At 41.5% G+C, this 144179-nt stretch overlaps 2 protein-coding genes and 1 long non-coding RNA gene across 3 annotated transcripts; 1 reads left to right on the top strand and 2 right to left on the bottom strand.

The window, feature by feature from the left end:
* Positions 1–31874: 31874 nt before the first annotated feature.
* On the top strand, positions 31875–33165 carry LOC142384596 (uncharacterized). Its single transcript, XR_012770083.1, has 3 exons — positions 31875–31914; positions 32800–32862; positions 32996–33165. It is a non-coding gene; the product is annotated as an uncharacterized LOC142384596 (long non-coding RNA).
* A 7442-nt stretch (positions 33166–40607) lies between these two features.
* Positions 40608–50459, bottom strand: spam1 (sperm adhesion molecule 1). Its single transcript, XM_075469314.1, has 4 exons — positions 50395–50459; positions 48483–49405; positions 45473–45562; positions 40608–41021 (listed from the first exon to the last, which is right to left on the bottom strand). Exons 1-4 carry the CDS (start codon positions 50408–50410, stop codon positions 40692–40694), a joined length of 1359 nt encoding a protein of 452 aa, XP_075325429.1. The 5' UTR covers positions 50411–50459; the 3' UTR covers positions 40608–40691.
* Positions 50460–75518: 25059 nt separating this feature from the next.
* hyal4 (hyaluronidase 4) lies at positions 75519–124108 on the bottom strand. Its single transcript, XM_075470860.1, has 4 exons — positions 123950–124108; positions 85556–86545; positions 83815–83904; positions 75519–76043 (listed from the first exon to the last, which is right to left on the bottom strand). The coding sequence occupies exons 2-4, from the start codon at positions 86510–86512 to the stop codon at positions 75519–75521; spliced, it is 1572 nt and encodes a 523-aa protein (XP_075326975.1). The 5' UTR covers positions 86513–86545; positions 123950–124108.
* Positions 124109–144179: the final 20071 nt, after the last annotated feature.

Below are 144179 nucleotides of genomic sequence, written 5' to 3'. Positions count from 1 at the left end.
AACCTGAACTATTTGAATACATCCAGTATCCCTCCATTCCCCATATTTTATTTTCCATTCACTAAGTGTTTTATATAATCACCCATATTCAATGCATCTCCTGTTTGTTTTAAAGGTTCATGTCTAAGATCATATCATTGTAATAAACAGTTCATATATCTATATATATGTTATAATCACAGATTGTGTCGTATGCTTTCTTTACGTAATGTCTGTCCAACCAAACGAGAACTTTCACGAAAGTAGCGAGATATGAGACTGATTATTAATTGATTATTAATTGATTATTAAATTGATTATTAATTTAACATACCAGGATCGTAAGATTTTAACAGTTTTCCTCCCTGACTGTAAATTAAAGCAAGTTAAAATAAAGGAAGGTGGTGCCCTAAATTTGAGGTTTAAGGTTTATTTGAGACAGTGAGAACGTCTTATAAATCCTTATATTTGATGCATATATAAATGCCCAATAACGCTACAGGGGGTACTGAAAAAATTGATCTATTATTAAAATCTGGTGTTGAAAATGTCTTGTTACTTAGTATTTTTCAATGTGTACTATGAATAACCAAATAAAATGCGTTTTGGAACACCCCTTCAATGGACTGCACCACCAGCGGGCGTTTCGCATGTTCGCAGGCAGCTCGCGCATAGTCCAAAACATCGGCAGCACTGAGATGCAGGGTTTTGATGCCCGTTAAAATGATGTTTGAGATGCGAGCGCGTGGAATTAAGCTGTCAAGGTGGAGGTTTCCCGTGATTTGTTAAATGAAACCAACAAATCAGACTAATATTATTTCAACTTTAAAGCACTGAACTTACAAACACTCAAGACAGGTGACCGCCCTTCCCTTTCTCCCATGAGAAAAAAGTTAGCCTAGGACTACATCAGAAGATTTCCATCGAGTCAACATGCACAAGTAGTCTCAGTTCAAAGACAGAGGCGGACTGCTCTAATCCAGAATACACCAACCAACATACTTGATGTCAGAAAATAAAATACAAGGCTTATAATGTTTTTGAAGCACAACTGGAATAATATCATTTAACTAAGTTAGAAGAAGGCAAATAGATAGTGTGACTCCACCAAGCAAGAAGCAAGGATAGCTGTGTCGAGCAAGAAGGCCGTGTCTAGCAAGGAGGCAAAAAGGATAGCATGGCCACAAAGAGGTAGGAAAAATGGGATTCCTTACCATATGTCCGCCGTGACAAATATAGGATTAATCATAATTTTGACTGTGTTTGAAGCCATTTCATGTAGCAGCTAGCAGTATACCATGACTACTAGCACCACAGGGCTGTCTGATAGCACTTTTCAATCTCAAGAAAAGCGCACACTTTACAGCAGACATTACAAGCTATGTTGAATTTGGCAGTTGTAGTCTGATAATTTACAGCTTGATTCTGTATGCGTCATTGGGTTCACTTTGCTGATTGACATTTCTTGATTGCGTCTCATGGGCACCACATAATGTAGGCTAGTTGCTAGTTTGCTAGTGGGCTTTTGGTAAGCCATACAGCTGTTTGAAGTTGGGACGTTGCTAGGTTTAATATTTATGTATTATTCTGCATGTGTTGGTTCTGCTGCTGTGCTTGTTTCTAACTGGAAAGTTAGCAACGTCCTGCTGCAGCAACGTGTGTGAGACAAACTTTGGCTAAGTGGTTGAACTTGACAGTGCTGTTTAGTGGAGGCACTAAATCTAAACTAAAACAGTCTAAACTGAATTCTATTTATTTCTATGGCCATAGAGCCATATACAGATACAGAAAAACTCGCCCAATACCCATTTTTACCCGCAGACGGTCATCCAAAACAGCCCAATCTGGCAACACGGAGTTTACGGAGACGAGTGCTTTGATGTGATCTTCCCGCGAACGTGGTCACTTGATTCATATGAGGCTCTAGCAGGGAGTTTGCAAATGATAACGTATTGTTGTGTTTGCATATCATGATATCTTCATGATATTTTGAAGGGGGGGGGGGGTGACGTCATCAATTGATCCGCAAAAAGTCCGACCCCCCCCCCCCGAAGCCCGGTGGATAATTCGAACACTGTCTACGTTCCTACCCTCACCTATGGTCACGAGCTGTGGGTAGTGACCGAAAGAATGAGATCGCGAATACAAGCAGCCAGTTTCCTCCGCAGGGTGTCTGGGCTCTCCCTTAGAGATAGGGTGAGAAGCTCGGTCATCCGGGAGGGGCTCGGGGTAGAACCGCTGCTCCTCCGCATCGAAAGGAGTCAGATGAGGTGGCTCAGGCATCTGTTTAGGATGTCTCCTGGACGCCTTCCTGGTGAGGTGTTCCGGGCCCATCCCACTGGGAGGAGACCCCGGGGAAGACCCAGGACACGTTGGAGAGTGTCTCTCAGCTGGCCTGGGAACGCCTCAGGGTCCCCCAAGAAGAGCTGGAGGAACGTCTGCGTTTCTCTGCTTAAGCTGCTGCCCCCGTGACCCGATCCCTGGAGAAGCGGAAGATGATTGATGGATGGATGGATGGATTAATAATTTAAAAACAATTTGTCATTCATATTTTCTTTGGGAGTGTGCTTAGTGTAATAAAGAGGGTGCTTGTGTTACTTCAGGTGTTTTTATTCAAGAAAAGTAGTTTTTGCACAGTAGAAGGACTCAAACGGTTTCTTTTTTTTTTTTGAGTAAATTTCTCCAGCTTTGGAAAATACTCTGTCACAGAGAACAGAGGAGGCTGGTGTGACAAGGAAATGTTTGGGTCGAAATATTCCCACACTTTAGAACGCTTCCTCGATGGTTGCTCCATGAGAGAATAATCCAAAACTCCGAATATCAAAAAACGAGAGCTGTTCGTAACGTATAATACATGTAGAACGGGAACATGAACTGGGGCTTCAGCCATCTTGAATACACTGAATCGCGGCAAATGTTCAAAGCTCCACCCATCAACTCGAAGCAGTCAGCTGACTCGGTCTGAATGAAGCAGTGAAGTGGTTCAAACGTCATCAGTGACATCACATGAAGCAAGCTCCGGCCCACTGCTTCACTATAACTACCCTGTCGAGTTTGAAGCGTGCTTCGGTGTTGGAGGTAACATCACTAACCAGCGCCTCGATTCCAAGGTTACTTTGCTTCCTGGTAGAACCAAGCCCGGTTACCTGCATTCTCAATTCCTCACCTGAAAACTCTGATCAAACCCATCACTGGCAGCCCCGACCTCCTTCCGTGCTCCATTCCCTGATCGAACCCTGTCCGCTCTCCGCCGTGCTCACAGTAAGAACCGCTATCAGGATCCAAGCCGCTAAATCTTCCGGAGCCCCATTGTATCCTCCCATCTTCATTTCTGCTAGACCTGCTTACCACTCTATAAACCTGTGCTCCCGTCTTCCAGAGTTCCAGCCGTTTCCCTGGTTTCCTGTCAGCCGTCTTCAGGGGTGTAGCGTGTTCAGAACCTGGAGGAAGGGAGGGAAATCATTGGACCCCCTTCCTTTCTTTTTTTTTTCTTCTTGGAACCAAAGGTATTTACGACCTAAGAAAGAGTAACCTTCTTTGCTTTCATAACGATTATCCAAAGAAATAAAACGTCAAATGCTTGCGCTAAGCGACCTGCTGGGGAAATGTAGAGACTCATCCTTTGTTCAACAAGCGGGGAGAACCCGTCCCAGGAAGACCAGCAAGTTGTTATCTGTGCACTATAAATTTAACATGACACCTTCAAGGATGAGAAGAACCAGACCAAGGTCACACTCTTTTTAGATTCAACAAAAGAACTCTCAGCAACCAATTCACATGGATTAATGAAATCTCTAGAACAGACCTGGGCATTTTACGGCCCTTTGCCCGTCCCTGTCCGGCCCGCGCCCCCCTGCCCCCTCCAGTCAAAAATAAAAACGGATTTTGGTGTGCATGCGATGCAGCTGTCTTTTATTTTGAAAGGGCCTGACGCATTGTTTATGAATGCACGTATAAGTGACAGGTGATGCTAGCATCCGAATCCCTGATCCACACAAAATGTCGTCTAACGGTAAAAAAAGAAAAGTTGATTCAGAATGCCGCGTTTTCAACAAGGCATGGACAGCGAAATATTTGTTTACAGAGGTAAAAGGTAAAGCTGTCTGTTTAGTTTTGTTAGCTCTAGTTTTGTTTTGTTAAAGGAGTATAATATCCACTGTCACTACGTGACTAAACATGAGGAGAAATACAAGAACTTTTCAGAGAAAGAGCGCGCAGCTGAGTCGTCTGTGTTGCTCGCCAAGCTGCAATCTCAACAAACACTTTTTACAAAACGTTTGACATCAGAGGTGCTGCAGTCAAGACAAGTTTTGTTATATTGCACAAGATTGCTAGAAAGAGCAAACCCTTCTCTGATGGAGAGTTTATTAAGGAGTATTTGGTGGACTCGTCTGGGCTAATATGTCCCGAGAAAAAAGACGCTTTTGAGAATGTCTCCCTCTCCCGCCGCAACGTAACGAAGAGGATTGAGGACATCGCGAAAAACCTGGTGCTACAACTGAAAGACAGCGTGAATGACTTTGAGTACTTTTCCCTGGCTTTGGATGAGAGCTGTGATATACAGGGCACTGCCCAGCTGCTTATCTTCATGCGTGGGATCAATGCAGACTTCAGAATCACGGAGGAGCTGGCAGACATGCGGTCATTGAAAGGGACAACAACGGGGAGTGATCTCTTATAGTGTTGTGATGTTCGCGAACGAGCCGGTTCTTTTGAACGGCTCTTTGATATGAACGAAGGGAGCCGAGTCGCGGCGGCACGGGAGCCGTTCTGTTTCTCGTTCTTTTTTTTTTTTTGTCATGCGTGTTTCACGCAGCTCCCAGGGGACATCTAGTTGCGGATTCCCCCCACATAGGACAACTACGACTAGGGGGGGTAGGGCGCAGGCAGCTTGCACGTGCCCTTCACATGAGCAGTGAGTGTCTGAGTGAGCACTGACACTTCTGTATGGGAGGGAGGCCTTTGTGGCGCGAAAATAAGCGCCTAAGAGGCACCACGCCGACACGCGCACACATAGAACGTGAGGGAAAAGTAATATAGGAATCTAGTCAGACAGTCAGTCACTCATTGCTCGCAGAAAGGGACAGAAAGGGAAGCAGCCAAATTTGTTTCGAAATGAGCCAGAGAAAGAGGAGCAATATTTTGGACCCACTTTTCAGCTGAGGGGGATACCAAAGCTAAATGTAACTTATGCAAAAAAACACATCATTCAGGTCAGGATCGACAAATAATTTACATAGGCATTTACGGACGCAGCACCCATCCGTGCAACTGAGCGACGTGAGGACACAAGTGGACAGTGATGATGAATCCTCTGCGTCAACTTCAGCTGCCTCGGAGACAAGTGCCACATCTGCGCCTAGCCAGGCATCATCACCACCACCTCCTCCATCTCCATCATCACAAGCTCCAGCTCCAAAGAGGAAGCAGACATCCTTGTCGCAATATCTACCCCCTGTTTTGACCCCCCTGAGACAGGAGAGGATCGACGAAGAGCTGGCGAAGATGGTGGCTACTGACTTCCAGCCATTTTCAATAGTGGAGGACCAAGGCTTTAAATCCTACTCAAAGGTTCTTAACCCTGCCTACAGTCTTCCGAGTCGGAGGTCCTTAACCCAGAGATGCCAAACTATGTACCAGAGGGAAGCCGCAGCACTGAAAGGGCGAGTGGCAAAAGTGCCGGCTGTCTGTCTAACCACCTCGCGGACGACGACCGCCTATATGTCAGTGACCTGTCACTTCATCGAGAATTACACCCTATCCTCCTGTGACCGGCACACGGCAGACAACATCGCCAAAAAGCTCAATGGGAGGTGGATAAAAAGGTGACATGCTGCCTGACCGACAATGCGGCCAACGTTACGAGGGCCATACAGATAACCGGATGGACGCACCTTCCGTGCCTGGCCCATACAATAAACCTTGTGGTTCGCGATGCTCTCAAGACCACTAATTCCATAATTGAGAAGGTGAAGGCCGCAGTCGAGTATTTCCACCGCAGCACAGTGGGTGCGCAAAAACTGAGGGAAACCCAATCCCAAATGAACCTCGAGGAACGGAGGCCAAAGCAGGATTGCGTCACGAGATGGAATTCAACATACTATATGCTGAAGAGCATCCTGGAGAGTAAAGATGCCATCATCTCCACACTGGCCATCACCAGCGCACCTGTAGACCACCTGTCCCCAGAGGAATGGACTGCTGTGAAAGAGATGTGTGCAATATTGCAGCCCTTTGAAGAGGTGACCGTCGAGCTAAGTGCAGAAAGGTATGCATCTCACCAATAGATTTCTGTAGGCTACTATGCATGTACTTGATAAAACCGTATATTATAAATATGACAGATATTTGTAACAATGTTAGTATAGGCTATCATTGTTTCAGCTTTAAAATTGTAACTTTAAAGTGATAGTAAACTGATTAAGATTTATTTATTTATTCATTCATGTATTCATTTATTTATTTTTCTCAGGTATTTGACTGCCTCTAAGGTCATAGTCCTGGCCAGGGGACTCCGAAGAGCCACATCTGATTTCCGACGAAGCACAACAACGAAAGCAGCACAAGATATGCTACAGTGTCTGTCCGACAGCATGTCAGTCCGATTTCACAGAATCGAAGCCCATTCCATACTATCTGATCAGCCGCGATTCCTTTATGAGTACAACGGAGGCTCAGCCTCCTGTGCGAAATCACGAGAACATGGTTTACCAATGTGTATTATGTAATGCTTTAGCCGACTTTATAACATTGCTATTTCAGATCCAGCTCCATAGAAATGCATGTGCTCAACCTAGAGATTAAATCAGTCAGTAATAAGGATCCGCGGTTCGCCTAATCTGTGCTCGCGTTTTTTTCCCCCTCATGACAACGCCAGCGAGTCGAGTCTCACTGGACTTCAATGGCATGTGTGAATATGCGCTTACTCAATGGCAGAATGCTAAACGATTATTGGTTATTGCCGAGAATATTTTTTGCTTCCGGAGACCGAGCCTCACTGGGAGTGAAGGGAGAAATTGAACGAAGGGCGGGGAGAGGAGACTGAGGCTCCGACTTGTTATTGGGTGAACTGTGAAAGCAGACTGTCGTGTCAGTCGTTCCCATGCGGATACATGATCTGTGATCTCGTCGTGATTGGGTGAACCGAGAAAGAGGCTGGTTTTTTTTTTCTTCGCAAAAATATAGACAGGCAGCGAGACTCTCGTGTCAGTCCCATGCGGATAATGCGAGCTGAGACGTCTAGTCCTGTGAGCAAGTAGAAGCTATTCATTGCGGTATATCCCAGTTTTGTGTACATATTCTTAATATTATCTTATAGTTTTGTATGGCGATCGTGAGCTGCAGGTAAGCTGTGTGAGCACTTGCTTTTCTTTAAAGACATGGGCCTGGACTGTGCCATGCCTGAGCTGTACAAGCTGTTGACCTTAGTGGCAACCATAGGGGTAACATCAGCAGGTGTAGAGAGGAGCTTCTTCTGCTTGGTACGTGTCAAATCATACACCAGAAACACCATGGGACAAACTAGACTCAGCAACCTTGCTTTATTGGCAATTGAGAGGAAGCTAGTCAAGGCTCTGGAGAAGACTCCCACCTGGTATGACAGGGTGACAGAGCATTTTCTTGAAAAAGAAAGGAGGGCAGAATTTTCTTATAAATAGGCCTACAGATCTAGTGGTGACCTCTTCAACAAGAGTAGAAAATAATTAAGGATTTGGTGCCCCCTAGTGGCAGGCTATGCACACAGCAGCAAATAAAGGAACACACAACAAACTCAATCACATAAACTCCTTGGAGGAGGTAATAATAAAAAGTGGTCAGTATAACAATCAATTCCCCAATCAGTTTCCCAATCAATATTTGAGGGTAATGATTGAATTAAATGTGTGACAGTGGCAGGCACCCAGCTCTAGGCCTATGTTAGACTCCCCACCACAGGTATACTTATTCCAGAACACTCTGCTTCTTACAAAGAGCTGTATTCAAATCATAGCCATAGAACATATAACAATTTGCCTATTAAAAAACATCAACTTTCCAACAAATGTGTTTGCGTTTCAACAACAGTTTCAACAAGAGTTGTTTCGTGTGTGGGGCCATTTGTTGCTCAGGGCCAATGTAGGGTCTGTGTCAAAATTGAATTATTTTTCTCGCTTTTTCTTTGTAATCTGGACATATTGTAATTTACCAGCCTCCCCTGTTTGACAGACTGCCAGCCGCCACTGTATCTGATGCTGCTGCACTGGACCCACGATTCAAACAAATGGCCTTCCCAGATGGCAGAGCGGCAGATGAAGCCTTTCAGGGGGTGTCAACCGCAGCTGCAAGAGTCAGCAGACCCAGCCACCAGCAGCAACCAGCTGAACCAGCTGAAGAAGGAGCGGAAGGAGCAGGAGGTGGTGCTGCATCAATTGTTTGGAGCTATTTCCAAGAAGAAGTAAGGATGGAAACAACTACTCTCTTTTTACCTCTAATTTTAGTCTCAGTCTAATAATATTATAAATGCATTTCATTTGTACAGGTAGGCTACATACTGCCCATATTGCACATAGCCTATGCAAATCTACTGACACTTCTATTTAGTAATAAAAGTGCCTTTTATTGCTATGTGTGTAATGACAAAAGTTGAATCTAATGTAATATAATATGGTATCCATTGTCATGTCTTCCATCACCCCTATGAGCAGGTGGCTGGAAAAGTAGGAGCCAGGAACCCCAAGTTGATGGCCAAGAAGCTTTGTGTGGTGGCGACATCAGTTCCCTCTGAGAGAATATTCTCGAAGACTGGACAACTGATCTCTGAAAGAAGAAGTCGCCTCAAGCCTAAAAATGTCCAAGCACTCGTCTTCCTTAACGCAAATTTGCCAAGGGTCAAGCCAGAGAAGAAGACAACGTAAGAAATTTTTTTCACTCTCTCCAGATCTGTGCAAGTCTCTGCACCTTTTTTTTAATTGTATTCTGTATTCTGTAGTTTTATATATTGTTAGGCCTTCTGAAAATGCCCAATATTTTACAGTTATTGTTTCTATCGTGGGTTAGCCTACTGTGACATTTTTGCACTCTGCAGCTGACTATTGTATTCTGTTTGTTCGAATTTTATCTACTGTTATCTACTGCTACTGATATTTTACACTGTTAATGTTTATTGTGTGATACTGTGACATTTTTGCACTCACTACAGCTGACTTAGTTATTGTACTCTGAATTTTTTTTCAAATTTTATATACTGTTACTGAAAATGCCCAATATTTTACACGGTTTATGTTTCTATTGTGTGACACTGACATTTTTGCACTCACTGCAGCTGACGTAGTTATTGTATTCTGTATTTATTTTTTTCTCAAATTGTATCTACTGTTACTGAAAAGGCCCAATATTTTACACAGTTTATGTTTATATTGTGTGATGTGACATTTTTGCCCTAACTGCTGCTGACTTAGTTATTGTGTTTTTGTTCTTTGCATTCGCCACAGTTAAATATCTTCTATCAAAGTGTGCATCAAATCACATTGTATGTTCTATTTTTGCACTAAAAACTATTCTGAAGAAACATTCATTGCAGCTGGCTTTGTTTATTAATGAGAGTTTAACTATTCCATGAAAAACCAGTTGGGGTAGCATTACACACTTAAACATCCGTGTACAAGGTAAATCCACAGCATTGATGTCTAGACAGAGGGATGTTGTACCACCTAGTGGAATATTTAGCCTACAATGAATTCAGACCAAAATTCTTTTCAACACAGGCCTACACATGGGGTTATAATCAGTATTTCCAAATAAGTCAGACTCAGATAGGGCCTAATGGTTGATAATGGCTGTGATATCAGATTTAAAGTGAATAGAAAAAAAAACGTGCAACACACAAAAAAATGTGTTGGTCCTAATGACGTTCATTCATTTTTGTGTTCCTCAGTATGGGTTTCCCTGGTTATTTACAATGTGTGCATCGCCATTTACTGGCTACTGGCGCCTCCCAGTGGAAGTCAAGGGAAACTTGGCTTTCTCAGAATTCTATAAAATGGCAATAACAAACGAACCATATTCATTGATCAAATACTGCAACTTAACATCCAAGATCCTACATACTGTGTTTTCGAGCATGCTACATTTGATTTCAAATGGAGATGGCGTGTTAAAATTACAGTTCTTCTAATATGTATGATTTCTGCCGCATTCCCAAATGTGTGCAGGACTTTGCGTTTGTGGAGTAACCAGAGACGGTCAAATAGGACTAAGAAAATCTTTGGAATAACCATGGGTACGAGCGGACATGGCAGAAATTGATTATAAGCCTAAAATACTTAAAAAAAATTTAAAAAAGAGCCAAACAAGCCAGTTTTTTGAACGGCTCTTTGAAAGGAACGAGCCATAAAGAGCCGGATCCCCCAAAAGAGCCATAAATCCCATCTCTAATCTCTTAGCTGAGGTAAATGCATGCCTCGAAAGCTTGGGGCTGAAATGGGACAAACTGGTGGGCGTGACAACAGATGGGTGTCCAAATCTCACAGGAAAAAAAGTTGGTCTGTTAAAGCGAATCCAGGACAAAGTGGCAGAAATGAACTCTGAGCAGAAATGAACTTTTTTTCATTGTATTATACATCAGGAAGTGTTATGCAAGTCAGTGTTACAAGTGAATCACGTTGTTGATGTTGTAACTAAAACTGTTAACTTTATCTGATCAAGGGCACTGAATCATAGACAGTTTGTTTCACTTTTAGAAGAAACTGAGACTGACCACAGTGACCTAAGCTACCACACAGCCGTCAGATGGCTGAGTCTGGAGAAAGTGCTGAAAAGCTTCTGGGACCTGAGAGAGGAGATTCAGGAGTTCTGTGTGAGGAAGGGACTTGCCATCCCTCAGCTTTCAGAGGCAGACTGGCTGGCAGATCTTGCTTTTACTGTTGATGTGACTGCTCAGATGGATGAACTAAATGTTAAACTGCAAAGCAAGGGCATTTTTGTGTATGAAATGTACAGTGCAGTCGAGGCCTTCAGTAGGAAGTTGCAGCTTCTGTCGAGCCAAATCAGAGATAATATTCTCACTCACATGCCAACACTGAAGCAAGTCACCCCATCAGCAGATCAGCTCCAAAGGTTCTCATCCATGTTAGAAGCACTGCATGTTGAGTTTTCAAGGCAATTTCAAGACTTCAAAACTGTTGAGAGTGAAATGCACATGGTGTCGTGTCCCTTCACTTGCAGTGTTGATAATGCATCCAGTGATGTTCAGATGGAACTCATTGACTTGCAGTCTGATACACTTCTGGCAGAGCGCTTTGGGTCAGTCCCACTGCCTGAGTTTTACTCTTCACTCAAACAGGAGAACTTTCCACACTTAAGGAGACATGCTCAAAAGATCCTTGTGCTCTTCGAATCTACATATGTATGCGAGCAGACATTTTCTGTGATGAAGTTCAACAAATCCAGATACAGGTCTTCCATAACTGATGATCACCTCGCAGCTGTCCTGCGCATAGCCACATCAGACATTCAGCCAGATTTCAATGCACTTGTTGATGCCCAAGACAGACTGGACTTTTCTCATTGAAGAAGTAAACTATTGAACATGATACTTGACACTTTATATTCCTTTTAGTACTTCAGTTGTGGAGTACTTTGTTTGTAGTAGAGGATTTTGCAATAGTCATAATACTTTGATCCTTTGTCTGTTCTTACAGGTTTTCAAGTCATTCCAGTTTCATTTTGTAGTTATTGTATTGTTATCTAAAGTGCTGTTACTTTTGTGTGTACCTCTTTTTAAAGTTTTGTCGTTTAAAGTACTTTGTGGTACTTTTTCCCATTAATTTTAATCTGATTGGGGGTACTTTTGTGTTATTTAGTCCTTTTATTCAAGTTGCAGCACTACAGGTCCTTCATGCCTTTCCAATACTAAAAACCATTTATTGTTCATGTATACAGTTGATCAGTTGTTCTACATAATACAAAACATTTCAGTTGTGAAGATATTAACAAGTTAAAAATAAAATTAAAATGTGATGACTTTGTTTGTTTATTATTAACTATTAATTTGATAGAATTAGTATTAATTCTCACTTCAACCTAAACCACAATTTGTTCATGTTTATAAATATTTAAATATTCTTATTTATTACCAAAATAATCTGATTTAAATATTTTATTATAAAAATAAATATAATGAGAAAACATAAGTCAATATTAAATTTGAGTCATTGCTGGTTCGGCCCTCCAACACATTTCAGATTTTTCATGCATTAATTTTTCAAGAAATTAATTGCCCACCCCTGCCCTAGAAGCTGCCGTTTTAATTATTTAACAGTGTGGAAATTTAGTCTGGAATATTTTACTTATCATTTTAAGACGTTCCACAACTTTGTACGAGCCTCATTACAGAAATTACAAAAAGATTATTATCTCAGAAATCCTCCCATGGAGCCACAGTGCCACCTAGAGGACATGGATAATGGACACTCTAACGATATCACCCAGTAATTAGAAAGACTAATGACATATGTTTTCCACCATTTCAATGCCTACAAGTGCTATCCAATGGTTTGAATTGTACATGTAATGTACAATTTGCACTGGGGCGTGCGCTGGCCCACTGCGCTTGGCTGTCTGGGGCGCCTGGCCCTCTCGGGTGTTGGGCGGGGCCTCTGCCGGGGGGTTTGGTGGCGCTCGGGCTCGCGGGGGCCGGTTCCAGTGCGCGGGGCCTGGTGGGGCTTGTAGGCTGCAACCTCTGGTCACCAGGGGGCCTCTGCCCGATGCTTGTGGGGGCTCTGTCCAGGGGGCTTCCTCTGCTGTCTACTGGGGGGATGCATGGTTGTCCCTATGGTGGGCTTCCCGGGTTCTGTGCTCCTTGGAGGCTGTTGGTGGCCTGGGTCTGGGGGCCCTCTCGGCCTGCTTTTGATTGCTGGGGGGGTGGGGATTGTGGCCCTATACACTGATATTTAAGCATGGTTATTATGTTGGACCATCTATGTGTATTGCATGTTCATGCACACACGCACACACACATTCATTAGCCCAGTAGCATGCTCACTAAGCAGTTGTTGTGCTGTCCTGTGGTTTAAGGTCATCTGTATCCACAGTTGTATTATATGAGATTGCTGCTGCTTGTGCTTTTTTGTTTGTTTGTTTGTGTGTTTGTTCTCTGCTTGTCTGCTTACAGGTGCTCCTAGGGGGTATTCCACGAAGCTGGCTTAGCGGAAACCCTGGCTTATCTCGCTACTTCTGGCTAAATTTAGCGAGAGTTCCGTTTCATGAACGTGGCTTATTTGAACGCCCGCTGAGTAACCATGGTAATTTATGCTGCTGAACTAGCCTGGTCCCGGGCAGGCTAAAGTTAGGGTTGCCAACCGTCCCTTGAAAAACGGAATCGTCCCGTATTTAGAAACAACAGCATCTGTCCTGTATTGAGCTGAAAAGGGACGCACTTTGTCCCGTATTACTGTGAGAGTCTAGCCTGGCTGACGCGTCCACAATCTCGATGAGATGGTGGTCTGGGAACTAGGTGTGCATTTTCTCGTATTTGAGCCGTTTATTGGGCGCTACGAATGTCTATCAAATGGCGTCTGGTTCTTCCCATGCTGCTTTGCGCGCGATTCATAGCCAATTGTATCACTTATACCAGATGACGACAGAAATTCGACGAGGAAGAAGAAGAAAAAAAAGTAAAATAAAAGTAAACTTGCGCTCTAAGCTACTTAAAGTGATGGTTCGGAGTAGATTCACCCTTGGGTCATTTGAACCGTGACATCCAGGCAAGTTTTTCCGATCTTGGCTGAACATCAGCCGAGTTACCGAGTTATCCCGAATAGCTTAGTACAAGCGCTAACGGACCCCGGCAGTATCTCCAAAATTACCACACTAAAATCACATGCCATGACACCAAACTTCTACAGTAGTACAAATATGGTCTGTACTCACAAAACGATGCATTTGGAAGTTTGTACATAGTCCAGGAGTTTATTATTATCAACACAAGCCTAATAGCTTCTCTGCTGCTAAAGCTGTGTCGACGTCACTTCCTTGATCTGGGAGCTTCAATGTAAGATGAGGGTTGATCTACTACTGTAGACAACAAAGTATATGCTATATTCTACATGAATTTTTATGTTGTAGAGTTGTGAATTTATTTTATCAATGGAGAAATTGAGCAGCCTTGCTTTGTTGTCTACAGTAGTAGATCAACCCTCATCTTAAATTGAGCTATTAGGCTTGTGTTGATAATAATAAACTCCTGGACTATGTACAAACTTCCAAATGCATCGTTTTGTGAGTACAGACCATATTTGTACTACTGTAGAAGTTTGGTGTCATGGCATGTGATTTTAGTGTGGTAATTTTGGAGATACTGCCAGGGTCTGTTAGCGCTTGTACTAAGCTATTCGGGATAACTCAGTAACTCAGCTGATGTTCAGCCAATATCGGAAAAACTTCGGGTGGGCTACTTGGCTGGATGTCACGGTTCAAATGACCCTAGGGTGAATCTACTCCGAAACACTTTCTAAGGCTGCATCGAACGGTAACGTTGTGTCCGCTGCCATGTTGGATTAACACTCTACAAGCTTCGGTGTAGCGCATAGACGTCGTCATCGTCTTGCTGCCCGTCTGCTACAAAATAACAACAACAGGGCAGCTCTGAGCTAACAGTGCAATAGTACGCGTTCATTCATTCATTGGTCTTAAAGTATCGGTGAAATAAAGACAGATAATGCCTTATTTAGAGGCTGTATTATCTCTGCCCTGTTCTCTCCCGTTATATTGATATACGCCAATCTCCAGTGATCTAAATATCTTCCGAAGGACGCCGACTTTCACCAAACTGTTATCGGTGGGTAGATTAACGTATTTTAGGCCAGAAATAAGGACCAGGTTTAAAAAAAAAAACTTCTCCTTTAAGAAAGATACTTATTTTATTCAGTTAATTTTGGTATTTTGTATTAAAGTGAATTCCTGGATAATAATTTGTTTCACGTGTTCATGTCACTCAAAAAATACGCATCTAATTCAATTCAGGTTCGAGTTAAATAGTTAAAAAATCGTTTCACTTCCAAAAAAGGGGGCTAAAAAATTCACCAGGCCAGGAAGGGCGAAGACAATCGGGTCGGGCGGCCCTTCTAATGAGGTGTCCCTTATTAATTTTTCAGGGAGTTGGCAACCCTAGCTAAAGTTGAAGCTTAGCTTAGCTGCAACTCAAAAAATGTCCTACCGGCTGAAACAGACTCCCGAAAGAAATGTTCACCTAGAATTCTGCGCTCCTGCAACTCATGTCTTGTCTAAAAAACGAAACAAAAACTGTGGTTATCATATCACCACTTTCACTGTCTCGAAAAATCAATCAGTCGGTGCCAGTGCAACTAAAGAAACACAACTATACACACGTATTGAAAATTAAATTAAATTAAATGAGAGAGAACATGGTATTCATTCAAACTAATCAATACCTAGCAAACATCCAATCTACACCCACGTAGGACCAGACTCAGAAAAATGGGGGACAGGTAATAATGTTAATGATACAAATTATTGAAAGCTCCTTTCAAAACAGTCAAGGACACTGTACAAGATATTACATAAAACGCAGGAATTAAAACATCATACCATATTAAAAATACACAGAACGGAGCAATCAATGGAGGTAAGCACACTTGAACGGATGGGTTTTGAGTTAAGACTTGAACAGAGGGAAGACGTGGGATCGACGAGAAAGATGGCTGCATAGTTTGAGCTGTCCTAAACCCCATCGAAATTAATCCAAAATAATCCGTACTTTCTCCGCGATTTTTGAAGTATTCTGTTGATTTAGTACTCAATATTAACCTTTCAGTCTGTACATCGCCTTAAATGCGAAAGAAGATGACCACAACGTCGAAATATTTTAAGCCCACTACGCGGAAGGGAGCAGCTGCTACAGAAACTGATGGAGCTAGCCCGACGGAGGATACACCGAAAGCTAATTTGGAAAGCATCCTTGCTGAGGTGAGCAAAGTGAGCTCAACACTCCAACAAGTGGCGACTGATGTATCAATGATTAAAGGGACTATTGAGGAATTGAAAAATGCCGTGAAAGCCACAGATGAACGACTAACTGAGGCGGAAGGGCGGATTTCTGAAGTGGAGGACTCCACACAGCAGCTGCTTCATGGCCGCGAACAGCAGAGCAAGCGCTTAGATGACCTGTGGAGTCGGGTGGAAGATTTGGAAAATAGAAGCCGTCGCAATAACGTTAGACTCCTGGGTTTAAAAGAGGGCCTGGAAGGCGACAATTTGACCGAATGCATTGGGCAAATACTGTCAGATGGCCTGGGCATAGACATTGATGACAAGGAATTCGAAATTGAAAGGGCACATCGCTCTCCCACTTCCCCTCCAAATGAAGACCAGCCTCCGAGACTGGTAATGGTGAAGTTTTTGCGTTCTGCCGGGAGAGACAAAGTCTTAAAAACTGCGAGAGAGAAGAAAGGTGCGACATGGAATGGATGCAATATCTCGCTGTTTCCAGACATGACGAAGGCACTGGCCGACAGGAGGAAAACTTTCGCCACGGCAAAGCAGTTACTGCATGGCAAGGATGTGAGGTTTCGTCTGGCTTTTCCTGCAACGCTCAAGTTTATGTGGAAGGGGGAGAAAAAAAAGTTCGACAAGGCAACTGAAGCGGTGAAATTCATTGAGCAACAAATCACTTCACAATCATAAACTGTGACACATCCACCACGTTAGGAGACACGACAGGTATGGGGCGGATAGCTTACAGGTAGCTGTCTGTAAAGCAGAGAAGCGTCTTGGACATTCCACGACCTAAGTAAGGTTTTGTTTGCGTTATGGAGCGTATACTAAGAGGAAATTTTTTTGTTTTGTTTTTTCCCCCCTTTGGTGTGAAGGGAAGTTTTTTGTTGACCAGTTTGGTCTTGTTGGTTAGTGTTAAAAAGGATTTTTTATTAATGCTCAGTGGTACTAAACGCATCATTTATATTTTTCAATTAGGATGGTCAGATAACAAGGGACAATATTATTATCAATATTTAATTTCAATTTTGTTTTGCAATATGAATGGCTAATAGTGCCTATGTAAAGGTAGTTTCCTGGAATATTAATGGTTGTGGGAACCCAGTGAAGAGGAAAAAGGTACTTCTATATCTGAAACACAAACAGGTTGTTAAAGCATTCATTCAGGAAACCCATCTACTGGATGAGGAAGCTAAAAAATTTAAGAGAGACTGGGTTGGTCAAGTTTACTATAGTTCTTTTTCTACCCAACGTAATGGAGTTATTATTTTGGTCCATAAGAGGTTGAATTTTTCTATGTTGAAGGAGTACAAGGATGATAATGGTAGAATTATATGTATAGAAGCGAACATTAATGGGGGAGAAGTAACACTGTGTAACATTTATGCACCCAATAAGGAGGACCCATCTTTCTTTCATGGACTGAATAATAAATTAGGAAATACCCAGGGTCTAATCATTTTGGCTGGGGATTTTAATCAGGTTTTAGATGGGATATTGGATAAGAGTAAATATTCAGGTGCCTCAACACCAAAGGACAGAGTGGCTATTCACATGCTGATAGAAGACATTGGCCTGGTTGATGTCTGGCCTTTGGTCAATCCTAGAAATCAGGAATATACGTTTTATTCCAACTGCCACAAATCTTACTCAAGAATTGATTATTTTTTGATCTCTCAGAGTTTAGTTAATGACATCATTGATAGCTCTATTAATGCTATATCCTTTTCAGACGATGCACCTGTTGAGTTGTGTGTAAACATACACTCAGATAGGCTTCGGCGAGGCAGGTGGAGAATGAACACATCTTTAATACAGGATAAGGTGTTTTCTGCAGAATTAGCAGCAGATTTATCCTCATACTTTGAAATTAATATGGGCAGCACAGAGAGGGTGGCAATGGTTTGGGAAGCATCCAAAGCGTACATCAGGGGTAAATTGATTGCTAAATCATCAAAAAGGAAAAAAGAGCAGAACGATAGTATTAAAAAGTTAGAAGCTGAATTAAGCTCTATGGAAAAAGCTTTGGCCAGACACTATTCTGAAAGTTTAGTTAAAAACATTTGCAAATGTAAACATCAAATTCATGACATTTTCAGTAAAAAAGCAGAATATGCTATGTTCAGACTTAAAACAAGATTTTATGAATCAGGGGAAAAAACTGGCAGACTCTTGGCTAGGCAACTAAAGGAACAGAACTCTGCCTATATAATTCCAGCTATAAGAGCGGGAGGGGCCCTTATAACATCTTCTAAAGGTATTAATGATGTCTTTAGAGACTTCTATGAAAATCTTTATAAATCAGCTGGTGCTATAAATGAGCTATCAGCCAGAGATTTTTTCTCAAATATAAATCTTCCAACCCTATCTACTGATCAGGTGACTCTTCTGGACACGCCAATAACTCAAGAAGAGGTTAAAACTGCCATTTTGTCCATGAATACAGGGAAGTCACCGGGCCCTGGAGTATTATAAGGAATATAATAATATAATTACTCCAATATTGACAATTGTGTTTGAGGAAGCATTTCGCAGTGGCTCACTTCCACCCTCTTTTAATGAAGGTCTGATATCTCTGATACCTAAAAAGGGGAAGGATCATACAGATCCTACGAATTTTAGACCAATCAGCCTCATCAACCTAGACAGAAAAATATTGGCTAAAGTGCTGGCCCTAAGACTTGAAACCATTTTACCGCATATTATACATGTTGATCAAGTAGGCTTTATAAAAGGAAGGTCTTCTACTGATAATTTGAGAAGGCTTATGCATTTAATATGGTTGAATGCTTCTAGCACAATGCCGGTGGCAGCCGTCTCGCTAGACGCAAGGGCCGCTTTCGATAGGGTCGAATGGGGGTTCTTGCACTCTGCCCTACTAAGGTTTGGCTTTGGCTCTGGGTTTGCAAAATGGGTCAAAATAATATACAATCAACCCAATGCTTCAGTTTTGACAAATGGTCTTATTTCATCTCCGTTCGATCTTTCTAGAGGAACGCGACAGGGATGCCCCTTATCACCTCTCTTGTTCACAATTGCACTGGAACCCCTAGCAGTAACTATAAGAATGAATCCTGCCATTAAGGGAGTAGAGGGTGGTGGAGCTGAACACAAGCTAATGCTTTACGCCAGGGGTCTTCAACGTTTTTCAGGCCAGGGACCCCCAAACTGATGGAGAGTTGGAGCAGGGACCCCCCTACTATTTATATGGCATACAATTGTGTTTTATATTTAACGGGGCCTAGTGCCGTGTATAAACATAGCTACTCTGTTATTGTACATTGAATACTAAGCTATTCAAATAATATACAGGTTAATATATTCATGTTTTTATTTTAAACATGTGCAAGGTACAAGGTGGCCGTGCCACTGCCATTTATAAACAAACATCTTGCATACAACACTGAGCTATTCAAATAATCCACAGATTTTAACTTTAAACATGCATGTAGATGGGACAATGAATCCTCAAACCATCTGTGGATGGCACACGTTTGCACACAATTTGTGAGAAAAAACTGTTTGAAAAAAAAATTTTTTTTTTTTTTTTTTTTAAATCGTCTAATCAACCAAAGATTTCGCGACCCCCCTGCAGTACCTCCACGGACCCCCTGGGGGTCGCGGACCCCCTGTTGATGACCTCTGCTTTACGCTGATGATATTCTTTTCCTTACTAGGGATCCTCAGAATTCTTTGCCTGCATTAATGAACACCATCGATATATACTCTACATTGTCTGGTTACCAAATTAACTGGACCAAATCAGAGGGGATGCCCATATCTAAGCACTGCCACCCGAACATGTTGACACAGTATAATTTTAGATGGGTTCCAAAAAGCATGATCTATTTGGGTATAAAACTAACGTCTGAGATAGATGAGATGGCATCACTTAATTTTGAGCCTCTTCTTCAAAACATTAAAACAAACCTGGGAAAATGGGGAAAGTTAAATTTGAGTCTTAAGGGTAAGATAAATGTCATTAAAATGGTAATAGCACCCCAATTTAACTATATATCTATGATGCTACCCATATGTACACCTGATCACATTTTTAAACAATACGAAAACATAGTTAGAGACTTTCTATGGGCGGGGAGAAAACCCAGATTTAAATGGAGTAAAATGTGTGCACCCAAGGAGAAAGGGGGACTGGGCCTTCCTGATGTTAGGCTGTATAGTTTGGCATTTGAAATGGCTAAGATAACCTGTCACTGGAGGGGAAATGGGTCTGAAATAGTATGGGCTAATATAGAGACAAACATGGCAGCACCATTTCATCCAATGCATGTCCTATCCCAATGTTTAAAAAATGGAGATAAAGATATCAATCCAATTATTAAACATTCTCAACAGGTTTGGGCAAAGGTTCACAGATTACACAAGATCTCCCACTATAAACAAATGTATGCTTCACTCTGGCTCAACCCAGAAGTTAAGATTGGGAAGCAGAACGTTTTCTGGAAAAGATGGCTGGAGAAGGGTATATGCACGGTGAAAGATCTTTACAAGGATGGGACATTTATGTCATTCAATGACCTTGTTCAACAGTATCGGTTGTTGGAAAAAGGAGATTTCTGGAAATACTTACAAATAAGACATGGTGTAATTAAAAGGTTTGAATTACAGAATATAAACAACCCGATTTTTGACTATCTAGAAAACCCTCTAAATCGCAAAGCATCAACATTCTATCAAAACACAATGTCTATAACTAGTGGCATATGTGACCATTTAAGAATAATTTGGCAGAGAGACCTTGACTGTAAAACTAGTGAGGATAAATGGAGTCAAATTATAGCACAGAATGGCAGATATGTCAAAGATGCCAGAGGGAAGTTTATCCAGTATAAAGTTCTACTCCGCTATTATTGGACTCCCTGTAGGCTTTTTAGGGTAGGGCTCACAAACAATAATTTATGTTGGAAGTGTACAAAAGAGATGGGAACCTTTTTTCATGTCATATGGGAATGCCCCATGGTTAAGCCATTTTGGCACAGTGTGGTGAAATATCTGGAGGTGTGGGCAGGAGTGACCCTGCCAATATCCCCACATTTATGTCTTTTGGGAGATAAAAGTGAGGCCCCAACATTGAACAGAAAGGCATACTCGGTTTTGATGGTGGGAATAACCTCATGCCTCAGAATTATATTAAGGAATTGGAAATCAACCACATGTCCTAAACTCCAAGAGTGGAAAAGCCCATCGTAAAGCTAGAACTGCTTATTATTCATCATTGATAGAAGAGAATAAGAATAATCCCAGGTTTCTTTTCAGCACTGTAGCCAGTCTGACTAAGAGTCCGAGCTCTGCTGAGTCAGTTATTCCTTTAACTCTCAGCAGTGATGATTTCATGAGCTTCTTTATTAATAAAATTGTTTCTATCAGAGAGAAGATTGATGGAGTCCTTCCCACTATTATCAGTGATGTATCATCAAGTACAGCAGCTTTAGAAGTATCTTTAGAACCTGATTTGTATTTAGACGGCTTCGGCCCAGTTGATCTCTCTGAACTAACAACAGCAATAGTCTCTTCTAAACCATCAACTTGTGTTTTAGACCCAATCCCAACCAGACTGTTCAAGGAGGTTTTCCCATTAATTGACACTTCCATATTGGATTTGATCAATCTGTCTTTGTTGACAGGATATGTACCTCAGACTTTTAAGGTTGCTGTAATTAAACCTTTACTTAAAAAACCTACTCTTGATTCAGAAGTGTTGGCTCATTATAGACCTATATCCAATCTCCCTTTTATGTCTAAAGTTCTTGAAAAAATAGTTGCAGCTCAGCTTTGTGATCACTTACACAGAAATAATCTGTTTGAAGAGTTTCAGTCAGGATTCAGAGTGCATCATAGCACAGAAACTGCACTGCTGAAAGTTACCAATGATCTCCTCTTAGCCTCTGATAGCGGACTTGTGTCTGTGCTTGTCCTGTTGGATCTCAGTGCTGCATTTGATTCGGTCGATCACAGTATCTTATTACACAGACTTGAACATGTTATTGGGATTAAAGGAACTGCATTAGGCTGGTTTAAGTCATATTTATCTGATAGATTTAAGTTTGTTCTTGCAAATGAAGAATCTTCCTCACACACCAGAGTAAGTCATGGAGTTCCTTAGGGTTCTGTGCTTGGACCGATTCTTTTCACTTTATACATGCTTCCATTAGGTAACATTATTAGACAGCATGGCATAAATTTCCATTGCTATGCTGATGATACTCAGCTGTACTTATCTATAAAACCAGATGAACCCAATAGGTTGGTCAGACTACAAGCATGTCTTAAAGACATAAAGACTTGGATGACTCAGAACTGTCTGCTTCTAAATTCAGACAAAACTGAAGTCGTTATCTTTGGACCTGAGCGTTTCAGGGAGAAATTGTCTAGCTATATAGTTACTCTAGATGGTATTTCCTTGGCTTCTAGTTCTACAGTGAGGAACCTTGGAGTTATTTTTGACCAGAACTTATCATTTGACTCGCATATAAAACAGGTTTCTAGGACTGCCTTCTTTCATCTTTGTAATATTGTTAAAATCAGGAACATCTTGTCTGAGAGTGATGCAGAAAAACTAGTCCATGCATTTGTTACTTCAAGCTTGGACTACTGTAATTCTTTATTATTGGGCTGTCCCACATATTCTCTGAAAAGCCTTCAGTTGATCCAAAATGCTGCAGCCAGAGTTTTGACGAGAACCAACAGGAGAGATCATATTTCTCCAGTTTTAGCTTCTCTTCATTGGCTCCCTGTTAAATTCAGAATAGAATTTAAGATTCTTCTCCTTACATATAAAGCTCTTAATGACCGAGCTCCATCATATCTGAAAGATCTCATTGTAAGATATTTTCCTAACAGAGCACATCGTTCCCAAACTGCAGGTTTACTTGAGGTTCCCAGAGTTTCTAAAAGTAGAATGGGAGGCAGAGCCTTCAGTTATCAGGCCCCTCTATTGTGGAATAAGCTGCCAGTAAATGTCCGGGAAGCAGACACCCTTTCCACTTTTAAGACCAGGCTTAAAACTTTCCTTTTTTATAAAGCTTATAGTTAGGTCTGTTGAATCTGATAGTGTGTCTGCTAGTGTGTCTTGTTCTGCCTCCACCTCTGGCACCCTCTATACTTTCATTACCCCCTACCCGAACCAGGGTTTGAATCCCCACCCCGCTGTGACTGGTGTGCAGTTGGTGAGAGTGAGTTGTATGGCTTTTTGCTGGTATTTTTAGTGAATATAGGACTGTTTAGGTGAATTTGTCTGCTGTATCTGCTAGTGCAGAGGTCTTCAACAGGGGGTCCGCGGAGGTACTGCAGGGGGGTCGCGAAATCTTTGGTTGATTAGACGATTTTTAACATTTAAAAAAAAAAAATAAATAAATAAATTTTTTTTTTATTGTCACAAGTTGTGTGCAAACGTGTGCCATCCACAGATGGTTTGAGGATTCATTGTCCCATCTACATGCATGTTTAAAGTTAAAATCTGTGGATTATTTGAATAGCTCAGTGTTGTATGCAAGATGTTTGTTTATAAATGGCAGTGGCACGGCCACCCTGTACCTTGCACATGTTTAAAATAAAAACATGAATATATTAACCTGTGTATTATTTCAATAGCTTAGTATTGAATGTACAATAACAGAGTAGCTATGTTTATACACGGCACTAGGCCCCGTTAAATATAAAACACAATTGTATGCCATATAAATAGTAGGGGGGTCCCTGCTCCAACTCTCCATCAGTTTGGGGGTCCCTGGCCTGAAAAACGTTGAAGACCCCTATGCTAGTGTGTCTTGTCCTGCCTCCACCTCTGGCACCTTCTATACTTTCATTACCCCCTACCCGAACCAGGGTTTGTATCCCATTCCCGCCTATCTTACCTCTTTTATTTCTCCCCCTACCCGAACCAGGGTTTGCATCCCCACCCCGCTGTGACTGGTGTGCAGTTGGTGAGAGGCTGAGGTAGCTTGTGGCTGTAAAAGATGGTTGTTGTGGTGTGAGGAGCAGATCTATATAGGGAGTATAGGGAATTACTCACTGAGTCTGGTCCTTTATTTATTTATTTTTTCGTTAGCACAAGTTTCTTGTGTTTACCTTGAATAGGGATGGCTCAGGTAATCCTGAAACATCCCATAGTTAAGCTGCTATAGGCCTAGACTGCTGGGGGGCCTCATCTGTCACACCTTTCCTCACTTTACTCTCTTTATGTATATGTGATATTATTGTGGTCATTAACTCGTGTTTCCCTGTTCCAACAGATATCCTTTGAATGGTGTTACAGTGCCGCCGTGGGCCCCCCCCTCCCCCCCTTTCTGTCTTCTCAAAGCCCAGCTGGTCGAGGCGGATGGCCACCCTTCCTGAGTCTGGTTCTGCCAGAGGTTTCTTCCTGTTAAAAGGGAGTCGTTTCTCTCCACAGTCGCCTCAGGCACGCTCAGGACGGGAGATTGGACCGAAAAACAAAAAGTTTTCAGTGTAATCTGTTGGTTTCCTTAGCTAGGAAATTGTTTTTGAATTGGCTCTATATGAATGAATTGGATTATTTTATGAATTATGATTATTATTAATTAATTGAATTCCAATTGGCTTGAATTGGACTTACTATCTAAGTGCCTTGAGATGACATTTGTTGTATTTGGCGCTATATAAATAAAAATGAATTGAATTGAATTGAAAATCCTGATGAGTGACCTCCTATGAGGTCATGTTAGCAAGGCTAAGGAGTAAAGGTCCCGTGGAACTGGGGCATTGGGATTTTTTCATGGAACATCTTACTTCTAACTAGAGCCAAAACTGTGAAGCCTGACCTAAGAAATATTATTTAACTTTATTTCAGTCATTTACTGTATTACTGCTACATGTGCAATGTTGTTGATATTCCTTTCTATTTTATTTTTATTTTATGTATTTACTTATTGTATTTCATCTTATTGGACAGGAACTACCTAAGCCTTTGAAAATGTGTCCTTGTAATGATGACCCATCTGTCTATTTTCTGTATGATGTACCACTGAAAGATGTTACTGAGCATGTTTAAATAAAAATTTGAATTATATAAAAAAAAAAAGACTTGAACAGAGGGAGAGTGTCAGTATTGCGAATGTCGGGGGGGGGGGGGGGGGTGAAATACTTCAACCTACTGGCTGAAGTATTTGCATTAAGTTCATCATCTCCCTCAGGCTTCCCTAATGTTATCGGTACACTACACTGTACCCATGTACGCATCCAAGGCAAAGCAATTTGTAGGCCACAATTCGTACACAAGGCAATTCAAAGTGCTTTACAGCTACATAAAATCACAAGAAGGCAATAAAATCATTCTAAAAAACAAAAAAATCATTGATTAATTAATTTAAAAGTGAAGAGTGCAGATAAAATACTTTTAGGTGTCATATGCACATCTAAATAGAACTGTTTTCAGTCTGGATTTAAACATTGTCACATTGTCCAGGCCCCTGCTGGACCCGTGGAGGCTGACTATGTAAACCGAAAATTTTTCCATATCCAAAATGTGCAGGTACACTTGGGGATAATTGTCCATAGACTCTGAGCTGGATTTCTCATTTTGAAAAATACCACATCAACCCCTTTGAGTAATGCTGAGCAATGTTACATTTATGCCCTGTGAAACCTCATCATTGACTCATATCCTCTGTGCATATAGATGATCTCTGATGGAGGTCATTTCATTTCTAACATTGAGGCTAAATGGCTGGGATCAGTTCATGATTCTAGGATCTTACGAGCATCCTCACTGGCACAGAGGTTTGCACAAGGCGCAAGAATTTTACTTACCCGAAGGAGTGTACTTTTGAAGTAAGGTGTAGCATAGGCAGAATTTTGGTAATCTAATGAGAGGTCAGGTGTAGAGGTCATCTTAAGGAATTTAAAGTGCTCGTCATACTTTATTATAGATAGCCATGTAAGGCACATATTGCATCAAATTGCCAAGTCTTAACACATGTATATCCATCCAACATTTCTCTTATTCTGCAGGAGAGTTCAATGGTGTCCTGCTTGGGGACAGAGGCTTTGCATGCTGACCGTACCTCCTCACGCCATATCCTGATCCAGGAACAAGGGCATGCACATGCACATGCTTAAAACAAGGGCACGGATAGAAATGACCTTTGGCCAAATTAAATACAGGTTCATTGCTTAAAGTTCTCAGGCACCATGGTTAACTTCTGACAGAGCCATCTTAAATTAATAGTATACTTCATATTTTATACATTTTGTCTTGTGGACAACTTTTCAGGCTCAAGTTTTTTCTTCGTTGAGTCCTTGGAGGTTGCAGTGCCTGAAAGGACTCAGAATTTCTCCTGACACAGTGAGGGACCTACACAGGGACATATTTCCTTTGATCCTTATTGTTTTGACCTTTGAGTTAGAACTTCTTTTCATAATTTAGCATTGACAGTTTAAGTCAGAGCAAGTGTAAGAAGGCTAAATGGACAGAGATGATTTATAACTTTCCACACGTTTAGGTCATGGCACCCCACTGTGAATATAAATGTAAAAAACACATTTCTAACACGTTGCATGAACCGTACAATAATGACAAGTTTGAGTTCAAGTTGTGTTGAATTGTTTAATTATTATTACATGTTTCTCAAGCTGTGGAGAGAAAACAGAATTAAATACAGTTCACAACACGAAATTCTCCTTTATCTGAATTTATACTAACATCCCTCTCCAGTTTCATAATCTCTAGCTTGATCTTTTTTATTTTCAGTTTCTTGTGTTCCATATCTAGTTTGGCACTCTCTTTATTGGACAAACACATTCCTTCAAAGGCTACTTACCACTGAAATATGTTCCTGTACTTTACCCTCACCTGCTGCCAGGTACACTTTTGGCTGTTAAGATAGCTCCTGTTGAGATGTAACAGTGAAAAATTAATATGTGGGTCACACACTCACGATAATATAGTCACAAAGTATGATGATGCATGTCGATTATTGGGTTATTAATAAACTGAGCAGGGCCAGTATATTTGTGCTGTACATCTCATACAGAGACAATTCAGCATGCTTTATGTAAACAAATTATAACACAAAGAGGAGAGCATAAATACATGAGGACAGTAAAATAAATGTCTAACAATTGACAATGGTATGAAACTTTCATAACTTATGTATTTTGTCTGTCGGCAGTTGTTAGCCATGTCGTTTTCTTCGCTTTTTTGATGCAGCTGTATTACCATTTCTGGTGATAACACTTTTAAAATCCTCATACAGCTCCATAAACATTATTTGTTCAGCTGCCGAAAAAATAACAGAGCTTGTCTTGCTCTCCTTTTCACACAGATCTCCGTTTTTCCACCATCCACTCGTCAGGGCTTCTTATGGTCCTCGTGCACTCGTACTTAGCTAGGCTATGTAAGCCTCGCTTGGATTAGCCTCACTGAGATGCAGCTAAAATATCTTCGTGGAACGACTTGAGGCTTAATTGGGAGATGGCGCTAGTTCAAGCGACGCTTTCCGGCTATAACCTGGCTTTCTTTAGCTACTTTCGTGGAATACCCCCCTGGTGCTTCTAAGGCTGGATTCCCTACAAAAGCCGTGAATTGTCTTCAGTTTTGTTTTTACAGGTGTAGCAGCTGGTTGTCTGATTTTTCATTGTTTTTTATGTTTGTGTAACCCGGTTGACAAATGCATATTAAAAAGGTACAATAAATGGTTGATAAAAAGCATAAATAGTAAAATGGGATTATAAATAGTGATAACTCTGATGAAACAATTCATGAATGATGGGTTGTTCTTGTTAAAAACATGATTTACATGTATTTGATATAGCAGTACGTTTTGGTGCTTTTATTTTGACATGCTATTTTGCAAGCATTCGGCTAACCGCGGAGCCGTTTAGTTTCAAGCTGAGGAGAGCCAAAAAGTTGGAGACTTTTATTTTCCTCGGAGCTAGAAACAATTAAAAAAAAGTATTTCTAAGTCGTTTATGAAGCATGCTGTATGTGACCAGAAGCTTCGTTTCGTCGAGTCTTTCTTCTGTTTGAATCGTCTCGGTAAGACAACTTGTCTATATTTACCTAAAGCTGGGCATACACTGTGCGATTTTTGGCCCGATATCGACAAGATTTTCACTCGTGCGACTATTTTGGAGATCGGGCCGAGTTTTGGCTCAATCGTGCGTCTCGCATCGTGTAGTATACATGGGGTAACGACAAACGATTAAGCCCTCCCGACCACCTCCCGATCGATCGGATGGTAGGTACGGAAGAGAAAATTTTCAACAGAAGAAGAAGAAGACAACAGAACAGCATGGCAGCGACCGGCGACCGAGTCCGACGTGTCGTGTAGTGTGAGCAGCCAGATCGCATCAGACCATCGGGTCGTCCAGTGTGAGAACAGGAATCGTGAGCTGTGATGTTTTAACCCTTGCGATTCACTCGTACAGTATGAGCAGCAGCTGAATACCGCGATTGAAAAAATCGCACAGTGTATGCCCAGCTTAACTGTTGTAACCTAAGTCTTATATTGTTTATCACTGGTAAATACTTCTGTGAAACCTCAGAATTGTATTTTGTTTTGTTAATACTTGTTGTGTTAAATGTGAAAGTGGTATATTTTGGTTGAAAAGAGTAAGCTTAAAGCTCAGAATGAGCTGACTGTATTTCACATGCTGTGATCACGCACCCAGCGCGTGCAAGGTGAGAGGACTGAACGTGTCCTCATGATAACCACTGTACTCGGTAATGTTTGTGTATAATTGCAAGGTTACCGTGATTTCATTACAAAATGTTGTTTATTTCATAGTATTTATCCTGTTACTTTATAATGGTTATTTAACTGAATGGTCTGCAATGCTTTTCAGTGTAAACGAAGTGTATGCAGTTACCATAGCTTTTCTTTTGAGGAGATTGATTTAAATGTTGTACAACTACTTTAAGTTTAAACTGATTGATAATAATTGATAGGAATTGAACTTTGTCCTATATGTGTAGCTTAACTAAGGGTATGGTTACACAGGTCAAGTTTTTGAGCTGGATCTGGATTTCACTGAGGATTCGTGGACTGCATTAGATGGCGAGCCAACCACCCATTCGAGTGTGATCCTGTTGTATGTCATTGCACATGGCATATCTGGTAGGATTGTGGCCTGCTTGTGTCACATCACTGACTATGACTGACTTGACTTATTGACTTGAATTAACACTTTGCGAACTGAACCAAGGATTAACGTCTTGAACTGAACTGCTTGAAGGGAACTCTTTTCTTTTTTGGAACAACAATTTAAAGGAACTCTACTTTTCCATTTGGAGGATTTAAAGGACTATTACTCAACTTTTGAAGGACAATTCATTTTTATTTTATTTTAAAAGGGTCAAATCTTTTATTTTGGTAATTGTAAATACTTCTAACTTTTCAATTCATTACTAAAGAAAGAAAAACTTATATCCTTGTGTGGTGTTCTTTTAATTGCACTGTCTTTTCCTACTCTCCCCAGAGCCTAGTGTCTCTTATTCTCTAGTCTATTGAACTGAGCCTATCATTGACGTGTACATACTCAGTAGTGGGTTACATTTGTCTCTTCGTGTTTCTGTTCCTTTTTTTCCCTTCTTCGCTCTCCCTCTCTCTCTGTCCCCTGGTCCGGTTCGGCACTATCACACTATCACATCATGTTAAGTATTGTAACAAAAATAAATAAATAAAAATGAGGAGTTGATGGGCATCAAGGGGAGCTTTACATTCATAAAGCTTCTGTTGTGGAAATTTTAGTAAGGCACAGAGTCAGTTATTTTCTGAGGAGATAAGATGCTTTTAATAATATCTTGCAAGAGAGAACAACACAGAACAGAGTTCAGAGTTGCTCTGACTCTTAGGCGAAAACAAGTCAGTTAATATACAAGTTAATACGTAGTCACTCCTTTGATATGTTCAAGACTTGTTATCTATCTTTCCTCCCTTTCTACAGCCAAGGCGCCTCGGTATCGTGCCATCTTCCCTGTCGAACTCCTTAAAGTTGTTAAATCATAAGAGCACAATACCCTCATTGAAAGAGGGAGAAAAGAGAAAAACAAGTGTCTTAAATGAGTTATTACCGGGTGATACAGAGTAACACTCATACAATGTATATAGGAATTAATTTTTCCCTTACACTTCCCTTGGCATAGCAAATGTGTTTGGCATAAACACTATTCAGATTAGAATTCTGCTGCCATAATGCTGGACAGGACAAGGGTTTTAAAATAAAAAAAATAAAAATAAAAAATTGTACATGTAATAACCAAAGTTATATCTGCCTTTGGCCATTAGAAGTGACCGCAGGCAAAGTTTTGTTTTGTCATTTTCTCCTCAATATGAGGAATTCATTGCCAATAACCGTTTTCATTCTCATGTTTGTGTTCATGCATGTTCTTATGTCAATATTATTGTCTGCGTTATGGACATCATATGATCTACTCGGTGAATGTGATGTTATTATGTGCTTAAGAGAGAGAATCCCCCTTTAATGGAATGTTGAACAAACTTTCCCCCTTCGCAGAACACTCAGCTCCGATGTCACTAAGCGTTGATTGGTTGAAATCTGAGCGTCCTACCATGCTTAAAAGGGAAGGCGCGACACTCAGTTCGTTCTCTTAACTTCTTTTTTGACTGTGCTCTCTTACTTTTTGTCTTAGCTCTCTTAACTTTTGCCTTTTGTTTTTGACTTCAATCCTTTTTCCCTTTTTGACTTAAAATCCAATTTCGCGCTTGACTCCAATTCATCCTCTTAATTTGAACTTCCCTTATTGTTATTTAAGTCTGATCCAGACTTGGTTTGGTTAATTTTGGACAGCACCGGGCCCAAGCTCAGACCACCTTCATGCAGAGAAGAGAAGAGAAAAGCCTGTGGGACTCCTCCTGATTTGAAGCCCAGGGGCCTCATGTACAAAGACTTGCGTGGATTTCCTACTGAAACATGGCATACGCTCAAACCCAAATGCCCTCCAACGTCGGATGTACGAATCTGTGCGCACGCATTAATCCAAGCACATTTCCTTTGTACATCCCAATCAACGTGGAATTGAGCGCACATGTCGGAGCAGCCGACTCCTCCCTGTCCACGCCCCTACTTAAATACGCAAATCACATTTAAATGAGCCCTGCACCTGCGATATGGAAGCAAATCGTAATCAAAATTCAAATTCAAATGCATTATCAGAAATGCTTTTTCATTTTAAGAATGTGGCTGCATTATTTGACTCATAAATAAAATTACTAATCAATCATCCTATTTGCATTTCAATTTTCTTCTTCAAGACTGCTCATTCTTTCACTTAATTCAAATGAAAAGGACAAAGACATTTGAAATTTAATTTTCAAAATATGCCTCAGCAAATAAATACCAAAATTCAATTTGAAATGTAAAAGTTGAAAATTCAAATGCATTATCAGAAATGCTTTTTCATTTTAAGAATGTGGCTGCATTATTTGACTCATAAATAAAATTACTAATCAATCATCCTATTGCATTTCAATTTTCTTCTTCAAGACTGCACATTCTATGCCATAATCAAAAAGAAAACAAAGCGGACATTGCTTTTTCGTTTTCGTGGTCTGCATGCAAAATACTGCCCACAATTCGATAACGAAAAAGCAATCTGAGCGGCGCAGGAGAGTGACGTCACGCCTGCTGACCGTGCTACCCATCATGTAGGCTACGGTAGGGGGCGGTGTGCATATTTGCTGTACAGTTAGCTGCCCAGGTGGAGTCAAACAATATATCCGATTCTGATGCCCGTGACCGGGTTGAACGGGTCACAGAGAGCTTTGCTGCATACTCCAAGAGAGTCTGGCGTCACAGATTCAGAGGTTAGTGCAGCAAGGGCTTGCGCGCCGAGGCCGCGGCCACGACCGGCCATGACTTTCTGGCCGCGGCCATTACTGAGGGAGCAGCCATTAATGAGGCTGAGACAGACGTTGCGAACAGGAGTCGGGGGATTACCTTTCACAGGTAGGATTCAACATTATTATTGGTTGTATTTTGTCAATAGAATATTATTGTACTGTATTTGTGTCTGCCGGCGAAATCGTAGCCAGCAAACGTTAAACTAGGATATGTTTATAGCCGGTGTTATGCCGAGAAGTGCACCCCCTGCTGGTCGTACTTTAAGGAGAGTCTGTGATGGAATGATATGATATAACTACATCATAATTTGTTTACCTAATTGAATTAACGGATGCAAATCTCAACAAGTCCAAATTTGTATATAAAATTAAAATAACCAAATTTCATAGTTTCAGGTTCATTTTTATATCATTTCATCTGGGCTATAATGAGTTGAGATTGTTAATAGAAAATGTATCCAACCGTCTTTCGTGTTGACTACAAAAGTATTAGTCACGGCCCTTACTTTTGAATAGATGTCCAATAATATAAAAATAGTTAGGAATAGGAATAGTCTAAACTCTACAATTGTTGGATTATCATAATTGTACATGTATTATTAATTTACATGAAGAGATGTGAAAAAAAGATGCACGAATGAAACACCATTGTCAGCTCAATATTATTTTTTTTGGATAAATGTAATAATCCACACCTGAAACGGTTTAAGCGCGCTCCGTGAATGGGAATGCACTTCTCGGCATAACACCTCTGTTCACACGGCTATTAGGCCAACGGAGGCTTCATAAATCATATATTTCATAACACAGGCTTAGATTACAACTAACACAAGAATGCTACTTTTGAAATAATGCAAATATTACTGTTATAACATTGACCATCAGATTTTACACAGGTTTATTAATGACGTTTATTATGCCTGTATTATTCACATGTAATTCTTTCATCCTAACAAAAGTATTTACCTCATGTCTCATACCCACCCCTCAGATTGTCCGACTGAGAGTTGGTGTTATTCCCTCCATCTTGGGCTTACAGGTTCACCTAATAAGAGTAGGTGTATCATCATAAGGCTATTAGCATTCATAAATTGAAATATTATCAATAACAGGGCGGGGTGAAATACTTATCCCTGTGTGTGTGTGTGTATTTTTATATATTTCAATATTATGCTTCTTCATTTTAGCCAGAAAAGGGCAGGACTACATGTTCTTCCAGAAAAGCTGAAGAGAGCCTGTCTGTGACCACTCAGGATGACCCAGAAGCTTCAACCTCAAACTCACTAACTCAGCCTAATGATTTGAGTATTTCTTTTTTAAACATCATATCAAAATTACCGTTCTAAATATGTTAAATAGCTACTTCTCACGTATAGGATGACAGCAAGGGCTCGCGCATTTTCTGGCAGGGGGGGGGGGGACGACACACACTAGGGCCAGAACACCACCTACAGGTACCGTACATTAACAGCAGAATGACAGTGTGTGATAGACTGGTCAGTAGGCTATATTTATAAGACACCGATGCCCGTTGTCAGCTGCCGCTGTTTTGGCAGCTCGAGCCTTGTCGTAATTTTGTACTTTGGAACGGATGGAATGAGAATCCAGCTTTGTTATATACATATGTATGTGTATATATATATTTCTAGTGTAAGGTAGAGGATGTTTGTTTTGTATGTGTATTTATTTGACGATTGCCTATGGTGCCCTACGAATGAATGAGTACGTATGTATACACACTGCTTGAAGATCATTCAAGCTGTTGACCTAACGAATTTTCCAATCATGTACTACAAGCTTTGTATCATTGAAGAGGAATAAAGACACTATCCAGCTGTTATGATTTTTATGTAACATCTTTATCAAATCTGTAATAAAGTATTTCACAAGGCCAAAACATTGTAAGAAAATATCTTTGATTCTTGCTTTTTTGGCTTCACAGCATAACTTTGTTATGACCATAGCATCAAGGTTCAAGGTGCAATGTTTTTTAAATTGCCAATTGTGCATGAACCGCAGTCAAGACACATACATTACTTGTTCAGGGATCTCTCTGAGTTAGTCTAGAAAAATAGAAATACTATAATAAAATATAAAGAATATAAAAAACACTGTACAAGAAGGTAGTTGTATATACACAAGTTTTAATATTTTGAATGGTATCAACCTAAAGCAAAACAAAATGAGCTAAAAGCCCTGAAAGAGGAGTGTTTTGCAGAGCTTCTGTCTCATGCTCCCTTTTATGCAGGTCAAGAGAGGTCAGTTTGCCAATGTGGTGGAGCCTTATTTTCAGAAACACAGACACAAACAATGACAACAAGTTGGAATAATGGTTGTTGATGCCAAACTTTGTCTCCTCAATGTGTTCCCCAAGCTGAAAAACATCCTCCGTTCCAATCTCCTCCTGGATGATGTACGTGACTGTCGCCGTCTTTACAGCTTTGCTGAAGCTTGGCGAATCACCCACTCTGCAGCTCTCAGCACCTTCACTGTGCCACATGATGGAATCACTAGTACACCGTTGTTTTTCAGGGCTAGAAAGTGGGAGCTATCATGAAATGATGAAGGTACAGCATCTCTGACCAAGCTTGCATGGCACACACCACAGGACAGCTTTTGCAGAATCTGGAGGACTACAAACCATGCGATGTAGTACAAAGCATTGTCCACAACATCCACCAGTATAAATATTGAGAAGCAGCTATTTAACATATTTAGAACGGTAATTTTGATATGATGTTTAAAAAAGAAATACTCAAATCATTAGGCTGAGTTAGTGAGTTTGAGGTTGAAGCTTCTGGGTCATCCTGAGTGGTCACAGACAGGCTCTCTTCAGCTTTTCTGGAAGAACATGTAGTCCTGCCCTTTTCTGGCTAAAATGAAGAAGCATAATATTAAAATATATAAAAATACACACACACACACTGGGATAAGTATTTCACCCCGCCCTGTTATTGATAATATTTCAATTTATGAATGCTAATAGCCTTATGATGATACACCTACTCTTATTAGGTGAACCTGTAAGCCCAAGATGGAGGGAATAACACCAACTCTCAGTCGGACAATCTGAGGGGTGGGTATGAGACATGAGGTAAATACTTTTGTTAGGATGAAAGAATTACATTTGAATAATACAGGCATGATAAACATCATTAATAAACCTGTGTAAAATCTGATGGTCAATGTTATAACAGTAATATTTGCATTATTTCAAAAGTAGCATTCTTGTGTTAGTTGTAATCTAAGCCTGTGTTATGGAATATATGATTTATGAAGTCTCCGTTGGCCTAATAGCCGTGTGAACAGAGGTGTTATGCCGAGAAGTGCATTCCCATTCACGGAGCGCGCTTAAACCGTTTCAGGTGTGGATTATTACATTTATCCAAAAAAAATAATATTGAGCTGACAATGGTGTTTCATTCGTGCATCTTTTTTCACATCTCTTCATGTAAATTAATAATACGTGTACAATTATGATAATCCGACAATTGTACAGTTTAGAGTATTCCTATTCCTAACTATTTTTATATTATTGGACATATATTCAAAAGTAAGGGCCATGAATAATACTTTTGTAGTCAACACGAAAGACGGTTGGATACATTTTCTATTAACAATCTCAACTCATTATAGCCCAGATGAAATGATATAAAAATGAACCTGAAACTATGAAATTTGGTTATTTTAATTTTATATACAAATTTGGACTTGTTGAGATTTGCATCCGTTAATTCAATTAGGTAAACAAATTATGATGTAGTTATATCATATCATTCCATCACAGACTCTCCTTAAAGTACGACCAGCAGGGGGTGCACTTCTCGGCATAACACCGGCTATAAACATATCCTAGTTTAACGTTTGCTGGCTACGATTTTGCCGGCAGACACAAATACAGTACAATAATATTCTATTGACAAAATACAACCAATAATAATGTTGAATCCTACCTGTGAAAGGTAATCCCCCGACTCCTGTTCGCAACGTCTGTCTCAGCCTCATTAATGGCTGCTCCCTCAGTAATGGCCGCGGCCAGAAAGTCATGGCCGGTCGTGGCCGCGGCCTCGGCGCGCAAGCCCTTGCTGCACTAACCTCTGAATCTGTGACGCCAGACTCTCTTGGAGTATGCAGCCAAGCTCTCTGTGACCCGTTCAACCCGGTCACGGGCATCAGAATCGGATATATTGTTTGACTCCACCTGGGCAGCTAACTGTACAGCAAATATGCACACCGCCCCCTACCGTAGCCTACATGATGGGTAGCACGGTCAGCAGGCGTGACGTCACTCTCCTGCGCCGCTCAGATTGCTTTTTCGTTATCGAATTGTGGGCAGTATTTTGCATGCAGACCACGAAAACGAAAAAGCAATGTCCGCTTTGTTTTCTTTTTGATTATGGCATAGAATGTGCAGTCTTGAAGAAGAAAATTGAAATGCAATAGGATGATTGATTAGTAATTTTATTTATGAGTCAAATAATGCAGCCACATTCTTAAAATGAAAAAGCATTTCTGATAATGCATTTGAATTTTCAACTTTTACATTTCAAATTGAATTTTGGTATTTATTTGCTGAGGCATATTTTGAAAATTAAATTTCAAATGTCTTTGTCCTTTTCATTTGAATTAAGTGAAAGAATGAGCAGTCTTGAAGAAGAAAATTGAAATGCAAATAGGATGATTGACTAGTAATTTTATTTATGAGTCAAATAATGCAGCCACATTCTTAAAATGAAAAAGCATTTCTGATAATGCATTTGAATTTGAATTTTGATTACGATTTGCTTCCATACTGCGATTCCCCTCTGTGTACGATCAGAAAATAAAGAAAAAAGAATGAGTAAGACGGGAAAAAAGAAGAACTTCACGGAAAGCAAGATGTTGGTGCTACTTTCTGAAGTGAAGGCCTGCTAAAATGTGTTCTTTGACATGCTGCCCTCTGGCATAAGCAGCAAATGCAAGAGGAGTGGGTGGGAGAGCCTGAGGCTGTCAATGCTGGGGGGTCAGAGAAGCCACACAAGCAGAGGTGAAGAAGAAGTGGTCCCACATTAAGGTGGAGGTGAAGAAGAAGTGGTCCAACATTAAGGTGGAGGTGAAGCGGAGACTGGCTGCCCACCGCTGCAGTGTGGCCAAAACAGGCGGGTGGGGGGGCGACCGACTCTGTTTGAACAGAGAGTCGGCGCAACTATGGGTGACACTGCTCTCTCTGGGGTGGTGGGAGCTCATGTGGGTGACTCTGATTACCCCCAAGCTAAATACCGATGTTTTTGTGTAACTCATAACAACGTGTTCATACAGTAAAGTGCATAAGTGCGCCGGGGAAAAGTCGAGGCTGATTAAGACATTTCACACTTTACGCACGGGGTTATTAATATATGCCCACAGAGACGATCGGGGGCTTGTTAGAAAGATCTTAAACTGAAGTTTAACCAGCAAAAAACAGCAAGAAACTAACTTTAACCACCGACTAATATATATAATATAATAATGATGCTGTGAAGACGGGATAGAAATTGGGGGCGCACATACTCAATGCGCGTCACGGGGAATAATATTAGGACCATTACAAGAATTAAGTTACTCACCAAGAAGCCAACCATCACGCACAGTGCCAGCTTGTATGTCTGTTCCCAACGATGCTGTTACTCAGAATGTACGAATCGTGCGTTGAACCAGGGCACCTAGCCATAATGTTGGTTAATTGCATTTACGCATCACATATGATCTGTACATCGATCGAATGAAAATGTTTCCTGTTAACATACAAATTCATCATGTGATTGCGCTTTTATAGCAATGTGTGTGCAGTCGATAGCTCCGATTACAAAACCGGCTCTCGCTTCAAATTGAGCTTTAATGTTGGCCTGTTGGGAATTTGACATACGTGGCTGAGATGCGGATAATTATGTCCCACGCGACTGGCATGGCTCGGCTCAGACTGGCACAGTCCCAATCGGTTGGCCAGCTCCCTCTGGAATGCTCCGGTTGGAACCCCAGTGTGCACATCACCTGTGAGCACAGGCAGAGCGCATGGCTCCTCGCTGTGTTGCGCTCCAACGCCGGCCGCAGCTTTGCGCACAGTTCCAGGAGGATTTCCATCAAAACGGCTAATGAGTAGAATCAGTCGCCATCATATGCCAGCTAATCCTCTCTGTTGTAGTGAACACACTCTCTCTTCGAATTGCACCATTTGCAAAGTATTCTAATACTGCTAAAGCAGCCATTGTTTTTAATGGTGTGCATTGCACCACTTTGCGCTGCTTTTATATCCACTCGTGTAAATGGAGACACATGGGTGTATTAATTGTTTATCAGTATTAATTGTTCATGTGTCTCAAATGTGCACATCACTGTCTGAGGACTAATTGTTTTCACATTTATTTATTATAACAGTTTCCCAACATCACCTTAGGTGTCGCCAAAGAATCAACAGCTGCAGAAAGGTGCGTACGCCAGCCCTGAAGCTGCCGTGAGGCACCGCACATTTCCACGGTCTTTTCGTTCTTGATACATCTGATCGTTGACGTGAAAAGGTGCGTACGCCACTATTTTGTGCGTACGCACGCTTTGTACATGAGGCCCCTGGTCTGCGGTTAACAGCTCGTCCCCGACTACAGCCCGCTGGTTGCCAAGGAAACCCGACAGCCTCCGATAACAAACTGTTATCCAGAAGAGCTAACATCACGTGCTCCAGATCTCTGCCTCCAAGTAAGGTCTCGTCTCTCCTTCTCAGATGTGGTGCTGTGGCCCCTTTACTGTAGCCTGGCGACGCCATCCTACGTACATCCGCCCAAAGATTTTGGCTCCGCACATAGTCTGGCCCAATCCCCCTACCTCGGTTCGCTCAGTGTTTTGCCAATCAGCAAACAGTTGAGAGTGGTGACGCAGAACTCCCGCGCGGAGTCCATTGTAGTCCATGTAATTGTAGTTCAACCGCAGCGGAAATAAACGTTTTGAAATAAAAGTTTCGAGTTTGTTATTCTCCCTCCAACTTTCAAATTACCGTAACAAAATCGGCACGTCATTGACATCCATGATCTTAAATAATGATTGCCTCCGCGATGTAAACAAAGTCTAGCCCATGGTGGTTATTGTTGCAACCCGGTATAATGAAAGCGGATGTGGGAAGCGTGATTCGCGAGCTAGAGCCTCGCGAGAGTAAGCATGAACCTCGGCGCTTAACCTACGTCATTTCTAAACATTACTGATTGGTTAAGGGAACTCCAATGAATTTAAGTTGCTGAGTAAGGTCCCACCCTCCATGGGAACGGATTCCTCTTGGGTTTTTCCAGACTGTTTGACGGAGGCTTTCGCCCAGGCTACCTTTACTGTGCTGTCAAAGTTAATTAGCCAATACTGAACTCAGGGTAGTGAGAGGCCAGACTTAATAAAACCCTATAGGATTTCCCCATTTCATCCCATTCCAACCTAGCTACATCTCTCTCTTAACCCGTATTTTATTATAAAGACTGCAAATTATCTCTGTTCTGCCCTCTTTATCAACTGTTGGCATATAATTGTGAAACACTGTTTAAATAAATGTTCTTGTAAATGATCAGAGCGTCACAGGAATTCCTTAAGTGTCGGATATCCCTTCAGACAGAATTCAATGTCAGTGAGATTTTTCCCTCATAACTTTTAACAGTTTCTCCTCCCAGTACTGTAACGAAATCAAGTTTAATGATATGGGAGGTGGTGCCCCTTTCTTTTATTAATATCCAGCATATTAATCCATTTTCACGTGTAAAAATCACTACAGGGGATATCCAGCCCGCAATTTCACTTTGTAAATAAACAAACATTTACTTGCCTCCTGAGAGTTTTCTGCATGTGGGTCTGAAAATGGGAAAACCATGACATAAACTTCCATTATCATTGTAAACTCATCTACTAAAAAACTATATGTACCTCTGGTACTCTTAAAGTACAGGCCAATGATCACTCAGTTTGTAGATAAACGTATTGTTTGGACTGTCCTCACTCTCAGGGCTGAATGAGAGAAGAAGGAAGCAGTGTTGAGAAGAGATACTCTTAGGGTGCGAGCATTTATGACAAAGAGAACAACTAATAAATTTAAATGGGAACATTATGTGTTTGGAGCGTTTGGAGCTTTTAATCTGTGATTCATTATTTACTGTGATGGTACTCAGCTGATCTTTATTTAGGAACTTTGCTCTCAGGCCAAACCTCAAACTCTGTTGATCTTTTCTTTTTCTCTTATGTAGATCTCTTTTTAGTGACTTCAAAGTTGATGCTGAATAAAAATAATTATAATTCCTGTCAATGAATTTTGGGATCAAATCCACAAAACATCTTCCAAAGATATTTTCACTCCCTGTTTACGACCCTCCCATCAGGCCGCAGGTTCAGGTCTATCAAGACCAAAACCACCAGACACCTGAACAGTTTTTTACTCCAGGCCATCACCCTTCTAAACAAACCATCCTACTCACCCTTCACCTTTCCCAGAGACAGTTGAAATAACAGTAGCACTCTCCTCCATCTCTTCTACAATAATATCCCTGCCAAAGATCTTGTGCATATTTCCGGTCACATCATTCTGTACATTTCCCACCTCAACTGTATATATTTTTAATTTTTATTCAAAGCACAACTTCTTTTTTAACTATTATTTAATGTTTTGTGGTGCTGTTACACCAGGTTGTACATTTGGCGAATAAAGAGATTCTGATTCTGATTTATCAGCATTTTGCCTGAAATCCACCTTCATTTCACAAATGCACACAAATATTGTTTTTATATGTATTTCAGGGATACATTTTAATTGCATTTGTTATAAATTGGCTTTATTCAAGAATACACAATCATATTTTTTAAACCGCATGGGGCACTCATCTGGAAACAATTCTCTCTGCCCACAAATTAAACCCTGATAACTTTAATTGTGGTTGGATACAGCAGTTTCGGAGAACAGCTCCATCCAGCGTAGCACTGACAGGTAAAGTTTTCGGCCCAGGATTTGAGGTCACCAGCAGATGGGAGACCGACAGCAATGTACTTCCTGCCAGCTCGAAGGATGCGGAAGTCGGTGGGGTTCAGGTGTAGGTAGTGGGGGGAGTCGTAGTTCTTTCTGATGCAACGGCCCTTTCCTTGGCATAAGACCTCACTGCAGAGCATGGTAGCCGCTGTCACGTTAGCAATGTACGGATTGACAGTGGATGTCAAGTAGTCAGACAAAGACTGACAGGTAGCCTGCAGGAAGAGGGTGGAGTTAATAGCTGAGACTTGAATATAATTTCTTGGATATCCCAGAGCAGGCAACTCTAATTATCATCCTGTCCTCAACTGTTTGGTAGAGCTAAAATAGAGATAATCAGAGAGATCTGACTTTGGGCCTTGACCAGTTATTTAATTAATTTGCAATTTTAGAAGTCCTCAACAGTGCTTGATGGTGTCAACTTTATACGACACCGTCACAGAAAATAGTTGGGAGAACATTGAGCTAGAAAAAAAGACAGGATCAGATTGAATTGCAACAGCAAAATGTATAGTATAAAAATCTAACATGGACATCATTCAGAAGAAGGGCACTGAGACTGCCTAAGGGTATGGTAAAGCATGGTAGTGGATATATCAAAGGGGGCTGTTTCTATTGCAGAAGAGACAATAGACTCATATTTGACTCATATATTCTCAAGTCCACAGAGGATTTTTGGATGCAAACTTGAAGAAAGTATTCAAGCAACAAAAATTGTATTTAAGTAAAATAATAATCCAAAACCTAACAGCTGTTTAAGACAAATTTAGCCTCCTAGATCATCTATGGAGAAATGATCAACTCATTAGTGTCTTGTGTGGATGAAATCAAAGATGCGCTGACTGAAACAAGGAATATTTCGCCACAACTACTGCAGACAGTTGATGCAATCTCAAAGGTGGCAGACAAACTACTGAAATATAGTGAAGCTGCCACTGGGTACAAAATTTTCTTATTAGTCTTCAATCTGAGATAATCTTCATTCTGAGTAAATCTTTTCAATACAGTTCTGAGAACCTTTGAGAAAAATGTATGTAGACACAAGCCAATGTTAGCTTGCAGGTACAAGGTTGTCTAACACCTTATTTTATTTAGCTTTAGAGCATAATCTATCTAAAACAGTGAATAAATTACATTTTGACTAATTTTTGCCCTGTTTATGACTGACTGCAGTGTGTCTCTAACTTTCTTAAATACTGATCTTGTTATACTGCAAGTAAGGGCAACTCGGAACTTTCTAGGAAATCTCTAATCTCAGATTGACAAAAATATTAAAGAAAACACCATAAGGATATGTTGTAGTTAGTAACTTCTAGTTTTTCAAAAAAATTGCTTAAACAGTTACACAAAAGATTTTTGTTACTCCTCAGTGTGGGAAAGAGGAGCCAAATTTACAAACTGCATTTACAAATGCCTTTTAAATAGATATTATTTGCTATGTCACTGTGCTATCAAATGCAATTAAATGTGCATATTTCTAAATGTGGCTTGATTGTAAAACTTAGATGTCCATTATGAATTCAGTGTTTCACTTTGATCTTATTCCAATGAATTTGAAAACAGTAATTGTACATTGCAGTGTACATCAATTCAGTTCAATTCATTTATATTTATATAGCGCCGAATACAACAAATGTCATCTCAAGGCACTTAAATAATAAAGTCCAATTCAAGCCAATTGGAATTCAATTCATTGTAATCATAATCATTTATAAAATAATCCAATTCATTCTACTAGAGCCAATTAAAAAACAAATTCCTAGCTAAGGAAACCAACAGATTGCACCGAATCTTGTCTTCAGTCCAATCTCCCGCCCTGAGCATGCCTGAGGCGACTGTGGAAAGGAACGACTCCCTTTTAACAGGAAGAAATCTGGCAGAACCAGACTCAGGAAGGGTGGCCATCCGCCTTGACCAGCTGGGGTTTGAGAAGACAGAAAAGAGGGGAAAAAACCACCGTAACACCATTCAAAGGATATCTGTTGGAACAGGGAACACGAGTTAATGACCACAATAATGTCATATGTACATAATATCATTTGAGAAATTAAACAGGGGAAAAAGAGAGTAAAGTGAGGAAAGGTGTGACAGATGAGCTCCCCCAGCAGTCTAGGCCTATAGCAGCTTAACTCATTGGCTGCCAGCCATTTTCAGTTCAGAGCCACCCATACTGCCAAGTGTTTTTCAGTATTTTGACTGATTTTCCAAGACCCACAGAAAAGTGTGTCTTATGACTATGTACACACCGAAACTACCAAAAGAAAGAGTAGACTCTCTTCTTTGATCAGGAAAAAAAGTTTGTTTCTACCATTTTCAGTCTTTTAGTAATAGACAGTAGAACATAGGTTGGTTTCACCAAAAACAGCTGTTTGACCCAAAAAATTGAGAAAACGAGCTCTTTTTTTTTTGTGCATAGTGGCACTGCTGCCACCTAGCGGGTAATTTTGCCAGTATATTCTCTGTTTAGTGTTTACAAGCCTAAGATTTAGTGACGAACTCCGCTAGATTGTCCCCCAGCCCGCTCCGTTAAAAACGCAATTGACGTCTATAGACGTCTTTGGCAGTGAACGTTTTTTTTTAAATTGACGTCTATAGACGTCAATGGCACCGAAAGAGTTAACTATGGGATGTTTCAGGATCACCTGAGCCATCCCTAACTATAAGCTTTATCAAAAAGGAAAGTTTTAAGCCTGGTCTTAAAAGTGGAAAGGGTGTCTGCTTCCCGGACATGTGCATGAGTGTGTCAACAAGTACCAACCTCGATGGGTTATAAGCGGAGGACCAATTTCGTGTGTGTGTATGCATGACAATAAATCGGATCTTAATCTTGATCTTAATTAACAGTTGAAGATGTCATTTGACATACTTTGATATAAAAGCACAAGTTATAATACAAATTAAAGGAAATAGCATAACGCAATAACAAAAAAAGCAGAAAAGTTCAATCTTTCACACATCTGTAAGCTGAGATAACAAACACCTTGGTCAGTGCTTCTGAAAAGAGGAACTGAAGGCAGACATATAATTTGCTGATTAAAGCTGAGTCATATGAGTTCTTGTTCATGCATTTTGACAAACATAGAAACTTGGAATTTCATATCTTTAAGTTTAACTGATTATTTCTATTGTCATTTTTCTTCAAGAACATAAAAAAGATTACCTTTAACCCTTCACTTACCGTGTAATCATGTACCATCTTTTCAATGTATATGCTGGCATATGAATTTTGAATGAAATCAATGGTAATGGTAATAGCACTTTTATACTGCATTCACTCATTCACACACCACTTTTAGTGTATACAGTGTCACAGGCTACACAGTGCTTTTTCCTCTATCATACACGCTCTCACACACTCACATACTGATGAATGAAGGATAAAAAAGCATCAGAGGCAACGTGGTATTCAGTGTCTTGTCCAAAGACCACTCTTTAAGCCTGGAGAGGAAGAGATTCGAACCACCTACTTTTTTTTAGCTGCTGCTACTGCTGCCCCAGGGGGCTTATTCTGTATGACTTAAGCCTGGTTTATAGTCGGTAACGCAAGACGCAACGCAAGACGCAACGCAAGCCCTTGCGCGGTTGCAAGCCCTCAAAAATTGCGTGTCACCTCAATTTTCTAAACTTCATGCAAGACGCGAGCTATAGAGTAGCCACTCTGGACGCGAGCACAAGGCACTATCTACATCACATCCGGCGGCGTGTTCATCTTCCGGTTTCATCCCCTAATAAAAGACCGCTGTTTTCAAACGCCAAGGTAGAAAGCGAAGAAGAAGAAGAAGAAGAAGAAGAAGAAGAAGAAGAAGCATGAATCCACTCAAAGAGAGACTTGCCGAAGAGAGACTTGCCGAAGAGGTCCTGGCGGTGAATTTCCTTTCATCGTAGTAGGCTTGTCATTGAAAAAACCCGCTACTCCACCTACTGTCCTAGCGGTGAATCGCCACGCAGCACACGCAAGCACCGGCAAAGCTAAATGAAGCATAAACGTCTCGAGCCATTAACACAAGCGCAAGACGCAAGCGCAAGGGCAGTTAAAAGAAGTATGAAGGGCAGATTATAGTTCTGCGTCTATCGTCTTGACGTGTTGCTTTGCTCTGGTCGCGAACCACTTTTCATGTTATGGTTCTGCAACCATAACATGACTCTCGCGAGTCGCGAGAACTTCGGTGGGGGGAGTGTATATATTCCGCTGACACGCTGATCCTGGTCAAAACAACAATGGTGCGTCTGCAAGATACTATGGAGATGGATATGGAGTTGCTCGACCTTGAAGAAGAAAGGATTCTGCTATTGGAGTTGGCGAAAAGACGAAGGAGGAAGCGTAGGTGGTCTGTACGCCCGTTGAACCAGACCAGGGAAGAGACTGGGGAGTTTGCTACACTTGTTAAACCCGGAAAAGCACACCGAGGACCAATCACAGCCGCTTTTGTCTGCGCACTTCCGTTGGTGGTCTGCGAGCGTCTGTCGAGTAGTCAGGATTTTTTTGAGGTGCACGAGAACGCGCGCAGAGCCTCTGCGTGGGGGAGTGGTCAAGATTTTGACGCTCGCAGAGGCTATGCGTCCGAGCGTCAGAGGGTTTGCGTCTGAAGCATAAATCAGGCTTAACTCAGCCTTCAGATCAGACCCCCCCCCCCCCAGCCATTAAAACTCACAGAGCGGTGGTTACCTCATTGCTGTAGTCTTTGATGCCTCCCCACATCACAATCCCAGATGCTCCCAGAGCTGCAGACTCTCCAACAGTGCTAACAAGATCCATCTAACAGAGCAAAGAACAGTTAATAAATAAACCTTTTCAGACTGGTTTACTTCAAACTTTGCTGGTTGGAACCATTTGATTTAGTCTCATAAAATGCATTTTTGATGAAAACAAGCTTACATTTGCTCATCACATTTCATTACCCATTTTTTTCTTTTCTTTTCTTCGAAGTTTTTTTTTTTGTTTGTTTGTTTTTTAGGGCTGCACGGCGGTGTGGTGGTTAGCACCGTCGCCTCACAGCAAGAAGGTTCCAGGTTCAACTCCCAGCTGGGGCCTTTCTGTGTGGAGTTTGCATGTTCTCCCTGTGTATGCGTGGGTTCTCTCCGGGTACTCCGGCTTCCTCCCACCATCCAAAAACATGCATGTTAGGTTAATTGGTGTCTCTAAAATTGTCCTTAGGAGTGAGTGTGTATGGTTGTTTGTCTCTGTGTGGCCCTGTGATGGACTGGCAGCCTGTCCAGGGTGTACCCTGCCCATTGACCACTGGGATAGGCTCCAGCCCCCCCGTGACCCGACTGACGGATTCAGCGGTATGGATGTTTTTTAAAACAAATTTGGGAGTTCTCTGTAGTAAGAATTAATATATTGATACATTATCATATTTATTATGTAATTGTAATGAATATGTTTATTTATTTATGAAAATAAATAGAAATGCACTGCACCATTCTGTAAGAAGCTGCCATTGATAGTTCCCCCAGAAGCTACCTGTAGAAGAGTTTGATTGGTCCAATCTTATAAGTTTTAGCCACAAAGAGATAACTGAAATGTCAAAAGAATGCAGCCGTGGCGTAGTGGGTTAAGCAGCCGCCCCATGTACAGAGGCTATAGTCCTCGCTGCAGCTGGCCCTGGTTTGAGTCCTGCACCGAGTGGCCCTTTGCTGCATGTCTCCCCTCTCTCTGCCCCCTGCTTCCTGTCTCTCTCCAACTGTCCTATAATTAAAGGCATAAAAAGCCGCAAAAAATATATAAAAAAAAAAAGAATGCAGCCGTATCACAATGTGACAACCCCAGATATGCTCTTAAAATTAAATCTGGTAAAATCCCCTTGTGGTTATAGTAATTCAGGTTGCAGCAAAGTACTGGTACTCAGGATGGGCCTCATTCACTGACAGTTGGTAAGAACAAGTGTGTTCTTAAAGGGGAAGTTTGATTTATTTAAACCTGGACCTTAGTTCTGGCATAAAATACTTTAATCTACTCACCGATAACAGTTTGGTGAAAGTCGGCATCCTTCGGACGCTATTTGGAATTATCTGTCTTTTCACCAATACTAAGACAAATGAATGAATGAACGCGTACTATTGGACTGTTAGTTCAGAGTTGCCATGTTGTTGTTATTGGGGGCTATCGGGGGCTTTCTATACACGCGTCTAGTGCTGACATGTTTCAACAAACTAAGTATTTGTCTTGTCCTCTGTTGTGCATTTCATTAAACGAATTAATAAAATTACTGTACTTACTCACATACTTTTGTCAGACGTTTTAATAACTTTTGGTAATTTACAAAGCATTTTATTAGTTTAATAATAAAAATAAACAACATCGAACTCATACAACCTTTACCCTTTTTTTATGCCAAAGTGGCCTTTCTTCATCCTACTCACAAAATGTAATTTTTACTGTTCCTGCAAGATATTGCAGATCATGCCCTCCAGAGGAAATTAATCTTTTATGACCAAGCAAATTCATTTGCCGAGAGTGATGAGTACCTATTTGGACGCTTTAGCTGCCAAGAACTGTTCTCATGGACCTTTGCAAACTTTTGGAGCCAGCACTGTGGAGCCATACACAATGGTCCAACTCTGTTCGACCACATTTGCAAGTTCTCTCGACCATGGGCTTTTTGGCCAATGGAATATTTCAAGGGAGCTGGGAGCCACCAGATGGAATTATTGGTGAATGTCCACAAAGTTAAGCTAATTTTAAGTAACCAAACACAGGATTGCACCACCCATTCCGACATCCCGCCATTCCGACATGCAAACGTCCCACCATTCTGACAAGGCTTTCCATATAAGGACATGTGCGTTACTCAACAGGTGAGTGCCTTCTTTCTGTTCATGCATTTTACATGTTTTAAGACGTGTACAGATGTGACACAGTCTTTAAAGCCTCTCCCCCTCTCTCTCTGCCTGTAATTCTTCAAAGCTCGAGATGTTTGAATGATATTAAACTGATACAGAATGATGATTTAAGGGTTAAAGCTACAGTCAGAGGGGAGGATCAGGTCGATATAATAAAAGATTATGGCACTCAGGATCCATCCATAAAGGCTATGGTTGTTACTATTTCACTATAAATCTGGTTTGTGCGTGTAACAGCTGTCATGTAGGTGTGTCGGATACCATCAGATCGTGATAATGTCATGAGTCTGTGGTAATTTCAAAACGCACTCCAAAAGCAAATTAATTATATTCAAATAGGTCATTACACAAAAAGGAGTGACAAACATAGACAATCACTGTTCACTTAGTGATTTAAAACTAATAAATGACATATGATGCCAGTGTGCAAAAGACGCGTGGGCTCTGTGTAGAGCCCCGCTCCAGCTGACGGCTGTGACAGGTCACTAACACTGTATTTCTGCTTAATCTAACATGTCTCAGACTCGCCCGATTTACATTAATACCTGTATTTTGATATTTTAAATTTCAGGGGATTTTGATAATGATTTATTATAAGGTTGTGGTGTTCCTCTAAAAAAAAAAAAAATACTTTGATAGGCTATTAAAGGAATTGTCAGAATGGAGGAATGTTTAGAAAAATAAAACATCCCGCCATTCCGACAATGGGAGGAAAAAAGTGTTGCAATGGCGGGACGTTTGATAGAAAATGAACTGTCGCCGTTCCGACAATTTGAGGCCCATGTCGGTATGGCGGGATGTCGGAATGGCGGCATGTAACCCCAAACACTTACCTGGCTCTCAAACTTCTGGGCCTGATCCCGGTAAAGCAGCCTGGAGTAGACATAGACTGGCACCGTATAGGCACATTTAGGCAGCGCTGCCACCCTGAGAGCCTCCTGGACACGATTGCGAACGAAGAGTGCAGCTTTGGGCGAGTTCCTTAGGCTCAAGTGGAGGTAGACAGAGGGAAACAGGGCAGTGCTTCGTTCCCATAGCCACAGCATCTGGTTGTTCTGCTCCTGAATGTTTGTGGAACACTTCCCTGTGTAGCCTGGCTTCTCCCATCCATAGTTGAAGCAGTCAGGAAAAAGGTAGAAACCCCAGCGGCGGCTTGGACGCTCACCAATACCAAGGCTGATAGTTTTTTCCATGAAGCGTCGTCCAGCAAGTTGGAACTGGTGCCTTGCCAATTTAGAAATTTGTTTTGATGATAAAAATGGAGCCATTTGAAGAGCATGAGTGATGGACAACTTCCGATAAATACGTTTTGATCCCCAGTTCTGGTCCCAAAGAGGTCGCCAGGACTCCCAATCAATGACTGCGAGCCCAGGAGAAGAATCTTGGGAGATGTAGTGATCTATTTGACTCTGGGCTTTGGTAAGATGCTCTGTTAGGTTGCCATTTTGAGGGACACCACCTTTGTAGATCTTCTGCTTCATGGTGTCAACTTTAGGGTAAAGACCAAGCCGGTCTTCATAAAAGATGGTAAGAAACTGACCTGGCACAGCTGCAGGTGTTGTCACTGCCTGGAAGGCTGCGGTATCCAGTGGAATGTGAAGTTGTTGACATCGGTCGGTGGGAGCATTCCATATAGCTACAAATGGATGATCTTGGATCAATGGTGGCTCCGTTGGTGGTAGAGCAAGAACTGAGATGATTGAGCCAATAATACAGAAGACGACGCAAGACAGGAAGGGCGAGGCCATCATTATGGCTGGACAAAGACAATAGACAACAAGTACATGGAAACAACTAATGAAAATCAGCCTTACTTTAATGTTGAGTAAAAACTAATACCTTGGCCTAATACATTAGCAGTGCTGTTTCCACATTCACATGGAGGGTTCAGAATATCATGAGGTGTTCCAAAGTTGTCAGCCATTAAAGGAAGTCAACAATAAACTGATGCAGACATCCCATCATCCCATTTTAAACAGCATGAAAATGTTAAACAACACATATTACTGTGTAACAAAAATAAACATCTCTCCAGTCATATTGTTTTCTCTTCTAAATTGGTGAAATATTTGATTCGGCAATAAAACATATTTTCAGCAGTATAAGCATGTTTTTTTTTTTTTTTTACAATTTTAGAATGTGCCTTCTGCAGTTAGCAATTAGGATGAAATTTTATATGTTTGTTAGTTTGGGTTGAAATTTTTTCGGTCTCTCCAGACAGTATTTGAAAATTATATTTATTTGCAGATGATAAAGCACTAAGCATACTGTAAACTGAAAAAAATGCATGCGTGTCTATGTTTACCAATATTATTTGGAATTTGGAACATTCATAATATTTGGAAGCCAAGAAAATAAAATAGAGAATTTAAATGTTTTCTTTCATATTCAATTTTCTTTTTTTTCTACAATAAACTGATATATTTATATGGTCTCTTCCTGGTTATACTGTATGTCTGTAATATGCTAGATATGCTGTATCATTGTATTTCTTATATCAAATAAAACTTATTTTTTTATTAGGATTCATTAGGAAAGAACAAAGCAAGTCTAATTATTTCCCAAGGACAACATTGTGTACAGCAACTGTTGTCACTTAACAACAACAAAACTCAGGTGTCACATTTCCATATATTCTTTATATTAATCTGAGATATAAATATAATCATATTGTCACTATAAATTACATTTTATATAAATATACTAAATAATTATCTTTTTTTACAAAATGTCATCAACTCCTACCTGCTGTTGTCCTCATTGACCAGTAAATAACTACTCAGTTTCTCAGCTTCTCTTTTTTTTTTTTTTGCCATTTCATGTCAGGAAATGATTTTTACACTCTGATAGATCCTTATATGAAAAATGTTCTAGAGTTGGGCCTGGTCTCACATTTAGTATGTTACTAAGGGCTCAGGATACTGATGGTAAAAAAAAATGCTTTGAATACATTGGCACTTTTGAATTTGACAAAAACACGCACACACATGAATAAATCAGTAAATAAATAAATTGAATGTTTGTTTGAAGAGTGAAAGCATTAACAATGGCAATACTAAGTCTTTAGTTTTCTGCTTTTTGATTCTGTTTTATGATTTACAGTTTTGGTGAGTTGGTGGGATGACATTACAACAGTAGATGCCTGCAACTGTATTAGAACTGAAGGAAGTAGTGGCCCACATCCTTTCATATACAGTCAGATTAAATAAGAATTTTTATATTTTCATACTATTCAAACATGGAGTGTGGATTGTAAGACCTGATAGAGCTCTCTTCCCAATCACACTTTATGTTGTTGGTCACTGTATGTGAAGTGTTTAATCAGTTAGATTTGCATACCTACTCTGTCTTTCACATCTTTAGTTTGCAACATGACCATTTATAAATGGCCCCCAAGATGTACGGCAAAAATGTTAACTTCTTACGCATGAGGAAATGTTTTCAGTTTGTGTGTGATGTTTTTTAAGTGTCACAATCGGTGAGAAAGCAAATTTTGTAATTTATCTGGGCAAATCTCTTCCTCTTTTTGTCCTTTGTTGAGGGAATGAATGTCAAAAGAAACACCATGTGTTAAAGAAAAGTCTTTATTTGCAGTGCATTTACATTCAGATAACATTTTTTCTTGTACTACAAAATCCTTGTCATGTACTTTACATGGTTTATATTCTTGAAATATATTTAAACAAAGTAAGAAATAAAAACACCTGCTGCATTGTATTGATTGAGGTCAGATTCTTCTGACCTGAGTGTCTCTTGAAAGTTGGCCTGAGAAGCCACACCGCTGCGCCACACCACACCACAGCGGAGTTGGGGGATGGATGCATGTGCTGTGCGAGTGTGTGTGGATGTGTGTTTATTTATTTATTTATTTTTGTTGTTGTTTATTTTTTTGTTTTTTTCTTATATGATTTATGGGGTGACTGTTTCTGGGTCTTGCTGTACTCTGGCCTGCTTGTGCTGCTCCTGATGGGGGGTGGGCATTGCCTCTCCCCACTGCTCGCGGCTTCACCCACCTGTGGGCACGTCTTGACTCCCAGGGCACTTGGCCAGGGACACTGGGGCGTGCGCTGGCCCACTGTGCTTGGTTGTCTGGGGCGCCTGGCCCTCTCAGGTGTTGAGCGGGGCCTCTGCTGGGGGGTTTGGTGGTGCTCGGGCTCGCGGGGACCGGTTCCGGCGCACGGCCCATGTCTGGGTAGCGGGGGCCTGACAGGGCTGATAGGCTGCCACCTCTGGTCACCGGGGGGCCTCTGCCCTATGCTTGTGGAGCTCTGTCCGGGGGCTTCCTCTGCTGCCTTTTGGGTGGATGCGTGGTTGTCCCTGAGGTGGGCTTCCCGGCTTCTATGCTCCTTGGGGGCTGTTTGTGGCCTGTGTCTGGGGGCCCTCTCGGCCTGCTTCTGATTGCTGGGGGGGTGGGGATTGTGGCCCTATACACTGATATTTAAGCATGGTTATTATGTGGGACCTATGTGGGACCATCTATGTGTATTACACACACACACACACACATTCATTAGCCCAGTAGCATACTCCCTTAGCAGTTGTTGTGTTGTCCTGTGGTTTAAGGTAATCTGTATCCACAGTTATATTAGTACAAGCAATGGGTGGAAAAATCGCTCACAAGGTGATACAAGCATGAAACTCGGCACAAGTGTTCATTAGGACCTCCTTATCAATTTCAGGGGTGGAGCCACTCAAAATTTGATTTTGCATAGCAACGGTTGCTAGGCAAATCATTTTACCTAGCAACCAGCATCAATAATACAGTTTCTGAGCAATTTTATGATATTATGTATTTATATTTTTACTTTCTTTCTCAAAATCATTATAATAATGTGTCAAAATGTTTTATATTAGCAATATGTACAGCAATAACCCCTTTAATGTCATTCTAGCCACCGAAACATCACAATTACATGAACATTTCAATTGTTGTCTTACTTCTTTTTGAAGATGAAATCTCATGTTAAGTAAAACATGGATTTGCAAATGTCAGTACATGTCAGGCCTCTCTTTCACTTTTTGCATTTAACACTCATTCATATCTATTAAGTTGAACCAATCAAATCAAACGCAATGGAAACATTTATACAATAAACTTTATTGCTACTCTTTCCAAAGGCAACTGCCCAACAACATACAACATGTAAGAAATGAAATGAACAATAAAATTCCCAACAGAATTCCGCTAAGTACTAAGGTCAATGCAATTGAACTCTTTAACCTGATCTGTCTGAGCCAGCTGCTGCACAACTGACACTGCCAAAACCACCACATCAGTATCTACAGTTCGAACAAGGATCTTGTGGAAGCCCTGCATAACAGCATCACCCACATGTACCATTATCCTGGAATCTGCTTCCTCGTGGTTGCAGGGAGCGATGTGGCTTGTATCTCGTGGAGGTGAACATAATACATTAGCACCATCAGTAACTATGAGAGGCTTGTCTGCTGATGTCTTCTCCATCAGTTCATCATTCAGAAATTTGAACAAGTCAGTCTTGTTGCTGCTTAAGCGAAGGAACTGATGCCAGTTTTTGGGTGTGGGGCTAGACACTCCAACTCGTCTCCTTTGGATAGGGCCACTGGCACGCAGTTCTCTTGTCTGTGCTTTTAGACTGTTATCAAAGTACTGATCCCAGATGACATCCACTCTCTGAGCCTGACTTTGGGCTTTGTGTATGTATGGAAGAAAAATCTTTGCAGCGTAGTCTCCAAATGTCTTACAGCCTTCAGGTCTCAGAAAGTTAGCAAGCGCTGCACCATCCATAATTTGTACTTCAGTATCTGGTGTCACATCATTTGGTGATTCCAATTTCTGTTCAAGACAGGTCATTAGGTCAGACTTCTTCCCCTGTCGTAACTGCCCATAGGTAGAGAGAGATGATGGAAAGGGGTAATTGGCTTAATGTTTGTTCTGATCCTTTCCTCAACAAACGTTGCATACTGCTCTTGACCCTTTGATATTATTGTGGTTAGACATTCAATTGACTGCTTGTCCATGATGTCTTTTGAATGCAGTCTTAAAAGGTCCTGGTTTTCCTCCTCAAATGGGCTCCCCATTTCCTCCATAACATTGACTACTGCGTTGACCTGTCTTGCAAATAACATCTGGGCTGATTTGGTTTGCTCATGGTGGTTTATTTGACCAGGACATTGTCGTTTCCCCACCATGGTTGCTTCAAATTCAGAAATGACTCTGACAAGTTCGGGTCCTGCCACTGCCCATCTCAAGAGGGAGTTTGCGTCCTGGGTAAGTCCAATGATCCCCCCTTCAGTCTTCATTACTCCATTGCCCGCGCCCCTCCCTTTTGCCTAAATCTCCAGGTGTCTGGTGAATCTGAATGATTGACTCTGAAGACTTTATTTTAGGAAACTTCAATCAAAATTATGAATTATACAGAAAATCATGTTGAAATATGAAATCATATTTGCCTATATTATTTTTTTCCCTCCCTCGGAAGGGCAGCATCAGCCAAGGACGGCAAAAGGGCGGTTGCCCTGGCAACTTGGGCCATTACCTGTGCACGTCACTGATTCTGACACATATTACTAGTATATTACCTTTTGAAGCATCACTACATTGATTTTAGGACAAGGAGTCAAGCTACAAATATCATAATACAGCACAAATACATAAAAACAGTATCGTTGATGCTGGTTGCTAAGGACAATCTTTTGCCTAGCAACCGTTGCTATGCAACACTGAATTTTGAGTGGCTCCACCCCTGAAATTGTTCTATAGGTTCTTCTGAACATCTGTGAAAAATTTCATGCTTGTATCACCTTGTGAGCGATTCTTCCATTATTTGACACCCATTGCCTGTACTATATGTGATTGCTGCTGCTTGTGCTTTTTTGTTTGTTTGTTTGTGTGTTTGTTCTCTGCTTGTCTGCCTACAGGTGCTCCTGGTGGCTTTAAGGCTGGATTCCCCACAAAAGCCGTGGACTGTCTTCAGTTTTGGTTTTACAGGTGTAGCAGCTGGTTGTCTGATTTTTCATTGTTTTCTATGTTTGTCTCTTCATATTTCTGTTCCTTTTTTTTCCTTCTTCGCTCTCCCTCTCTCTCTGTGTTGAGAATTTTTATTTGTTGCTGCTCCATTGCTAATTGGCTCAGATTACTACTGGCAGATCAGGACGAGTTGAAAGACTGACAGAGAGCCTGGTGGCACTGGAGAGTACCTTTGGATGGGCAGTGCAGGGCCCCGTTGCAATGTCCAGCATGACGGAGACAACATGCATCCATATTAAGCTCAGCAACGATGCACAGATTGACAAACAGCTGCATGCAGTCTGGGAGTTTGAGTCACTGGGCATCACAAGTGAGAAGTCTGAGAGCCCAGATGATGTGGAAGCGTTGCAGCGGTTCGAAGAAACCTCCATGTTCATGGATGGGCGTTACCAAGTGGAGTTGCCATGGCGACAAAACCATCCTCCACTCCAGGACAATTACCGCATTGCAAAAAGGAGACTTGAGAGTTTGAAGAGGAGACTAAGAAAATATGTCACACTCTACAGTAGATAAAATGAAGTTGTGGAGGACTACTTAAAACAAAGAATGGCTGAGGATGTACCAAAGGAACATGCATCACCACCAAGCAGTCAGACATATTACTTACCTCTTCACGCCGTACTGAGGGAGGATAAGGTGATGACAAAACTGCGGGTTGTGTTCGATGCTTCATCCCACGAAGATGGAAGTCCCTCACTAAATTACTGTCTCTTAACAGGTCCCAATCTGAACCCAGATCTAATGAGTGTGCTGATCAAGTTTAGACTGCATGAAATTGCATACATGTGTAAAAATTGGCTTATTTCATAGACATTATAAATTAAATGGTTTCAGTACTTTTCCAGGAAAGACACGAGACATGACCTTAACTGAGACTGACCCAGACAGAACAGGGAACCCTGAGATCCAGGTGCAAAAAGCACACACACACATTATTTGGGTTACTCAGAGACATTATTTGGCTTATGACGAAGAGCCTACTCATATCCAATCACATTTGATCAATAAGGGATCCACTGTGTGAAACAATGAGACATATAAATACAAAATGTAACCGGAAATGAGGGGCTCTGTCTGACGGATTCCTGCGAGAGTTCTGTCATACCGAGACCAGCGCTGAGAAACTTCACTTGTTGCCATCAATAAAGACTTAATTTTCACTTGAATTACTCCGGTCCGTTCTTGAGCTTCCAACTAAAAGAACCGAATCTAACAATGGTGCCGTGACACGAGGTTGGAAAGCTCTGAGACCACTGTGCGACCCCCGTGCGAGGGAGGACGGCTCGAGGTGATTGGAGGGACGACTTTTTTCAGACAATTTGAGGCACCAGAACTGAGCAGAACACCACTTAATGACTAAATGTGAAATTTCTGCATATTGGGTAACCTAAATGAAGTTGTCTGAATTGAGTTGTCCTCTGATCATGGTAAATCCAAGTGTTAATGTACTGTCTGATGTTTGCATTGAATGGTAACACATCAAGTATAAACACATAGCCTCACACAGGGAAAGTGAATAAGTGTCCTGACAAGTGAATTCGAACAAATAAAAGACAAGATAAATTCATTTTATAAATGAATATCCCATTTAGGGAACTTGTCTTCAAAAAAAATTTCCGTGCACGAATAGCTAAGTGTCGCGACAAAGTTTATAAAAGCCCAAACTGAGTGGGTCAACTAAATAAATAAAATTTGAAGAATTCCGACACGGAAGGACTTCTCCTCTGACGAGAGTTGGGACAAAGGATTGAGACTTCCGGGGTGCGAAGCAGTCTATAATCCCGAAACTTAGTCGGGTTGACAGAATCAATTTATACTGTAGGACACAGGGTCAGAATTTTTATTTTCATGCAACTGTGGGGTGGGGTTCCTGCTTGATTGATATTTTACTGCACATATCATGCAGATCTCAAGTGGTTCTGTTTCAAAATATGGGGGTTTGGTATAGATAAAAAGGGGGGAGAAAACAGTATTTTTTTATGGTGTGAATATGTCACAAAAATTGAATGAAAGATGGAAGAAAATGGTCCCGAGGTGAGAAGAAAAACGGGGGACAGATAAATTGGACTGGAGAAATGCAGAAAAAAGAGTGTGCGAGTTTGCTGAGTGTGTGTGTTCAAAATGTTTTCAAAACAAACGAGAGAGTAAGAATCAAGCACATGAAGGAAAAAGTTGATATATGATATATTTGATCCCAAAGTTTATTGACAAAAGTTAATAATTTTTTTTCAGCATCAACGCACTAATAAAGAGACCTATAAGCAGGGCTGGACTGGCATCTGAAAAGGGCCCGGGCACTTTTTGATCACTGAGGGCAATTGAAATTAAGTGCATTGGCCTACATTAAAGAGCCCACATGAAAAAAAATGCTTTTTCACTACTCACAAAAACCTTCTTCTTGGGGGAGATGGTCACAGTGTCAAATTGTCCGTTTCATGAAGTGTTTGACAAAGAAACGCTGTTAGAGAAGTTCTGAGTATCTTTGTTTTTCAGGATAAGAGATAGAGAGAGGAGGATAACTAACTTTATTTTCCAGATGATGAGCCCTGGCCAGTGAATCTCATTGTGAAAAAAGTATTCATACCATTTTCCTTCAGCACAACCTGAAAATGGGTCCCACAGACCCAAGCCAGGGATAAGCAAAGCAATATTTCACCAACACACACAACACTGTATAGAAGAGGAGCACCAGCACCACACACACACTATTGTATGTTCTAAGTCTTACTGAATCAAATTAAACATGTAGTAATAATTTCCTGGGTTAAATTATTTTATTTATTGCTCAAAATTGCTCCAGTCCACAGATACTGTCAGTGAGCTTACTGAATGGAATGTTAACCCCCGCCCCCAGGCATAAACTGTAATGCAGCTTGAGACTGATCAAAAGAGCCTAAGATAGTGCTTATATCTGTGTGTTTTTTTTCTCGGACACGTCATTTTTTTCACCACAGCAAAACCAAGTGACCGCTTCTTATTGCTTAGGCTTCCAACATAACTTGTGGAAGTTCCGTGTACAATACGCCTTGAAATCAAACTGCGTTGCCTCAACCATGAAGAAATTGAAACATCCATTGCTTTAATGCTTTCCACCAGAACAAAACGTGTTTGCATGGTAGGATAGCCTATCCGCCGTGACCACCACAGGAAAATTCAACTCATAAAGACACTATTAAAATATCAGATACACATTGCCAACAACAAAGTTAATCTACCATGTTTTTACAGCAGGTCATGCAATAAATTGGAGTGAGCGCGTAGCTCACAATCCAGGTCTGTGGCGTAGCTATCAGCGATTCCCAAACAGTAGCACACCACGGCTAGTCGGCTTCTTGCCTATCCCTCTACCATGCAAAGACTTAAGATAGTACGAGATGTCTTGATAATGACGTGGCATGCCATTACAGAAGGAAAAGAATACAAAATACATTCTGTCTAAAATCATAGTTGCACAACAAGACACGACAAGCAGTAGAGTAGAAATAACTAGAAAATTTCTGAAGAAATTTAGAAGGGGCCTGCCAAAGTGTGCGTATCGCTCAACCAATCACGGCTGCTCAGGAATGGTTCGCAAGGCCTAAAGAAGAAGCATTCAAGCCTAAACAGCATCAAAGCCGTTTAAATTTAAAGCGGCGAACTGTCCCTTTAAAGAGGCGTTCTGTACCTTTAAAGCGGCGAACTGTCCCTTTAAAGCGGCGAACTGTCCCTTAAAGCGGCGAACTGTCCCTTTAAAACGGTGAACTTACCCTTTAAAGAGGCGAACTGTCCCTTTAAAGCGGTGAACTGTCCCTTTAAAGCGGCGAACTGTCCCTTAAAGCGGCGAACTGTCCCTTTAAAACGGTGAACTTACCCTTTAAAGCGGCGAACTGTCCCTTTAAAGCGGTGAACTGTCCCTTTAAAGTGGTTAATTGTGCTGTTGAAACTTCAAAGGACTGGCTGGGCCACTAATAGTCTTGTTTCTATGGTAACATTTAACTGACAGTTAAGGTGCCACAGCTGCGGCTACAGTAATTATATGAGACTCAGGCTTCTCAGAGCCAAGAAAACCTGTACGAACAGATGCTTCCCATTCGGAAACCGTTAGAGGTACGGAAAAAATTCTCGCAGAATGAGCGAGGGACGCCTTTGGACTTCAATATTCCCGCGTTTCAGATCTGTAAAACATTCACAGTGAAAGCACGGATGAGAGAAAGGAGGGCTTCAGGAGCTGATGAGATTCTGAGAATTGGATGAATTAAAATGGGGATTTGAGGTCTTTGAGCCCCGACATCACTTTGCTCTGAGGGGCTCTGAGAGCAAACGGTCAGCCCTAGATGAAATATGACAACATTTTATGAATCCCAACATGTGTGCCTATATTATTACAGTACATAATGGCAGTGGAGCGATATTTGTAGGCGTGAGGGCGATTCGAAAATGAATCTGAGGTCAGAACTTTTGCTCTTCCCACACTCTAATGAAATGGCAGTTGTGCTCTAAAAATTCAAATTTTTCAGATTTTGGCCAAAACTTTGGGTCGCTTGGAGGCATGCTGTGGGAAATCCGTAGCCAGGGTTGGGGAGTAACGGATTACATGTAACGGCGTTACGGTAAAAGGATACAAAATAAAAGTAACTGTAATCCGTTACAGTACAAGCAAAAACGATGTACTCAGATTACAGTTACATTCAGTGAGAATGGGGGTTACTTAACAGGATTACAATTTGTGCGAGGTTGCAGTGACAGAAGTACAGAGCGGCAGGGTCGGACTGGGGAAAAAAATTGGCCCTGGCAATTTTCCCCGGGACCAGCCCCCCCTCAGTATTAATTAGTATCTCCAATCTAATTAAATAAAAATAAAAAAAACGAGCACAGACCGCTCATACAGTCAATGGCATGTACCCATAGAAAAAATACACACTCACACACACATCACACAACCTGACTATCGAGCTAACAACCATGATCAGTAACCCACACAAACCCAGACACATAATGGCTCGGCGGCCAGCAATCGGATAAACCAATGAAGTGAATCAATCCTGTGAAAGAATGAAAACAAGTGAATGAAACCTGCACTCACCCATTATGAAGTTAAGTCTGCCAGCCCCATAATCTTGCCCCTGCTCAGCCAACTCCTTGATGTCGGGTATGGTTGGTAACATTACGGCGGCTAGCATTAGCAACGAGGCTGCTAGGCTTGCTAAATCGGTAAGCATTAGGCTACTGAAGAAAGCTAGTCTTTTTAGCTACGTTATATTATCATCTTTCTTCTCGGCTATAAGTTAACCTTTGTTTACGGCCACTGGCCCTAACCTGACGCGCTAGCTGTCAAATCACCTGGAAGTTTTCACCGGAAGTACTGGCGCACACACACAAGCAAGGGTGTGCAAAGAAAAATAAAATGTGATGTAAAAGTCTTACTTTGCTTATTTATTACTAAAGTAGAGCACTTCATTGTCATTGCACATGTATTAATGAAATGCAGTTTGGCATCTTATCAAGTGTAACGCGTGCAGATTGTATAGCATGCAGTATTTAGAGATAAAATGCAGTTATTTACAGCTAGTGTAAGGAAAGATGGTTAATAGATATGTGCAGAACAGATCAATTACCTAGGGAAATCGACATGGCGTCTTCACTTCTGAACACAGCACGGACGTATCTAGAAACTGACATTTGAATGGTGTTTCTAGGTTAATGCATGATGACACAGTAACTGCTCAAAATTTAGGGTTTTTTAGGATTTTTCCAGGTCATCCCCCTGTTTATTCCTAGGGGGGCTTTGGGGGGCTGTTTTTTGCTTATTACGTCGCCATGGTAACTCCAATCTTCAATAAAAGTATAGCCCGCGAAAACTCATCGAGCCGGTCGTTTTGATATATATATTGTTGGGATGTGCGGGCCCATAGGGCCCGCATTAATGTGGACGGAAGAATAAATATATATATAAATATATATAATATATAAATAAAGAGACACGTTTTCAATGTTAAATCCCATAGACTTTTGCCAACGGAATAGTAATAGGTGCCTTGCCATGCATTTGCATGGAGGCACTGCATAGCATTGCGAAGCAATGCTATGCAGTGCTCTCCTATGCAATGCTATGGCAGGCCCCAATAAATGTGTTGGATTTGAGAAAGTGAAAGGGGGGATGCCATAACTAACACGCACTAGCAATTACAGCACAGGTCGTCCTTGTGACAGCTGACAGCCTGGTCAAGAGAAATGGAAGATTTCTATGCGGGTGCAACAATACAAGAAAAGTGTATGAAAATAAATCAAATGGGTATTTTTTACTGATTTGAGAGAGTGGGGACGACAACTTCAGTTTTAGTTTCAGGCAACACATGGGGAAAACGCCGAAGCGGTGAATAGCTAATCTTCCTAGCTAGCTAGGGTAGTTCTAGAGGGCACTAGCAGAATTTAAACACACATTGACCTTGTGACAGCTCAAGAAAAAATGGAAGATTTATATATGCTTGCGCAACATTACAAGAGAATGCATGAAAATATAGCAAATGGGTATGTTTGTGACTGATTTGCTGAAGTCAGGATGACAACTTGGTCTCGGTTTCAAACTTTCAGGCAATGGGAAACGAAACGCCGAAGCGCCCAATAGCTACACTGCATTGGCTAGCTAGCGGGTGTGTTGAGATGAATTCTAACCTCAATCTCTCCCTGCTGGGTCACGTCTCCTATCTCCATCTCCTCCTCCTCTGGTTCCCCAGCTGGAACAACCATCTCCTCCTCTGGTTCCCCAGCTGGAACAACCATCTCCTCCGCCTCCTCCTCCTGTTCATTCTCCACCACCTGTGCGCTCGTTGATGTACCGGCGGCCCCACTGCCCCAACCTGAGGTCGAGCAGCCAGGTTCCGCATCTCCCACGGCCCCACTAACCGAACCTGAGCTCGAGCTTGTGCTTTTAAACATGTCAGTGATTTTAGCGCATTTTACTGCGTCGTCTTTTAGTTTTTGTTTTCTCTTTTCCTTACGCTTGTCATGGCCACTCTTTTGTTTCTCCATTTCGCGTCCTCTTTATCCACCAGAGCTTTAGCCGAATATAGCCAAGTCAGCTAAACTTGGGGTTATAATGATGATGATGATGACTTGGGTCAAGTGGGCCTGTAGGGAGGGGCGGGCCTTTGACAACATTAGGCATTCTCATTGGACTAGCGCTCTGTGCCTCAGGAGAAACATCCAATGGGCCCCGACGTGTTATTTTTTTACCGTTGCAGTCAATAAAAAATATAATATATAAATGTATATTTTATTTACGGCCCTCGGAGGGCCCGGAGGGCCCAAATCGCGGGAGGGCCGTTCGGGATATGCCCGAACCTTTATTGTAAACAATAAAGCCTTTATTGTTATTAGGAGATATTAACTTGACTTTAAAATTTTAGCTGCTCTAAATTTCCTCTGCCTCTTTTCACCAATTCAATAGTCAATAGTTATCACCAATATTTAGATTCAAACTAAACCATTTGACTATTTAACTAAATCATTTAACTATTTAACTGCAGCAGATTTAAGAAACAATTAATATGCTCTCTTAACAAAGAAGCAAAGAGATTTAAATAAATTAGGCCATTAGGAGAATAACAGAAGGACAGCTGCAGCAAAGACTGAGCCATAACAAGACAAGTCAAGGTTTGTTTTTATGGCGCATTTAAAAACAGTGAGCACAGGGCAGCTTAGAAAGCCAAAACAAAATCTATGCAGACACAGACTTAACTTTGGCTGAAACCATATCCCTATTATGCATTCTATTATGCATTATTTAACCTAATATTTTATATGATATATAATATATGACCTATATATGAATGTTTTCAGGTTGTCCCACATGAGGCCTGGACGGGGAGAAAATACCCTGTCCGTAGCCTTTTTTGGGACAGTATGAGGACTTGTGTGAATGTGGGAAACAAGGTTCGGTTGCCAAGCGATGGCTATGGTGAGTAGGGGCTGGGGAGATCCCAAAGGGGGTACTAACGGCTTGGGGGACAAGGGTTACCTGAGGGAGGAGGAGGAGGACGCCAATAGGTGGCGTGATTGAAATTCGAACTGTGCTCAGTCATTGCCTGTGGTTGAAAGAAAAAGGATATGAATGGGATGAATGAAATGTTTAGGACAGTATGAGTATGAGTATTAACACGTTCTGTGAGAACAGTGTTAATTAGGTGTTTTGGTTCATCGGAAGACGTTCCATTACAGATGACCAGAAAGTTTTTAATCTAGTGCACTAAATCGATCAATCAATCAGACGTTATTTATATGGCACTTCTCATCCAAGAAAATGTGGAACAAAGAGCGTTCAGCAAACTCACATATAAAGCCACACACACACACACACACACGCCACACATACTGGAAGGAAAATCAGGAGCACAGGGCCACAACGCTCACCTCAAAGATAAAAAAAAATAAAAGCTGAATTAGGATAAATAAAGAAATAAAATGAACCTATGTTTTAATATCTGTATAGAATCATGTTATGGTATCATGTGATGTTAGAAACAGCTCTGATGTCACACCATTGGTACCACATGAGGTGTTTCTGATTCAATTAGAACCGGAAAAAACTTAATGCTGATCCTGAACTGTCTGTGGACGACTCAGCATCAAAAAACACAGCCACTGGTAAGAATTAAACAACATTATTACTAACTAACCAGTAAGAATAAAGCAGATTATGCTGAAATTTTATTTTTAACGCTCTGACCTGAATTAAGAGAGGACAGACAATATTTATCCTAAACGAGTTAATCAGTTAGTCATTGAAAAGAAATGTCTGCTTTCTTGATGCTGTGCCGCTCCCAAGATGAGATCTAACCACAAACATTTCTGTCCTGCAGCAAAGAACAACACAGGAGGAGAAACTGCATTCGGCAATTAATGAACAATTAATTAACAATTAATCATGGTTTACTAAAACTTCTCAAATTTTCCCAAAAATTGTGTGTGTGTTTTTGTCCTCTTTTGCATTTTACCTTGTGTGGTTGTTGCCGCATACCGTGTATTCGACAGCTCTGTGTAAAATGCATCACTACGGTTATTGATAATAAGTTACCTGCACTGCCCTTTTATTAATCAATTCAACAATTAGGTGAGACAATTGCTCTGGAAGAGGACGACATGGAATCAAACTCAGAATATGAAGACCACTGTTTTTTAACTTTGGCCCCAATGAAAATATGAGGTTTGCTTGAGCAAACCCAGAAATGCAATATATGTTTGTCATCTGTTGTCATCTGTTGTCCTAACCTGTGGTGTCTGGTGTTGAGTGTTGTTTGTGTGTTGTCATGATCCCAAAACTGTCTGACGATTTTTCCAGAGAACAATAAGTGGATAATACAGAAGTTCTCATGAATGCTGGACAGCAACTTGGTGAGAATTCTCGTATTGTCCTAAAAACAAGGATTATACCAACTGTGTTGATGTTGTCTCTGTGTTGCCTCTGTGTTGATGTGTTCTCTAAATGATTTGAAATTTTTTCACAGCAAAATAAGGTGATGGTACTGGATTTCTCATTAAAGGGATATGCCACCCCCAGGCCAAATTAAGTGTATCCCCGCATTCCTGAGACATAAATAAGTGTGTGGGAGCGTTTTCCTGGCGACCCAGGCATTGTCCGAATCTCACAGCACTGACCACTGCTTGGTTGCGCGTAATACATACATGCTAGCGTCGCCAGTGTCGCCAATCGAAATATTTCGCCCAACGTGAATTAATTTACTTGATTTACCTTCTAATTACTGTGTGAGTAGTGTACTTTCACATCGAGTGCAAATGAATGTGTAAATCTACACGGAAGGCTTTGTTTGCTCATGTCGGTTTGGGAACTAGTTTCCAGTGCGGAAAACACAGCCGAAGCACACTCCCCGCTACGTCTTTGGGAATCCCCACCCCTGACTTTCTCAAACAAACCAGCGTGAAGCAGCCAAAGTTGGTCGGTCGCCAAGTGGAACTGGGGCCATAGGAGAATTTTTCCCGGTTCAGCCATCGGGTTTTCGCTCCTATTCGCTGCGAATGGTGGATGAGCCTGCTGGTAATGTTAATTGCCTTATGCAATGTTTGAGTGTCATTAGTTTAGAAATTATGTGATCATTTTTAATTAATCAATGGTGTGTGTTGTTATGGTACTTATGGGGGAGCAAGACCTTGTGAACCACATAGAGTTTTAGGCCATTATGAACAAAGATTCCACACAGAGGATGGGTTCAGGGCCACATACACACAATACATATAGCGAAATATTATTTTCTACATATAATCTATTAAGAAATGTGCTCATTTGCGGAATTATTATCAGTTGAGTAAGGAAGGTTTTAAACTTACTAGAAAATAGTCTCTATTTCTAGAATCTTGATCAATACTCCTGATATAGAAGGTTTTTTGCTAACGCATCAGAATTGTTTTCTAAATGTGCTTATTTGCAGAGTTATAATCAGTGACTTATGAAGGTTGTAACCCTGTCGGAAAGAGTTTCTGTTCCGAGTAAAATGATGGAATAGTCCTAATTTGAAAGTGTAGCCAAAGCATTAGAATTATTTTTACTATTTCCACATGCCTGTGCAATGAAGACTTGCTTGCTGCTTTAATTGCAAAGAAGAACAGCTTACACATAAGCTTATATAAGAACACATGAAGTCACTTCAAAAAGGGGGATGACAGAAATCTCCTATCTGGTTGTGCTACATCTCAAAAGGCAAGTGGCTCTTGCAGTTTGGGGGGTGACTGCTAAAGACTTGCTACTGCTAATACAGATGTGACACAATACAGAAGATTACATTCCTACCTCAGTTATTTGACTGAATTAGTTGAAATGATAAAATCACTTCAAAAGGGGGATTGTAAAAATTGGCTTATTTCATAGACATTATAAATGAAATGGTCTCAGTACTTTTCCAGGAAAGACACGAGACATGACCTTAACTGAGACTGACCCAGACAGAACAGGGAACCCTGAGATCCAGGTGCAAAAAGCACACACACACATTATTTGGGTTACTCAGAGACATTATTTGGCTTATGACGAAGAGCCTACTCATATCCAATCACATTTGCTCAATAAGGGATCCACCGTGTGAAACAATGAGACATGCAAATACAAAATGTAACCGGAAATGAGGGGCTCTGTCTGACGGATTCCTGCGAGAGTTCTGTCATACCGAGACCAGCGCTGAGATACTTCACTTGTTGCCATCAATAAAGACTTAATTTTCACTTGAATTACTCCGGTCCGTTCTTGAGCTTCCAACTAAAAGAACCGAATCTAACACATGGCAGACATCAAGAAAGCATTTCTGCAGATTTCACTCTCAGAACAAGACCGGGATGCTGTAAGATTTATGTGGTTCGAAGACCCATCGACAGAGGAGAAAGATGAGAAAATGCGCATGCTCAGAATGACAAGAGTGGTGTTTGGAGCTTCATAGTTCTTGTTGCCATGGCGCCGCAAATGGCTTCGCTCTCTTGTACTTTGTCTGTTTTTGTGTGTTAATCACGTTTTCTGCGATAATTTATCAGTAACTTTTACAAGGGAAGAACTGCTAAGCATCAGGCCAAGCTCTTTTGGAACTTTTTCTCCTTTTTTTTCCGACCCAACAACTTTTTCCGAAATACTGATTGGAGGTTCTCCACCGAATCTGTCGGAGACGCAAGCAGGGGAAGAGAGCTGGCGTGCTAGGGAAATTAAGGAAGCGGGGACTACGCACCTCGCTCCCAGCAATTCATCTGGCAAACGTGCAGTCTCTAGCAAATAAGATGGATGAGCTGCTGCTTCTAAACCAAACCAACTCGGACTTACGGAGATCTGTTGCCCTGTGTTTCACTGAGACATGGCTCAGCAATAGAATCCCGGACAACGCACTCCAACTGCATGGATTTCAACTCATCCGTTCAGATCGGAATACAGGATTAGCAGGGAAAACGAAAGGTGGAGGAATATGCTTCTATTTAAACGAAGGTTGGTGCACAGATATCACAGTGCTTGGGAAAAACATGCAGCCCACACTTAGAGACTCTCTTCATAAACTGCAAGCCCTTCTATTCTCCGCGAGAATTCTCGTCGTTTGTTATGGTCGGTGTATACATCCCGCCACAAGCTTGCGTAGTAGACGCGTTACAACAACTGGCTGATCGGATAACAGACATTGAGAAAAACCAATTGTTGGGGATTTTAACAGCGCCAATCTCAGTAAGGAACTCCCTAAATACAGACAGCATATCAAGATTCCCACCAGGGACAAAAACACTTTGGACCACCGTTACACCGTTTTAAAAGATGCCTACCACGCCGTTTCACGGGCAGCTCTAGGACTCTCAGACCACTGTCTGCTTCACCTCATCCCAACCTATAAGCAGAAACTGAAAACTTCTAAACCCGGGGTAAAGACTGTTAAGAACTGGACAACGGAATCCAAGCTGGAGCTGCAGGCTTGCTTTGACTGCACCAACTGGAGTGTTTTTGTAGCCGCAGCTACAGACCTCAATGACCTCACTGACACTGTAACATCATATATCAGTTTTTGCGAGGACATCTGTGTGCAATCCAAGACCTTCTGCACTTACAATAAGAGCAAACCTTGGTTCACTCCTAATCTTAGGAAGCTACGCCAAGCCAAAGAGGAGGCCTACAGGAGTGGGGACCGGGATCTGTATAAGCAGGCCAGGAACAAACTGTCTAAGGAAATAAATGTAGCCAAAAGATCCTACAGTGAGAAGCTAAAAAATAATTTAGCTTCAAATGATCCTGCATCAGTTTGGAAAGGTCTGCAACAGGTTACCAACTACAAGAAACCATCCCCCCACCCTGATGATAATCCCAGACTGGCTGATGACCTGAACGACTTTTACTGCAGGTTTGAAAAGCACCCATTATCACACTCATCACGTACAATGGGTTTCCCCTCAACACCCAACCCCCTCCCCCCACCTGCATTGACGATTTGTGAGAAGGATGTGTGCAGTCTCTTTCAGAAACAAAAGATCAAGAAGGCTCCAGGACCTGATGGCGTATCACCCTCTTGTCTGCGCCTCTGTGCTGAACAGCTGGCGCCAATCTTCACGCAGATCTTCAACTGGTCCCTGAAACTATGTGAAGTGCCTTCTTGCTTCAAAAGCTCCACCATCATCCCAGTCCCCAAAAAATCCTCCATCTCAGGTTTGAATGACTACAGGCCTGTCGCCCTGACGTATGTGGTCATGAAATCCTTTGAAAGACTGATGCTGTGCCATCTGAAGGACATAACAGGACCCATGCTGGACCCTCTGCAGTTTGCCTACAGGGCAAACAGGTCGGCGGATGATGCCGTCAACATGGGACTGCAATTCATCCTGCAACATCTTGACTCCCAAGGGACGTACGCCAGGATCCTGTTTGTGGACTTCAGCTCGGCGTTCAACACCATCATGCCTGAACTCCTACACCAGAAGTTCACTCAGTTATCAGTGCCTGCCTCTACCTGTCAGTGGATCATCAGCTTCCTGTCAGACAGGCAGCAGCATGTCAGACTGGGGAGTACCTCATCAAAGACCCGGTCTATCAGTACAGGCGCCCCACAGGGGTGTGTCCTCTCCCCACCCACTCACCATTCAGAACGACACAGTGTCCAATGTGGATTCCTTTAGGTTCCTGGGATCAACCATCTCACAGGACCTAAAATGGTCTCCCCACATTGTCACTATCCAGAAAAAGGCCCAGCAGAGGTTATACTTCCTGAGACAGCTAAGGAAGTTTAATCTGCCTAAGGAGCTGCTGACCACTTTCTACTCGGCGATCATCCAGTCTGTCATCTGCACCTCCATCACTGTCTGGTTTGGGTCAGCCACCAAACGAGACAGGGCCAAACTGCAACGGACAATTAGGGCTGCAGAGAGGATTATTGGAACTGACCTTCCTTCCGTACAGGACCTGTACCGGTCCAGGGCCAGGAAAAGGGCAGTAAAAATCTCTGCAGACCCCTCACATCCTGGTCACAAACTGTTCAATCTCCTCCCCTCTGGCAGACGATACAGGGCACTGCTTGCCAAAACCAGACGACACAAAGACAGCTTCTTCCCCCAAGCAGTCACTGTGTTGAACACCCATGAATAGCATTCCCACCCATAGTTTCTATTTATTTATATTTATAATCAATTCAACTCTTACTGTTCTGCATTTCTAATTTTTTTAGTCAAACCTGGCCAATAAAGCTGATTCTGATTCTGATTCTGATCGAGCCCATTCTTACTCGCAGCCACCATACGGAAACATCTGAGGCAATACGAGCAAGAACACCCACAAGTGGTAGAAATCATCAGTTCCTCGCTTTATGTGGATGACTTCATTTCAAGTGCAAGTGAGGTGACAGACGCATATACAGTGACAACAACAGCCAAGAACATTATGTCTGCTGCAGGCATGGAACTATGTAAATGAATGACGAACTCTCTTGAGCTCAAAGAAAAATGGCAGGAGAGCTCGATGGATTGCACTGCACAGCCAGAGACACACGGGTCCGTGCTGAAGGTTTTGGGCTTGGTGTGGAGACCAGTCACTGATGATTTTGTGTTCAACCTCAGAGGGCTGCTTGACATTCTGAAAGAAAGAGAAAACACAAAATGAAGTGTTCTGCAGTCTTCTGCTCGCATTTTTGATCCTCTAGGATTCTTGACTCCCTTCACCATCAGGATAAAGTGCTTGTTCCAAGAGATGTGGGAAAGAGGGCTCAAGTGGGACGAGGAACTGCCGCCTGATTTGACAAAGAACAAAGCTACAGTGGTGTTCAGAGCTTCCTCAACTGCATCAGCTGACAATCCCACGGTGGTACAAAACACACATGCAGCAGCAGGACGGTCAAGACTTAAGGCTACATATATTCTGTGACTCAAGTGAACGGGCTTACAGTGCAGTTGCTTATCTCCAGGGAGAAACAAAGGATGGAGAAGTGACCATAAGCCTGGTTGCATCCAAGTCCAGAGTGGCTCCACTCAAAAGGATGACACTGCCACGTCTGGAGTTGATGGGAGCTGAAATAGCAGCCAGGCTGGGGAGAACCCTCATGAAAGCGCTGCAGCTGGACAAGACACAGCTGAGACTATGGACAGACTCAATGATAGTGCTACACTGGATTTGCAGTTCTACTCACAAGTGGAAACAGTTTGTAGCAAATAGAGTGACAGAAATCCAGACTCTAACCGACCCACAGTCATGGTCTCACTGCAAAGGTAAAATGAATCCAGCTGACCTTCCCACCAGAGGCCTAACTGTGCAGGACCTGAAGCAGAGCACACTGTGGTGGAATGGACCTTGTTTTCTGATGTCACCTGATCAGTTGGACAGCACTCAGGAAAATGTTCAAGAAAATGAGGTAAAATCTGAACTCAGATCCATATACCAGATTGCTGTACAGTTTGTTAATCAAGATGTGAACTTCTTAAAACCTATTTTCAGTCTGGAGAAGTACAGTAAACTGAAGAAAGTGCTTCGAGTGACAGCCCCACCGGGGGGGGCTCTGCCCGATGCTTGTGGGGGCTCTGTCCGGGGGCTTCCTCTGCTGTCTTCTGGGGGGATTCGTGGTTGTCCCTATGGTGGGCTTCCCGGGTTTTGTGCTCCTTGGGGGCTGTTGGGGACCTGGGGGCCCTCTCAGCCTGCTTCTGATTGCTGGGGGGGTGGGGATTGTGGCCCTATACACTGATATTTAAGCATGGTTATTATGTGGGACCATCTATGTGTATTGCATGTTCATGCACACACGCACACACACATTCATTAGCCCAGTAGCAGTTGTTTTGCTGTCCTGTGGTTTAAGGTCACCTGTGTATTATATGAGATTGCTGCTGCTTGTGGTTTTTTGTTTGTTTGTGTGTTTGTTCTCTGCTTGTCTGCTTACAGGTGCTCCTGGTGCTTCTAAGGCTGGATTCCCCACAAAAGCCGTGAATTGTCTTCGGTTTTGTTTTTACAGGTGTAGCAGCTGGTTGTCTGATTTTTCATTGTTTTTTATGTTTGTCTCTTCATGTTTCTGTTCCTTTTTTCCTCTCCCTCTCTCTCTGTCCCCCGGTCCGGTTCGGCACTATCACACTGTCACATCATGTTAAATATTGTAACAAAAATAAATAAATAAAAATGAGGAGTTGATGGGCATCAAGGGGAGCTTTACATTTATAAAGCTTCCCTTGGCATAGCAAATGTGTTTAGCATAAACAGTATTCAGATTACAATTATGCTGCCATAATGCTGGACAGGAGAAGGGGTGTAAAAAAAAAAAAAAAAAAAAGAACCAGTTTCAATTCAGAGATTGATCTGCTGAAAGCAGGAAAATGCCCCAACACTGACTCCAGAATCCGAGAGCTACAACCATTTCTGGATGAAGATGAGCAGCTCAGTGTGGGAGGAAGACGCCAGCATTCTTATCTCTTTTAAAGAGAGAAGCACTCATGGATTTTGCCCAACGATCACAGATACACAGAAATGCTGGTGCAGTATCAACATGAGAAGATAATGCACGCAGGTGTACAAGATACTTTAGTGCAGACCAGAGAGAAATATTGGATTTTGACGGCACGACAAGTAGTCAAGAAAGTGTTGTCAAGATGTGCACTTTGTAAAAGATTCAAGGCAAAGGCTGGACAACAGACCACTGCACCACTGCCAAGGGACAGAATAACAGAGTCGCCACCGTTCGAGATCACGTGTGTGGACTTTGCAGGGCCACTCTACGTGAAGGCACAGAACTCCGTGACAAAATCCTACATCGCACTGTTCACTTGCGCTGTAACCAGAGCAGTGCACTTGGAGCTGGTCTCAGATCTGTCCACGGAGAACTTTCTGCTAGCCTTGAAAAGATTCATTTCAAGAAGAGGATTATGCAAGGTGGTCTACTCAGACAACGCCAAGACTTTCAAGAGCGCTGATCAGGATCTGAAGGAGCTCTGGAAAAGCATCAAAGATCCACAGTTACGAGAGTTCTTCTCAGAGAAGGGCATCACCTGGCGGTTCATCGCTGAAAGAGCAGCCTGGTGGGGTGGATTCTGGGAAAGGCTTGTAAGGTCAGTAAAAATTATTCTCAGAAAAGTGCTTTGGCAGAGCTAAACTCAACTTTGAAGAGATGTGCACCATTCTGACTGAAGCTGAAGCTATAATAAACTCGAGGCCGCTTACCTATGTGCACAATGATGTGGATGAGCCAGAGCCGCTGACACCTGCTCACTTCTTGGTGGGACAGAGACTGACTTGCTTACCCCCTAAGCCATTTCCAGCTGATACTAACCATCCAACAGCAAACAAGGAGGAGATGACTAGGAGGTGGCGCTACAGACAAAGACTTATGACAAACTTCTGGAACAGATGGCGCAGAGAATATCTGCTGGATCTAAAGTCAGCCCATCACTCTGACACCCCGCAGCCTTCACTGCTGAAAGTGGGGGACATTGCGCTCATCAGTGAAGATAACGCGCCGAGGCAGAGCTGGAGGCTGGGAAGAATTGAGGAACTGTTTCCAGGTCATGGTGGCCTTGTGAGGTCATGTGCAGTTCGCACAAGTTCAGGGACTGTTCTACGGAGACCAATCCAGCTGTTATATCCTTTGGAAATTTAGATAAATTGAGGGTTTATCGGGGGGGGAGGATGTTGAGAATTTATTTGTTGCAAAGACATTGTTTGAGAGGAATGAATAGGTTCATACAAGTTGAAATATAGGTTAACATTAATATTGATAAAAACCCAGTTCATGCGATGAATATGTGGTTAAAAGGAGACTGAATTTAATTCATTTGTAGTTACATTGAAAGGACTTCACTACCCAAGATGTTCTGGGAGCAGAAAGGTGAACGTGACGTGATTACGTCAGAGTTTGTTGAGCCGCAATGTTGTAACTCGCAAAACCCGCACGCTGTATGTTTGTTTTCCTTTGTTATTAACTAAAGTACGTCTGAACAGAAGAAAACGTCTCACTTCGTCATTCTTAGTCTGTAAGTTAAATCTACAACACTCTGTCCCCCGGTCCGGTTTGGCACTATCACATGTTAAGTATTGTAACAAAAATAAATAAATAAATGAGTTGATGGGCATCAAGGGGAGTTTTACATTCATAAAGATTCCCTTGGCATAGCAAATGTGTTTGGCATAACCGGTATTCAGATTACAATTCTGCTGCCATAATGCTGGATAGGACAAGGGGTTAAAAAAAATAAAAATAAAAATAAAAAGAAAGTTGGCCTGAGAAACTTATGATAGATGCTACATAACATAACTAAAGACCAGAAACTCCTTGGGATGACCTGGCCTGAATGTGGTCTAATGTTACATCTGATGGCAGCTTGGAGCTCTGAATCTTTTTCACTCTAACGAAGAAAGATCAAAGAATAAGACTGTTTTCCAATTTGATAGTCAAGTAAGATTCCTTAACACAGCTTGTCTATTTCCAAAAAAAGATCAGTTCTTACTTTCCATTTTTGCGATACATTGGGTCTCTCTGATTGTGAAATGGTTTGACTTTTGTGGTGAAGATGCAGGTGAGTCACAAAGCAAACCCGCCAATTTACCCTTCAAACTACACATCAGTCCTCAATTATGCTCATTGTCTTTGAGAGGAGAAAGAATAAGATTGTGAATGCATGTCTCTGAAATTCATTTCCATCATATGGTGGCTGAACTCAACCCCTCAGAAACAAGGTGAGGACTTCAGACATCTGTAGCATGCTCAGAGTGGACTGGCTTCTGCTTTGCATGTCAACGACCCAGAAGATGCCACCTACTTACTAACTTACATTGGGCTTTTTTGACCATTGTTTGTTGATGTCTTGTTTGAGATGCACATCACCTCAAGAGGAGAAGGACCAAGGTGCGTGACAACTGCTATCAAAGGGAGGGAAGGAAGGATGGAATTTCGCAGAGTTCCCAAAGTTAACATTAAAAGACAAATGTGGAAATAATCATGATGTATAAGGCATATCTTGAGATGATAACACATATCCACCAGTCCAAAATATTTCAAATTGAAACATGCCTTTTTCTCTTTTGTCTTTTAGATCTCAAAACTAAAATACTAAATTCGATATCCCCCTATTATAAAATGGTTTAATTTATTTCCAATACCTTTTTCCTCTCTGTTATAACTGTTAAGGTTTAGGTCACTAAAACTGCTTAAATGCGGTAAGATAAAATTTGTAGTCTTACAAAGCTTTGTGTTCAGAATTAGACAAAATTGAACTTTGGATTAAAACAGTACCTCAAGGTTCATCTGAGTTAAATACAGTATGTACCATCTTCTACATGCTGTTCTGTGTTCATTTATATCTACAGTACTGTGCATCAGCGTTGGAGATAGTAGCCATTTGTCAGCTATGCAAGATTAAATCCAAAACTAAACCTAATCTGTTGATTTCACTTCTCAAAACTAGCTTTTGTGTAATCACTGAAAAATAAGCCATACAATTATTGTTCTGTACTTTCTGTTTTGATGTATGTTTTTTAACATAACAATCTCTACCAAGAATTTCTAAGCCTAAAAATGAAAAAAAAAAAATCATAAAAAGTATACAAATGCAATTAATTTTGAAGTCAGTTAAATTAAAAGCACATACACATTCATGCTTTACATCACAACAGAAACAACTGAATAAGGTTTCCTGACAAGCTTTCTTTAAAGTTATAATGTAAGCAACAATACCCAAAAATGTGTTTCACAAAAAATATCAAGTGAAATAATTGCTTGTCTATTACAAGCAATTATTTCACTTCGCGTAGGAACCAGGAGGGCGTGTTCCCCTCAATGTTGGCGACAGGTGCATTTGTCCTACCCTAAAATTATTTTCAATCTGTCAGGTTTCCAATGTGTTCCCCTCATGTTAAACTCATTCCTACGTGTGTAATTTTACTTTACCTAAAAGCTTTCAAAGACCAGAGAAAAAAAAAACACAATTTTTCAGGAATGATGGACGCTTTTGTTTATTGTGACATTCCACAGGTCATTGAACAGTATCTACCACAAGCAGTTTAAGATTCCAGAAAGAGCTACTGCAGTTGCTGGCCAATGAGAGAGAATCCAACACAGTCCACCTGGTCGAACGGCTTTAATCAATCAAAAGTTATTCTGTCAACATGTGCCTTATTGACATGTGTCAAAACCCCAGAAACATTTCCCACCTTTCAGTGCAGCAACTGTCAGATAAAAATGTTTCGCTTATTTTTCACACGGACTATAGTTCATGTTGAAGTTTTCATTTTTACTCAGCAATAAATGGATTTTAATAGAACAGTTTCGGAAACATTTGTGTTTTTGACAAGAGTTTGAATAGAGGATCTTTGTTACCTTAACTTGAAGGCACTACAAGCACTTGTTTGCTTAGTTTAATAAAAAGACTGGAACAAAGAGGAAATGTATAGCTGTTTCATTAATCATGTTTAAAATAAAAAGTATAAAAGCAATAATTAGCTATTCAACGGCTGTGTTAATTTGTGAACAATTTTGTTATTGCTTGAGACTTATCATTTAATTGTGGAAAAACGATGTTGCACTATTTGGGCGGTGTTACTTTAATCAGCTAAGCCACTGAAAATCTTTGATTATTGTTTACATTTTTTAATAATTCCTCCATTAAACAGCTGCTGGTTGGTTTCAGCCCCTCCAGTGTGAGGCCGTTGTTCGTCTTTTGTTTTTGCAATGCAATGTGTTTATATACTTCTAATCCAAAATGTATTTCTCCAGTTTGTTCTAATGGTTTTTGACCATTAGTATGAGTGTAAACCTGGTTTTAAGAATTTCGAAAGACTCAGCACATTTCATGTTATTGACATATTTCAACATTTCTCATGCAGATGGAGCATAAATCTGTGTTAAGAGTCTTGAATAAAAACATACAGCGACTATGTTGAAAGGTAACATCTGTCCAAAACTTAATTTAATTCAATCCCTCTCTCATCAAGTATAACCATCTTTACAAGTATTAAGTTCAGCAGAATCATTAACAATATCATGTGGCAACTGCAGCGAGTTGGCAGTGCAGCACTCTTTTCGCTCTCCCATTGCTCACCTTGCTCATCCTCCCACTCTGTCCTCCTTCTTTCTTGTTCATCCTCATCCTTCGTCCACAGCTCATCATCCTCCCTCACTTTGTTTATGCTGTCACAGTTGTCTCCCTCGTGGCCTTCATAGCAGTGGCAGCGAAACCTCTCAGTCAGCAGTTGGAGTTCATGCTGTGAATGCCACCCATTAACAGTAAAGTCCCCATCTCCAGTGGGATGAATCTGGTAGCTATCAGAACTCAAATGGAGGTAATGGCGTGCACAAGGGTCCTGGCGAATGCAGCGGCCATTGCCCTGGCACAGGAAGTCGCTGCAGATCTCAGCAGCCCTTGTCACATTGATGATGTACTGACCCAGGCGGTGGCTCAGGAAGGACTTCACCATTGTGCAGTTATGCTGTGGAAAGAACCCAGCAGTCTTTATACTATATGATCTTGTTACAGTTCCTTTAAGAGACTATCTATATTTTCATCTAATCTTTATATTCATAGCTTCATTTGGAGTTGCTTGATTCACAAATCAGTAAAACTTTTGAGGGCCAGCCATTTCAATCAAAACTGGTATTTATTTGAATTTAGTCACTTCAAGACAGCTGAAAGACTTTGCTTTCATTTTAGTAGATGTAGAGACAAGGGATTTTTTGCAAACAATCCTTCTATTTTTCCGTGCTTTAAATTAAAAAAAATCTTCTTAGCTTTTTATTGCTTCCACTTTTTTCTTTTCTCTAATCACTTTTAGTCACTAGTGTTGCTCTTGTGATAGTTCACATTTAAGTGATAAGAGTATTCATTCTTAGAAGAAAGCATAACAAATAACACTGACATCAGTAAATCAGTTTCTCTTTAGAAAATATATTGTATCTTTTGCTTATCTCTAAACTGACATTAACAGCTAGTTTGATTGTGTCACAGCTAGCCTCAAGTTGCAAGCTTTAGCCTATCAAAGTCACTCAGTATGATGGTCATGGATGTAACATTCCATTCCCTGCTAGTTTTTTTCTATATTCATTGCTGTTTTCCAGTTTCCACACTCAACTTTCAAAATGGTTTTAACAAACTATCTGTTGTATCATCCACTGGGGAGCTCCATAAATGTGCTGCAAGATGGCAAAAAACATTATCTGTGAATATTTGTATCAGTAACAACATGTCTGCCACTTGCTAAATGCATTATGGATCTCAATTCTACATCATCTTCCTTTCAAACACATTCGCTGTTTAACAAGTTTAACATCGGGCTGTCCCACGAATTCATTGAAAAGCCTTCAGCTGATCCAAAATGCTGCCGCCAGAGTTCTGATGAGATCTAACAGGGGATATCATATAATTCTCCAGTTTTAGCTTCTCTTCATTGGCTCCCTGTTAAATTCAGAATAGAATTTAAGATTCTTCTCCTCACATATAAAGCTCTTAATGACCAAGCTCCATCATATCTTAAAGATCGGGATGTATGGCAGTAATCAGGCCCCTCTCTTGTGGAATAAGCTGCCAGTAAATGTCCGGGAAGCAGACACCTTTTCAACCTTTAAGATTAGGCTTAAAACTTTCCTTTTTGATAAAGCTTATAGTTAGGGATGGCTCAGGTGATCCTGAAACATCCCATAGTTAAGCTGCTATAGGCCTAGACTGCTGGGGGAGCTCATCTGTCAGACCTTTCCTCACTTTACTCTCTTTTTCCCCGTTTAATTTCTCAAATGATATTATGTAAGTTTGGCATTATTGTGGTCAATAACTTGTGTTTTCCTGTCTCAACAGGTATCCTTTGAATGGTTTTACAGTGGTCCCCCCCCCCTTTTCTGTCTTCTCAAACCCCAGCTGGTTGAGGCGGATGGCCATCCCTTCCTGAGTCTGGTTCTGCCAGAGGTTTCTTCCTGTTCGTTGTTCCTCTCCACAGTCACCTCGGTCATGCTCAGGACGGGAGATTAGACTGAAGAGAAGTTTCGGTGGTTTCCATAACTAGAAAATTGTTTTTGAATGGGCTATGTATGAATGAGTTGGATTCATTTTTAAATTAATTATTTGGATTTGATTTGATAATGATTACAATGAATTGAATTCCAATTGGCTTCAATTGGACTATATTATTTATGTTACTTGAGATGACATTTGTTGGAATTTGATGCTATATAAATAAAACTGAATTGAATTGAACAGTTTATGCTGCAGATAGTTTTCTAGGCCTTTTACGTTACCCATATTTTTTAAGGTTTAACATCAGCTTGTAATCGGTTCAAGTAATTTTTTCCTCCCTCAAGTATTTTTTTGGGAAGGTTTGGCAAATTTCTAAGATATTCAAACCCATTGTTATGACACTTGCAACAGATCTCTTGCTGGACAAGAAAGCAACCATTTCTCACCAGAAAAAAAACATGACAGCCAGCTTTGACAATTCCAAAATGAGCCTGAATGATTGTTAAACCAAGAGAATACTTTACTATTTAACTTTTGGAAATAATTTCAAACTGTACTTTTGGACGAATAGAGGCATTGCACATCACCTAGTTGATAATATTCCTACTGTCAAACATGCATCATGGTATAGGGTCCTAATTCCTCAACAGGGGCAAGGATAGAAGGAAAGTTGGAAGCAGAAAAAATATAGGAAAAATAACCTGTTCCAACTTACAGATCTCAGGCGAGGACAAAGATTTACGGTTATATTAAACAAGGACATAAAGCAAAGTCACCCGACACTGGGTGAGCTTCTCAGTATCTGTGATCTAGATGCTGGAGAACAAGTGTTCAGCAGTATCAGGGGATAAAAAACTCTGATCACTGTTATGGTGCCCTGATCTGAAAAGTGCAGACTTATCATGGCAGGGGGATAGAAAATTATCCAGGTGCCGGACAAAAGTGTCAGACGGTGTGATGAAATGGTCCGCACACTGGGTATAAGCTCCAAAAAATATACTTTATTTCATTTATAAATAAACGGCAACGTTTCGATCCACCAGTGGGATCTTCCTCAGGCAATGAGAGCAGTAGTCTGGGGTGACTTATATCACATGACCTACAGGTAGGCTACCTGGCAAAGCAGGTGAGCGCACCCTAAGGTGACAAGTGGCATAACAAGCGCCCAGACGCGCTGGCATACTATTTAAAAGAAGACCAGTGATCACAGTCGGTCATCAAAGAAAAAAAAAAAAAAAAAAAGGAACAATCAATCACAATAATCAGAACAATAATCGATAAAAGATAATTGGTATGGAAGACACATAAAATACAGAATATTCACAATAGGGGCCTCAAGTCAAATTCCATATTGAGACCTTTGGGGGACAAAGTGTTTAACATGTAAATATAGAATGCTTCCCTTCTAAGCAGAAGGTTATCAATGTCTCCTCCACGTCTGGGGGTGGAGACTTGCTCAATGCCAATGTATTTTAATGTTGACAGGTTATGTTTAAAAGTGTTAAAGTGCACAGCAACTGGATTTTTTTGGTCATTAGTGCGTATGCTACTTCTGTGCTCCGCAATGCGAGTTTTAATGCAGCGTGTAGTTTTGCCTATATAGGCGAGGCCACAAGGGCACTTGATCATGTAAATAACGTTCTTGGTGTTGCATGAAATAACCCCTTTTATTTTGAGCACCGTCCCGGTGTGTGGATGGGTGTAGGTATGTATGTATTGTAGGTAAAATTGCATTGTGCACACTGTGCGCACCTGTAATTTCCTTGAGGGAGAGGTGAGAAAAAAGGTGGTGGTTTTTTGGGGGGTTGGTCAGCTCTTACGACCAAATTAGAGATGTTAGACGAGCGCCTACAGGCGAAACGCGGAGGCTGTCTAAATGACACGTCTTGTAATGTAGGGTCGGAACACAGAATTGGCCAATGTTTACGCACAATATTCTCAAACTCTCTGCTGAGTGGAGAATATTGTGAGACACAGGTCAGTCTTTTGTCTGTTTTGACTTGTTTTTTCCTACTCAGGCATTCTTCTTGGCCCGTGTTTTAAAAACGATCAGACGCAGATTGGATCCAAGATTCAGCGTAATCTCTTTCTCTGAAGCGCTGAGTCATTTGTGCGCTCCGGAGTGCATAGTCTTGGTCAGTGCTGCATATGCGGCGCACTCTGTTAAACTGGCTCGTAGGTAGGCTGCGTTTTAAGCTAGTTGGATGGTAGCTCTTTCCATGTAAGATTGTGTTTTTATCGGTGGGCTTTTTGTATAAATCAGTTTTTAAGACGTCACCATCTTTTGAGATTAAAATATCCAGGAAGTTTATTGCGTTATCATTAAAAGCACCCGTGAAACGGAGGTGTTCACTTTTGACGTTAAGATAATCTTGGAAGGCTGACAGTTCTGAGGATGTGCCCAACCACAAGACTAGAATGTCATCAATAAATCTTCGATACAGTAAGAGTTTGTGGAAAAAAGGGTTAACGTCAGGGTTGAAAACAAACATTTCTTCAAACAACCCAACAAATAAATTTGCATAGTTGGGTGCCATAGTGCTACCCATCGCCGTCCCTTTGACCTGTAAGAAAAAGTCATTTTTAAACATGAAAAAGTTTTTTGTTAAAACAATTTCAGTTAGTTCTTTTATGCAGTCAAAAGTAGGGGTCATACTAGAATGTTTGTCCCTCAAAAAGAAATCGACCGCTTCTATACCCCCATCGTGCGGTGTGTTGGTATAGAGGGATTCCACATCGAAGGTCGCAAGCATAGTGTCTTCAGTAGGTAACTGTACATCTTTTAATGCCCTGATCATATCCATAGAGTCTTTGACAAATGAAGGGAGAGTCATGACATGAGGTCTTAAAAAAGAATTAATAAAAGTGGATATCTTCTCAGTGAAAGATCCAATTCCAGAAATAATCGGCCTCCCTGGAGGTTTTTCAATGTTCTTATGGATCTTGGGCAGCATGTAAATGACCGGAGTGATAGGATGGTCAACTTTCATGAAGTCCAATTCATGTTTGTTTATTTCTCCTCTTTCAAAGAGACACTGGAGAACATCGTGTATCTCTTTTTTAAAAGTTTCAGTGGGGTTGGATTTGAGTTTTTTGTAAAACAGTGTATTATCCAACTGGCGGTTAATTTCCATTTCATAGTCCTTAACGTCCATAACCACCACAGCACCACCCTTATCTGCTGGTTTGACTACAATTGCATTGTCTCTTTTCAGTTCATCCAAAGCCTTTTGTTCTTCTTTAGTTAAGTTGTCATGTACTTTGTAGTCACATTTATTCTGGAACACTTTGGACATGTCTGTCTGGACAAGGCGGCAAAAAGTCTCAATAGAGATATTCCTATTTCGAGGTGGAATGAAAGTAGATTTACCTCTGAACTTGGTGGGGGGGTGTTTTGGACGTTGTCAGTTCCTGCGTCACAGGCGCGAAAAACCTCCAGGGAGGCCGATTATTTCTGGAATTGGATCTCTCACTGAGAAGATATCCACTTTTATTGATTTTTTTTTTTAAGACCTCATGTCATGACTCTCCCTTCATTTGTCAAAGACTCTATGGATATGATCAGGGCATTAAAAGATGTACAGTTACCTACTTAAGACACTATGCTTGCGACCTTCGATGTGGAATCCCTCTATACCAACATACCGCACGATGGGGGTATAGAAGCGGTCGATTTCTTTTTGAGGGACAAACATTCTAGTATGACCCCTACTTTTGACTGCATAAAAGAACTAACTGAAATTGTTTTAACAAAAAACTTTTTCATGTTTAAAAATGACTTTTTCTTACAGGTCAAAGGGACGGCGATGGGTAGCACTATGGCACCCAACTATGCAAATTTATTTGTTGGGTTGTTTGAAGAAATGTTTGTTTTCAACCCTGACGTTAACCCTTTTTTCCACAAACTCTTACTGTATCGAAGATTTATTGATGACATTCTAGTCTTGTGGTTGGGCACATCCTCAGAACTGTCAGCCTTCCAAGATTATCTTAACGTCAAAAGTGAACACCTCCGTTTCACGGGTGCTTTTAATGATAACGCAATAAACTTCCTGGATATTTTAATCTCAAAAGATGGTGACGTCTTAAAAACTGATTTATACAAAAAGCCCACCGATAAAAACACAATCTTACATGGAAAGAGCTACCATCCAACTAGCTTAAAACGCAGCCTACCTACGAGCCAGTTTAACAGAGTGCGCCGCATATGCAGCACTGACCAAGACTATGCACTCCGGAGCGCACAAATGACTCAGCGCTTCAGAGAAAGAGATTACGCTGAATCTTGGATCCAATCTGCGTCTGATCGTTTTTAAAACACGGGCCAAGAAGAATGCCTGAGTAGGAAAAAACAAGTCAAAACAGACAAAAGACTGACCTGTGTCTCACAATATTCTCCACTCAGCAGAGAGTTTGAGAATATTGTGCGTAAACATTGGCCAATTCTGTGTTCCGACCCTACATTACAAGACGTGTCATTTAGACAGCCTCCGCGTTTCGCCGGTAGGCGCTCGTCTAACATCTCTAATTTGGTCGTAAGAGCTGACCAACCCCCCAAAAAACCACCAACTTTTTTCTCACCTCTCCCTCAAGGAAATTACAGGTGCGCACAGTGTGCACAATGCAATTTTACCTACAAGTGTAATACCTACACCCATCCACACACCGGGACGGTGCTCAAAATAAAAGGGGTTATTTCATGCAACACCAAGAACGTTATTTAAATGATCAAGTGCCCTTGTGGCCAAGCCTATATAGGCAAAACTACACGCTGCATTAAAACTCGCATTGCGGAGCACAGAAGTAGCATATGACCAAAAAATGACCAAAAAAATCCAGTTGCTGTGCACTTTAACACTTTTAAACATAACCTGTCAACATTAAAATACATTGGCATTGAGCAAGTCTCCACCCCCAGACGTGGAGGAGACATTGATAACCTTCTGCTTAGAAGGGAAGCATTCTATATTTACATGTTAAACACTTTGTCCCCCAAAGGTCTCAATATGGAATTTGACTTGAGGCCCCTATTGTGAATATTCTGTATTTTATGTGTCTACCATACCAAATATCTTTTATCGATTATTGTTCTGATTATTGTGATTGATTGTTCCTTTTGGTTTTTTTTTGGTTTTCTTTGATGACCGACTATGATCACTGGTCTTCTTTTAAATAGTATGCCAGCGCGTCTAGGCGCTTGTTATGCCACTTGTCACCTTAGGGTGCGCTCACCTGCTTTGCCAGGTAGCCTACCTGTAGGTCATGTGATATAAGTCACCCCAGACTACTGCTCTCATTGCCTGAGGAAGATCCCACTGGTGGATCGAAATGTTGCCGTTTATTTATAAATGAAATAAAGTATATTTTTTGGAGCTTATACCCAGTGTGCGGACCATTTCATCACACAGGGGGATAGAAAATTGACATGAATCTGAAATTTACAATCCCAGATAAAGGTGAACACATGCCCATCTTCATCCACAGCAAGTTTCTTTTCCGACCGTAAATGTGGATTTCACCTGCTAAGATATTGACGTTTTCACACAGTGTGAAATTATGATGTTTGATATATTGGTGAAAATGATTGTTCACTGATGCATTAAGCATTCAATGTTATTGTTAAAGGATAAGATTTGTTTCCTCAAAAACAGAATGTGAATTGCATAAATTAATGAATAGATAAATAAATGAATAAATGCACAACCCCTCCTGGAGGATCTGATGGTTCTGATTGTTAAAGGCAGTTAAAGACATGAACACTTTGAATATGCCTCACTAGTTTTACAATGCACAGCAACCACATGGTGTCAACTTTCCATTGTACTTCTACTATTTATTTGCAGTAGAGTCAGCCAAAAGCAAAACTGAAATTAAAAAGTTTAAAATTAAACATATCTTCCAGTGGGGCTGCACGGTGGTGTGGTGGTTGACAAGAGAGTTCCAGGTAGGGCTTTCTACCAACGTCCAAAAACATGCATGTTAGGTTAATTGGTGACTCTAAATTGTCCCAAGGAGTGAGTGTGAGCATGCATGGTTGTGTGTCTCGTTTGTCTTGGTGTGGCCCTGTGATGAACTGGAGAGCTGTTAAGGGTGTACCCTGCCTCTCGCCCAATGACAGCTGGGAAAGGCCCCCCGTGACCCTAAATTGGATTAAGTTGGTATAAAAAATGGATGGATATTTTCCAGTACAAAAAAAACCACAAGGCCTGAATGTTCTTTACAAAATGACAGAGAGTCAGAGAGCAAAGTACACCTACCTTTGAGGAGGTCAGGTTTAAGTCCCCCCAGATAACAAATCCTGCTGCTCCCAGAGCAGCACTCTCTCCAATGGTATGGATCAAATCTTTCTGTTGAAAGATAGAGGCCACAAATAATATCCATCACTGGCACACATTAAAAAATAACTTAAGTCTTGAGTGTTTGTTTTTTTTCACACATGGCATGCAACAAACCATTTGCTGTATTCTATTTTACTTGTTTTTCCACAAGATGGCAGAGGTGAATAGTCACAGTTTGACCTTTCTGACATTCATCGAGTAAAGAGGCACTGTTGAAAGGAGATAATTGTAAAATAAATTTATGTCTTTAATGAAAATTGCATTACTTTCACATTATGACTAATGAAGGCTCTCCACACAGTAATTGAAATGATAGGTAATTATAGGTCATAAAGTACTAAATTATAGGAAAGGAATGATTAAAGTCAATTACTGCATTTCATAAAATTTCTGTTTACCCTACTGATTTAGACTTCCTTTTCAGGTCTGCGGATCTAGACCTTGAAAAAAAAAATATAGTGGATTCTTATTTAAAGGGAATGTCATTATGTCACCATGCTTCTTAAATTGGTCTCTGAAATGTTCAATTGAGAACAAAAGGTCATGGTGTAATAAATTAGTCCTATAGAGCTCCACTTTGATATGCAGAGCTGGCTTTCATAGAGAGCTTGGTATTAACTCAAAAATACATCTTTAAATATATCTTTAAAGCGTCTACCATAATTGTAAGAAAATACAGTCTTATTGTAAATAGAAGATAGAATATTGTCCAATACAATTTTCAGGGATTTTCACTTATGTTGAAAAATATCAGGACATTCAGAAATATTACTAAAAGTAACAACAAAATATTTTGGGCTTCCCTGCAGTGATTTTATACCTGAAACTTGCCTGGTCGTAATGTTAAAAATTTTAAATTTTGCTGAATACTCCATTTTCTCCATATCATCTTTCTGAGTAGCTTATGAAGTCAGCTGGTGACCTCTGCATTTTGCTGCAGGTATTGAAACTTGGTTACATCTTTGATGGCTTCTTTAAGAGATAATCTGTGCATCTGTCCTTTACAGACTCAACAGTGGTCAGAAGAGGAGAAATGTCCAGAGGTCCTTTGAGTTGTTCTTCACCAACTAGTCCAAGAAGAAAAAGAAAATCCTGAGCTCTCCTTGGAGATGCCTGAGTAAGAAGAATCTGACCCCCATCCTTAATGATCCAGAAAGAGAAAGCAAAAAAAAAAATCAAGGTTCGTTGAATGGAAAAGGTTAACGCCCTTAGAGGAAAGGTGGAACTCTGAACTATTATGGCAAAAGTTCAGATAGCTCACAATGAACAAGTTTCATGTAACACATGAGTTACATAAGTTACATTATGTAACAGAAATGTTTACATAACATAAATGTTCATGTAAGTTTGCAATAAACATGTTCTTAACTTCAGCGTAATAGGTGCTGCCAATTTGTTCCAGTGACCACTGGAAGTGATATTTGTAATATCATAATATTACAAAAAAGAAAAAGAACTATTCTAAAGTTTATTGGCTATGAGGAAATCTGTGGGCAGAGCCAGCAGATATGAACATGGATGTGGTGTAGGTCACACAACACAGAAAGAAATACTGGACTATTAAGCTTATTACGGCCAACTAGCCGAGAAAATTCTTATCCGTCTTATCCTAATGCCATTAATATTGAATCAAAATTACTGTGACAAACAGTTGTCTTACTGTTGTGAGGAAGGCCAGGGCATCGTCTCGGTAGCCCAGCCTGAGATACACATAAGTAGGAAGGTCATACTCCTTCGAGGTCAGTGAGGCAATGCGGAGCGACTCTTGGATCCTGTGCTGGGAGAAGTGCAGGTTGCTGATGCTGTTGATGTGAATTTTCCTGATTGCCACAGAAGGAAATAGTGCAGTGCTGCTGTTCCACAGCCACATTAGTTCTTCATTTCGCAGCCTCTCCACCAGGGGGCAGAGGCCAGTGTAGTTCTTCTCGTGCAAGTTGTAGTTGTGACAGTCGGGGTAGAGGTAGAAACCCCAAAGGGCATTGGGACGAAGGCGTGTTCCTAACTGAATAGTTCGCTGCATGAACGCCCTGGCACTTTTCTCAAACCGCCGTCTTGCCAGCTCCTCCACCTGAACCGCAGTCACATTAATGTATGCCTTCATAGTCAGCTCCTTCGACTTCCGTCGATAGATATCCTTCTTGTGCCAGTTACGGCTCCACTGAGGCCGCCAAAACTCCCAGTCAATGACAGCCAGGCCACGGAAGTCCTGTGCAGGAATGAAGTGTATGATATCTTGGTAAACTTTGAGCAGGTGCAGGTCCAGACTGCAGTTTTGAGGCAGGCCGCCATGTATGGCATTGTTTTGTGGGGTGTAGTAGGGGTAGTAGCCTAGCCGATTGGCGTAAAAAATGGTAACGTTCTGGCCTGTCCAATCAGCACGCGGGCTTCCTTGGATGTGAAAAAGGCGGTCAAGATTGGTTGTGATGTTGTACTTGATGGTGCACATATCAAGTGGAGCATTCCAGGCGGCAATGAAGGGCTTCCGGTTAATCTGGGGCAGCTTAGCAGGTTTCTGACCGAAAGCAGCATTTAAGAGCAGGAGCAGCCAAGAGCAGGTGAGGGTGACAGGTACTATGTGCTGGGAGGAAGATGCCCCGCCCACTGGCATCACAAGCATTCTGGGGTTCAAGAGCTGAAACAGTCCAGCATCCTGAAAAGAGAAATGGTAAGATGGATAACAAAACCCAGAAAAACAGAATAGTTGAATGCTGTGCAGCTTTTTTATCAAATCAAATCAAATCAAATTTATTTGTATAGCACATTTCATGTACAAACAATTCAAAGTGCTTTACATAAAATAAAAGCATTGCAGCAGGGAGTGGAAGAAGCATTAAAATACATAAAAGAATAGAAAGAGAAACAAATAAAATCATTTAAATGAATTTAAAAACAAGCAACAGTCAAGATAAGTTAAAAGATACCGTGCAGATTTTATGCATAGACACATGAGAAAAGAAATGTTTCTAACCTGGATTTAAAAATGTCTACATTTGGTGAAAGTTTAATCTCCACTGGCAGTTTGTTTCACTTGTTTGCAGCATAACAGTTAAATGCTGCTTCTCCATGTTTAGTCTGGACTCTGGACTGGACCAGCTGACCTGAGTCCTTGGATCTAAGAGCTCTGCTAGGTTTATATTCTCTGAACATATCACAGATGTATTTTGGCCCTAAATCGTTCTGGGATTTGTAAACCATCAGCAGGCTTTTAAAATTTATTCTGTGACTGACTGGAAGCCAGTGTAAAGATTTTAAAACTGGTGTGATGTGTTCAGATCTCTTAGTCCGGGTTAAAACTCTAGCAGCAGCGTTCTGGATGAGCTGCAGATGTTTAATGCTCTTTTTGGGAAGTCCAGTTAAAAGAGCGTTACAGTAATCGAGTCTACTGGAGATGAATGCATGGATGAGTTTCTCCTGGTCTTTTTGGGAGAGGAAACCTTTAAATCTGTTGATGTTTCTGAGATGGTAAAAGGCTGCCTTGGTGACAGCTTTGATGTGGCTGCTGAAAGTCAGATCTGAGTCTATCAACACTCCGAGGTTACGAATTTGGTCCGTGATTGTAAGGTCCCGAGTCTCAAGATATTTACCAATGCTGACCCTCTTCTCTTTGCTCCCAAACAGAATGATCTCAGTTTTGTCTTCATTTAATTGTAGAAAATTCTCTCTCATCCAGGTGTTTACTTCCTCCAGACACTGACACAATACGTCTGCTGGGCTGCAGTCGTCCGGTGACAGAGACACATAAAGTTGTGTATCGTCTGCATAACTGTGATAATTGATGTTAAAGCTCTGCAATATCTGACCCAAAGGGAGCATATACAAGTTAAACAGAAGAGGTCCAAGAATTGACCCCTGGGGGACTCCACAAGTCATGGCCACTCGCTCAGATTCATAGCTGCCAATTGTAACAAAATAACTCCGGCCTTCTAAGTAGGACCTGAACCAGTTAAGGACCACTCCAGAAAGTCCAACCCAGTTTTCCAGCCTGTGCAACAGGATTCTGTGATCTACAGTATCAAACGCAGCGCTGAGGTCCAACAGAACCAGGACTGAAACATTACCAGAATCAGTATTCAACCTGATGTCGTTTAACACTTTGACCAGAGCTGTTTCAGTGCTGTGATGACGTCTGAAGCCTGATTGAACGTTATCAAGACTTCCACTTTCATTCAGAAAGTCGTTGAGCTGGTTAAATACAACTTCCTCAATAATCTTGGATATAAAAGAGAAGTTAGAGACAGTTTAAAAAAAAAAAAAAAAAAAACTACCTTTTGCAGACCTATTGAGCTAACAGCATTAGCCTTTCCATGAAAAGTTGCAATTTGGATTAGTGTGGACTTCTGGATAATTTCTTTGTGCTTTAGCAAATAGGTTTTTTTTTGCTGTTGTATTAAGATTAAAAATATTTTCAATGTAATATTTCAAATTGTAAAAATTGGGGAACTTTGATGCGTTAACTATATATCAAGAATGTAATTTTCTGTGTAAATACAGATATTTGATGTTTAACTTTAACTAAGTCTGTGAAACAAGTTAAGATGTATTGATAGTTAACATTCTGCACATCCTTATTTTGTAAACCAAATGGTAATTATTTTAAATATCTCACTCTTATTAAACCATCTGATTAACTTCAGATACAGTAGTTACAATGTTAAATTTTAAGTATATTACGTGTGAATTTCTGACTAAGCTGTCTAGAATATTTAGATTTCATGCACGTGAATGCTAGAAGTATAGTAGCATTCTGGAGCTATGTTTAAATGAATAGACTTTGTGAAAGCTTTTATTGATCTTCAGTTCTCACACAAAATAACAACACATCAGAGCTAGACAATTACTTGATCAACTGATTATCTATAATGAACTGCCCGTTAATTTGAAAAATAATGTGTAGGAGTAGGAGTTACCAAACTATATTTGGTCAAATTAAAAATTAAGACCTTTGAAAATTTCAGATTTTACTTGTTTGTGAAACTTTTATTCATTTATTTACTTATTTTTCTAAAGTGTTTTCTGATATTTTAAGAAAATAACTACGGTATTCAGTTATAAAGACTGTACTTTACAGAATTGATACCAGTTCACTCTAAATGTACACTAATAAGAAGGTTTGTTGCATAAAAATTATTTTAAATGTAATTATTTGTACTATATGACTGCAACTAAGTATGCATTTTAATCAGTCATTTCATCCACCTTTTGCCTTCCACCCAACAATCCAGAACAAAGTAAAGCAGAAAAAAAGTTAGATTATATGAAAGGACCACACAAGCAGATCCAAAAGAAAGAAAAGGGAAAACAAACAAACGTTATTCAAATTATCAGTCATGATCATAATTTATAATTGTCTTAACCAAATGAGGAAGTAATCATCCAATTATAGCGGATGTTAATTACTTTCATTAATCATATTCTGTTTTGATAAACCTTTTAGTTTCATGGCGATTTCTACAAAAGGTTATTCCACAGCTTTCCCATCCACATCTAGTCTTTCTCTGACCAGAGTTAAAGGCCATAATAACAGGCTTCTCTGCCAGATGTCTCAGAGAGGTTTGGTGTTTTCTCTGTCTCTGTGTCCACATACAGCTTTTGAAAGTAAACACCCAGTCAGAAGCAGACAGCAATTAAATGTCTGAATTTGGCACCAAAGACTCTTCATTGGAGATTTTTTGATATGCTGAGTGGAATTCAACAGTATATAAATATATGAACTACTCCAGTATTTAAATTGCAGTTTTGACATACTGGATGAAAAAAAACATACTGATTGCCTTGCAAAGGTGACATCTGTTTAACCAATATTAGTTGAACTATGTATTTGTAAAACTTATTTTGTAATATGCATTATAGTATGTTTAAATAAAATGGTTTCCTTTCTCAAACCCCATGTTGGTTTGTTTATGCTGCTATTTCAGCAAGGATCCTGACATTTATGATAAAGCAGTGGCTTGACACTAGCTGTCATTGACAAAAAAATTGTTATATCTGATTTTACAACAATTTCTTGATAATCTCTTACTCAGTACATTAATCCATTAGCATAGCAGATTCTAATATACATATGCTTAAGAGAAAATATTTTCAGAAACATGTGCACAACTGCGTCATGAGCCAACCTCAATTAATGCTGATGCTCATTTTTCCAACCTTATCTTACAAATAGCTTTGATCCACATTGCAGTTTTACAGTTAAGGTTTCCCTGACTCGTTTTCCTCTAAATGTGGAGAGGCAGGGTTGTCTATTAAATGTCGTCAAAATTAGACGATTTGCTTCATGATGATAGACACGTTCAACATCCCACATCTCACTGATATTTGACATCTTGCTACATCCATCTCTATGTCTACATTCGACCTATTGCTAACAGGCATTGTTCTCGTTTTGACAGTTGATTTGTCCACCAACACTTACAAAGTGGAAAGTTTGACAGAACAAAACACCGCCTCTGCCACAGCATCCTGTAGTCCAGTAGTTCGAGACTTGACCTGTACTACATTTTGCTTTGATCTTTCACTACTTCTACTTGTCCACTTCTCTTTCACTTACAAACGTTTAGAGTAAGCAGTTACAAATCCATGGTTATGGTTAGAAAAAAATCTTTAATATCTATGAATCAGGCCCTTGCCCTTTACAAAACAACTATCTATAGCAGTTCCCATCTCACAATTTCTAACCATGGATTGTTACACTACTTCATTCTGAAGACATGGGCAAATGTTCCTGTTACATGTTTTCTTTAGAGAAGATATAAGAGTGAAAATGCTCAACTTGTTGAGCTAACTTATGCCCCAACTAATTAAAAAAAATAAAATGATAATAATTATTCTCATCTAATTTTAAAGTCATAAGTGACTAACAACATCAACAACCATAAAATCTATACAACAGAGTTTCCATTATTACCAACGGATGATAAATGAACATTTAGACATTGTAAAAGCAAACAAGGTATTTTTGTGCTGACAACGCTGTTAGTATGGAGGGGCTAACAACTTTCCAGTTGGACAGGACTGCGCTCTCAGTGGTAAAACCAGGGGTGGTGGTGTCTTCATCTACAGTAACAACAGCTGGTGTAATAATGCAAAGGTGGTTTCAAGTCATTGCTCTCTGGACATTGAGTTTCTGACCATAAAATGCAGACCCTTCAATCTGTCCAGGGAATTTACCACCATCATCATCACTGCTGTTTACATCCCCCCCAGTGCTAACACCAAGGAGGCTCTGAGTGTGCTCTACCCCTCGATCAGTGACTTACAAAGAACACATCCAGAGTGTGTCTTCATTGTTGCTGGGGACTTTAATCAGGCCAACATGAAGAGAGTTTTCTCCCATTGCTATCAGCATGTGGACTTTGCAAGCAGAGGCTCAAACACACTGGACCGAGCCTATACAAACATTAAGGCTGCATTCAAGGCAGCCCCCCGCCCCCACCTTGGCTCATCAGACCATCTCTCTGTAATGCTAATTCCTGCATACAGGCCCCTGCTCACCAGAGGAAAACCCACTGTGAAGCAGGTGAGGGTCTGGCCTGAGGGATCTGTATCAGCATTACAGGACTGTTTTGAGTGCACAGACATGTTCAAGAAAACTGCAACTGAAAACCAACACATCAATGTGATGTCACACATCACACGTCAACTTTGCAGTTGCCTGGACGGTCGCTTCTTTCACTGGGAAACGGGAACTGGCTGGTATCAAGGACTTCACCGTAAAGAATGACAAAATCGTCCAAGTGTCAGAGTTGGTTGGTTGCTGACCAACTATGAGTTGTGATACTCCGGAGTAGATTCAACCTGGGGTCATTTGAACCGTGATATCCAGCCAAGTAGCCCACCCGCAGTTTTTTCGATATTGGCTGAACATCAGCTGAGTTACTGAGTTATCCCGAATAGCTTTGTACAAGGGTTAATGGATCCTGGCAGTGTCTCCAAAATTACCACACTAAAATCACATGCCATGACACCAAACTTCTACAGTAGTACAAATATGGTCTGTACTCACAAAACGATGCATTTGGAAGTTTGAAAATAGTCCAGGAGTTTATTATTATCAACATAAGCCTGATAGCTTTTCTGCTGCTAAAGCTGCGTTGACGTCACTTCAGGGAGCTGGGAGCTTTAAAGTAAGATGAGGGTTGATCTACTACTGTAGACAACAAAGCAAGGCTGCTCAATTTCTCCATTGATAAAATAATTTCACAACTCTACAACATAAAAATTCATAAAAAAACATGTAGAATATAGCATATACTTTGTTGTCTACAGTAGTAGATCAACCCTCATCTTACTTTGAAGCTCCCAGAAGTGACGTCGACGCAGCTTTTGCAGCAGAAAAGCTATCAGGCTTGTGTTGATAATAATAAACTCCTGGACTATTTTCAAACTTCCAAATGCATCGTTTTGTGAGTACAGACCATATTTGTACTACTGTAGAAGTTTGGTGTCATGGCATGTGATTTTAGTGTGGTAATTTTGGAGATACTGCCAGGATCCATTAACCCTTGTACGAAGCTATTCGGGATAACTCAGTAACTCAGCTGATGTTCAGCCAATATCGAAAAAACTGCGGGTGGGCTACTTGGCTGGATATCACGGTTCAAATGACCCCAGGTTGAATCTACTCCGGAGTATCACTTTAAGTTCACAAAATGTTAACAAAAAGTTGATAAACTTGACGCTGGCTTTCTTGATAGGAAAACTATGTGATAACGTGCAGCAGCGGAGGTTAAAAACGGGCGACGTAAAAAGACATGGATAATGATGGATGAACAAAAACACAGAAAACGTGTATCTTTAGACTACTTCATTCTGTTTCTATCTTTGTTCGGATTTTATTCTTCTTCCTCATCTTTTTATCCTGTCTTAGTCTTATCATCTTCTTCTGCATCATTCATTCACTCCGCATCATTCTGAAGACTTCTTCATTTCATTATCTTCTGTCTCGTTTCTCTAGCTCATGGATGTGCTTTACTCTGGATTTTGGATCGCGGGTTCCGTGGTTTGACTCGCGCAGGCGGGGCGTGACGTAAGCTTACGCTACACTTTCAGCCAATGATATGCCTGAAACTGTTTGACGTTTGCCTGGGTGTGTTTGTAAGAGGATCTGATTCAACGTTTAGAGATTTGGGATAAAACAAAGACACTCTATTTCTCTATTTCCGTCTCATAAAATATTTGTCACGATGATTCTGAAAACACCACAACTTGTTAAAGGGGAACTCCGGGGCATTTGAAGCGCGTTTCCATTGCTAGAGGTTGTCAAATACTGATAGTAGGACACAGAGAGGTGCAAATCTGCGCTCCCTGTGTGGAGATCGCGCTGTGCGCACAGCGTGTCATGCGAGGCTAATACGTGGTGGCTAAGGGGCAAATGCTAACCCTTCCACGTAAAACAACAACTTGCACACAGCAGAAACGTCACACCACTTCATAAACCATCCGACAATAAAGTCACAAGCCTTACCATCAAAACCATATGCATGGTTCTCACATTACTGGCATGGGGACGTTACAAAACAACTTTATAAACAGCATGTAACTCACCGGCTGGTTGTAGGCTCGCGCATGTGAAAGCCCAAAACAGTCGATGGACGATAATCCCATATACAAAACAATTATATTCTCTAGAAAAACTGCGTTCAAGTATTTAAAACATTACAACAATACATACCCAGTAATATTGTTGTAATGTTTTAAATACTTGAACGCAGTTTTTCTAGAGAATATAATTGTTTTGTATATGGGATTATCGTCCATCGACTCTTTTGGGCTTTCACATGCGCGAGCCTACAACCAGCCAGTGAGTTACTTGCTGTTTATAAAGTTGTTTTGTAACGTCCCCATGCCAGTAATGTGAGAACCATGCATATGGTTTTGATGGTAAGGCTTGTGACTATTGTCGGATGGTTTATAAAGTGGTGTGACGTTTCTGCTGTGTGCAAGTTGTTGTTTTACGTGGAAGGGTTAGCATTTGCCCCTTAGCCACCACGTATTAGCCTCGCATGACACTCTGTGCGCACAGCGCGATCTCCACACAGGGAGCGCAGATTTGCACCTCTCTGTGTCCTACTATCAGTATTTGACAACCTCTAGCAATGGAAACGCGCTTCAAATGCCCCGGAGTTCCCCTTTAAGATATGCAGATTAAAGATATAACATAGACTTATGATATAAAGACATCAAATACCAGGGGTGGAAAGTAACGAATTACATTTACTCACGTTACTGTACTTTTTATGAGTAATTTGTAATTTTCTGAGTAGTTTTTGAAATGTGTAATTTTTACTTTTACTCAAGTACATTTTGACCCAAGTACTTTTACTTCGCTACATTTGAAACCCCTCACGTTACTGAGTAAAACAAATATTTATGGTGAAAAATTAAATGCGGGCGGAAATTTAAACAGCTGTCCCGGAACTGAAAGTCAATAGCTGGGTGTCACTTGACGTCACTTCTGTATTTTCTAAGCGCGCGAACCTAAGTGGTGGGCAACTGGAGCTGGGTCCCATTGAAAACACAGTGTTTTGTCTGCCACTTTTTTGCCCAAAATGCCTCAGTTTTGTGCCGTTTTTAGATGTTGTAATCGGTCTAACCGAGAGAAGGGAAAGGGTTACTATCGAGTACCTAAGGTAATCGCCCATAGAGGTGAGAAATGGAAAAAACTCACAGAACAACGCCGCAAAAAGTGGATAGCTACGTTTACAGGGGCTGAATCTGCAAATGCTCGTGTCTGCGGTGACCACTTCGTCAAAGGTATGCGCGAAATCTAACTGTTTTGTAGTAGTGCAGTAAAGTATTATGTTAAAAAATGCCAATCAACAGTAATGTAATACGGGCTACGTTTGGGCTTTGTTTTGAAGGCTGCCCCAGCGCGTTGTTGGCTACTGAGTCAGTGGACTGGGCTCCGACGTCAGTATTTGGATATTTGGATCTCGGCATTTTATCAAAACATAAACATTTTTTATTGTTATTCCACAATGAAGTCCCGCAGGTCAGAGGGTTCTGGGGAATTGGAGGGGTACCTTGCCTGTGTGTTGGAGAGCATGGACCTGCTGAACTCCTTCCCAAACATTAAGAAGCTGTCTCTGAAACTCAACACAGGCCTTCCAGCCTCAGCTGCCTGTGAGAGGCTTTTTAGTTCAGCCGGGTAGCTCTTCACAGCAAAGAGAGCAAGACTTACAGCAAAAAACTTCGAAAATCAGCTGCTGCTGAAATTGAACAAGAGCTTTTCCGGTCTAAAGTTGTAGATTATTGGCAGATTTGTGGGATCCTGTGGGCACTGTATTTTGTATAGTGGGATCCTGTGAGCATTTTGTTTTATTTTGAGATGTGGGATCCTGTGGCATTTTAGTTTGATTTGTGGTATCCTGTGGGCACTTAATTTTGTGTGCATTTTGTTTTTTTAATACTTTGATTGTAGTTTAAATTTCTTTATTCTTATCATAGTGTTGTCCATTGGACAATAGGACTGAAAATTGTTTGCACTTTATTCAATTCAATTCAATTCAATTCAATTCAAAAATACTTTATTTATCCCAGAGGGAAATTAAATGTTGATGTAACTCAATTAAATCAAGGAGTTATTATAGATGCTGATGGCTGTGGGCAGGAAAGATTTCCTGTAGCGGTCCGTTTTGCATCCAAACTGAAGAAGCCTTTGACTGAAGAGACTCTGTTTTCCGATAACAGTCTCATGGAGAGGATGCTCAGGGTTGTCCATAATTATGGTACAAGTTGTGACTGTCTTTGTGAGGAAGTATGTTCCTGAGCCCAGTTGATCTTTTGCAAGTGTGGATGTGCACTTTAATACACCTCGAAATAGATTAAAACAACTTGTACTGAATTTGATTCATGACTCATCCTTTTTTGCATTAAGAAACTGAAAGTAATTAAGTAACTTTTACTCAAATTACATTTTAAATGAAGTAATTTTGTACTTTTACTCAAGTAAATTTTGAGATGGGTAATTTTACTTTTACTCTGAGTAGAATTTAGGCAAAGTAAAGATACTTTTACTTAATTACACTTTTTCAGTACTCTTTCCACCTCTGTCAAATACACATAACATGACATAGTTGTTGATTATGAGTCTCAAAATTCAGATGAATATCTGTAAAGTTATGATATATAAATAGCGAATCAAACAATATTATTTTCCTGTGTTAACAATGGAGTACAAAAAGATACAGAAGGCACATCGTTCAACAGTTGCATTACTGTATATAACGGTCCAGTTTACTGATTCCGTTTGGATTTAACTATTCAATACTACAGACCACAAAGGGGCAATGTGGAGGCAGGTTGGTAATTTTTCCAACAGGGTTATTTCTTCGTCATACTTTCAAGTGCAATCATGAAAAGAGTCTTAAAATGCAGCTTGTGATTTCGCTGAGAACCTGAAAGAAGTTGTACAAAGATATCACATTTAATACAGTTTTAAGATTCGGCTGAAAGTGAATCTAAATAAAGTCATTTCCAGTTACCGTCTGTCTCCCATTTGGCTGATGAAAGGAGCTGTCACCTATGACTTAGTTCCTGATAAGGTAGGGAGTGATTTAGTCTGGTTTTCCTCCGATTTTCTCCTAAGAGGGTCCTTTGTTTGTTCAGCCTAAGTTAGCACTGTTGTTAATGCGTCCCAATATAATAGCGCGTTTCCACTAGCTCGCTTCGGCTCGGCTCGGCACGGCTCGGAATGTCCGTGTCCTCCAAAGGTTTAAATGTATCAATTCCACACTTGACATAGCTACAAATGGCAAAGCATGCCTATGGTCAGAAAATCCAGGGATTCTTCCACGACCCAACGAACACCAGACGCATGTGGCAAGACACCCAGACCATCACAGACTACAGGGATGCTCCTTTACCCTGTGAGGACAACACGGACTTTCTCAATGCACTCAATAACAACTTTGGTCAGTTTGAAGCACTCAACAGCACCACTGCGAGGAAATCCACACCTCACCTAGATGAACAGGCACTCAGACTTGAGACAGCTGATGTCCAGAGGATGCTGAGAAGAGTCAATGCATGAAAGGCAGCGGGCCCGATAATATACCGGGACGGGTGCTCAAAGACTGTGCTGACCAGCTGGCTCATGTCCTCACGGACCTGTTCAACACCTTGCTGACCCCTGCTGTCTTCCCATCCTGTTTCAAGACTGCCACCATAATACCAGTGCCCAAAAACACCACAATTTCATTCTTGAATGATTACCGCCCCGTCGCACTCAAGCCTGATTTATGGTCGGAAACCAGGTCGTCTGCGTGTGTGTCGCAGTTAACACAGACATGCCCCCGCCCCCTACGCAGACACTACGCAGACACTCTGGTGCACCTCCTCAAAATTGTAACTCACCGCAGACAGTGCCGCAGACATCGCCGCAGGGAGGAGAGAAAGGAGGCCTCTGATTGGTCAACTCTACATCCGCTCTACACTATGCGTATTTCCGGTTTGCTAACCGGCTGACGCTAACCGTGCTAACCGTGACGATTCTTTCGCCTCTCTGCCAGCTCCAGTAGTCGCAATATTTCTTCTATTTCTAGATCGATCAGCTGCATCTCAATCAAAGTGCGCATTCGTCCAGTCGCCATTGTTGTTGAATGACCTCCGTAACCGTAACACCCACAATCCTAGCTTGTTCGTGATTGTCCCTCTTGCGTTGTGGCGTGGGATTAACATAGCGCAGACAGCGCTTCAAGACATAAATCAAAAATAACTGCGTCGTGTCTGCGACAAGCTCACTGCGACACACTGCTGCGAAGTATACACGAGCCTTCACTCCTATCATGAGTAAGTGCTTTGAGAGGCTGATGAAGGACCACATCATCTCCCCCCCTCCTGTGATTCTTTCCAGTTTGCTTACCGCAGCAACCATTCCACAGAGGACGCCGTGTCCTCTACACTCCACCTGAGCTTAGAACACCTGGAGAAGAACAACACCCATGTGTGAATGCTGTTTCTGAACTTCAGCTCAGCATTCAACACAATCATCCCCCAGAACCTGGTACCCCTTGGACTCAACACCCCCCTGTGTAACTGGCTTCTGGATTTCCTCACAGACAGACCCCAGTCTGCGCGGGTTGGCAGAAACACCTCCAGCGTCCTCTCTGTCAGCACTGGCTCCCCCCAGGGCTGCGTCCTGAGCCCACTGCTCTTCACCGAGATGACCCACGACTGCCGTGCCAGGTTCAGTATGAACCACATCATAAAGTATGCGGACGACACAACAGTGGTGGGCCTCATCAGGGACACCAACGAACTGGCCTAAAGAGAGGAGGTGAAACACCTGGTGGACTGGTGTGATACAAATAATTTAATCCTGAATGTCAACCAAACAAAAGAGATCGTCATTGACTTCAGGAAAAAACGTCCCAGTCACACCTCCATCAATGGGGGTGCAGATCACAGACACTCTGTTCTGGTCCCTTCACACCTCTGCTCTCATGGAGAGAGCACAGCAGCGTCTGCACTTTCTGCGTCAGATGAGAAGAGTAAACCTACCCCCTCCCATCCTCACCACTTTCTACAGAGGGACAACAGAGAGCATACTGACCAACTGCATCTCTGTCTGGTTTGGGGCCTGCAACACCTCAGACTGGAAATGTGTAGAGAGAGTGGTAAGGACAGTGGAAAAAATCATCGGGACAGCACTCCCCTCCATCCATGACAACGCTGCCAGACCAGGGCTCAGGTGCTGTTTACACATACCAGGGTATTTTGATAAACGCATATTTTCTAACCTTCGTTTTCAAAAAAAAACTAGGTGCACACAGCCCCGTTTTTAAAAAAACCACGTCTACATTGATCCGCATAAATACGCTATTGAGAGCTGTTAAATTACGCCAAGCCTGACGGTGGCAGTGTTAGAACAATGAGAATTCCACACAAGCCAATCATAAGCCTAATAGAGAGCCGCTGACAGGAAGAACTTCCGGATCCTTTTCAAGAAGAAAATATGGCACCAGGCTCATGTGTGTGGACTGATAGCGAGACTGAGCTACTTTTACATGTTGCGCTGGACTATAAAACTGCTAAAGCCGTGAAAAATGTCTTTGTTGTTCAATACATTGTATGACTGTAATTTTCAAAATCACACAAGCGAGTGTAGCTCTCAACAACAGAAATGCTGCTAGTACCTCCATGCTTGCCAGATAAACAATGGACGGAGAGAATGGCGTTTTCACGCTAGCATCCTGCCAACATGGCGGATAGGGGCGGGGCTCTGTACTATGACGACAACTCCTCATTCCGTTCCCAAAACTCCGTTTTTGTCTCTTTCAACCAGTTTACACACAAACGCTAAACGGAGTTTTTTAAAAATCTCCACTTTTGGCGGAGTTTCTGTTTAGCTTCGTTTTCGGAGGAAAAATCGTTTGTGTATAAACGAAAGGCACAAACGAAGGGAAAGGTCTTCGTTTATCAAAATACCCGGGTATGTGTAAACAGCACCTCAGTCTAGCATCAAAGACCCCTCCCTTTCCATGCTGCCCTCTGGTAAGCATCCAGCAGCATCAAAAGCAGAACAGCCAGATTCCACAACAGCTTCATCTCCTATGCCATAAGACTGCTAAACTCCCAATAACCCCCCCCCCCCATACATATGACGGTAGTCGCGTTACATGGACACTGTGAACTCTATTGAACTCTATTGCACTACTACTTCTTTTAATTGCTGTAAATAAGACATACTTTTTATTCTGTTTCTATTTTATTTTACGTTATATTTATACTGTTTTACTTATCTTCTTTTTTCTTGGAGCCTTGCAACGAAATCTTGTTCAAATGTAATTTGCGAATGTGCTTTTGAATGACAATAAAGTCTGTCTAAGTCTTTGTCTCGATTATGGCACATCTTAAGGAAGCCTGGGTTTATTTGCTAACAATATGCACGAATCAAAGATCCATCAAAACCACAAAAGCTGGAAAGCTGGACTGATCGGAGACTGCATGTGTTGCAGTTAGTGGTTCTTATCGCAGTAAAAGATGGAAGAAGAATCTTCAGATTAACCCCATTAAAGTTAATGTTTATAGCTTGGGTTTGTCTCAAAATGAATTATTTATTTTATGTAGCTTCGAGCCATGGGCTGATCTGGAATCGATTAATATGGGAGTTTGCTGATGTCTGTGGTTCTTGTGGAACGGAATGGCTCCATTCTTTCAACAAATACATGAAATAGAAATCATCTAGTTTTCAGTGTTGGAAAATTGGGGAGAGTTTGAACCACAGTTGCCAGTATCTTAAGTTAACACATTGACTCCCAAGTCACGTAAAACTACGTTTTTACTGCCCATGCGTTGGCTCCCACATGGTAAAAATACGTTTTTACGGTTTTTTTATGGATTCTGAATCTATACATTCTAATGTACATTCTGTGTGATTTTTGTAATTATGTGATGAACAGAACTGACATAGATGGCAGTCAAAAACTGGTGTCATCATCTGGACATTTTGATCATTACGCCAATGGCTTTGCGTCAACTCAAGAACAATTTTGATAACGCTGCATTGATTGTTGTGCATTTCTGCATTTTCTCCAATCGCACGTGTCGGTTTCCAGAGGGTGACGGTAAAGTAACTTAAAGCTGCAGTCTGCAAGATTTGTTGTTGTCATACGTAAAGTCCTAATTTTTGGCATTTTAAGAGTTTACATGATCTATCAGAACGCTTGAAGTTGAAAACGGTGACCTCCGTAGTCGCAAAATGCAAGAAATGCTTATTTTTTAACCGAAAAATAAAAAGTTATTCAACTTCCTGTCCCGCCCCTTCAAAACACATGAGAACTCGTGCACGTCTACGTGCACGCCAGATGCGCCTACACGACTCCTCATTCATCAACTCACCTGTCATTTGCGATCATGGAAGACACAGTAAGTAGACTAGCCCGTAATGAAGTTCAATAGTCCAGATAAATAAGCGTGGGGACGAGCCTACCTTGTATCGCGCGTGCACAATCGGTGATTGACAGGCAACAGAGTCCAGCTCGTAAACCTGATTGGTTACCTTTTACCGGTCCGGTCTGCAATTTTGTAAACAAACCTGCTGGCTTTGGAGGGACCTAGCGGGACATATAGGGGACCTAGAGAACTCTTTTTTTTTTTGTATTGGGGTATTTAATGTACTACTTTCAGAATCCCCGGACAGTTCCAGGCATTATGCTTGAAAAAGAGTTGCAGACTGCAGCTTTAAACAAACAACAAGAAGGAGAAGAAGACACGCGACAAGTCTAAGGAGGCGGTCTTATGAACAGGTTAGCTTTGCAACATGCGACATGACGCAAATCCTCTGACCCGGATATGTAAGTATCTAAAGTGCGACAGGCTGAAAGAGCGCACGTTTCACAAAAGCCCCGATATCTCAGTTTGTTGTTGATTTTGGTGGATACCCGCCTTGGTTTAGCTAAGGATAACTCGCTAATGGCGGCACCTAGAGACACGCAGTTTTGACCCACAAAGAGTTTAAAGTCTCAGCTTTCAAACGAGCCATAACATGTTTCAGTGGCCCTATCACATAATATGCTGTGACTGTACAAAAAACGTCAAATAAATGGTTTAGAACGCTGGGATTCTAGGACATAATTCTGTAAAAACCGCCGGTATTCAATGTGTTAAGAGCAGGAATGTTGGTAAGCTACCTTCAAGCTCTTGATTGAATCTTGGAAGTTTGCTATATTCTGCATATTAAAAAAGAATGTCACTTTTTATATCATTTAAATAGAATAAGTCAAAATGAAAAAAAAAACATTGAAGGTAGAGTAGGAGATCCTGGATTTTGAGTCCAGCGAAGCTGCATTTTGAAAATACACAGGTAAAAAGTCCCAACCCTTTTCTTCACTTTCCCCCCGAAGGCACGCCTCTAGAGTACATGAACGTGCACGAGCACGAAGGTGCACGAGCGCTGTTCTGACAGCAAGCATCGATCGTTGCCGTATTTAGTATATGATAACTATACGTTTAATAATGCTAGGTGCTAGCCAAGCTGGCTCTAGTTTAGCTTCCTGCCAAGCTTTTGGACGCGTAATTCGTTCACGGAGCAGGGTACGTGCACAGGGGGAAGGAGGGGGAGGGAGGAGCAAATTGCAGTTTGATAGACGGCATCAGAATCCAATCATTGTTAACGGTCCGTTCAGTATGATTGGATAGTGTTTTTCCTAGATTGTACGTTCTAGAGGCCACTAAAACTTTTCATATTTGTGTCAAAACTTTTAATTAATTGGTTGCAATGGGGGTGTGAAGAGTATTTCAAGCAATATGTGAAAAAATGTTCCAGAAAAAGATCCCCTACCCCACCTTTAAGGAGTTATGGTTTGTTAACATATTATATTTTTCTGTGTTCAAAAGGGTAATATAAAACATTAGTAAACAACTGTGAGCAGCAGCAACGGAGCCAAAACCGAAAGTGAAATTCAAGATGAAGACTTTCAGTCAGCCTATAAAATTGTCTATCTCAGATAAAAATAGACATTAAGGACTTGTGGGTGACTTCTTGACTAAGAACTCTGTTCTTTTGATAATCGTTTTTTGGAAACACTGCCTCCATAGATCTTTGATCTATTTGGGGCGGCCGTGGCTCAGTGGCTCCAATAACTGGAAGGTTGGTAGTTCAATTCCCACTCTCACCACTCAAAAAAAATATTGGTGGAACTGATAGGTGGAGGGGTGTCAGTCCACCTCCTTGTCACAGCTGAGGTGCCCTTGAGCAAGGCACCATGCTTCATGGCTGCCCACCACTCCAGGTTAGCATCTGTCTCTGAGTGTTTGACCCTGTGCATGTGTGTCAACAGGTGCCAACCTGGATGGGTTAAAAGCAGAGGACAAATTTCATGTGTATGCATGACCAATAAATTGCATCTTAATCTTAATCTATGGAGCCTAAAATGCTCACTTTGGCCTTTAAGAAGCAGAACTATGAGAACAGTTACTGAGTGAAAATGAGGTTTAATTTCAGCTGAAAACAAGAAGAAAATAGCCTGCTTCAGTTGCATTATTTATTGGAGAAAAAGCAAGAATTACCCTTAGAGAAATATGCATGTGCATGTTCACACTGACATGTATGTCAGTGCCCTCTTGGAGGAGTGCCCTCTTGGAGTTGACGCTGTGACGCTTTGCTTTGCGGTAAGACGTATTGCATCACTTCCTGTTACCTTGCTTGTGTACTGTGGAATTTCTTGCTCCTCTTGGACTACTGATAATCACTTTATTTCTACCTATAACTTACACAATTTTGCATAGTTAACTCTATAGCTTACTGTTCTGTTACACACTCCTACAGATCTCACTTTTTAGCGGTGTGTCTGGTTCTCTAGCTTAACATGGCTACCAGTTCTCTCCCTCCATCTCCTGCTTTCACCTGCTCCGTGTGTCAGATGTTTAGTTACTCCTCTGCCTTCTTTAGCGATAAAGCACCCTGCATTAAAAGAGAAGCCTTTGGAGTTTTTTGACAGAAAAAAAACATGAACAAGAAGGACAGAAGTAATTACTGATTGCCAACACATCAACAAATGTGAGTGCACTGAGAGCATCATACTTGGTGACTAATCGTATCGCTAAGGCGAAGAAACCTTTTACTGTTGGTGAAGAATTGATCCTGCCCGCCACTAAGGACATTTGCCGTGAACTTCTGGGAGAGGCTTCAGTTAAAAAGATAGCACAGGTTCCTCTTTCGGCTAGCACCGTCACTAGGCGAATTGAGAATATCGCAGAGGACATTGAGCAGCAGTTGTTGGAGAGGATTAATAAGTCACCGTGGTACGCAATCCAGGTTGACAAGTCTACTGATGTTGATAACAAGGCGATACTACTTGTTTATGTGCGATATATATATCAGGAGGATGTGCAGGAGGATATGTTATGTGCACTATTATTGCCAACCAACACCACAGCCGCAGAACTATTCAAGTCTCTGGATGATTACATATCAGGAAAACTAAATTGGTCCTTTTGTGTCGGCATATACACGGACGGAGCTGCTGCCATGACCGGACGACTTTCTGGTTTAACTGCTCGGGTTATATATATATATATATTATTAAGGAGGTTGCACCTGAATGTGAGTCAACTGTGTCATTCACAGGGAAATGCTGGCCAGCCGAAAAATGTCACCTGACTAAACAGCGTGTTGAATGATGTCATTAAAATGATAAACCACATCAAATTGCATGCCCTTAACTCGCGCCTATTCGATCAACTTTGTGAGGAGATGGACGCGGCGTACAAACGCCTTCTCTTACACACTGAAGTAAGGTGGCTATCTAAAGGCAGATCATTGGCAAGAGTGTTTGAATTACGAGAGCCGCTGCAGAGGTTTTTTTCAGAAAAAAAGTCACCACTGGCAGCATATTTCAGTGACAAGGAATGGGTCGCAAAACTTATTTGTGCGACATATTCAACCTGCTCAATGAACTTGATTTGTCACTTAAGGGAAAATTTGCAACTGTCTTCAAGTTAGCAGATAAAGTAGCTGCATTCAAAGCCAAACTGGACTTGTGGGGACGTCGAGTGAACCGAGGGATATTTGACATGTTTCAAACATTGTCTGGGATTTTGGAAGAGACTGAGCCTGAGCCATCATTCTCCCAGCTGGTGCAGGATCACTTGTCTTTGCTTTTAAAAGAGTTTGAGCGGTACTTCCCGACCACAAAAGACCCATGGACTGCGAAAGAATGTTTGTGAACAAACCTGGTGAATCTAGCTTGTCCACGCTAGAAGAAGATCAACTGCTGGCAAATGATGGTGGCCTTAAAAGTATGTTTCAGACAACAACTGTGCCAGTGTTCTGGATTAAAATCAAGGCAGAATATCCTGAGATCGCCCTAAAAGCATTGAAAACCCTGCTTCCATTTCCAACCTCCTATCGGATAGGATTTTCTGCAGTGACCGCAACCAAAACAAAACTGCGTAATAGACTGGACGTACGGAACACACTTCGGGTGTCATTGTCTCCCATTACCCCTAGATGGGACCGGCTTGTTGCAGAGAAACAAGCTCAGGGCTCCCACTAATTCAGCGTAATGGTGAGTTGTATTTTTATGCACTTTATATTTGATTTTATGCCGGTCGTATCATTTTATTTCGTCATATTTTTCCGGCACCCATTGAATTCAAATTCAAATTCAATTCAAAAATACTTTATTTATCCCAGAGGGAAATTAAATTTTGATGTAACTCAATTAAATCAAGGAGTTATTATAGATGCTGATGGCTGTGGGCAGGAAAGATTTCCTGTAGCGGTCCGTTTGCATCCAAACTGAAGAAGCCTTTGACTGAAGAGACTCTGTTTTCCGATAACAGTCTCATGGAGAGGATGTTCAGGGTTGTCCATAATTCTCTTGATTTTATGCAAAATCCTTCTTTGCATTATTGTCTCCAGAGGTTCCACAGTCGTCCCCAGAACAGAACCAGCCTTCCTTATCAGGTTGTTGAGTCTTTTTAGGTCCCTGGTTCTGATGCTGCTGCCCCAACATATGACGCAAGAGGAAATGACGCTCTCAACAACAGACTTGTAGAATATCTGCAACATCTTGTTGCAAACCTTGAAGGACCTTAGCTTCCTCAAGAAGTACAGTCTGCTCTGTCCTTTCTTGTAGATGGCTTCACTGTTGTGTCTCCAGTCCAGTCTGTTGTCCACATGAACACCAAGGTATTTATATTCCTCAACCACCTCTACTTCTTCTCCCATGATGGAAACAGGGTTTGATCTGACCCTGTTTCTCCTGAAATCTACAATCATCTCCTTTGTTTTGTTAACATTCAAGATGAAATGATTGTTCCCACACCATGCCACAAAGCGGTCCACCAGCTTTCTGTACTCAGCTTCTTGTCCATCTCTGATACACCCGACAACTGCAGAGTCATCTGAATATTTCTGTAGATGACAGGAGTCTGACTTGTACTGGAAGTCTGAAGTGTACAGAGTGAAAAGGAATGGTGAAAGTACAGTCCCCTGTGGTGCTCCTGTGCTGCTGATCACCTGGTTAGACACACAATTCTTTAGTCTGACAAACTGTGGTCTGTTTGTCAGGTAGTCATTAATCCAGGTGATTGTTGAGGCCTCCACCTGAGTCTTCTGGAGTTTCAGACGAAGCAGATCAGGCTGAATTGTGTTAAATGCACTGGAGAAATCAAAGAACATGATCCTCACAGTGCTGCCTGCTTTGTCCAGATGACCGTGGGTTTGTTGAAGCAGGTGTATGATAGCGTCTTCAACTCCAACTCCATGGCGATAAGCAAACTGCAGGGGGTCCTGATATGTGCTGGTTTGCTTACACAGGTGGGTCAACAGGAGTCTCTCCAGGACCTTCATGATGTGGGATGTCAGGGCAACAGGTCTGTAGTCATTGATGACTGAAGGATGAGTTTTCTTTGGTACCGGAACCAGACAGGATGTCTTCCACAACAGTGGTACCTTCTCTTGGGTCAAGCTAAGGTTGAAAAGGTGTTGCAGAATCCCACAGAGCTGCTCTGCACAGGCCTTCAGGACTCGGGGGCTGACACCATCTGGACCTGCAGCCTTATTCCGGTTCAGTCTCTCCAACTGCCTCTTCACCTGACTTCTAGAAACAGAAAAGTGGGAGGGGGAGACAAAGGGGACAGCAGCATCTCCTGATTTGGTTGAAGACAAACTAGTGGAAGCAGAAGAATCCATGACTGAGGTGGAGGTGGAGATGTTACAGGAAAGCTGTGGGTCAGAGGAGGGTGGGATGTCTCTTTGGCTGGGAACAGGAGGGGAGGATGGTGAGCTTGTTCCTGAACTGAACCTGTTGAAGAATGTGTTCAGCTCATTTGCTCTGTCCAGACTTCCATCCATCCGATCCTCCCTCTGCTTGAGGCCTGTGATCTTCTTCATTCCTGACCACACATCTCTGATATTGTTCCTCTGCAGTTCACTCTCAAGCTTCTTTCTATACACCTCCTTGCTCTCTCTGATCTTGACTTTGAGCTGCTTCTGTATACTCCTCAGTAACTCCCTGTCTCACTCCCTAAAGGCTCTTTTTTTCTTGTTCAATAGTTCCTTTAGCTCACTGGTGATCCAGGGTTTGTTATTAGGGAAGCATCTCACTGTTCTGGTGGGGATGGTGTTGTCCACACAGAAGTTTATATAGTCAGTCACACAGTCAGTCATGGCATTAATGTCCTCTCCATGTGGCTTACAAAGAGAAATCCAATCGGTTGCATCAAAACAACCCTGTAAGGCTTCTTCAGCTTCCTGTGACCACTTTCTAACAGTCCTTTTTGTGACAGATAGTCTCTGGACAAGGGGTTTATATGCTGAACAGAGAAAAACAAGGTTGTGATCTGATTTACCCAGGGGAGGTCTTGATTTGGAAATGTATGAATCCTTGACATTTGTGTAAAACAAATCCAATGTCTTGTTTTCTCTGGTAGAGCAGCTGACAAACTGTTGAAAAGTTGGCAGTGTAGCAGAGAGTGAGGCATGATTAAAATCACCAGATATTGCCACAAAAGAATTGGGGTGTTGTGTCTGTATCTTAGCAACAACGGAACTGATGACATCACATGCAGTGTCGGCAACAGCTGAGGGTGGAATGTAAACAGCCACCAAAACAACACTGGTGAACTCTCTTAGCAAATAATATGGACGAAAACTTACTGCCAATAGTTCAATGTCAGGACTGCAGAGACGACTCTTCACAGTAACATGTCCTGGGTGACACCATCTGTTGTCGACAAGCACTGCCAATCCACCCCCTTTCCTTTTCCTGCTACTCTTTAAATCTCGATCTGCTCGTACAGTCAGGACGCCCGGCAGAGAGACACTGGAGTCGGGGATATGATCCTGCAGCCATGTCTCAGTAAAACACATAATGCTACATTCCCGATATTCTTGCTGAGTCCTTGTCAAGGCTAGAAGTTCATCCAACTTGTTAGCTAACAATCTTACATTGCCCATGACGATGGATGGCAGAGATGGTTTGAACTTCTTCTTTCTTTCTCTCCTCTTTGCTCCTGCTCTGCATCCACGACGCCTCCTTTTCAATTCCAGAGGGATTTCTGGCTTCAGTTTTCGAATTATTTCTGCTTTTCCAATGTTAATCAGCTGCTCCCTGTTGTAAACCACCTTGTTGCTATGGTTATCCATCATAACAAAAGAGTAAAATATACAAAAGTATTGGGAAAAATCAATCCAGCAGCACAGCATCCAAGGCAGGAAGGAACAGTTGTGCAAAAAATGCAATTTCTTCCAAGAAATAACAGGAATGAAATTTAGAAAAAAGAAAAAATCTCAATGTGAGGTACAGAGCTACTCCAACGTGCTGCCACCCTCAGCAGCGCATTCTAGAACATTCTAGAAGGCCGGTCCGTGAAAATATTGTCTTAAATGAAACCGGTCCGTGGCGCAAAAAAGGTTGGGGGCCGCTGATCTAGAAGGTGTCCAGCAAACAGCGTGGGCTACATAGATAATTGGCAATCTTTCTAGAGAAAACCTGGTCTGATGAGGATAGACGGCATCCATCCCACTTTGGAAGGAGCTGCTCTCATTTCTAGAAATATGGACGAATTTATTTGTCACCCTAAAACATGGCAACCCAGGGTTGAGACCAGGATGCAGAGTTGTAGTCTTACACACTTCTCTGCAGCTTCCCACCTGCTGCTACCTACCCAAACAATTAACACAAAAGGAGCAAATCCTCTTGTGCAAAAAAAAATTTAAAACAAAAACTTTATGTTTTGTTACAATCGGTAAATCTTTTATTTTGAAACAGGAAATACATGTCGAATTTCAGGTGACTCATTTCCTTGCTTATAAACAGGAAGTGAGGAGAAGCATGCTGCAGAGTTGCTGTATTTGTATTTGTATTTGCTGTACACTAACTGTTGCACCTCCAGCCATGACTCCGTCAAGCTTATTAAGTTTGCGGATGACACCACCCTCATCGGACTAATCTCGGGCGGCGATGAGACTGCCTACAGGAGGGAGGTGGACCGGCTGGTGACCTGGTGCAGCAGCAACAACCTGGAGCTCAACGCCCAGAAGACAGTGGAGATGGTCGTTGACTTCAGGAAATCCACAGCCCCTCTACCCCCCCTCGCCCTCACTGACACCCCGATCACCACTGTGGACTGTCACCAGTTCCTCGGCACCACCATCACCCGGGACCTCAAGTGGGAGCCGACCATCAGCTCCCTCACCAAGAAGGCCCAGCAGAGGACGCACTTCCTGCGACAGCTGAGGAACGCCAAGCTGCCGGCCCAGCTGATGGTGCAGTTCTACACGGCCATCATCGAGTCCATCCTCTGCTCCTCCATCACGGTGTGGTATCCCGGGGCCTCTGCCAGGGACAGACACAGACTGCAGCGAGTTGTGCGCTCCGCTGAGAAGGTGATCGGCTGCAGCCTCCCATCGATCCATGACCTGCACGTCTCCAGGACTATGGGGCGAGCAGGTCGAATCACAGCTGACCCTTCTCACCCTGCCCATGGACTATTTGCTCCACTCCCCTCGGGCAGGAGGCTTCGTTCCATTCGGACCAGAACCTCCCGTCACAAAAACAGTTTTTTCTCCCTTGCAGTCGGACTTATAAATACTTCATAATCACCTCAGTCACTTTACTTTACTTTACCACCATTAAAATTGCACTAACGAAGCTCCACTGTTGTTGCTCTGTATATTGGTTACACACCTTGTACATTTTATATTCATATATTTTTATTCTTTATTTTTTATCATTATATCCTATGTTACATGTTTGCACCTTACGCCGCAGCAAATTCCTAGTTAGTGAACTCTGTTGATTAACAATGGCAATAAAACAAATTGTGATTCTGATTTGTTAGCAGCAAAGCAAGGCTGCTCAATTTCTCCATTGATAAAATAATTTCACAACTCTACAACATAAAAATTCATAAAAAAAAACATGTAGAATATAGAATATACTTTGTTGTCTACAGTAGTAGATCAACCCTCATCTTACTTTGAAGCTCCCAGCTCCCAGAAGTGACGTCGACGCAGCTTTAGCAGCAGAAAAGCTATCAGGCTTGTGTTGATAATAATAAACTCCTTGACTATTTTCAAACTTCCAAATGCATCGTTTTGTGAGTACAGACCATATTTGTACTACTGTAGAAGTTTGGTGTCATGGCATGTGATTTTAGTGTGGTAATTTTGGAGAAACTGCCAGGATCCATTAACCCTTGTACGAAGCTATTCGGGATAACTCAGTAACTCGGCTGATGTTCAGCCAATATCGAAAAAACTGCGGGTGGGCTACTTGGCTGGTTCAAATGACCCCAGGTTGAATCTACTCCGGAGTATCGCTTTAATTGTGTGCTCGATTCGGGCAAATTAGATGTGTTTACCTTATCTATACCCCCCCTTCCTGAAATGGTACAATGGTTCCTGAATGGTAGCCTACAGTCTTCAAAGTAACCGCATCGGAGGCGGTGGAGCATCCTCCTACCTGACGTTTTCCGAGTTATGCCCGTTAACAGTGAAGAAGATTTAGAATGTCAAGTAAAAGACCACATGATTCTGGCGCTGACAAAAGAAAGAAAAGAAAACGGAGAGATGACGCTCGTGCATCCCTTGCTGGTAAGTTATTGTTTTTGGTGTAATTGTTTTGCTAACCTAACGTTCAGTGATATTGCTGCCAGCTAACGTCAGCAACCAAGGCTTGGTTAGCGATTGGATTTGACGAAAAGTTTGGAGTTATGAACAAAATCTACGAATGCTGGCGACCGTGTGTAGAGTTTGTGTAAAGTACAGCACTGTCACACGTAGAGTGGCGTAGCAGGTCGCCAACAGGTGTGACGGGAATGATTGATATCTACCCATCATTCCCCTAAAAAGCGAGAAAAGTTAACAAGACAAACGCCGTAATGGCATCATAAAGAAGTAAAATTAGAAATTAGAAAAATGGAGGAAGAAAAATGGCCCGAGGACAAAGGTAAGGCATGTGTTGGGTGATGTGGGCTGGATAGCTGGAGGTGGGACGTTTTTTGTGTTTATTTGTCCTGCGAGCTAGTCTCGGATAAATGTTATGTAGCTGGCTGGGATTTGTTCGTTATAAACTCGGCTTCAGTGTTTGCCTCATGAAGTTTGCTTATTTAAGATGAGTATGTCACACGTGAATGAACAGTCAATCCTACCACGGGAATGACTGACTGACTCCAGACCCGTTTATTCAGATTCTAGCAGGGAGGGAGGCATGTTGTTGTCCTGCTCTGTCATTGCTCAGTGGAAGTTGTCTCTCAGGTATTTGACACGATTTTGGCATTACTTAGGATTCATTTACTAAGTTTGGTGTGTTATTTATAGGCATCTAATTAGAAGTGTTCTACTGTTAGTTTTTTAAGTGATATACAAATATTAGGCATCCTGTTGATTATTTTAGAATATTGTGGCAGTGAATCATTTTTCTTAGTTTTATTACTTTAACTAGTACAATGTGTAGATAAATGCAGAAACTTCTTAAAAGTGACAACTTCAAAAACTCTTTTGTTCCTCTGGCCATCAGGATGTACAACAGCTTTAAGTGATGGTGCTTCTGTATTTCACTGGTCACTTTATATTTCACTTTGGTCTTATTTCACTGGTCACTTTAGATTTTTAAACTTTTTTTAAATAGTTTTTTTAATTCTTAGATTGTTTTTAAAGTGTTTATAATTGTATAAACATTTTTTATTGCTTTATGTCTTGCTACTGGATGCTTGAATTTCCTTCGGGATCAATAAAGTATCTATCTACTTTGTAATTGGGTACAATCTTTAAAGGGACGCTGTACATTACAGTTTAATATTTAAAAAAAACTCAAAATCTTTTAGTTATTGTTTTCTTTGTATTATATATTCTTATTAGTTTAACTTGCCTGAGTGGTTCAACTTAAGATGTTTAATTTAAACTCTAGCCTGTTTTGCTTATAAAGTGTAATAGATCTTAGTGTTCCATCTAAATGGATAGGAATCTCTTCATTGTAGTTTGACAAACTAGGGGCCCCCAAACGGTATCTTGCTTAGAGCCCCCCACAAAGCTAGAAACGGCCCTGGGTGTGTGTGTGTAAGTATAAAGAGGAAGCAATTTTATTTGTATTCATTATGTCTTTGTGTGTTTTAGTTTTACTCTTTCTTACGTCATTAAACCTGTGGACAAGGGACAACTGTCTCCAGACTCGTGATGTTAGGAAGGAGTTTGTCTAACTGCCAAGGTGTATCACACTACATATACTGAGGGCAGCATACTTTAACTGAACAAAAACATCAAAATATTAAATGTTGTTTGCTGAATATCAGATCTCTCCTTTCGAAGTCTCTGTTAATGAATGAGTTGATTTGTGATCATCATATTGATATATTTTGTCTTTCTGAAACCTGGCTGCAGCAGGAGGATCATGTTAGCATTAATGAATCAACTCCCTCTGACTGTTTAAATGTTCACGTTCCTCGAACCACAGGCAGAGGAGGAGGAGTGGCAGCTATCTTCAGATCAGGGTTACTAATCAGTCCCAGACCCAAGATTAGTTTGAGCTCTTTTGAATCTCTGACTCTCAGTTTTTCCCACGCAAAGTTGAAATCACAGAAACCTTTTGTGTTTGTTGTTGTGTGTCGTCCATCTGGCCCTTATTCTGAGTTTCTGTCTGAATTCTCAGTTTTTATCCCAGTTTGTGCTGAGTACAGATAAAGTCATTGTAGTGGGTGACTTTAATATTCATGTAGATGTTGAAAATGACAGCCTGAATATGAACTTTAATTCTATATTGGACTCGATTGGATTTTCTCAGAGTGTTCACAGACCTACTCACTGCCTTAATCACACCCTTGATCTTGTTCTGACTTATGGCATTGAGAGTGAACAGTTAACAGTGTTCCCTCATAACCCTGTCGTATCTGACCATTTTTTGATAACCTTTGAGTTTACATTACTTGACTATACAGTTTCTGAAAAGAAATTTACATATAGAAGGTGTCTATCAGAGGATGCTGTAACCAGATTTAAAGAATTAATTCCATCATCCTTTTCTTCACTGCCATGTGCAGATATGATAGACGACGACTACCTAAATTTTACTCCAGCAACACTTGACTCTCTTGTTGACAGCTCTATACACTCAAAAAACTGATTCAAGCCCTTCTTTGATGTGACACATTTAATTGTTGTTTGATTTACTCAAAATAAATCTATTATAAACTTATACATTTACATTTAATTGAAATGACATAATAATTTCACCTTGACATTCACGAACTCAAAACAAATGAGTTTCATTTGAATTGGGACCGCCCATTGCGCATGTGCGAGGCAACACGCTCCCACCGTCTTTCTCCCGGCCTTCTTCGCTTCCTTCTTCTCGGAGTCGGACATCTTCCGTTGACACTGCTGCGAGATAGCTGTTTTCCACTATTTTCCACTCAATGGTGAGTACTTTATTTTGTTGTATTTATAAAGCTTGCTGTTAACGGACCGTGAAGCCGGCCGAGTTTTACCGTCAGTGACATGAAGTCGCTAGCTAAGATACAGGAGGGAAAATACAGTTGAGTAGGCTAAGTGTCTGTGGTTACTCTGACAAGTGTTATACTCATAGGCTGTATATAAAAGAGGTTATAACCACATCTTTTCTGGGAAAAATGTAGCCTACATGAACATGACCTCTCGAAATACACCTGTTTTGGCAGAGCCCCTCCCCCCTCCCCCACTCACAGACACTATCGCACACTTGCGGATTCAGTCACGAGGCCATTCTCACACAAGACGCCTCGAAGTTGTGGAGCAGAGGCCTATGATAAGAGACTTCAAAAACAGATGGCCTGCTCTGTTTGAGCCAAATGAAGTAAGTAAATGTTTGTGTGCTGTCAATTTCTATTATTGTTCATGGTGGTTAATTTCTGCAGTTCGTGTTTTGCAATAATTCTGCATCCCTTTAAGGCAGTATTGATGAAAAACAAAAGTAAAATGTATGTACATTGTTGCAAATTTTTCAGGTGAATACAGAGTTCTTACGCATCACCACCAAGCCACTGCAATCAAAGTTCCTGTCACAGTTTCTGACCACTTTTCGGACAAGCTAATGGAGATCTTCGCATGCAAAGGAGGAGTTAAGGGGAAAAAGATCATCCTGGCAATGAAAGACTTGGTTAGTAAATGCTTCAAATAAACTTTCACTGTCAGGTGGTAGTTTAGTTTTTTTTTCATCTGTAGCTGTTCATCTAAAGAAGTACTTAACAACTGAAAAGATGGTGTTTTGATAATTCTAGGAAATTGATGCTACATGATCAGAGAAAAGGGGCCGTGGCTTTTGCCCAAACAAAAACTGTAACTACAGGAATGCACTGCAGTGCATCATACACAAAAATCACCTCTTGCAAGTTGAGTGGTGCTTGGTTTACACAAAAATGTGGAAATACAACAGTCCTAGAACCAACACAAAATGGCATGTTGTCTGTCCTTGTACATGCACCCTACCATGTAATGATAACAACAATCTGGTTTAAATTTGGCAAAGTATTCTTTTAATCTCAGTAAGAGGGAGGCCTGATGGGAGGACATCAGTGTTTTAGACTTTGGACCTTTATTGTCCCTCTAGGAAATTCTTTTTCACATGACCATTTCGTTTCACCAGACACATACAAACGCACACAAATTAAAACAGGTTGCCACACATTTTTACACTCTGGCCAGGTTTGAAAGCATTCCATACTCAAACTTACCTACTACAGATATAATTTTAAGATAAGATGATGAGTCTTTGTCTCTCATGGGAGAAATAAATTTTGGACAGACAAGAGAGAGTCCAATTCCTGCACCACAATCACAACCAGATGTCTTTGTCACCCATGTTTTAGTGCGATGACATCAACATAAAGAGGGAGTGCATCCTAAGAAGCCTTGTGGTCTACATCAATGAAGACCCGGATGTGTTCTTTAAAGAGTATTTGGTAAGTTAATACATTTCTTTCTCATGTAGTATAATTATTACAAATACGTATCACTAATGTAATCATGCAACATAAAGAATATTGTAACTCACCTTTTTTCTACATTTCTTGCATTTATTTCACTGTATAGACGGTGAATTATACAAAGATACTCAGATTCTGGAGGTGAAAATGCCTCCACCTCTGGGGAGCAGTCTGTAAAATAGGTGACCTGAGAGTCTCTGTCGCCATCCGTTTCTCTTTTATCTGTCGTTGACTAACTTTTTAAAGGGGAACTGCGGTATTTTCAACATTAAGCCTCTTTTCTGAGTCGTCTGCAATGTTTTAGAACCCGCCTCACCGCTTTTTTGATGTTTACTGCTGTCTCCGGTAGTTGCCTAATTTTGATTCATCTCAACCTGCTTCAGAATGGCAAGCATGGTGCATGTCTTAAAAGGTCCGTAAAAGCACCATAAACGTCCGTTTTCAAAATCATCAACTCACCGGAGTGGTTACTGGTGTGCACTGGTAATCCATATCAAATTTCGTTGCAAAAAGTTGCTTTTGTCGTGTTTGATTATATACCTACATCCAATCTCCCTTTTATGTCTAAAGTTCTTGAAAAAATAGTTGCAGCTCAGCTTTGTGATCATTTACACAGAAATAATCTGTTTGAAGAGTTTCAGTCAGGATTCAGAGTGCATCATAGCACAGAAACGGCACTGGTGAAAGTTACCAATGATCTCCTCTTAGCCTCTGATAGCGGACTTGTGTCTGTGCTTGTCCTGTTGGATCTCAGTGCTGCATTTGATACGGTCAATCACAGTATCTTATTAAAGAGACTTGAACATGTTATTGGGATTAAAGGAACTGCATTAGGCTGGTTTAAGTCATATTTATCTGATAGATTTCCGTTTGTTCTTGTAAATGAAGAATCTTCCTCACACACCAGAGTAAGTCATGGAGTTCCTCAGGGTTCTGTGCTTGGACCGATTCTTTTCACTTTAGGCTATACATGCTTCCATTAGGTAACATTATTAGACAGCATGGCATAAATGCTGATGATACTCAGTTGTACTTATCTATAAAACCAGATGAACCCAATAAGTTGGTCAGACTAGAAGCAAGTCTTAAAGACATAAAGACCTGGATGACTCAGAACTGTCTGCTTCTACATTCAGACAAAACTGAAGTCGTTATCTTTGGACCCGAGCGCTCTAGGGATAAAATTGTCTAGCTATATAGACTCTAGATGGTATTTCATTGGCTTCTAGTTCTACAGTGAGGAACCTTGGAGTTATTTTTGACCAGAATTGATAATTTTACTCGCATATAAAACAGGTTTCTATGACTGCCTTCTTCCATCTTCGTAATATTGTTAAAATCAGGAACATGTTGTCTCAGAGTGATGCAGAAAAACTAGTCCATGCATCCAAAATGCCTTGCCTTGCCTTGCCTTTGTCACACCCATGGACTTATGTTTTTAGTTTCATGTTTTATGTCACAGTTTTTGAGTTTCAGTCCATGTTTAGTTTTTAGGTTAGCCATGTTTTAGTTTCCCTGCACTCTGTTCATTAGGTTCACTCACTTCACCTGTGTCATTCCCCTCCAGCTGCACCCAGTCACCAATCACTCACTCCCTATTTAGTTTCCTGACTCCCCCTTAAGTTTGTTGGTTCTTTGCTTGTCTTCCCTGCCGACCATGTTTTGTCACCTGCCCGTCATGCCATGCCTGTTCTAAACTAAAGTTAAGTATTTATTAGTGATGGCAAAACGAGGCTTTTTGAAGCATTGAATCATTTTGAACCATTGTGTCATAAAGTGGTTCACTACTCGAAGCTTCATTCAATTCCCTTGGGTGACATCTACTGGCGTAGCGATTGTTGCACCATAAGAAGCCCTGCGAATGTGATGCATATAATTACACGATAATAACACGTGTGTTGTACATATGGGTTTGTAGTACCTCATTAAAGATTGATTAATTTACCCATGAAATAATAATTTGCCCTCTCTGGGTCGGGAATGAGATCTTTCCCCAAGTGGAGGAGTTCAAGTATCTCGGGGTCTTGTTCACGAGTGAGGGACGAATGCAGCGGGAGGTTGACAGGCGGATCGGTGCGCCATCACCTGAGCCAGAAGGCGAAGCTCTCGATTTACCGGTCAATCTACGTTCCTACCCTCACCTGTGGTCACGAGCTGTGGGTAGTGACCGAAAGAACGAGATCGCCAATACAAGCGGCCGAAATGAGTTTCCTCCGCAGGGTGTCTGGGCTCTCCCTTAAGGCTGAGTTATACCTCTTTTAACTGCCCTTGCGCTTGCGTCTTGCGCTTGTGTTAATGGCTCGAGACGTTTATGCTTCATTTTGCTTTTCCGGCGGTTGCGTGTGCTGCGTGGCGATTCACCGCCAGGACAGTAGGTGGATAGGGTGAGAAGCTCGGTCATCCGGAAGGGGCTCGGAGTAGAACCGCTGCTCCTCCGCATCGAGAGGAGTCAGATGAGGTGGCTCGATTATCTGGTTAGGATGCCTCCTGGACGCCTGGTGAGACACGTCCCACTGGGAGGAGACCCCGGGGAAGACCCCGGACACGTTGGATCTCTGGCAGGGGAACGCCTCGGGGTCCCCGCAGAAGAGCTGGAGGAAGTGGGCGGGGACAGGGACGTCTGGGTTTCTCTGCTTAAGCTGCTGCCCCCGCGACCCGATCCCCGGAGAAGCGGAAGATAATGGATGGATGGATGGATGGATGGAATAATAATTTAAAAACAATGTGAAAATTTTTGGTTTGTCATTCATATTTTCTTTGGGAGTGTGCTTAGTGTAATAAAGAAGGTGCTTGTGTTACTTCAGGTGTTTTAATTAAAGAAAAGTAGTTTTTGCACAGTAGAAGGACTCAAACGGTTTCTTTTTTTTTTGAGTCAATTTCTCCAGCTTTGGAAAATACTCTGTCACAGGGAACAGAGGAGGCTGGTGTGACAAGGAACTGTTTGGGTCGAAATATTCCCACACTTTAGAATGCTTCCTCAATGGTTGCTCCATGACAGAATAATCCAAAACTCCGAATATCAAAAAACGAGAGCTGTTCGTAACGTATAATACGTGTAGAACGGGGACATGAACTGGGGCTTCAGCCATCTTGAATACACTGAATCGCGGCAAATGTTCAAAGCTCCGCACATCAACTCGAAGCAGTCAGCTGACTCTTTCTGAATGAAGCAGTGAAGTGGTTCAAACGTCATCAGTGACGTCACATGAAGCAAGCTCCGGCCCACTGCTTCACTATAACTACCCTGTCGAGTTTGAAGCGTGCTTCGGAGCTTCGGTGTTGGAGGTAACATCACTAGTATTCATTTAATCCATGCCATGTTGAGACCTTTGTTTGTTTTTTCACAGTTTGATTTTTGAATCCGGCTAAGCCGTGCTTTGTGTTGAAACTTTGTTTTTTGTTGATAAATCAGCCTTTATTTTTGAAAAGTCCGCATCCGTATCCTTCCCCAAACCCAACCCTGACAGCCTTGCCTTGCCTTGCCTGTTCTTCGTCACCCACCTCAAGTTAAGTAATTATTTATTCCATGCCAACTTAAAGGGATAATCCGGGTAAAATGCACTTTAGATCAATTTATGGGATGTTGGGAGTAAATACGTTGAGTTGACATCAAAATCATGTCATTCGGATGTGTTTTGAGAATTTCGATTTGACCACTTTTAGCCAAAAGTCGTTAGCCTGGAGGTGACGGGGGCATATCATGTCACTGCTACAAAACGGTATTTTTATACCTCTTCTACAGCTCCAAACAACATAACACTTACGTGGTAGTGAGTAGAGGGTCCCTAAAGCCAAACCGAAGTGTCCCGAGGTCTTCATGTGGTCGGATATAGAGTCCAAAATGAATTTAATCAAGCCAGTACCTGCTCTCAATCAGAGCCTCTTCCGTCAACAGGAGGCTATCTCACGCGAGACATCACGTCACATGACATTTAAAATTCCAACCTTTTAGTAAGCTAGGCTTTGCTGTTGCATACAACTTCATTTCACTTTCGAAAGAAATACTGGACTATGTTTGTAAAAAAAACGGCAACGAAATTGTGACTTTCCAGAGCGAGTTACTCCACACTCGGCAATCAACTACGGACTCGCGCGACGTGATGTCTCGCGTGAGATAGCCTCCTGTTGACGGAAGAGGCTCTGATTGAGAGCAGGTACTGGCTTGATTAAATTCATTCTGGACTCTATATCCGACCACATGAAGACCTCGGTACACTTCGGTTTGGCTTTAGGGACACTCTACTCACTACCATGTAAGTGTTATGTTGTTTGGAGCTGTAGAAGAGGTATAAAAATAGCGTTTTGTTGCGGTGACATGATATGCCCCGTCACCTCCAGGCTAACGACTTTTGGCTAAAAACGGTCAAATCGAAATTCTCAAAACACATCCGAATGACATGATTTTGATGTCAACTCAACATATGTTCTCCCAACATCCCGTAAATTGATCTAAAGTGCATTTTACTCCGGATTATCCCTTTAAGTCTTTTGTTTGTTTGTTTTTTCACTGCCAAGTTTTTTGAAACTGGCTCTGCCTTTAGTTTGAACTTTGTTATTTTTGTTTAAATAAACCCAGTTTTCTTTTGAAGTCCGCATCCGTGTCTTACCTTCACCAACCCCACCCTGACAGCCTTCAGTTATCAGGCCCCTCTCTTGTGGAATAAGCTGCCAGTAAATGTCCGGGAAGCAGACACCCTTTCCACTTTTAAGACCAGGCTTAAAACTTTCCTTTTTGATAAAGCTTAAAGTTAGGGATGGCTCAGGTGATCCTGAAACATCCCATAGTTAAGCTGCTATAGGCCTAGACTGCTGGGGGAGCTCATCTGTCACACCTTTCCTCACTTTACTCTCTTTTACCCCTGTTTAATTTCTCAAATGATATTCTGTACATGTGACATTATTGTGGTCATTAACTCGTGTTTCCCTGTTCCAACAGATATCCTTTGAATTGTGTTACAGTGGGGTTTTTTTTCCCCCTCTTTTCTGTTTTCTCAAACCCCAGCTGGTCGAGGCAGATGGCCAGCCTTCCTGAGTCTGGTTCTGCCAGAGGTTTCTTCCTGTTAAAGGGGAACTGCGGTATTTTCAACATTAAGCCTCTTTTATGAGTCGTCTGCAATGTTTTAGAACCCCCCTCGCCGCTTTTTTGATGTTTACTGCTGTCTCCGGTATTTGCCTAATTTTGATTCTTCTCAACCTGCTTCAGAATGGCAAGTATTGTGCATGTCCTAAAAGGTCCGTAAAAGCACCATAAACGTCCGTTTTCAAAATCATCAACTCATCGGAGTGGTTACTGGTGTGCACTGGTAATCCATATCAAATTTCGTTGCGAAAAGTTGCTTTTGTCGTGTTTTATTTGACATTTTTTACTGGATGTTCGTTGATATTACTCCGCCACTGCTAAGAAAATAGTTCAAGCATGAACGAGCTGCCAAATAAAACACAATCAAAATCAGTCAAACTGATATTATATAGAAGTTGTTCAAAACTTGCTCAAAACTTTTTTGGTGAACTAGTTTTATCACCTCATTCTCCTAAAAGGTATTTGGTTAAAATTAAACTTTGAACTGCTCACAATTGATAACCAATTACAATAACACCAGTAATCTAAAGTCCTGAAAACTAAACCTTAAGCTGTAATTTATTTTTTTTTTCATTATTGGAATGTGTTGATTTAGTTAAAGGCGGGGTAGGGGATCTTTTTCTGGAACATTTTTTTACATATTGCTTGAAATACTCTTCACACCCCCATTGCAACCAATTAATTAAAAGTTTTGACACAAATATGAAAAGTTTTAGTGGCCTCTAGAACGTACAATCTAGGAAAAACAGTATCCAATCATACTGAACGGACCGTTAACAATGATTGGATTCTGATGCCGTCTATCAAACTGCAATCTGCTCCTCCCTCCCCCTCCTTCCCCCTGTGCGCGTACCCTGCTCCGTGAACGAAGCTTGGCAGGAAGCTAAACTAGAGCCAGCTTGGCTAGCACCTAGCATTAATAAACGTATAGTTAGCATATACTAAATACTAAATACGGCAACGATCGATGCTTGCTGTCAGAACAGCGCTCGTGCACCTTCGTGCTCGTGCGCGTTCATGTACTCTAGAGGCGTGCCTTCGGGGGGAAAGTGAAGAAAAGGGTTGGGACTTTTTACCTGTGTATTTTCAAAATGCAGCTTCACTGGACTCAAAATCCAGGATCTCCTACCCTACCTCTAAGATGAAATGGATATGAAACTACAGATGAACTTCAATATATTTAAAAGGCTTAAAGGGGAACTCCGGGGCATTTGAAGCGCATTTCCATTGCTAGAGGTTGTCAAATACTGATAGTAGGACACAGACCGGTGCAAATCGGCGCTCCCTGTGCTGCGATTGCGCTGTTTGCGCAGCCTGTCATGCTAACCAAATACGTGGTGGCTAAGGGGCAAGAGCTAAACCTTCCACGTACCATCAAAACCATATGCATAGTTCTCACATTACTGGCATGGGGACGTTACAAAACAACTTTATAAACAGCATGTCACTTACCTCCTGTTGGTAGGCGCGCGCATGTGAAAGCCCAAAAGAGTCAATGGACGATAATCCCATATACAAAACAATTATCTTCTCTAGAAAAACTGCGTTCAAGTATTTAAAACATTACAACAATATTACTGGGCATGTATTGTTGTAATGTTTGAAATACTTGAACGCAGTTTTTCTAGAGAATATAATTGTTTTGTATATGGGATCATCGTCCATCGACTCTTTTGGGCTTTCACATGCGCGAGCCTACAACCAGCCGGTGAGTTACATGCTGTTTATAAAGTTGTTTTGTAACGTCCCCATGCCAGTAATGTGAGAACCATGCATATGGTTTTGATGGTAAGGCTTGTGACTTTATTGTCGGATGGTTTATAAAGTGGTGTGACGTTTCTGCAGTGTGCAAGTTGTTGTTTTACGTGGAAGGTTTAGCTCTTGCCCCTTAGCCACCACGTATTTGGTTAGCATGACAGGCTGCACAAACAGCGCAATCGCAGCACAGGGAGCGCCGATTTGCACCGGTCTGTGTCCTACCGTCAGTATTTGACAACCTCTAGCAATGGAAATGCGCTTCAAATGCCCCGGAGTTCCCCTTTAATCATTTGAGGAGCAAGACTAAGCTGAAGACATCTCATTACAAACTAAGCACACAATTTAATTTCCTTGTGCAGTGGAAATCTGATTTAATTGTTCAGCACAACTACTCTACAATCAGTTTGGAGACAAAACGGTAAATGGACTACACTTTTCTAGTCTAGAAGTTTTTGTACTTCTTCTCTGTACTACATGCAAGATTCACCCATTTACACATAGTCATACCGCAGTTAGTCTATGCAGTTTTCTCCTAAAGAATGCCATGGCAAAGCCAAAGGAGAATTTGTAATGCCTTCAGTAGTCTGCCCCATGGTCTCCTCCCAAAGCCAGATTACTTCCTCAATGCGGCAAAAAGATTGCACACTGGTCACATGCCCAAACCTTTTGAGCTGAGTCTGAGCTCCCTCACGTCCCTGCATCCCAAGTTCTGTCTTAGTGGTGGGCATCAAATAGTCTTGCGAATTGTAGTGAAAACAACATTTGTGAGTAGCATGAATGAACCCAGAGAAAACATCATAAAACCATAACAAAATATTAATCGACCTGATTCATTTTTGATATGCTGTCTTGAACCATGAATATCCTTTGAATGAGGCCTCCTCCATCACTTCTTCACATACTCAGCAGCCTGACTCTGCACCAGGACTTTCCATGAGTCACACACAAAAATAGTTGGACCATGTTAAATAGTGCACAGAGTGAAGTATTTTAACAAATGCTGCTGTTGACTGACTGTGGTTGTGATTCATGTCCCTCACTTGAAAGGCTGAAAAACAAAAGCTGGAGGACCAAGGCCAAAATCTTTCCACTCCGTATAGCCAAAGTCAATCAGAACCTGGTAAGCACCAGTATGAATTCATTCACATAGTGGCACCTACTGGCACATATGTATGGCAAGAACCTGCACTGATACCATCTTTTAGAAATACATGATGATAACAACAAGACATTTGGATACACTTATATATTTTGACATATACTGTATGCAGCTGATGTAAGTTATGCGAAAACTAAATTGACATAAAACAATATTTTGATTGTATGAGACAAGAACTATAACAGCAGAATGACTATAACAAATTATGTACAAAAGAAAAAATGGGTGCTCTTTTCAGACTTTCTGTAGATTGTGGAAGCCATTAAAACAACTTAAACAACCATTGCGCGGCAATGGTTTTATCATGTAAAATGATAAGAAGAAAAAAAAAAAAAAAACTACTTAACCAGTAAGATGCCTATGTCATTATAACTAATGTCTCTTTTGAATTGAGGAATTTTGTCTGTTTTTTCTAAGACACCAAAATTCTACTGAGAGACACCTAAAGGCAGCACCGCCTTCAAATGAGCCCTTCTCTCACCTTTTATCAATTTGCCACAGAGCTTAATGCCTAAACCTAAAATCCTGTTAGCCGATTGACACTTCCAGCTCAAGCATTTGATCTTGAACCCCAGACACTTAAACCCTGTATTTCTCTGTGAAGGGCAACCTCGAAAACAACATGCTCCCTAAAACAAAACAAAATAAATAAGTAGAAATAAAAAAAATAAATGTATTTCTATAGGAGACTGTGATGACCTTCAGTCTAGCTTTCTTTGCTGTAACTCTTTGAAAACCATGGCTTCCCATATTCTTTTCTGACTATTTACTGTGATAAGTCATGTGTAAGAGCATATGCTAAATGACTGACTAAGCTTAAATGAAGTCTTCAGTGTCTCTGTAACAGATTTTGCCTGCTGAAGTAAATCACAATTAGGAGACTTAAAATATGTCTGTGTGTTTGATTCTCAATCACAAACCTTTTCTCCATTTAGTGGGTTTTGTTAAGGGTGAGCCAATATTCCTTGCATGATAGGGCACCCCCTCGTGCTCCCCCTTTCTACATCTCCTATAACATTTAAACCATGCTGTAGCACACAGGGTTGCAGCCTTGCTCAAGCTCAAAACAAACATTTCTGCAAAAAGTCTCCCTTAATCTTTCTTTAAGCAGTCATCTGGTGAAAATGTGGAAACACAGTTCAAAAGCTCACCTGCGCAGATTGGAGTCACTTCTTTGGTGGGTCACAGTAGGGGTCATGGTTGCCTTCCGTGTCATTCGTCCGAGAGGCCTGAATTCATTCTCTCTCTGTCTGAAGCACAGTCTAGCTAACCACACTTATATACAGCCAAGAGACGGGAAGAGAGGGAGGAGAAAGTGTCAGCACCACAACGCAAAGCAGCGATTAGAGAGTAGAGAAGGAAGGGGGGGTAGAAGCAAAGTAAGGAGAGGTAGAGAGAGAGAGAGATTTTATATCCCTGTGAGTTTTTTAAGCTGTTTTGCAGTCTGATCCTCTCTGGAAGAGAAATCTCATCCACTTCAATTAGTCTGGAGCATAGACATAAACATAGGCTACACACACTTGTAGTAATGGTTTCTTGAGCTTCTTTACCAGTAAAATTGTTTCTATCAGAGGGAAGATTAATGAAATTCTTCCCACTTTTGTCACTAATGTATCATCAAGTACAGCAGCTTTAGAAGTAAACTGTTGATCAGTTCTGCATATCAGTTTGGTGGAGCTTCAGCCCATTCTTACATGCACGACTATGTCAGTTCTGTGATGTTGGTGTGTTTCCACAGATAAAATGCCCCCCTTCAGATCCTTCTACATTATTCGTTTTGGATCAAGGTCAGACATTTGATTTACCAATTCCACAATCTTCATTAATGTTGTCATTAACCCAGTCATTGACAGAATGAATCACATGCTTAGTATCATTGTTTTTCTATATGACTCTTTCTTTTGGCAGACAGATGTCTTTGACTTTACTTTTAACTTGCTGGTATAATTCAGAATTCATTGGTCCATTCCAGCTGTCAAGGTTTCATGAACCAGATCCGTCAAAAATGTCCAAACCATGACAGATGGGGGAATCCCTCATGCTAATATGAAGAGATTTACATTGTCTGAATTTAATTTTAAACCAAAAATTCTATTTTGTTCTCATCTGTCTATGAACACACCATGCACTTTATTGTAAAAGACTGAATATGAATGATATTGTACCTCTTGACAATATGTCTTCATAGAGTACCTGTAATGAGAACATGGAAACTCCGAGGACTGTGTTTTTGAAATATTAAAAGTGTATACACTATGACCATGAACTACTTTTTTATTTGGACTTGATATAACTAAATAAATACTCAACTTTGGAGTAGAAGGGTCTTGGCTAGATTGTATTGTAAAGACAAAAACAGTCACCCTGAAATGTACAGGAGATTTAAAATTTCTTACACAGATTGGTACCATATTGCATCAATGTTTTTCTCAGCTCTTGCTGAACATTCATATAGTCCATCACATAGAGTGCATACCAGTCTGCCAGTTTAATAAGCAAAACCACATCAAGTACTCAAGTACCCTGGGGAAACTAGCACAGCAGTAGAGAACAGGAAATCACAAAGGTCTAAAAAAAGAAAACAGTAATTTTTTTCTTTCAAGTTAATACGCAACACTCTTAACCAGTATTTTCATCTGTTTATATCTCTTAATTTGTATTCTCACTTCTCTGCACAACAGGGTCAATATGCTAATTAAATTACATGACTTGTGGACCTGGTTTTTAAACCCAGCCCCAGCTGAGATTCCAGCGGTTTACCACACATATTTACACAGTGAACCCTCGTCCAGAGTCCCTCTATTGAATATATGCATGGATTTCCCCTTTTTGACTCTGTTTGCAGACTAAGTACATCAGTGGTGGTTCTAGACCATTTTTGCTAGGGGGGCCAAGGAGGGGCCAGTGTTTAACCAGAGGGGCACATAAAAAAAATCGCAACAAATGATCTTTATTTGCAACAAATGAACTTTATTTTACTTTAAAAACATATAAACATTTATTTTGTACAACAGTGAGTGCAGGTGCATGAGAGGTAGGGCCATAAAAAATGAAAAAATTCAGTACAGGGTACAAATCCAGGGTGACAATTCAATAAACAAGCGGTTGTGCTGTCTGGCAAAATGGTCCACAAATAAATCAAGATCCAGAGCCTTGGCCCTTCTGGACTCTATGCTCAGGACACCAAGATCACTGAGTCTCTCATCAGTAGTGGTGGACTGCAGGAAGGTTTTTATCAGTTTTAGTGTGGAGAAACTGCGTTCTCAAGAGGCTGAGCTTACAGGAAGGGTTACAGCAATCTTGCACAGTCTGAAGAGCTCAAAGAAAACCTCCCTGTATGGCTCCATAAAACAAACCAGCTCAACTGTACTGCATGGCCTTTTAACTTCACCACTCTGTACCTTTCTGTCCAAAACTCTCTTGAATTGATGGAGCTCATCCCCTAAATCATCAATATCTGCATTGTACAAACAGCCAAATGAAAAAACATTGCTCTCCTTTAAAAAGGAATCACTCTGGGGGCTGAGAGACTGTAAGCTTCTCATGAGCTCACAGTTGGTATTGGAGAAACGCCTGTCCAACTCATTGAGCATGCTGTCAATTACAGGATAGAAAAATGACGTGCGAAACATATCTTTGTCACGTTCTACCTCCCTCTGACCAACAGTGCTTAGTGTGCAGTAGCCACTGAGTCTAGAGCTCAGACTTCTCTGACGTTTCCCCACTGACGTCGTTGCAGAATCACACTGCTCACAAATATTCAATGCTTCATCCCACAACTTATCAAAGAATGACTCCTGCCTGTGGTCTTTCAATGTCTGGACTAAAGCATTTACTAAGTCAACAGCTCTTGACAGGTCAACAGTTTGTGACTGTAACATGTCAGACAGTAGCTTTGTCTCCCCAAACAAGTTACGTAGAGTAACCAGATGCACAACAAATTCCAGGTCAATTTGAGCCAGAAGACCTCTGGCCTCAACAGTTTTATCACCATGGCGTTCAAGAGCAATTTCTTGCAGTAGTCGTTTAAGGGCAGGTAGGGTGTCCAGAATAGTACATAGGGCTAGAAATCGGCATGCCCAACGTGTGTCGCTTAAACGTTGCAGCTCTCTTGTTCTGCCAAACATTTCTCTTTGGAGAGACAGCCATTTTGGATGTACATATGAGGCAGAGGTAAAAATATAAAGACTCTGTAACAAAGAAAAAAACTCCTCTGTTTCTGGGACACTTTTGACTACATCAACTAGCACTAAATTCAGACAATGTGCACTGCAATGGATGTAGAAGGCAAATTTAGCCTGTTCTCTGATCCTTGCCTGAACCCCTGAATGCTTACCGCTCATAACAGCAGCGCCATCGTACACTTGGCCTATGAGGTTATTTTTGTAGTTCAGGCCATAACGTTCTAGCAAGTGCACTATTTGTCCAGTGAGCCCTGCTGCATCTAACCTCTCTGCAGATTCAAAATGGAGAAAACTCTCCTTAATGGCCCCATTATAATAGTACCTGAGTGTGAAAGAAATCTGCTCTTTTTTGGAAATATCCTTTGTTTCATCAGCCATAATACTAAAAACTTCACTGTTCTTCACTTCTTCAATGATTTCAGACCTAACCATTTCTGCCAAACAACCCAAAACCTAATTCTGGATGATCTTGCTAGTGTACTTTGCATTATGGATGGAATTCAATCTTCTCTTAACAAGTGGGTCGTGGTTAGCAACTGTGCTAAGAATTTCCCTGAAGTTTCCTTTGTTATTGGAGGCGTCAGATTCATCATGTCCTCTTATCTTCCTGCTTCTGAAGAGTGCAGACGTGTCTCTGCTTCCTCCTGCTTCCTCCTGCTTCCTCCTGCTTCCTCCTGCTGCTTATTGCTTTATTCGCTTTTAAATCATTCTACTTCTTTCCACAAGTCTTGGATATAATTTTATTCTTTTATTCTTTTATTCTTTTTCTTTTAATTGTATATTTGTAAACGGTATTAGCCCTCCTGTTTACAAAGAGAATCGGGCAGAAAAAATGTCTCCTAACCCTGCAGTATCAGTGAGCTGCACACAGTGTGAGCTACTCTTTGCGAAGGTAGCACAGCTCGAGAAGAGGATTGAAACGCTGCAAGACATTCGTAACGACGAGGAATTTATTGACTCTATAATAGTTCCTGCGCAGGCTGTGGAGCCTTCATGTGCCAAAGGACTAACTCAGATATTCCTACACGGGATCACAGCTGATGTGGAATCTCATACTGCAGCCCTGGCTGACACACTTCCCTGGATCTGTCCAAATGACACTGGAATATCTGGTGAAGCTTCCAAACCGGACGGTCCGACTGACATCTCCCACTGGAACAGTGTTGGTGCCAAACCCAAATCATCAACCCCAGCCAGGATCTGGTCTCATGTTGTCCGTCGCAGAGGTAAATCCAGCACCAAAACTAAACCTCCAGCACTCACTCCGCCAACTGAAGTTCTATTGCATAATAGATACGATCCGTTGACTCAAAATAGAGTGTGTGATGATGAATGTAACCCAAACATGAAGACAAACAAAAGAAATGGCCCCAAACTTCAGCCTAGGGCTAACCAGATCATCAGGAGAAGCCCAAATCCCACAACCAAGGTGAGGACTACAGAAGTGATCGACACCTCCACACAAAAAGCAATAGACACCATTCTAATCGGGGACTCTATAACACAGCATGTCAGAATGGCAAAGACGGAAAATATAACTTTTTCTGATACATCATTCAGGGAACTGATAGATATTTTGCCGACCATTCTGTCTACTCATCCAGATGGCACGAGGATCATTGTCCACACAGGGTCTTTTGATATTCTGAGAAGGAAGACTGGCTCTGAGATCCTGAAGAAGGATTTTTCTCTGCTGTTGGAGAGACTGTGTCACTATGGAGCACACCGGGTCTCCATTTCTGGCCTCATTCCTACTGTGGGTAAAGGAATTGAACTTTTCAGCAGACTTCTTGGCCTGAACACATGGTTGTCAAATGCATGCATCGCCCATGGGATTAAGTTCATTGATAACTTTAATATCTTTTGGAACTGTAAGGAGCGTTTCAGACCTGATGGCGTGCATCCCAATCGAACTGGATGCAGATTACTTGGTGCACATTTACGTCATGCTGTTGGGACGGCAAACCCAAACATGACTGTACAGATTAGACTGAAGGACACAGCAGCGAGGCAAACAACCCCCAGCCCTCCCCTCTCACCAGACCCTTTACTCCACATCACCCAAGGTCTCAAAAGGATGTCTCTATCCCAGCCAGGACTCCAGCGACCACCATCAACTGAGAAACGCAGGGCACTCCCTCCTCCTCCTCTTACATCATCTGTCCTGGCAGAGCAGGACACAAGGGGATGTGCAGGATGTTCAAGGAGCAGCACAACATCCAGAGTTCAAAACAAAGATAGCACTGTTCAAACCAAAGATACCATGCCATGATGTGTTCAGGGTCCCTGCTATAGAAGTCCGACTTCTGACAGCTGTTCTGAGAACAAGCTGGGGCCCAATAGGATTCCTGTTTTAGTTAGTAAAAGAAGGAATCGAAAACAGTCAACCTGCTGGGTGAATTTATCTAATCTGTTAACGGTACCACGTACAACTCAGAATACAACAGAGACCACTGTAAACTCCACAAAGCTAGCCTTACTTAATATTAGATCTCTGTTGTAGCAGTCACAGTGCCGTGTGGATTAAGAGTTTTCAAACTTTGACAAAACCAACATTCCTGTGGGGGATGTTTACGTATGTGGATATAAACCAGATCTTCATTTTCTTTCCACAAAGGAAAAAGAGACAGAAACTGCCTAATTTACGTTAACCTTCTACCCTCTTAAGAGCTTTTGGGAGTGAAAAATAAGCAACAGACACTTGCCATAAAAATTGGAAAACTCGAATGAACAAAGGACCTTTCTGTTGGAGATGTTGGAGACCTCACTATCTTATCTTCACCATGAATCGAATTGACATGTTAACACCCTCTTCCCCCAGAGAAAGAGACCAGATGGCTACATACGAACTGAGAAGACTTCACTAAGACTCACTTTTAGTCGAATCTTAAAACTATATCAAATGTGTTTGATAACCGTATACAATTTCTTTCAGGTTTCCAGCTTGATCACAAGACGCATATAGAGACAATTTGTACGATTCTGGCTTAAATATTGACAAAGAACTGATTTTGGTGGAAAATGCCCAACCTGCCTGATGGAACCACATTGCCCCCTAGTGGTCTGCAGTGTTGATTAGTTGAACATTTAAAGCTGCAGTCTGCAAGATTTGTTGTTGTCATATGTAAAGTCCTACTTTTTGGCATTTTAAGAGTTTACATGATCTATCAGAACGCTTGAAGTTGAAAACGGTGACCTCCGTAGTCGCAAAATGCAAGAAATGCTTATTTTTTAACCGAAAAATAAAAAGTTATTCAACTTCCTGTCCCACCCCTTCAAAACACATGAGAACTCGTGCACGTCTACGTGCACGCCAGATGCGCCTACACGACTCCTCATTCATCAACTCACCTGTCATTTGCGATCATGGAAGACACAGTAAGTAGACAAGCCGTAATGAAGTTCAATAGTCCAGATAAATAAGCGTGGGGACGAGCCTACCTTGTATCGCGCGTGCACAATCGGTGATTGACAGGCAACAGAGCCCAGCTCGTAAACCTGATTGGTTACCTTTTACCGGTCCGGTCTGCAATTTTGTAAACAAACCTGCTGGCTTTGGAGGGACCTAGCGGGACATATAGGGGACCTAGAGAACTCTTTTTTTTTTTGTATTGGGGTATTTAATGTACTACTTTCAGAATCCCCGGACAGTTCCAGGCATTATGCTTGAAAAAGAGTTGCAGACTGCAGCTTTAAATCCCAGAGGACTCAGTAAAATGGACAAGATATATGCAACTATTAACTTCTAACGATGTCCCTTCGGTATCTATTTGGTATTTGTTTGGTATCCCCATTGTTAACACAGAAAATTAACATTGTGTGGTTCACTATTCATATGTCACGATTTCATAGATATTCATCTGAATTTTGAAAGTCATAATCATCAATTACGTTGTGTGTTATTTTGATGTCTTTATATTACAAGTCTATGTTATATCTTTAATCTGCATATCTTAACAAGATGTGGTGTTTTCAGAATCACTGAGACAAATGTTCTATGAGACGGAGTAATGGAGAAATAAGCGTTTCTTTGTCTAATCCAGAAATCCCCATATAGCACAGATCACCTTACACAGACACCCAGGCAGACATGCACACAGTTCAAGCATATCATTGGCTGAAAGAGTAGTGTAAGCTTACGTCATGCCCCGCCTCCGAGAGTCAAAACCCGGAGCCCGCGAAAAACACTCTCGCTCTCGTTTTCTGGCTCTCGCTTCAGGCGTCTTGTTTCTGGCTTCATGCCACTTGTTCCAGAAGAGTTCCAACCCAGAGTTTCAGAAGGAGATTTGAGCAGAGAACAGCTGCTCAGAGAGTTTTGGAGATGGTTTGAGCAGAAGAGAAGAGCTCACCAGAGTTTGGGAGTTTTCCCATAATCTCAGGAGAGAGCGGAAGGCCGTGAGGATGACCGGAGGAAACCCTCCAGTGAGACGAGAAAGAAAGACCCGAACAAAGATAAGAACAGAATGAAGTTTTCCTACCCAGAAAGCCAACTCCAAGCAACCTTTTATTAATCTTCTGTGAACTTAAGTTCACTTCATCAGAGAAGCAACGGACCCACTGACACTCAGAAGATTCGATCATCTAACCACAGCCCTCGGCACCATCGTTCCCGTTTCCCAGTGAAAGAAGCAACTGAGAAGTCCGCTAAAGTCAGCCACCACAACCAGGAAGGCCCAGAGAGCGGAAGAGAAATCCCCTCGGACCCCGCGTGGCCGCTGCCGTGTTCCGAGCTGACTAAGCAGAACTTCAGCACAGTAAGACCGACCCGTTTTCACCTTAAAGTGGGTTTGATGGATGTCTCGAGGCTTTCACAGAATGATACATTAATCCGAAATGTCAGTGTTTAGCGTCAAATAGTCAGCCAACCTGAACTATTTGAATACATCCAGTATCTCCCCATTCCCCATATTTTATTTTCCATTCACTAAGTGTTTTATATAATCACCCATATTCAATGCATCTCCTGTTTGTTTTAAAGGTTCATGTTTTGGTCATATCATTTTAATAAACAGTTCATATATCTATATATATATATATGTTATAATCACAGATTGTGTCGTATGCTTTCTTTACGTAATGTCTGTCCAACCAAACGAGAACTTCACGAAAGTAGCGAGATATGAGACTGATTATTAATTGATTATTAATTGATTATTAACTGATTATTAATTTAACATACCAGGATCGTAATATTCCAACAGTTTTCCTACCTGACTGTAACGTAAAGTTAAGATATCTGTAGGTGGTGCCCTTAATTCGAGGTTTAAGATAAATCCTTATATTTGATATATATAATTGCCCCGGTAACGCTACACTGTCCAATAAGTCACTGTTAGTTAATGACTTCATAATTTTACACAATTTAGATTTTCTTTTTCTGACAGAAACATGGTTAACAGAGAGCACAAGTGCTACTGTTCTTAATGAAGCAGCTCCCCCAAACTTTAGTTTTATGGATAAATGCCGAAATGGGAGGAAAGGTGGGGGGGAGGCTGCCTTATTTAAAGATACATTCCAGTGTAAAGATATCTCATTTGGGGAATTCACTTCTTTTGAATATCTGAGTTTTATTTTAAAGGGTGTTCCTAAAATCCTGTTCTTAATCATTTACAGATCTCCAGGATACTGTGCAAGTTTTATTGATGATTTTTCTGAATTATTGTCTGTTATTTCGACTGATTTTAACCATTTTATCTTGACCGGGGATTTTAACATTCACATGGATAATATGACGGATGGTACTGCCAAAGAATTTTCTTCTGTGCTGGACATGTTTGGTTTGTGGCAGCATGTAACAGAACCAACCCACCTTCGAGGTCACATTCTGGACCTGGTCATTTCTAAAGGTGTTGATATTTCTTCTGTTGTTGTTACTGATTTGGCCTTGTCTGACCATTTTTGTATTTTATTTGATTTACATATTACTCAGAATGTTCAAACAACCAGCTTCTCAGTTAAGAAGAGGTACATCAATGAGAAAACAAGTGCTCAGTTTAGGGAGGCCATAGTTATGTTAATAAACAATGAGCACAGAGTCGGTTGAAGGAATGCTGGATCATTTTAACTTGAAAATTTTTAATGTAATGGAAGCTGTTGCACCGATAAGAATCAAGAGCACCTTGATCAAACAGAAAACCCCATGGAGAAACACCACTACGGTCAAAAATCTGAAAAGAGAATGCAGGAAAGCTGAACGTAAATGGAGGAAAACAAAGCTTCAGATTCACTATGACCTGTACAAAGAAACCCTGCGTAGTTATAACAATGAGCTGTGCAAGGCCAGACAGCTGCATTTATCTGAAATGATTAATAAGAATGTCAACAAGTCTCGACCTCTGTTTGCTATGGTTGAAAAACTCACAAATCCTCCTAAACAATCAAACCCAGACCTCCTCTCCACTGAGAAATGCAACGAATTTGCCAACTTTTTTAGCCAAAAAATCAAAACAATTAGACAAAACATTAACGCAACACAGACAAACAAGAAAACTAATCTGTGTCTAAAACCTAGAAATAACTCTGACGTTATGTCACAATTTAATATTGTTAATTTAAAAATCCTAGAGGAAACAGTTCGGCAGCTGAAATCAACAACTTGTTCTCTGGACATAATACCATCCGACTTTTTAAAAACTGTTTTTACTATTCGTAGTGATCTCCTACGAATAGTTAACAGCTCACTGGCATCAGGCATTTTTCCCAAGTCACTAAAGACAGCTGCCATTAAGCCACTCCTAAAGAAGAGAACTCTAGATGCCTCTATGATGAACAACTACAGACCTGTCTCTAATCTCTCTTTTATATCCAAGATTATTGAGAAAGTTGTATTTAACCAGCTCAACGACTTTCTGAATGAAAGTGGAAGTCTTGATAAGTTTCAATCAGGCTTCAGACGTCATCACAGCACTGAAACAGCTCTGGTCAAAGTGTTAAACGACATTAGGTTGAATACTGATTCTGGTAATGTTTCAGTCCTGGTTCTGTTGGACCTCAGCGCTGCGTTTGATACTGTAGATCACAGAATCCTGTTGCACAGGCTGGAAAACTGGGTTGGACTTTCTGGAGCGGTCCTTAACTGGTTCAGGTCCTACTTAGAAGGCCGGAGTTATTTTGTTACTATTGGCAGCTATGAATCTGAGCGAGTGGCCATGACTTGTGGAGTCCCCCAGGGGTCAATTCTTGGACCTCTTCTGTTTAACTTGTATATGCTCCCTTTGGGTCAGATATTGCAGAATTTTAACATCAATTATCACAGTTATGCAGACGATACACAACTTTATGTGTCTCTGTCACCGGACGACTGCAGCCCAGCAGACGTACTGTGTCAGTGTCTGGAGGAAGTAAACACCTGGATGAGAGAGAATTTTCTACAATTAAATGAAGACAAAACTGAGATCATTCTGTTTGGTAGCAAAGAGAAGAGGGTCAGCATTGGTAAATATCTTGAGACTCGGGACCTTACAATCACTGACCAAGTTCGTAACCTCGGAGTGTTGATAGACTCAGATCTGACTTTCAGCAGCCACATCAAAGCTGTCACCAAGGCAGCTTTTTACCACCTCAGAAATATCAACAGAATTAAAGGTTTCCTCTCCCAAAAAGACCAGGAGAAACTCATCCATGCATTCATCTCCAGTAGACTTGATTACTGTAACGCTCTTTTAACTGGACTTCCCAAAAAGAGCATTAAACATCTGCAGCTCATCCAGAACGCTGCTGCTAGAGTTTTAACCCGGACTAAGAGATCTGAACACATCACACCAGTTTTAAAATCTTTACACTGGCTTCCAGTCAGTCACAGAATAAATTTTAAAAGCCTGCTGATGGTTTACAAATCCCAGAACGATTTAGGGCCAAAATACATCTGTGATATGTTCAGAGAATATAAACCTAGCAGAGCTCTTAGATCCAAGGACTCAGGCCAGCTGGTCCAGTCCAGAGTCCAGACTAAACATGGAGAAGCAGCATTTAGCTGTTATGCTGCAAATAAGTGGAACAAACTGCCACTGGAGATTAAACTTTCACCAAATGTAGACATTTTTAAATCCAGGTTAAAAACATTTCTTTTCTCATGTGTCTATGCATGAAATATCTTTTAACTTATCTAGACTGTTGCCTGATTTTAAATTCATTTAAATGATTTTATTTGTTTCTCTTTATATTATTTTATGTATTTTTAATGCTTCTTCCACTCCCTGCTGCAATGCTTTTATTTTATGTGAAGCACTTTGAACTGTTTGTACATGAAATGTGCTTTACAAATAAATTTGATTTGATTTGATTTTGTGCTATGTTTTGTGTAGCTGTAAATAACAGCACTTCCCCAACTGTTTTAATGTATTCCACGATTTTCTTGTACTTGTTTTGTGTGTTCTTTGTCAAGGTGATTTGCTAGTGTTGCATCCGTTTTAATAGCTCTCTGATAATCCCGCCAAGCTATCATTGCACACTTGTGTCGATCAGATTTTGCATGTACTGAAAACCCTGCATCTCTCATAGTTGCTTTTTTCCAGTTACTAAAACCAGGTGATGAAACAAAAACAGTGTCTGGGGCATTTGGTGTGCTAAAAATGTCTACATGCATAGCAGTATGTACAGTCCATCATGACAGAATACTCAAGCCATGGATGAAGAGTATACCAGTTTGGCCTGAAGCTCCGCCTTCTGTCCCCCATCAACGTGGTGGGGAACATATTCAATTTGGGCTGTAGTGGTACATCGTTCTTGGACTTACTGATATCTGTAGGAAGATGTACAGTACAATACACATAAGGCACAACTACAACATGTCTTTACTTATGCATGCATATCTGCATATATTTCAAAATGTAGGCCAAGTATTTACTTTAAAAAAAAAAAACGTTAGAGCCATATTGACACAAAAAATAATTTGCAGCAGAATACCTACAATGAAATTGTAATTGCACTGCTTTGCAAATAGTAAGAACCTTCTTAATCACAAACCTGATGGTGCAGTACTTGATCCACATGAGCCGCTTTCGGACAGACCGTTCTAAGAAAGTAGTTATCAGAACTACCCTCCTCGAATTTCGTTCTGATAACTATCCTTCCCCAGCGGAACTGTTTCAGTCTGCATTCGCACACGAGTCGGGACCTGATAGGGACTGATGCGCCGCGCGCAGCCGTCTGCTTCAGTGACGTGTTAGCCGTTAGCCGTTTAGCGCTACATTCAAACACAAAACAAAACGGTAAAAGTAATGAGAGTAGAAAAAACACCACCAAGAAGCTAATATGGAGAGCGGGGAGGCCACTGTGTTTATGGTCTGCATGATGGTGATATTAATCATGGACAATCACATCAGGCGTCTAATATCGAGGCTGGAAAAGCTCACAGAGAGAGTCAGGAGACGATACTTTTTTATTTCATGAAGGAAGAAAGGAGAGCAGAGCGCTGCAGACAAATGAGACCAGTGTAAGTTTAACTTATTAAACACCCGCCGGTTGTGTCCGTGTATGAGTAAACATTTCAGCCGTGATAGCATGACATGGGGCGTAGCTACCGACCACCACACACCTCCGTTAGATTAGTTCTATAGAACTATGAAAAGACCCGACCTCGGAGAAGGAGCTAAATAGTTATAGGAACTAAGGGAGAAAGCCCCGAGTTCCTGTATGTCCAAACACGGGAGAAAACGGCCCCGCGGATTAAAAGGTTATTAGAACTGCCAAAGGTTCCTACAGTCCGAAAGCGGCTATGGATGCACTTGCTGTTCCTCTCTCTGTCCCTGTATGTTTTCATGCTCCTCACCCTCTTCTTCATGCTCCTCACCCTCTTCCTCATGCTCCTCACCCTCTTCCTCATGCTCCTCACCCTCTTCTTCACCCTCTTCTACACCTTGATTTGTTTCTCTCACTCTTTTGTTTACTGGGGCAAAAAAGGACGCTATATCCCTTCCTCGTTTCATGATAACTATTAGAAGAAAAACCCGTTGGGGCATGCATTACATTTCATTGCCTAACCATCCTTCCCTAACACGGGCAGATTGTGCAGACATAGCAAGGATAGGCTACTGACATTTGGATATTAGCTTCTGCTTTGATGTGTTTGCTAAAATATGATTAAGTTTCTAAACATATCGAGACCAGACATTTAAAAACTTGATTTCGTTATCAGTGTGAAGAACAACAGTAACACGGTTAAGTGCAAGAACATCAAGTCACTTGAGATGAAATCGTTTTGCTTACCTTACCGACTCTTGCAACAGGAGAAATCGCCGCTCCTCTCCCCAATAGTAGGCTACTTGCTGCGCTGTCATTCACCACGAGCCAAGAACGTGACAGACTACAGTGCTTGCCCCGCTTTAATTTACCCGTGTAAAACGTTGCGTCGCATTAGTTCCGCTTTTGGCGCTCGGGTGTAAAATCATAATAAATTCATATTTTTTTTATTTGGTCAGCACGGGGTGGCCACAGGGGTGGCCAGGGACATGTCTACGGGGGCACGGGCCACCCCAGGCCCCCGTGTAGAACCGCCACTGAAGTACATATGTAACCCAACTAAACAGCATTTATGGACATGTGTTGAAACAAATTCAACACTATTTGGAGGTTGCATAAAATGCATCTGTAGAAAGAAATTCAACCGTGTTTGAAGGCGGCATGTTATATAGAAGAGAAATATATCATAATATCATAATAGACCAGAGTCAGCAACATTTTCAGATGCTACTTTCAATTGGATATTAACATATGCAGATCATATGCCGCATGTAGGTTGGCTGCTGCCTTTCAGAATGTGTCACGACCTGAGACACAGTTCAGATGGACCCAATTGCACGACTCAGTGAGGTAATCCAAAAGGTATTTAATTTCCAGAAAAAAACCAAAGACGCTCTCAAAGAGGATGACAAAAAATAATTTAAACTTAGAATGCACTCACGCTTGACATTAACTTGGTTAGGGACAGAACAAGACAAACTGACAATCAGACAAAGGGAGACAAAGACTATTTGAACATGAAGTAGGGGGACACAGGTGGAACCAATCAAGGGCGGGGTTGACAATCACAATGAGGGAAAGCACACAAAGGGAGGAAGTCAGGATCTGAAACGAGAGGGGAAAATGTGAGTACAAAATAAAACAGGAAGTGCATGACAGGACTGGACATGAGTGACTTGACTAAACTAAAACATACAGGACCCACACATGAAACTAAAAAAGACATGGCATAACATAAACATGATTAACAAATTTGACGAGACATAACGGAATGTAGAGACAAAAAACAGTCTCTACATTCTGTATCATCAGAATGTAAAGACTGTTTAAAATAAAATGTTTAAAATAAAATGATAATGTCTTCATACAGCAAGAAAGGCTAACCACAAACAATGCGTGCTGGTTTGTTCATATACTCATTTCTGCCTATTCTCTGCATATTTTTGGACTTTCATTTCTATATCTGTTGATAACATTTTAATATAAATAAACAATTTTACAGGCTCCATTCAAAAACAAAGGAGCGCTTTACCTCAGACAATTCCCATGAAACAATTTAGCACCATAAAATAAAGTCAAATCAGACCACTCAAAGTACAAATGAAATCCAACATTAAATAGATAATAAAATCCAAATATATTCAGTAAAAATATTATATAATATTTTGACACTATAGTCAAGCACACAAACTTTAGTCAGGGGGTTAGGGAATCCAGTATATAAAACATGTGTGAATCAAAATCATCCATCCATCCATTATCAAGGGGGTCGGGTGCCTTGTGAGCTGGGTGGCAGCCGAAGGCGGAGGTCTAATCCTCGGCTACTGAAGCTGGCTCTTGGGACATGGAACGTCACCTCTCTGCTGGGGAAGGAGCCTGAGCTGGTGCGCGATAGTGATGTGTCGGTCGCGAACGATCCGGCTCTAAGAGCTGGCTCTTTGAAGTGAACGACAGGAACCGGCTCCACAATGGGAGACGTTTTGGGATCCTATTTGGGAAGCTTTTTTTTTTTTCAGTATCTCGCTGTCTCTCAGCCTCCCTGTCGTTGCGCTTGTGCTCTGCAAGTGCCACAGAGCCGTCAGTTGTTTCCCCACGTCGTTTTTTTTGTCCTTCGGTACCTTGCTGTCTCTCTTACTTTAATTTAATAGCACTGTATTTGATATTTGTTTTGTGGCACCTTTTTTGTTATGAAGCTGCTTTGATACTTTTTCGTATTGTGGTGGGTGTTTGTATTTATAACTGTTTAATTTATTTTAAGTAATTTTTGTGGAAGTGGTGCTATTTTGTGATAATTTAATTGGTTATAATAAAACTTTTATTTATAAAGCACTGTTATGCAGCATTTTTACTCAGCACAAGTGCTTAACAATGTCAATAATTAAACAAAATGGTACAAAATTAGGTTTAAGCTATTAATTAATTAATAATGTAAAAATATATATATGGGGAGTCGTTTGGGAGCCGAAAGAGCCGGCTCTCCACAGTAAGAAGAGCCATTAGAGCCACATCTCGAAAAAGAGCCGAAAATCCCATCACTAGTGCACGAGGCTGAGCGGTTCCCGCTAGATATAGTCGGACTCACCTCGACGCATGGTTTGGGCTCCGGAACCAGCCTCCTCGAGAGGGGTTGGACTCTCTTCCACTCTGGAGTTGCCCGTGGAATCAAAATCAAATCAAATCAAATCAAATTTATTTGTATAGCACATTTCATGTACAAAACAATTCAAAGTGCTTCACTTAAAATAAAAGCATTGCAGCAGGGAGTGTAAGAAGCATTAAAAATACATAAAAGAATATAAAGAGAAACACATAAAAAATTATTTAAATGAATTTAAAAACAAGCAACAGTCCAGATAGATTAAAAGATATCGTGCAGATTTCATGCATAGACAGATGAGAAAAGAAATGTTTTTAACCTGGATTTAAAAATATCTACATTTGGTGAAAGTTTAATCTCCACTGGCAGTTTGTTCCACTTGTTTGCAGCATAACAGCTAAATGCTGCTTCTCCATGTTTAGTCTGGACTCCAGAATGGACCAGCTGACCTGAGTCCTTGGATCAAAGAGCAGTGGTTAATTTGAGCCGGATCCTGCCGGAACAGGATCCGGCACCTCTTCATTTTGGCCACCCTGTGTTCCGGCACCTATTTGGGCAGATCCGGTACCTCTCACAAAAAAAAAAAATGGTTAAATGAAATAAAATATGCAGATATAAATTTACAGAACAAATCCCAAGAATTTCATGTTGTTTATTAAGATTAAGATTTGAAAGAGTCGGAGATCTGTGTTGACGCACAGAAAAGCTGGGCCAACGAACAAAGTGCTTTCACTTTTTAAATTCGCCACATCGAGGAGCACGTTAGCCTAGCAAGCCAGACCCGTGACGCTGGATAGCAGTGTGGGCGGGATAAACGGTTGTCTGTCAAGTTGCCTCTGCACTCAACGCTACGCAATAGGATGGCGCAACAACCAATCAAAGCGATGCAGAAGGATTATGTAGTCAGTGCGACGGACCAACGGAGCAAAACTCCGAAAACGTCCTTTTAAAAAAAAAAAACTTAAGTGCAGTTATCTGTTCGTCTCGCAAAGAAAACTGTATATCTAAATTTTCTAGAGTCGCTGCCAAAGCCAAATCGAAAGACTGTTTGCTGGGCGCAGCCCTCTGTCGTCACTAGGTAGCCCGGCCTCCGACCCCGCTCCTCACGATTTGATTGGCCTGATTAAGTTTCGATTTGCAGCCTCGCAAAACGACCAGAAGTGACTAGACTAGCCCCGGAGAAAATTCAATTTGCGGTCGCTAGTTCTCAAATGAACTTGATTTGCACTCCCAACCGTAGCTCTTTGCCCACATCCACCATGTCATCTTTACTCTTCTTAAATCTTGTTGGAACCCCCTGGCTAAATTCAATTCAGTCCCGTACGTGAGGTCCTGGGTGGCCAAAGGACACAGAACTGCCACAGACACACGCAGTAAAAGCAGAAAACAAGAGGTAGAGGACAATCCGGACATGCTCGTGATGTGGGGTGTTTTAAACAACTAAATATGGTGAGCAAACATACTGTCTATTAATAGGCCGCCGTGCCAATCTTTGAATAATAAATATTTTTTTTACACGTTAGACCTGTTGAGAAATTAATTGCTGGCTGTATACTGAAGTCCCACCTGTGGTGTTGTGGGCATTTGCCTATGTTTTGCGTACTAGCCTAAAATAATTATAAATTATCGTCATAACATTTATACCATGGATATTATTTGAAATTGAAGCTTGTAAGTCCCACAGCGTTTCAAGTGGTCATGTTGTTTTCAGCACCTTTTCTGTATACGTTCCGGGACCTATGAACTGTCATATGTACTTTGCGTTCCGGCACCTTATGATTTACAAATTAAGCACTGTCTAAGAGCTCTGTTAGGTTTATATTCTCTGAACATATCACAGATGTATTTTGGGCCTAAACCGTTCTGGGATTTGTAAACCATCAGCAGGCTTTTAAAATCTGAATGCATTGCCCATATGGACTACGTATTAGTGTGTGGGTGAATGTGGCATACTGCTTGAAAGCATTTTGAGTGATCAGCTGATCTAGACTAGAAAAGCATTATACAAGTATAGTCCATTTATCAGAGCCACTCTTTTTGTACTTGATTACTTGTGGCATTTCTTGAGGATTAACGAGTGTGTTCCATCACACTTTATGGAACAATATTTAAGCAAAAATGGTTTACAGAGGACCTACAAGATTTGTAAGAAAGGTTTTGTGAGAAGAAAAACTTTAACAAAAGTTCCTTGAATATACAGCTGTATGCTGATAGTTATAACAAACTAAGTATCATCATGCATCAAGCAATTTTTTTAATCTGTACCTGTCTTGAGTGTGGAATAGCTGACCCAAATGCAAAACGATTGGAGAGAAGAACGAGGTGAGGCTGGAGATGGTCTCAAAGATTTTAATAATATTGAACTGAATACCACGGAAAAAAACAACATACAGCATGAAACCGTGCTGTACCATGAATCTTCTGACAAGGAACAACTGAAACCTAGGAGAAGAAAGTCACAAATGAACAGCTGGAGAGACAATCCATCCATCCATCCATCCATTTTCTATACCTTGTCCGGGGATTGGGTCGCGGGGGCAGCAGCTTAAGCAGAGAAGCCAAGACGTCCCTGTCCCCGGCCACTTCCTTCAGCTCTCGGGCGTTCCCAGGCCACCCGAGAAACATGGTCTCTCCAATGTGTCCTGGGTCTTCCCCGGGGCCTCATCCCAGTGGGACGGGCCCGGAACACCTCACCAGGGAGGCGTCCAGGAGGCATTCTCACCAGATGCCCGAGCCACCTCATCTGACTCCTCTCGATGCGGAGGAGCAGCGGTTCTACTCCGAGCCCCTCCCGGATGACCGAGCTTCTCACCCTATCTCTAAGGGAGAGCCCAGACACCCTGCGGAGGAAACTCATTTCGGCCGCTTGTATTCGCGATCTCGTTCTTTCGGTCACTACCCACAGCTCGTGACCATAGGTGAGGATAGGAACGTAGATTGACCGGTAAATCGAGAGCTTCGCCTTTTGGCTCCGCTCCTTCTTCACCACGATGGGCCGGTGCAGAGCCCGCATCACTGCAGACGCCGCACCGATCCGCCTGTCAATCTCCTGTTCCCTTCGTCCCTCACTCGTGAACAAGACCCCGAGATACTTGAACTCCTCCACTTGGGGAAGGATCTCATTCCCGACCCGGAGAGAGCATTCCACCCTTTTCCGGCCGAGGACCATGGTCTCAGATTTGGAGGTGCTGATTCTCATCCCAGCCGCTTCACACTCGGCTGCGAACCGCTCCAGTGAGAGCTGAAGGTCACGGCCCGACGACGCCAACAGAACCGCATCGTCCGCAAAAAGCAGAGACCCGATTCTGAGGTCGCCAAAACGGACCCCCTCAACGCCCTGGCTGCGCCTAGAAATTCTGTCCATAAAAATTATGAACAGAATCGGTGACAAAGGGCAGCCCTAACGGAGTCCAACCCTCACAGGAAACATGTCCAACTTACTGCCGGCAATGCGGACCAAACTCTGACACCGGTCATACAGAGACCGAACAGCCCATATCAAGGAGTCCGGCACTCCATACTCCCGGAGCACCCCCCACAAGAGTCCCCGAGGGACACGGTCGAACGCCTTCTCCAAGTCCACAAAACACATGTAGACCGGTTGGGCGAACTCCCATGCACCCTCCAGGACCCTGCCGAGGGTATAGAGCTGGTCCACTGTTCCACGGCCAGGACGAAAACCACACTGCACCTCCTGAATCCGAGATTCAACTATCCGGCGGATCCTCCTCTCCAGTACCCCCGAATAGACCTTGCCAGGGAGGCTGAGGAGTGTGATCCCCCTATAGTTGGAACACACCCTCCGGTCCCCCTTTTTAAAGAGGGGGACCACCACCCCGATCTGCCAGTCCAGAGCCACTGTCCCCAATGTCCACGCGATGCTGCAGAGGTGTGTCAACCAAGACAGCCCTACAACATCCAGAGCCTTGAGGAACTCAGGACGGACCTCATCCACCCCCGGGGCCTTGCCACCAAAGAGTTTTTTAACCACCTCGGCAACCTCAGCCCCAGAAATGGGAGGCCCCACGTCCGAGCTCCCCAACTCTGCTTCCTCATCGGAAGGCGTGTCGGTAGGATTGAGGAGGCCCTCGAAGTATTCCCCCCACCGACTCACGACGTCCCTAGTTGAGGTCAACAGAGCCCCGCCCTCACCATACACGGTGTTGACAGTGCACCGCTTCCCCCCCCTGAGCCGCCGGATGGTGGACCAGAAACTCCTCGAGGCCGTCCGGAAATCATTCTCCATGGCCTCCCCGAACTCCTCCCAAGCCCGAGTTTTTGCCTCAGCAACCGCCGAGGCCGCGTTCCGCTTGGCCTGTCGGTACCCATCAGCTGCTTCCAGAGTCCCACTGGCCAAAAAGGCCCAATAGGACTCCTTCTTCAGCTTGACGGCTTCTCTCAACACTGGTGTCCACCAGCGGGTTCGGGGGTTGCCGCCACGACAGGCACCGACCACCTTACGGCCACTGCTTCGGTCGGCCGCCTCAACAATGGAGGCACGGAACATGGCCCATTCGGGCTCAATGTCCCCCACCTCCCCCGGGACATGGTTGAAGCTCTGCCGGAGGTGGGAGTTGAAACTCCTCCTTACAGGGGATTCCGCCAGCCGTTCCCAACAGACCCTCACAATACGTTTGGGCC

This window comes from Odontesthes bonariensis, chromosome 7 (genome assembly GCF_027942865.1).
Source record: "Odontesthes bonariensis isolate fOdoBon6 chromosome 7, fOdoBon6.hap1, whole genome shotgun sequence".
In the NCBI taxonomy this organism is placed as follows: Eukaryota; Metazoa; Chordata; class Actinopteri; order Atheriniformes; family Atherinopsidae; genus Odontesthes; species Odontesthes bonariensis.
Note: the sequence above shows the minus strand (reverse complement) of the source record. Positions and strands in the feature narration are given on the sequence as shown.

Bases quoted from the DNA above. Each gene is read 5' to 3' on its own strand.
- spam1 (XM_075469314.1), bottom strand. The intron at 45,563-48,482 runs GTAAGTGTTTGG...TTGCTCTGTTAG, and splicing joins CCCAGAAGTTTGAGAGCCAG to ATGGATCTTGTTAGCACTGT. The intron at 41,022-45,472 runs GTAACCACCGCT...CTCTTCCTGCAG, and splicing joins TCAAAGACTACAGCAATGAG to GCTACCTGTCAGTCTTTGTC.
- hyal4 (XM_075470860.1), bottom strand. From the start codon at position 86,512: ATGCTTGTGATGCCAGTGGGCGGGGCATCTTCCTCCCAGCACATAGTA. The intron at 83,905-85,555 runs GTAAGACAACTG...ATCTTTCAACAG, and splicing joins CCCTGGCCTTCCTCACAACA to AAAGATTTGATCCATACCAT. The intron at 76,044-83,814 runs GTAGGTGTACTT...TTCTTTCCACAG, and splicing joins TAAACCTGACCTCCTCAAAG to CATAACTGCACAATGGTGAA.